This window comes from Trichosurus vulpecula, chromosome 1 (genome assembly GCF_011100635.1).
Source record: "Trichosurus vulpecula isolate mTriVul1 chromosome 1, mTriVul1.pri, whole genome shotgun sequence".
NCBI lineage: Eukaryota > Metazoa > Chordata > Mammalia > Diprotodontia > Phalangeridae > Trichosurus > Trichosurus vulpecula.
In genome coordinates, this window is record NC_050573.1 from 437,253,478 (window position 1) to 437,375,373 (window position 121,896).

The 121,896-nt window shown below is 39.4% G+C and overlaps 2 protein-coding genes across 3 annotated transcripts; one reads left to right on the forward strand and one right to left on the reverse strand.

The window, feature by feature from the left end:
• Positions 1 to 562: 562 nt before the first annotated feature.
• LOC118852977 (S-methylmethionine--homocysteine S-methyltransferase BHMT2-like) lies at positions 563 to 19,364 on the reverse strand. 2 transcript variants are annotated; one of them, XM_036762745.1, is made up of 8 exons: positions 19,258 to 19,364; positions 14,044 to 14,176; positions 12,841 to 12,932; positions 11,434 to 11,625; positions 9,559 to 9,706; positions 4,144 to 4,326; positions 3,056 to 3,284; positions 563 to 895 (listed from the first exon to the last, which is right to left on the reverse strand). In XM_036762745.1, exons 1-8 carry the CDS (start codon positions 19,288 to 19,290, stop codon positions 814 to 816), a joined length of 1,092 nt encoding a protein of 363 aa, XP_036618640.1. In that variant the 5' UTR covers positions 19,291 to 19,364; the 3' UTR covers positions 563 to 813. The 2 variants fall into 2 exon arrangements, with proteins under 2 accessions (XP_036618640.1, XP_036618649.1); XM_036762754.1 differs by lacking the exon at positions 4,144 to 4,326.
• Positions 19,365 to 19,433: 69 nt separating this feature from the next.
• Positions 19,434 to 121,577, forward strand: DMGDH (dimethylglycine dehydrogenase). Its single transcript, XM_036762724.1, is given in 17 exon segments — positions 19,434 to 19,733; positions 27,542 to 27,716; positions 30,116 to 30,214; positions 40,775 to 40,939; positions 46,123 to 46,327; positions 57,145 to 57,393; positions 60,510 to 60,708; positions 66,192 to 66,361; positions 66,799 to 66,952; positions 69,182 to 69,207; positions 69,210 to 69,346; positions 70,414 to 70,544; positions 74,343 to 74,560; positions 77,945 to 78,102; positions 82,709 to 82,768; positions 101,207 to 101,341; positions 116,799 to 121,577. Coding segments are annotated over 17 exon segments (2,622 nt in total). The 5' UTR covers positions 19,434 to 19,608; the 3' UTR covers positions 117,015 to 121,577.
• Positions 121,578 to 121,896: the final 319 nt, after the last annotated feature.

Here is a 121,896-nt window from a genome sequence, read left to right on the forward strand (position 1 = left end):
GACTCCATTCCTACCCACCTAACACCTTCTCCCCTTAGGAAAAGAGTAGTGTATTGGAAATCCTAGAACTAGCCTCACACCTCCCCTCCAAACCTAAGCTTTCCTAATCACCATAATACTGCACAACCCTGGAATCATCCTTGACTGGGCCATCTCCATTCGTCTTGACTTTTGTCTTGCCACTGGAGTCATGACTCTGGAGGACAGAGTGAGGCTGATGACACACACAAAGCAAGACATCACCCTCGTTATGGCATCGGTCCTCTTCCAAAACAAAGGACAAACAATAGCAACAACAATTACAAACTAATGCCTAAACAGAGATTTCTTCTTTTTGAACTCTATGGCTTTCTGACAATTCCCAAATTTTATAATAATGCAAATACTTGTGTAATTCCAAGTCTCTTCTGGGGATAAGGGAAAACTTTCCTCTTTAAAGAGAAAACCTTGGTCTTTCATGAAAATGGGTTTGTGGTTGGGCTTCAGGAGCACCTCTGAGGTTTTTCACACCTCTGCCTACCTCCTTGGCAAAGACGGAATTTAAAAAAGGAATCAAAACATGTTTCACCATTGGTAAGTACTTTTTAATTCAGGATTTTTAGCAAATTATTTTGTCTCCTTGACTCAGGACAAATTTGTTAGGCCTTTTGAACAATTAGAGAATAACAAAGGACCCCAAACCTTGTGGTCCTGACCACAAAGGCTAATTTCAATTCATTTGGACTGGACTAGACAGGGAAGGCTTCACGGAGGAGAGGACACTTAGCCAGGACCTCTTGCTGCTATTTAAACTCAGCTATTCCTTCAGCGTCCTCAGGCATCTGGCTTTGACAAAGAAGGACAGTGTGGCCTTCCTGAAGCTGGTAACAGATTCTTCCAGTACTCCTTCTGTGCCCTGTGGAGAGGGAAAGTCTCACTTAGAATTTTGAACCAAGGAACAGAAGTTCAATTAAACAAATTGTCACTTAAGCAAATTTGCTCTGTATACTTAATAATTTTAGACATTAACTTTTGTCCTAAAGGACAACTGAAGCTAATGAATTTCTGTTAATAGAGAACATCTATTAACACATGAATTAATGGAAGGAATGGAGGCTATATTTAGGACAGGGTCTTAAAAGTTCCTTGGAGAGTGGTAAATCTAACCCTCATTTTCCTCATTTTAAAGATGGGGAAACTGAAACTCAGGAAAGCGAAATGACTTTCCCAAGGTCACATTACTTGTATTTTGTTTGTTTTCTGTTTAGATCTCCTTAGTTTATTGCTTTATTATTGACTATTAACAAGAGAGAATTTACTTGAATTTTACAAAATTTGTTGGATTGCACATACTGTAAATCTTAACAGCATGATAGCACTCATCAAGACATAGACCTTATTCGATGCAACAAAACATTATTATTCACAGCTTCCCTGTCAGTACACTAATTTGCTTATCTCCTGTTTACAGAGAAAGAACATAGAACAAGGATTCTTTTTATTTTTTGAGGGGGGAAGGCACCGCAACTGGGGGTAAGTGACTTGCCCAAGGTCACACAGCTAGTAAGTGTGGCAAGTGTCTGAGGTCACATTTGAACTCAGGTCCTCCTGACTCCAGAGCTGGTGCTCTACTCACTGAGCCACGTAGCTTCCCCCTAGAATTTTTTTTGAGAGGGGAATGCAGGACCATTGGGGATAAATGACTTGCCCAAGGTGACACAGCTAGTAAGTGTGTCAAGTTTTTGAGACAAGATTTGAACTCAGGTCCTCCTGACTCCAGGACTGGTGCTCTACTCACTGTGCCACCTAGCTGCCCGTAGAGCAAGGATTCTTAACCTGGGGTCTGTGAACTTGTGTTTTAATTATTTCTGATAATTCAACTTCAATAGACTTGGTTTCCTTTATAACCCCAGGTATTTTATTTTATGCACTTAAAAGCATTATTCTGAGAAGGAATCTATAGGCTTCGTCAACTGTCAAGGCTGGGTCCAAGAAAGGTTAAGAATCTTTGGTATAAAAGTTTATAGTAAGAGACCTTTGTGTTCAAAAATATGTTTTATGTTTTCCTTTTACCTATGATAACAGATAAGCAATAAATATTTGTTGATCAAAAACATAGATACCTGGTTTACATAAGTATCAGTGTAACCACAAAAATCTGGGAATTGTCAGTAAGCAGGAGAGTTCAAGGGGCAGAAAAATCTCTGGCCAATAGTGCACAGTATTATGTCGCAACTTTAGTAAATGAAGTTTAATGTCTTTGAAAATTTGTATTTTAAAAACTCACAAAGGATATTGATTGAATTATGCGTGTGTTCAATAAACTTTATGATTAGTACCAAAGTTTGCTGCCTCTATCATTTAATTCCATGTAGTTACGGTATAGCAATTATGAAAGGCAGAGTGAGTAGTAGATAGAAGACTGACCTTAGAACCAAAAAGATCTGAGTTCAAATGTTCTCTTTAATAGATACTGACTGTATGGAGTACTAGCTGCCTTCTGGGGATCCGGCCTGCAAATTCAAGTCAGAAAATACTGCCATTTCTTTCCCTTCCTTCCTTCCTTCCTTCCTTCCTTCCTTCCTTCCTTCCTTCCCTCCTTCCTCCCTCCCTCCCTCCTTTCTCTCTCTCTCTCTCTCTCTCTCTCTCTCTCTCTCTCTCTCTCTCTCTCTCTCTCTCTCCTCCCTCCCTCCTTGTTTCCTTTCCTCGTCTTTCTTTCTTTCTCCCTCTCCTTCTTCCTTCTCTTCTTCCTCTTCTTTTCTTCTTCTACTATTGATTAGAAATGTGATTTTAGATTAAGAAATGTAAGGAGAGCGTGGATTGTTGCATCTAGGTGGCCCAGTGGATAGAGTGCCAGGCTTGGTGTCAGGGAGTCCTGAGTTCAAATGTGGCCTCAGATACTCACTAGCTGTGTAACCCTGGGCAATTCACTTAAACCTGTTTGTCTCAGTTTCCTCATCTGTAAAATGACTCGGAGAAGGAAATGGCAAACCACTCCAAGAAAACCCCCAACGGGGTCATGAAGAGGCAGACACAGCCGAAATGACTGAATCACAACCAAGGAAATCATGCCTACCTTGCTCTAATCCAGGGCTTGGTGTGCATGCTCAAACCACTCCCCCAACTGCCATGTTTTTCAGAAGCATCAGGCAGGAAGCCCCTTTCAGGAGCCAGCTCCTCTGCAATCGCTCTGATGTGATAAGGCTCGAATCCGCAGCAGCCCCCGATGTACCTGACACCCAAGTTGTAGGCTTCCCTGGCATATTTTTGAATATCCCATCTGGTAGCAAGTCTGGGTTCCAGACCTGTAATAGAAATAACCCTTTTGCTTCAGTAATAAGATGGTTTGATCAGATATTTACTACAAATAAAGTCTCAGGTAACAGTTTGGATATATTTGTGCTTATAGCCATCCCATTTCACTTTGAGAGCTCTCTTCTATTTTTGCACTAGTCTCTGGGGCAGCTAGGTGACATGGTGTATGGAATACCAGGCCTGGAGTCAGGAAGACCTGAGTTCAAATTTGGCCTCAGACACTTACTAGCTGTGTGACCCTGAGCAAGTGACTTCACCCTGTTTGCCTCAGTTTCCTCATCTGTAAAATGAACTGGAGAAGGAAAATGGCAAACTACACCAGTATCTTTGCAAAGAAAACCCCAAATGGGGCCATGAAGAGTTGGACATCGCTGAACAACAAAAACAAGGACATTATCTCTCTGGGTTTCTTTGTGCAGAAGGCCTGGAAGCAGATGGATTTGTCAGAAGGCTAGTCCAGGGCAGAGGTTTTCAGGGTCCAAACTAGAGTGAAAGGTGACTGTGGAAATGGAAAGAAAGGGTGAGATGCAAGCCATATTTCAAAGTCAGGACTTAACAACTGATTAGATGAGGGTGGGAGGCTGTGTGCTGGTAAATTTCTCCAGGCTCATCATCTTCCATTTGGGAGGCAGAGGTTGCTGCTCTCCTGGAGCCAATTTCCCACCCAAGTTCAAGACTAAATATATTAGAACAGTGTTTGCCTGGGTCTCACTGTAGTTAATGTCAAACTTTTTAACTCTCCTTGACCTCACAAGGTCAGTGGGACAGAATATAGCTGCTTCTTCCTCATAGTTTTTACTTCGCGGGATGGGGAGCCAAAGAAATGTTCAACCAAGTGTCTTCACTAACCGAAAGGGTACTGCGGGAGGTCCACAAAGCCCCCCTTGCCACAGTCGGGTGTGTGGAACCCCAGCGACTGCACCATCAAGTAAGCTTTTAGGCCAGAAGCCTCTAGGCTCTCTTTCATTAGCTTCACAGTGGCCAAGCTGATCTCTGGTCCAAAGCGGCAATTCACACCAACAATGGAAGCTCCTAAAAGATTAAGGAAAGAGTATTAGCTTTCCCTTTTGCAATTCTTAAAGACTGGAGAAGTGGAGAATCTTCTACTATCTATCTCACCATATGACAAATTACTTTTGTCCAAGGTCAGATGGTGAGATGGTAAGAGATCTCATGGTTGTGGTTCAACTTTTGTTAAAAAAAAGGGGGGGGGGGTTAGACCACAGGTTCCCAAACTTATTTGGCCTACTGCCCCCTTTAAAAAAATTACTCAGTGCCCCCCTGGAAATCTACTTTCTTTAGTCCTTTAATGGTGTTTTTTTAAAAAATTCGTATCATCTCAAAAAATATTAAAGATGTTTTTTAAAAATACATATCTTAAATTTAATAATTTATTGTAAATTTGTGGGTTTTTTCCTGTATTGAAATTTTGATGCTGCAATATTGTGTCATGTAACCAAATAGTATTGTACTGTAAACAAGCCATCACACACACACACAGATTTCTGCCAATGCATGCTGGACTTTCAACAATTTGAGACACTTGCCTCCCAATACTTGCTTGTTAAGACCTGTTGGTGGACTTGACCGCTTATCAGTTATAACTTGCATTTTATGTGTTTATTTGGAAAACAATGTAATCACTATGACTTTCACCCTGTTAACACAACAGATGAAACATGAACGAACAGTTTTGCAAAATTCTCTTCTCTTATTTCCTTATGCTTCCACCACTCCCTTACCTTTATTCAATGCCTCCCCACCATCATTCCAGCACACCCCAGGGGGCAGTATGGCCCACTTTGGGAGCCTATGTTAGACTAATGGCTTGTAATTACCCTACTAATGTAAAGTTATGATCCTAGCTGCCAGTTATATGACAAGAATCAGTCTGAGGCAACCTGAAATAACACTGTGGCTTTGAGTGGTAGCCAGGAAAATGGGTAGTTTAAAACACTTCATGCTTCTAGCTGCTTAATATATGAGTGAATGGAGATTAGAGAGTATGCTCTAAAAGTGCTGGATGAGTTTACTCTTAATTTTTAGCCTTCTTTCCTATGGAGGCTGCAAGGTTAGGGCCATGCTCAAGAAATGAACTGCGGCATATCTTCTTAAGGTCTGTGCATTTCCACGCACAAAGAAACCCTTTGGCTCCTCCCCCCTCTGCAGGAAGAACTCCATCAGATTCCATATTGGTAGTGAAGGAGCCAAGGTTTCCTCCTGCAAATAGGGACTGAAGACAGATGCCCTAGAAATGTGTTCAGCCTTCCTGTGATTCTAGAGCTAAGGAGTAATTAGCATGGCGGCAGCAGAAGCTGGAACAAGAATAACAGAGACTTCAAAGTCATGTTCAGATGTTTCCTGAGACTAAACCCTAGCTGGAGGATGAGCCATTATTGTCTTATCATTTAGAGGCCACAAAGACCAAATCAAGTCTCTTACGATCTCAGAGCTAAGATCTTGAGTCATGGGGTAAATAGGAGTTTAGAGCAGAGTAGAGATCACATTAAAGCTTGAGGGTGAGTTGCACCACCCAAAAGAGAAAAGAGCACTAAAAATAAGGGGCTGGAGGTAGCAAAGGCTATCTTGTTAAGGGTCTACCATATTCGGACTTCTGTTGCCCTTTGAGGGGATAAAGATTCTTTCTCCCATTCCTTTTTTCAATTTTTTCTTTGGAGTATACACGTAAAATTTTGAAATTAAATTTATTCACAAAATTGAAACATCAAACATCTGGGAAGATGGGATAGAGAAGAAGGGGTATGATATCTCTGATACTCAAAGGATGAGATGGGTATTATTGGGAAGGGGCTGGAGGGTTCTAATCTCTTCCCTCAGAGCTCCCAAGCCTTTCCCCTCACTGCAGGGAAAGGTGGGTGTTGGGAAGGAGGGAAAGAGGCCACAGTTGTTTATCCAGTGCAGCATTCTATCCCCTCGAAGGTCTTGGACTCTTCGAAGGCAGGGGGGGAGTGCAGATGGAAATTTGTCCCCCTCGGAGGGCAATGATGTCTGTACCTTGGGAGTAACCCAGGGTAAGGTGTAGAGGTGCTGTCCCATTTGCATTTCCCCTGGGAGTTTCTTAGGAGGGCAGAGAAACCTTTGGGATACTGACATTTTCTGGCAGTACATGTCTGCTCAGATCTGGATAGTCTCTCAGTCACTCCTTAAGACTGAATTCCGTTCTGACCTCAGCACTTCAGATCCAAGTGGGACAAAGGGGGTAGGTGTCCCCCAGGGAGGGTTTAAGTTACTGGGATTTCCCCTTTTTTCAATTTCATGGCAAAGAGTAGAGTAACTTTACTAACTTAAAAACCAAATTGCTGGGGGGCGGAGCCAAGATGGCGGCTGGTAAGCAGAGAATAGTGTGAGCTCCCTACGGAGCCCATCCAAAAACCTATAAAAAAATGTCTCTGAACCAATTCTAGAATGGCAGAACCCACAAAACAGCAGAGGGAAGCAGGGCTCCAGCTCAGGACAGCCTGGATGGTCTCTGGGTGAGGTCTATCCCACACGGAGCTGGGAGCTGGTAACGGAGTAGAGCAGAGCCCAGCCTGAGCAGCGTGGACCAACAAGACCAGCAACCGGGCAGAGCATGCCCTAGCGCCCTGAATCAGTGAGCTGCGGCAGTTACGAGACTTCTCAACCCACAAACACCAAAGACTGCAGAGAAGGTTAGTGGGAAAAGCTGCGGGAGTGGAAGGAGTTCGAGGTTTGGCTTCCAGCCCCGGGGGCAGCGGAGGTGGGGCAGCTACGGCTGTTATTGCTTCTGGCTCCAGGCCCGTCTGGTGGGAGGAATTAAATGGCGGATCAGAGCAGGGGTGCACAGCCTGCCGAAGATCTAAGCCCAGTTCGGGTTGGGGGTTCTTGGGGAAGGAGCAGTGCTGGTGTGGCAGAGCTGGCACCTCCCCCTCAAATGTGGAACATAGAACTCTGTAGTCTACAAGCAGTCATACCCCACTGAAAAACTCAAAGGTCAAGTTAGTTGGCTGGGAATATGGCCAGGCAGCGAAAACGCACTGAGATTCAGTCTCAGACTTTGCATTCTTTCTTTGGTGACAAAGAAGACCAAAACATACAGACAGAAGAAATTAATAAAGTCAAAGAGCCTACAACAGAAACCTCCAAGAAAAACAGGAACTGGTCCCAGGCCATGGAAGAGCTCAAAAAGGAGTTGGAAAAGCAAGTTAGAGAAGTAGAGGAAAAATTGGGAAGAGAAATGAGAAGGATGCGAGAAAACCATGAAAAACAAGTCAATGATTTGCTAAAGGAGACCCAAAAAAATACTGAAAAATACACTGAAGAAAACAACACCTTAAAAACAGACTAACTCAAATGGCAAAAGAGCTCCAAAAAGCCAATGAGAAGAATGCCTTGAAAGGCAGAATTAGCCAAATGGAAAAGGAGGTCCAAAAGACCACTGAAGAATATACTACTTTAAAAATTAGATTGGAACAAGTGGAAGCTAGTGACTTTATGAGAAATCAAGATATTATCAAAGAGAACCAAAGGAATGAAAAAATGGAAGACAATGTGAAATATCTCATTGGAAAAACCACTGACCTGGAAAATAGATTCAGGAGAGATAATTTAAAAATTATTGGACTACCTGAAAGCCATGATCAAAAAAAGGGCCTAGATATTATCTTTCAAGAAATTATCAAGGAGAACTGCCCTGATATTCTAGAGCCACAGGGCAAAATAGAAATTGAAAGAATCCATCGATTGCCTCCTCAAATAGATCCCAAAAAGAAATCTCCCAGGAATATTGTTGCCAAATTCCAGAGCTCCCAGATCAAGGAGAAAATACTGCAAGCAGCCAGAAAGAAACAATTTGAGTATTGTGGAAACCCAATCAGAATAACCCAAGATCTGGCAGCCTCTACATTAAGAGATCAAAGGGCTTGGAATACAATATTCCGGAGGTCAATGGAGCTAGAATTAAAACCTAGAATCACCTACCCAGCAAAACTGAGTATCATGCTCCAAGGCAAAATATGGATTTTCAATAAAATAGAGGACTTTCAAGCTTTCTCAGTGAAAAGACCAGAACTGAATAGAAAATTTGACTTTCAAACACAAGAATCAAGAGAAGCATGAAAAGGTAATCAAGAAAAAGAACAAGAAAAAGAAATTGCAAGGAACTTACTAAAGGTGAACTGTTTTGTTGACATTCCTACATGGAAAGATGACGAGTATGATTCATGAGACCTCAGTATTAGGGTAGCTGAAGGGAATATGCATACATATATGTTTATGTATATATATGGGTGATTGTGTATGTATGTATATATCTATGTGTGTGTGTATATACATACACACACACACACACATATATATATATATATATCTAGAGAGATAGAGAGAGAGAGAGAGAGAGAGGACACAGGGTGAGTTGAAGATGAAGGGAAGATATCTAAAAGAAATAAAATCAAATTAAGGGATGAGAGAGGAACATACTGAGAGGGAGAGATAGAATGGGGTGGATTATCTCGCATAAAGGAGGCAAGAGCAAGCAGTCCTGTGGGAGGAGGGGAGAGGGCGGATGAGGGGGGAATGAGTAAACATTGCTCTCATCAGATTTGGCCTAAGGAGGGAATACCATACATACCCAATGGGGAATCTTACCCCACAGGAAAGAAGAGGGAAGAAGATAAAAATAAATGGGGGGGGGTGATGGAGGGGAGGGCTAATGGGGGTAGAGGTAGTCAAAAACAAACACTTTCGAAAGGGGACAGGGTCAAGGGAGAAAATTCAATAAAGGGTGATGGGTTGGGAAGGAGCAAAATATAGTTAGTTTTTCACAACATGAGTATTGTGGAAGGGTTATACATAATGATACACATGTGGCCTATGTTGAATTGCTTGACTTCTTAGGGAGGGTGGGTGGGAAGGGAAGAGGGGAGAGAATTTGGAACTCAAAGTTTTAAAAACAGATGTTCAAAAACAAACAAAAATGTTTTTGCATGCAACTAGAAAATAAGATACACAGACAATGGGGTGTAGAAATTTATCTTGCCCTACAAGAAAGGAAGGAAAAAGGGGATGGGAGGGGAGTGGGGTGACAGAGGGGAGTGCTGACTGGGGAACAGGGCAACCAGAGTATACGCCATCTTGGAGTGGGTGGGAGGGTAGAAATGGGGAGAAAATTTGTAATTCAAACTCTTGTGAAAATCAATGCTGAAAACTAAATATGTTAAATAAATTAAAAAAAAAACTAAATTGCTTGGCTATTTATCACGCTGGGGACCCATATTAGAACCTTACCTGCTTTGACCAGTCGAACTGCACATTCTCCAGGTGTTAGATTATTCATATCTCCCTCTGGACCAATGCACATGGTAGCTGCCACTGGCTTCCCAGACTCTTTTAAGACTTCAACAGCCCACACAGCTTCTTTGCAATACTCAAAATACTGAAAGAAGTTTCACTTACTCTACTGGCCCAAATATAAAGCAGTTACTGAATATATCAAAGAAAAAGTAGGTGGCATTCTAATTTACATGACAATCATAAAAATCTACCAAATGTGGGTACAATGATGAAACTCTTTTAGGAAGTCAACCTGTACTCAAGAGCATTTACCTCGAGGCCAATTTCTCTGAGCAATGATTTTAATGGCTGTTAGAATAGTATACTGAATTTACATTCAGAAATGTTCCTTAACAAGACCATAGACAATAAACAGAAACAGAAACAACCAATTTCCTATGATGTCTCCAGTACTGTGGAGGGGATACAAAAGCAAGCATCCTAGTCTTGAAAATTCTGCAGTTTATCTAAAGAGACAAAAGCTAGAGAACAATGCTAGATCGTGTGGCAGGATAACCCTAACCCTTTGCTATAGGAATTGAGAGATGTGGGATGTTTAAGATTCTGACTGGCTGGTAGGTGAAGAGAGGAGAGGATTATGGTCAAAGAAAGACCACAGCAAAATGGAAACCACCCTGGCTCTAGAGTCAGGGGAGGCTGGGACCAAATTCCAGGGGCTTACTAGGGCTTATTACATGGGTGATCCTAATTGTCTTAATCTATAAAAAATGGTGATTGTACTAGATGGTTTCTAAAGCTCTGGCTCTAATTTTTTTTTTAAGTCATGGGTTCACAAAAGGAATATCGACCTTTGCAAATGCATTTACAGTTATCCCTTCAAAAAGACCTTAGCCTGAAAGGGCCAGGGTGTCCCAGTGCATCCTGGGCCATTTCCATTCATCCTGGTGAATATCAGGCCACTAGACCCAGATGGCTCTGGAAAAGAAAGTGAGGCTGGTGACCTTGCACAGCCCTCCCCCACTCAAATCAAAGTCAACTGCAAGTCATGGCATCACTTCCCTGATGTCATGGTCCTCTTTGAGAACAAAGGACAAACACACAATAACAACAGTTATCCCTTCCACATTGAAAGGATTACACAATCTGTAAAATCCGAGTAAAATTTTTTGGCCCCCCCTTTATACCAGAGAAGAGGTCTGAATTATTATGGTATCAAAAGATAAAATATGTTGCTATTATATGATACTATACATATAGTTATGCATTTCTGAGTTTCTAAACTTTTTCTGTGTCATCTGCAGCTTCTGTAAAATTCCCCAAAAATTCCCATTTAATTTCTTTTGTTGCCCCACGATACAGTGATGACCGCCATGTTGACCTTCTGCTCCATGATGAGGAAAGCCATGATGTAGAAGGGATAATTGTAGTTTCTCATCTCCTTATTAGTTCTTTGCTTTCTGTGTTTAGGTCTTGGGTTTCCAGAGGCCAACTCCCATATACTATAAACAGCGTGAGTAGAAATTCAGAAGTAGGAATTACCCGAGCTCTGTGAAGGAAGGGACCCTTTGTCTTATCTTCCTGTCTCTAGCTCCTGCTAATAATATGATCACAGCTAATATTAATAAGGCACTTTAAGGTTTGTAAAGAGTATTACAGCTATTATCTCATTTGATCCTCATGACAACCCTGTGAAGAAGGGGCTATTATTACCCCCATTTCACAGATGAGGGAACTAAGGCAGATAGAGTTTAAATGGCTTTCCTAAGGTCACTCAACTAGGAAGTAACTGAGGAAGGATTTGATTCAGTTCTTCCTGACCCCAAGTCCAGCATTCCAGCTAGCCTCTTTCCTTTATCATTAAGGCTTTACCTCAGCAATCAGGAAGTCCACATTCTTTCTGGTAAAAACCTCCAGTTGTTGTTGAAAAATTTCTTTAATTTCAAGTTTATCCTTATGGCTTTTGTACAATGATGTTTCACTGATTCCTCCTGCTACCAAAGCATCCCCCTTTTCAGCCACTTCCCTGGCAAGGTCACAGGCAGCTTCATTTACATCTTTCCACTGAAATTAGAGAGCATGGATTTGTATAGTAGGACTAATGTTTTCTGTAAAGTCAAAATCAGATAGAGGACAGTGTGAAAAAGAGGGAAAATTAGAGGTGTACAAGGAAGTCTGTTCAAAATATGGAAGAATTAAAATTTTATCAAAATCAGTGTTTAAAGCTACAATTGAAAGGTCAAAGTAGCAAAATTAAGTGAAGGAACAAAATAAAGTTTGTAGGAGTGATCATAGGTTCAGAGGTGGGATGGACTTCAGAGGCCAAATAAGCCAACTCTTTCACTTTACAGATGAGGGAACTGAGGCCCACAGAGGTTAAGTGATTTGTACAAAGTCATGCTCATGACAAAAGTGGGATTTGAAATCAGGTCCTCTGACTGGAGAGCTAGTGTTTTTATTTTATTATTTCGATTATTTATTGTATTACATATTTTATTAGTTTATTTTATTCTGAGTTTTACAAACACCAAATAAAGTGACTATTTCCACAAACATAGTAGAAGAGAAAGATGATTGTACCTGAAATTGAAAATCTCTATTATGTGCAGCTCATTTTTCTTTTACAATAAAACATATATTCAACATGTAACTTTCAAGGCTCCCCTGCTTGTCTGTGATTTTTTTTCTGGCCTTTTTTTCCTGTTCTCTTCTTGGTGTTTAAAAATGCTTCAAAGCTCCTCTTTTCTTTCTTTTCCTTTTTTTAAGTTAACCTATCCCTATGCTCCTTTTCCTTCCCATCCCCCTCCCCAAAACAAAACAAACCCTTGTAACAAATATGCACAGTTGACAAATTCCCACACTGGCCACATCTATGTCTATGTTGTGAATCTATCACCTAATAGGAGGTGGATACCATGCTTCATCACTGGTCCTCAGGAAAGGGTAGGAGCTGGGTTTTTTCCACTGCACCACACTACCTCAATGAATGGAGGCAATCGAGATGAATGAGGCAACTCCAATCAAAGAAAAGAATCCATTTCCCTGCTCTACTATAAACCCAAAGAAGAATGGCATAGCACCTCTGAAATACTTTTAATCCCTCTTGTTGATCCCCAACCTATAGAATTTCATTTATTAAGACGGAAAAAGGAGGGGAAGGGGAAAGTATATAAAGCTTCGACACAGGAAGTATAGGTACAGATGAGCTCATTTGCACAGGCTTCCATTGAGAAGGTATTTTGATTTCAGGTTGAACCATTTTCCTGCTTCCCAGTTTACCTTGCTTTCCAAATTGTCCTTGCCAGCAAAAAAGGTAAAGGTCTGCATGACATTAGATCCCGCTCTCAGATACTCTGTATGAAGTTGACGTACTGCAAGGGTAAAGGGGTTTTGAAATAAAAACAAACAACAAACAGAAAGCCACCATAGCATGTCCTCAATCCATTTTCATTAGCCATTCACTAATATTTCACTTGGTCACACCTAGCCGGGACCTGGTATTTATGAGAGCCTTCAGATGAAGGTTAGTAATAAGAACAGGCAGCCTCAACAGGAAGGGGTGGGAGGAGAAGCATAATTTGGATGGCCTATGCTCTTCAGGAGTGCCATCGGCCGCTCATTGGCTGACCCTTAGTCCTTAACTTCTAGAGAATATTGACTCCTAGGCTAGTGGGCATGAAGAATGGGGCAAATTCAGTTACCATCAGACTTATGTAATGTCCCTAAAGCAGACTGAGTGATGAGGCACTTAATTACTTGGGTGTCAGGTTACTTTTGAAATTTTTGCCCCCTCAAAAAAAATTCCCCCAAATTCCCACATTTTCTATGAAGCCATCTTTGAATTTCTCATAGCATTTTGTATAGAGCTCTTCTATGGACTTCTTTGGTTAACATAATTGTGTTGTTTTATGCCACATTAAACTGTTAGCTCCTTGGAATCAGGATGAATCATGACAGATTTACAGCTAGAAGGAATCATAGAGTCTTTTACTCCAATCCTCTTATTTTACAGATGAGAAACAGAGCTCTAGAGCCATTAAATGACTTTTGAAAGGTCACATGTCTAGTCAGTGGCCAAGCTGGGAGTTGAACTTAGGTCCTCTGACTTAAAGTTCACGGCTCCAATTTCATCTCTCCTTCTAGTCCTCCCCATGTTGCTCCCTTCTAATCTCTTCTTTGTATTCTCAGGCATTTCATAGGCATTTCATAAATGTTTCTTGACAGTGAATGGGATTAATACACATCACTTTCATTTGCATATTTTCTTTTATATTTTATGCATATTATATTTTTAATATTTATATATTAGATGTTTATAGTATATAAGTATAACACAATTATAATATACATTTATATAATATATATTTACTATGCCATGGAATTAATTATCAGAGAACATGAATTGTCTCCATTGTTTAGAGCAAGGCAGAACAAAGCATCATGCAGAAGAGGACATTTTAAAAATGGGATGTTTTAATTTACCTGCTTCTGGGTACTCTACAGCTGCTTCTGGGGTCCAGCGTCCAGCTTTCACATACCCCCTCTTCTCAAGGGTAAAGACAAAACTTCCATCGCCAATCACAACCTCTCCACTATTCAGGCGTTCTAAAATGCCCTAGAAAGAAAGAAAGTTTGTTGTTGTTTTTTTTTAAAGACCTGAAGAATGCTTATTTTTAGGGAACAGGACATGAATAATGATTTTCCAGCACAGACTGAGGAGGAGTAGCCAGACAGGTAGAGGAAGAACCAGGAGAAAATACTATCACAAAACTCCAAAGAGGAATGAATGAAGGGCATGGTAGAGATCACCAGTGTCAGATACTGCAGAGAATGAAGATTGAGGACTGAGAATGAAACACTGGATTAGCAATTAAAGGATGGCTGGTAAACTTGGTGTGAGCAGTTTCAGGTGAGGGGTGGAGGTTAGAAATTAGATTGCGGGGTGTAATAGGCCAAGTCTGGCTCAGACTAGCCCCTGGTAATTTAGGCTCAATATGGAGTGAAAGAAAATATTTGTAGGAAATTCCAAAACAAAAGGAGGTTTACTTAGAGAATACACAACAAGGATACAGCAATTGGCTTGGGTAAATGTGGCCCTCCTCTTAATTTAGAAATGTCTGCTCGGCAGGGGAGGGTATGAAACATTTTTTCACCTTGCAGCCAATCCAGTAATGAATCTCTCCAAACTTAATAGCTGACGTTTACATAGAGCTTTCAGGCTTGCAAAGTGAGTTATAGTTGAACTTCACAATAACCCTTAAGGGATAGGTACTGTACCCATTTTACAGATGACGTAACAGTTGAGTCACTCCCCATGGCCACAAAGACAGTGTTAGGCAGTTTGAGACTCAGATCTTTCTGATGCAAAGTCTAACCTATCCCACTGTGTGACTTGAGTTTTGCTATACTTGATGCCAAATCACTTTGACACATTTGATAACTTCTTAAGTACATGTCTAGTTTGAGATAATGATGATATTAGCACAGAGACAACACAATTGTCTTCCTGCTTTAAATAGCTAGAGGACGTATATCCAGTTCATGTAATAACTCTAAGTTTTTGGACTAGATCAATGATTTCTTTGGGATCAGGAACTCCTAAAGAGGCAAATTCATTTTCTAATACCAGTTAGCATCTCTTTTGCATGCAGAATCACACAGTTGCCTGGGTCACTGAGAGGTTAAGTGAATTGTCCAGAGCCATATAGCCAACTTGTGTCAGAGATGGGACTTGAACGTAGGTCTTCCTAATTTGAAGACTGACTCCTTATCCACGTTACTTTGCCACTCCAATAACTATAATAAAGTATGTAAGTTTAAAAGAAGGGAGTATGTGTCTTTTCTAACCTCCTTTCTCTCTTTAGGATTAGAGTTAGGTCCTGAGATGCCCATTCCCCCCACCTGTTCCTCCATATTTGTATATTCATCTTCCCAAACAATCCATTTGTATAAAACAGTGGATTTGTCCCCTTTCTTCTCTGTGTTTCTATTTTCTTTACTTTCTTACAACCAGCAAAACAGAACAAATTCTCACCCATGCCCTGGATTTGCTTTATTTAATGTCCCCTTCAATCCTTAAAATAAATAAAATTTTGAAAGGAATACCTGCTCCTTCTCTAATTGAATGTAACTACCTCATCATCATTTGTCCCCTTTCGACTGCTCAAATATATTTACCTTTGTAGGTTTCTCTTGAATATTGTGTTTGTATTTCAAAGTTTTCACTCAACTCTGGCACCCAATTCTACTAAATATCTAAATATATCTAAATTTCTAAATATAATTATCCCTTTTACAGGGTGGGTTATTCTTGTTTGTAACTTTTTATCTATTATGGAATATCATATTCAAATATTTTCTCACCTTTATAGCAAATGCTTCTAATTCTTGTGTTATCTTGACTGTGGTCCTTTGGTACCTGAAGTATTTCTTTATGACTGCTTGCAGTATTTTTTTCTCTCTAGCTCTATGGTTTGGCTATAAAATTCCTTAGTGTTTTCAGTTTAGTGGTTCTTTCCATTCTTCCAGTCCAATTAGTGGACTCTCTTTTATTTTCACTTTGTTCTCTGGTTCTAATAGTTTTAGGAAGCTTTCTTACATGATACAATGTTCAGTTGTTGTTTTGGTTCATCAGGATTTTAGAGTGTTTCATGATTATAAAATTGTACCTCCTTGACCTGTTTTACAGGTCAGTTTTTGTTTGGTTTGGTTTTTATTAGCTAACTATAGGGTATATTTGCATATAAACCAAAGATGGAACCATTCCCATGGAAGAATACAAGCTATATATGCCTCACTGACACCCTTGGGTTAAAGCATTTTGTCTTGTTCTGGGAGAAGAAGCTACATAAATAACAAGTCAGGAAATTGACTCTATTCAGACTACAGAGCACTATAGACTGATTTAGAATGGTCTGAGTTTTGGGGTAGAGTGTTCTGCTGCTTTTATACTGAAGTAGATGAAAGGAGTTTAAACCTATTTACAAATGCCAGGTCAGTTGTGTTTGATAGTAAATACTTTATATTTTCTTCTGTTTTTCCAATCTTTTGACTTTGGCCTAGTGTTTCTTGTTTTATATAGAATCAATTAGTTTTGTTTGTTTTATTCTTCCCCCCGCCCAAAAGTCCACTATTTGGATGAGGCTTCCTATCTTCTGTTCTAAGATATTTATTCTCCTTAAAACTTTTTCCTCCTAGACTGTCATTCATTTGAAAGTTATTTTTTATTTCTTGCTTCATTACTTCCAGCCACTCCTTTGGTCCTTGTGTTCAATTTGCCTTTTCTCTGAGACCATACTAGTAGTTGTTATAGAGTTACTCTTTTCTTATGGGTTTACTTTTGGGGCCTTTCTGAACCCATAGTATCTCTTCATTGTGTTTGGTGTCTTCTTCTGTTTACTTATAGGTTCTGTTTCATTTCCTGGATTGGGATTTTGTGTTTGGGCCAGTCCCCTCTAGCACTCTTGGTTGGTTAGACTTTGTTCCGGTCTTGTAGTTATTTGTGCAGCTTTCTCCCCCATAATAAGACAAAATCCTTTAAACACAAGAGTGTCAGTGAAACACATATAGCCTTATTGGTTAGGCCCTGTCCCCTCTCTAGTCTGGATGCTGCTGCTGCTGTGCATGGAACGGGGTGACTGATATTAGGTCCCACCCTCTGCCTTACCCCTGACCTCTCTCATTCTCTTGGTGATACCTTTTAGGGTCAGGTCTTAACTTTATCCTCTTTACATGATACTAAGATATAAGTTGGTTCCATTGACTGGGTGGGATAGTGATGATCACACAGTTCTCGGCCCTCCTATACAACTCTTGGTGCTGATGTTAAGGTGCTGAGTTGGTTTTGTTTTCCAGTGAGAGTCTTAATGCTTAGAGGAATGCATGGCTGAGCTCTGGCTTCTGTTCAGTGAACTCCAGAGACTGGCCTTCTTTCCTGCTTCAGTTCTGACAACCTAAAACCAGAATTTAGCTTCATGCACCCAAAGACTATAGCATAAGAAGATGAAGCTCATAGCTACTGTACCAAGAAGTGTTTAATGTCAGCACTGAACAAGATTACATTTTTAAATTTTCACTATATTTGCATACTGTCGATTCCCCCTTGGGGAGAAGAAAAAACTCTCAAAGCACTCCAAAGCCTACTTCTGATCTTAAATATGAAATCAACTAGAATCTCCCAAAGAATAAAAACACCTGCTTTGGTTGGGTCTCCATGATATGAAATGCAAATATTTGAAGGATTTGCAATTTAATCAGGTTTGTAGGAAATTTCCAGTCTCTGATTAGGTAGGTAAATCCTAGAGAATTATCTATGGCATACAGAGGTTAAATGATTTGCCCAGAGTCATATAGCTAGTAAGTACTGGACCCAGATAGTCTTAATTCTAGTCATAAGATCATAGATTTAGAGCTGAACGGGCCCTTAGAGGCCATCTAATTCAAGCTCTTCTTCTCCCCCATTTGATAGATGAGGAAATGAAGCCAAGAGGTTGTGATTTCCCCAAGGTTACACAGCTTCCATCTGTGTGGGAGGACTTGAATATACTTCCTGTTGGTTTTAAATCCAATACTCTATCAAATATGTGCTGGTTTAATCCCTGAATTCTAGTTACCACACCATCCATACTGTCTCTGATATTAAACATAAAGATAACAATCAGATATTCAGCCAGATTTGGGATTTATTTTCTAAAGGATGCTAAATTTGTGGCTGAATATCTGAATAACAGTCATACAGCAGTAATTAATGGCTATTTTACTTCAGGGGGTCCTACCTCCCACCCCTGCCATATCTACTGTTTCTGGAGCAGATTTGAATGAATGTACATTAAGATCTGGAAACTCTGTTAAATTCTGAAAACACTGAAACAGGAGGGAAGGTGTAGGAATCTCCGGGCTCTGATTAGGCTACCTCCAGCTTCTGTAGTCTGCCTTAAGAGGCAGTTGTTTTTTTTTTTTTGTGGCTTTTGGAGGTAATCGGGGTTAAGTGACTTGCCCAGGATCACACAGTCTGAGGCTGCATTTGAACTCAGGTCCTTCTGTCTCCACTGCGCCACCTAGCTGCCCCAGACAGCTCGTTTTCTAAGTTCAGCTTGTCTTTCCTGTAAAATCTATCCCCTATCCCACCCTCCCCAAATTTCTGTACTGACCTAGAGAGGAGGGCTGAACCTTTACGTATCTGAGGATCTGTTTGTACCACTTCCAACTAAATTTTTGCGATTTAGAGTCCCCTCGTTCGGAAGGAAGTTCCAGTCGGGGGGCGGGGCAGGGAGTTCGGACTATGTTGGGGTTAGGGGGGTGGAGAACAAGAAGATCTGTGGATGCTAAACCCGTGGTGGGGGGAGAGGGCAGAGATATGGAGTGGGAGTAGGCAAGAGTTGAAAGGCAGACGTGGGCCCATCAAGACAGCTCTGCGGGTCTGCACCGAGCGAGGGTGGTCGCTGGAGTGTGAGGTGGTGATGGTAGGCAGGGGGAAACACACAGAGGGAGAAATTCAGAAAGATTAGACGAAGAGAGACAGACAAGGAGCCTTTTCCCCCTCCCCTTCCTCACCCCCGCCTTAAAAACCACAACACACACAACCACAGACACACACAGAGCAACAGACAGACAAGGCAGAGATAGACTGATGGACAATTGGACGGACGGACGGACAGACACAAAAAGGGCAGGCCTTTGGCTCCTCACGACTCTCACCTTCTTCACCCTTTTCCCCCCGACGGGTGCCATCTCTCCACTATTAGGATAACCCTTGGCCCAGAGATTCAGAGGGCAAAGTGGCTGTCTTGCACCTGAGAAGTAGCTGGAAGCCACGGAGTGGGCCTGGCCCTCCTCTTTCTCCCGCCCACATCGGGATAGGGGTGGATCCTAGGCCACTCCCGGGAGTTGTTCAACACCAGTCCTGGGCCGAACCGCATGCTGCCCCTAAAGGGCCATTACCAGAACCCGGGCGCCTGATTGCTCAGAGATGCGCGGGATCACTGCTTGAGGAACCACCCGGGAATTGTTAGGGGGTTGCACGCGTCCTGAAGTCAGTCGGTCCAAGCCATGCTTCTAGGTGGCCTGAGGCAGCTGAGATTTCAGCTGCGAACTGCAGAGTCCACTTTGACCCCAGGGAACTGGCTGCGGTCAGTGTGTCGCAGCAGCAGCAGCGGGCTCCCCTTCCAGGGAGGGTGAGTGAGAGAGATTGGAGTCCTGGGACTGCTTGGGACTGGGCTGGAGCGGGGAATGAGAGGTGAGGGTGGAGGTGTTGGAGAAGAAAGAGCTGGCGCTGAAGTTCAGTCTGAGTTTCTAAGAGGCTGAACAAAGTCGAGAAAGGAAGGAGAGGTGGAGCTGTCCAGCTCCTTTGCCAATTGATCGTTTCTGAGAACAACCACAGGATTTAAGGCTGGTAGGAGAGTGTTTTTGCTTTTTAATATTGCCATTCTTACAAGTCAAGAGCCTTCGCTTTATGAAGTGCCACTTAGCTCATATTACGGTTTAATTTAATATAATTTCCTTAATCTGAATAATAAGTAGTGCAAACTCCTAGAGGGAAAGGATGGTATATTTTTTCTTCTTTATTATTCCCACAGACCAGTGCTTAGCATTACCTTCCCCCACTTTTGTAAGCAGCTTCCAGTGAGCAACACCAACTATCAACACAGAGGAGCAAAGTTGCCCGAAACACTGAGAGGTTACTTGGCTTGCCCAGAGTCAGACAGCCAGTAAGCATCGGAGGCGGGAGTCTTCTTGACTCCCAGGACAGCTCTCTCTCCGTTATACCACAATCTTTTTCACCTGGTACCTGTATGCACAACAGTTATTGAGTTGTTGACTCTGTTCACTACTAAGAGTGAAATAAAGATTTGGCAAAGATGAATTGATCAGTGATTAAAAGGATTACTTGCTGACAGTTAAATAAGAAAATTTGTGCCCACAAATCCCATTTTGGTAACAGCTTTATTACATTAGCCAGATAATTACAAAGTCTCTGTTTTACTCTGTGCTGTGTAAACACAGCTGCTTTTTCAGATGACAAAAGATGTTTGCTTGGGAGGGCAGTTAGATTACAGTGACAAAACAGGGGTCACCCAATATGACTTAGATGGAAGCAGAGGAATATGGTATAGCTCTAGTGAGAGGAGTAGAGTTTGGGGAGAAGAGCATTCTGGTCTGAAATCTGCCTCTTGTTTGTTGTACCACTTGTGCATGACTGAGTCACTTGGTTTCTTTGGGTCTCAGTTTCCCTATCTATAAAATAAGGGGATTGGACTAGTTGTTTTCTTAGGTCTTTTATAGCTTTAAATCTGATGCTTCTATAAAAAACAAATATAACTTTTGATCCCATTTGAATAGAAAAGGCCGTGCTTGTGTTTCTGCATTTATACTTCCCTTAATTGGCTATCAAAATATTTAAGTACTCTCTCTCTGGCCAAAATCCTTATGAAATTCTAGAAAGGAAATAAATCGTATTTTGAAGTAATGGGCAGACAACTTTACAAATCTCCAATGGAAAGAATGCTGTGACAAAGAGTACTAGAGAGGGAATTAAGAATGGAAAAAAGCATTTGTTAGACACTTACAATGTGCTAGGCACTGTGCTAAGTGCTTTATTCATTTGATATTGACTACGGCCCCACAAGGTAGATGCTATTATTATCCCCATTTTACAATTGGGAAAACTGAGGCAGACATTTAAGTCACTTGCCCAGGATCACACAGCTAGTAAGTGTCTGAGGCTAGATTTGAAATCAGCTCTTCCTGACTCCAGGCCCACGGCTCTATCCACAGCACCACCTATCTGCCAGGGTTAAGAGACCAGGGTTCTAGTTCAAGGTCTTTTACCCACTAGCCCAGGAGCTTAGGTAAGTTGTTTGCTCTCTCTGTCTTGCTTTTTTTTATTTGTAAAATGAGGGGGTTGAACAAGATAATTTCTAAGATCTAATTTCAGTTCTGATATTCTACACTTCTGTATCTCCACTGAGAAATACACGTCTGAGGTTTAAATATTAATTTGTTATGTAAAAATGGCCAATCCACAAAAAACATGGAGCATATTGTTTTGGTTCAAAGTACAAAAGGAGATGATAAAAAGTTATAGTTTAAAGGAGAGTTAAAAGAATAAAGAAAAATGGATCTTTATATTGAGTACTGTGGTGTGGTGTGGAAGTTAGAAGTTCTTCTCAGAATAAGGAAGTTCCTTTTAGTTCTAGTCATATCTCTGACACATGTTAGCTGTGTGACCTGGAAGAAATCTTTTATTTTATCTTATTTTTAATTTGTGTAACAAAACAAGTATTTCGATAACAAAGTACAATAAAAAAGATGATTGTACATGAAACTGCAAATCTACTATGCACAACTTGGTATTCCTTTCAAATATACAACAAAACTATCATGTAAATTTTTTTCTTTTCTATACATACTTCTATTTCTCAGTTCTTTCTCTGGATGCAGATAGTGTCTTCCTTCATATGTCCTTCATAGTTAATTTGGGTATTTACAATAGACAAAACAACTTATTTGCTTGAAGTCATTCTTAAAACAATATTGCTGTTACTGTATATAGCATTCTCTTGATTCTGCTCATTTCACTCTTCATTATTTTATGCAAGTCTTTCCATGTTTTTTCTAAAATCATTGAGCTTGTCATTTCTTACAGCACAGTACTATTCCATTACAATCATATACCACAACTTGTTCAGCCATTCCCCAATTGATGGGCATTTCTGCAATTTCCAGTTCTTTGCCACCCACAAGGAGAGTTGCTATAAACATTCTGGGACATATAGGTGCTTTTCCAAATGTTGGGAAGGATGTGGAAAAATTGAGACACCAATTCACTGTTGGAGGAATTGTGAACTGATCCAACAGTGAATTAGTGTCTCAATTCTTCCACATCCTTTCCGACATTTGTCACTTTCCCCTTCTATAATTTTAGCCAATCTGGTAGGTGTAAAATGATATCTCAAGGTTGTTTTAATCTGCACCTCTTGAATCAATAATGATTTATAAAATTTTTATATGACTATAAATTGTTTTAATTTCTTCATTGAAAAACTGTTCATGTCTTTTGACCATTTATCAACTAGGGGATGACTTGTATTCTTATATATTTGACAAAGTTCTTTATATATTTTAGATATGAGACCTTGATCTGATAAACTATAAATCCCCCCCCCAATTTTCTGTTTTCCCTCTAATCTCAGCTATATTTATTTTATTTGTACAACCCCTTTTAAATTTAATGTAATTGAAATTATCCATTTTACACCTAATTTTGCTCTGTCTCTTATTTATTCATAAATTATTCACCTATCTGTAAGTCTAATAAGCAATATGTTCCACGTTCTTCTAATTTTCTTATAAAATATCTCTATATATCTAGATCATATATCCATTTTGACCTTATCTTGGTAAATGGTGTGAGATATTCATCCATGCCCAATTTCTGCAATGTTATTTTTCAGTTTTCCCAACAATTATTTTTTACCAAATAATGAATTCTTATCCCCAAATCTTAACTCTTTACACTTGTCAGATACAAGGTATTTATGTTTTTTGTGGCTGTAAATTGTATGTCTACTCTATTCCATTGTTCTACCTTTCTATATCTTAGCCAGTACCAATAGCCAGTACCAATTAGTTTTGATAATTACTACCTTACAATACAGTTTAAGATCTGGTACTGCTAAGCCTCCTTCTTTTATACTTTTTTATTATTTCATTTGATATTCTTGACTTTTTGCTTTTCTAAATACATTTTGTCATTATTTTTCCTAATTCAGCAAATTAATTTTTTGGTAACTTAATTGGGATAGTATTGAATATATAAATTAGTTTGGGTAAAATTGTCATTTTTATTATGTTGGCCCTGTCTACCCATGAACAATTAAATCTCTCCTATTATTTAAATCTGATTTTATTTGTATACAAAGTCTTTTCTAATTTTGTTTACATAGTTCCTGGGCTTGTTTTGGCAGATTTTTTTTTGTTTTGCTTTTACTGCCTGGAGTTTCCAATTGGTTAACTATCTTTTCATAATTTTCTTGAATTGCTTCTATTTTTTCCAAATTTTTCCTCATTCTTTCTTATTTTACTTTTTAAATTTCTTTTTAAGTTCTTCTAAGATCTCTTTTTGGGCTTGTGACAACTTGGCATTACTTTTTAAGGTAGGAGTGGCTTTTTTTTTTTTACTTTTAACTTTTTAGTGCTCCAGTCAACTCTATAAATTGTAGAGTATGTACTGACTGGTTTTGGTAGATGGGGTTTCTACAGCGTGAGTTGTCCATACCAATTAAATCATAGAGAGGAGGAGGAGGAAAAGGAGAAGAAGGAGAAGGAGAAGAAGAAGAAGAACCCCAAGTCTACTACTTCTTGCCTGTGTGACCTTTGAACAGTTACTTAATATCTCTAGGCCTCAGTTTCCCCATCTATAAAATGTTGGGATGGGATTAAATTACCTAAAAAATCTCTTCCAGTTCTAAGTTGATTATACATATATATATATATATATATATATATATATATATATATATATATATATATATAAATTTAAGGAAAAATTGCATTTTCTTTTGCAATGTGGCTAATATGGAAATGTTTGGCATGACTGTACATATAATCTATATCAAATCCCTTGCCTTCTCAAGATATAGGAAGGGAGAAAACATAGAACTCAATATTTTTTAAAATATTAAAAAATTGTTTACATGTAATTGAGAAAAAAATAAAATGAAAAATATTTAGGGACAGAACATAATTTAACTATTAGATACTTTTCACTAAAAACAAGGAAGATAATTCAAATTACTTGAAATTTGGGGAAAGTAAATATTTGGCAATCTTTTCAGGTTCATATTTGTTCTCAATATTGTGTGAAGCAGGAAACCTCATGAGGGTCCTTTGGAGTAGAAACTGCTGCAAGGAAGAAGGGACTTGATGACGAAGACAGAAGGAGGTAGCAAGGGATCCATAGAGGAACTACAATGAAGGAAAGGATCTAAGAGTGGGAAGAGGATAAAATATAAGCTTTGAGAGATTGTGAAAGCAAAAAGCCAAAGACAAATCAACCCTCATTAGCTGTTTGACATGGAGAACAGGTAATAACTATCACAAAAAAGAAAAAAAGAGCTTTTGGGAGTTAACTTGTGGCACCCGAAGCTTGGGGCAGAAAAAAAAGTTCAAAAACACTTATCCAGTAAATAAATCAATCCGCCATAAGTCAAGCAATTTGGTTTTCTTCTTTTTCCTTTTTTGAAAGAGCAGGACATTTAGTAGATAAAGGCTTGTCTTTATCTACTTTAGGCAGGTTAGTGCAGGTCTGCCTGACTTAATTTCATCCTCAGACAGTGGAACATTTACCTTATGCTCTAGCATCCTAAAGTAACATTACTTACACCAAAAAGTGATTAGTTTTAAAAAATAAATTCAAATGAAAATTAAGAGCCTCCTTCTCCCTTTCTCATACATCCTTGCTGAACTTTCCAATAATTTCCTCTTGCTCAGAATGCAAGACCTCTCAGTTCTCTTCTACAAAAATCCCATTTTAGTTCCCTATCATGGTGTAGTGGTGATTGGCCCTAGGCCCTCAAAGCCAGAACAGTGCAATTGTAGGTTGGTCCTATCAAGATGGAAAGGTGTTGAATATAGAAAATGTATTTTTTAAAAAATAATTTTATTCGTATCTCTTTGGGGGGTCAAACTTGTTTTCTTTAATTTTGTAACATTCTTTTTGGATTCTTTTATGGTTGCTCTTTTCATTTACATTCTTATAGTCGTTGTGCATATTGTTTTCCTGGCTGTATTTAATTCACTCTGCATCAGTTCATGCTAATCTTTTTATGTTTCTTGTATTTATCATATTTGTCATCTCTTACAGTGCAATAATATTCCATTACATTTATGTGAGAAAAGATAGTCTAAAGAACAAGAATGTTGTTGAAAGTCAGGAAATCAGGATTCAAAGCCATAACATGGAATTCTGGTGTCTAGTGTAAAGGTGAAGGACTACTAAGGGGTGCAGAGATCATTAGTGCCAGGAGATGGGGAGCAGAGACCTTGTAGTGGAAGGTGGGCACAGGAGGGTAGCCATTGCTCGAGGTGTCCCCAGGAGAAGGGGAAGAGGAAAGGAGTCCAATCTGGCAATCCCTGGAGGTGGGGCGGGACTGGGTCCTAGTAATGGTGTGGGACTATCATACAGGCAGGTTAGCCTTTCCCCACTCCCAGAGAGGGGTGCAAATTTGGACCTTCATGGTGGCCACAAGTTAATGAGATTTTTGCTCATAGCAATTCATGGGGCCATTTACCAAGGCACAGAGGGGTTATGATCTGCATATTGAAGGAAACATCCTCATGGGCAATATTCAAACTGATCTCTATGGGCTTTAGAAATGTTTTGAAACAGACAGAATGAACTTCAATGGGAACAAAATCAGGTTACATAAAATACATACTTGTGAGCTGGTGAGTTTGCCCCTAGCCTTCATGTACATCTGCTATGGTCTAAATGACATGGAGACAGGGCATCCTGCCCTCTACCCCTTGCCACCTTTTTTATGCTATGGCACAGAAATACATTTTCTAGCTTCCTGCCCCTCCTTCCTCGTTCCTTTATTATGCAGTTCAGAGAATAACCTCATTTTAGTGGTCTACCAGTGCTTCTTGAAATTTTTCCACTCATGGCTCCTTTTCATGTTTAGGCAGCATTCATTGGCATGGCCAGCATGGCCAGCATGCATGGCCTGAGGGCTTCTGCAGTGCAAAGTGTGCATGCTTTGTGTTCAGAACCAAGGCTGCAGCGAAGTTGCTCTATGTGACATGGTCAAGCACTGCCAGAAACCCCTTGGATGCATTACACATTTGATTTTTAATTAATTTTTGGCTGTTTCTCATTCAGAAACCTTTTATTGTTGCCAAACCTGCAGTTTAAGAAGTGCTGGACTACCCCACTGACTGGTGATGAGGCAGTCTCTTATTAGTGTGGCACCAGCGCTTAGTCTTAAGTCTATAAATGTTTGATCCCCAAGAGGCAGAGTCTTTGTTTGGAGGGCACAGTACCATGCTGCCCATGGAATTAGGGGCAATGGAAGCTTACTTATGCTGTTCCCTGTTGGCATTTGTTCTCCCAAAACTACCCTTCCTGTGTGGGAGTGTAACTCTGAGAACAGCTCTCTCCCCTTTTGCACTGCAATACTTCATATATTAAGACTTTGATGGCTCTATGATCTCATCTACGTGTGTGCTCCCTGCAGATCACAGCCTGTCTACACCTTCTCCCTCTTTATGATTCTTGTCCATGCTCTCCCATAGACACTGAAGAGAGGATCTACTCAGAGTGCTAGAGGTGTCCTTTAAATCTTTTTATATTTCATTGAAAAAAAAAACCCCAGGATCATAAACACAGTATTGGAGATAACTGAGTATGAGGTCAGCAGGAATGTATATGAATGAGTAGGAGATAGTGATGAATGGTACAGTAGAGTTTTGTTACTGTCGAGTCACTTCAGTTGTGTCTGACTCTTTGTGATCTCATCTGGGGTTTTCTTGGTGTGGCTGCCATCTTTTTGGTGTGGTTTGCCACTTCTTCTTCAGCTCATTTTAGAGATGAGGAACTGAGGCAAATGGGGTTAAGTGACTTGTCCAGCGTCACACAACTAGTGAGTGTCTGAGGCTGGATTTGAACTCAGGAAGAGGAGTCTTCCTGACTCCAAGTCCAGTACTCTATCCACTGCACCACAGAGTGCTGGAATTGAAGTCAAGAAGACTTGAATTCTATCCACCATGCCACTTAGTTACCTTTATTTTAAAAAGTACTCAATACTTGATGACTTTAGTTAATAAGCTATTGCTCTTTATCTCAACTCTCCAAGAGGTAGATATCCTGTAACTTCATAAAGTACCTGCCTCCTTGGATTTCAGAGAAGCATTTACACATAAGAAGTGATTTGGATCTGTATGAGAAGTATGGAAGATAAGTAATTTTAAAATTATTTTTCAGAGAAGGGAAAACATCTTCCTTTTCGGAAACAAGATGGAAAGACACAGCAGAGACAGTAATCATTGGAGGTGGCTGTGTTGGTGTGAGCCTAGCTTACCATCTGGCCAAAGCTGGGATGAAGGATGTGGTGCTTTTGGAAGCATCTGAACTCACTGCTGGATCTACATGGCATGCAGTAAGAACTGCTATTAATTCATTCATTCAACGATCATTTCACAAGCCCCTACTATGTTCTGGGCATTGTGTTAGGGAATGAAGATAGGATGGAGATGAACATATGATTAAGACATCACTCCTGCCCCCACTCTCCACTTTCTACCATAAACTTGTTACCTATGATTTCTTTTCCTCCTTTCCCTTGTTTAGTACAGGGAACTCTCAGATAAAAAAGAGCCCCCACTATTAATGCAGATGGGTGCCACCTTTGAAATTTACAAGCTTAGTGAGGTTTTTGGGGCCACTAAGATTTGGGTTTTGCCCAGGGTCACATAGCCAATATATGTCAGGCAGAATTTGAACCCACATCTTTCCTGACTCAAAGGCTAACTATACCACTGTTTCCATACCAGGGGTTCTTGACCTTTTCCCTATCATAGACCCCACTGACAGTCTGATAAAACCTATGGACCCCTTTTCAGAATGCTGTTTTCAAATTCATAAGATAAAATGCATGGGATTACAAAAGAAACAGATTTTGTTAAAATACAATTGCTAAGATATTAAGAAAAAACAAGGCCACAGACACCAGGTTAAGCCCTACGGAGTGTATATTAAATGCACTAGAATGATTACATGTCAAAAAGGGAACAGACTTTTAATTTTGGAATCAGATAGCCTAGGTTTAAATCCCAGCTCTGCTTTCTTACTGAGACCTTGGATAAGTCATTAAATTTGACGGAGAATGAGAAGGAGAATCTTTTGCTGTCTGTAGACTTTTTATCAAAGGGAATAGGAGGATCCTCTAGTCCAGACTGTTTGGTAGCCTTCGAGATCATTGTTTACTCATTCACCTCCCCAAAAGAGGATTAGCTCCAATGTTTATAGGATTTCCCTTACGACAATCCTTTCAGGTGTGTAGGGAATGTACTCTGATCCGCAGAGAAGGAGTCAGTTAAGTGGCAGAGCTGAAACTCTTACCCAGGTTGGTGTCCAGTTCATTGCTCTATCAAACCCCCTACTTCATCACCAATTCCTCTTTCCTCCCCCTAAAGAGCTCATCACTGGGGGTTCCTGATATCAGTGAAATCACAAGCCTGCCCCAATTCAGTACAATCTCCATGCCTACGGTTACTTCAAATAATTGTATTTTAAGGAAGTATACATTGTTGGATACATAATGATTTCTTTGTTCCTGGGATATCTCTTGCTGAAAATGTTCTCTCTGGCCCCGTAATTTCCTAGACCAGTTTGTATCTTTTCTTTATCCCCATAACCCCCTACTTGTATTATATTTATTTTTTAAGTGTTGGGGGCAGAGACCAATTCTATGGTGCCTTGCACACGGTGCTTTAATAAATGCTTTTTGATTTCATTTTTTGTTTGCTTGTTTGAATTGATGAATGGAAGCTCGTGCATTTGTTAAATATTCATGATATTTTATTCTGAAGAACTAAACCTGGCACTTCATATTCACTCATTTGTTCAGTGACAGATATAGAGAATGTCCCAAAAATCTGAGGGCATTTTTATGCTATTAAAGCTTAAAACTGCCCTAGCCTTTTGGGACACTCTGTACGCAAAGCACAGCCTGAAATTCAGTGGTGAATCCCTTGCCCTCAAGGAGCTTCCAATCTAGTAGAAGAAATAAGTTACATATTTGCTTCAATAATTCATTTGATCTGGGGTCTCACTGACATGGGTGGAGATACCATTGGGGGCATCTCAAAACTCACCCATGACTCCTCATTCTGTTTAATTCTTGATGTCACTGCACAGATCTGCAGAGCATTCACCCAGAGGACCAAGGACCTTCTAGGATTCTTTTCTTTTCATTTTGTGGGTACCAAGGGAATGCTAGGGCCAGTCACACTATCCACATGATCAGTCCACCTCCTTTTCTGATCACACATTTCCTTTATGATATTCCTTAACACCACTTCTAAAAGCATTTATATAGCTTTTTGAGGTTTGTAAAGTGCTTTATAAATACAATCTCATTTGATCCGCACAACAACCATGGGAAGTAGGTGCTTTTATTATGCCCATTTTACAGCTGAGGAAACTGAGGCAGACAGAGGTTAAGTTATTTGCCCAGGGTCATAAAGCTAGTAAGTGTCTAAGGTTGGATTTGAATTCAGATCTTTCTGACTCCAAGTCCAGTGCTCTAACCACAACCTAGTTGTAACATATAAACAATCCTAATAAAAAAGAGACTGTTATTAGTGCATGAGAAGTCCAAAGGGGGCTATAGGAGTTCAGAACAGGAAAAGCTTTATGGTGGAGGTGACATTCAAGACGAGCTCCTCATTCGATCCGGGAGACTGATACTATGGTGTTAGCTATTTAATTCTCAACAGGTAACTATAAAAATTCTGAAGAGGATGATTTTTTTTCTTTTTCTTTTTCTTTTCCAAGGCAGGTTTAACGACTTATTTTCATCCTGGAATAAACTTGAAGAAAATACATTATTACAGCATTAAGCTTTATGAAAAACTGGAAGAAGAAACTGGGCAGGTAAATGGATTAAATGAAAGAATTCATATTTAGATCAACATTGGCTTTGATAAGCAAGGTTCATAAGGAGATTTAAACTGGTGAAAAATGCTCTCCTTTTCAGCTTTATTGCTTCTTCTCATCTGTGTGTGTGAGAGCATGCAATTACCTCAGTAGCACACAATTATGATATATTGTAGGAATCAGATTAGAGTGTGCTGTGGAAATCTCTGGGATTCATTTGAAAATCAATTCAGCCTACAATATCTTAGAATTTAGTCTTTATATAATCAATTTTTCTGCGTGTTTTTTTTTCAGTAAATAGGAAACCACTCTCAAAACAAAACACCAGTGTTTTATATAGAAATCTCTAAGTTGAGGTCCTTCTGTATTTGGTCTCTGAGTTGTCTGAAAGTCACATAAGCCAGATCTTCCACAGGTCTCAACAACAACAACACCAAGGGCAGCAACAACTGAGGTTTATTTAGTGCATTAAGGTTTGCAAAGAGTCTTACATGTGTTATTTCATTTGAGCCTCACAACAACCCATTAGGGTAGTGCGGGTATTATTAGTCCCATTAGATTACAGGCTCTTTGAGGGCAGGGACTGTCTTTTGCCTCTTTTTGTATCCCCAGTACTTAGCACAGTGCCTGGCACAGAGTAGGGACTTAATAAATGTTGACTGATTGATTTTACAGATTTATTTAAAAACCGTTAATAGTCCAGTGGACAATATCTAAAATAAGTGATCCCAGAATTCAAGGTTCCAAAGGGCATTCCCTTCGTCTACTGGCTCATTCCCCACTATCTACAAACATGTGCATGTCTCCCCTATCTTGAAAAAACCCTCTCTGGATCCTTCCATCCCTGCCAACTTTCGTCCTATATCTCTTCTGCCCTTTGTAGCCAAACTCCCCAAAAACTTCATCTACAATAGTTGTCTCTACTTTCTCTTCTCTCACTCGCTACTTAACCCCTTGCAATTCAGCTTCCAACCTTATCATTCCACTGAAACTGCACTCTCCAAAGTTACTAATGATCTCCTAATCCTCTTCTCAATCCTTATTCTCCAGACCTTTCTGCAGCTTTTGACATTTTGATCCCTGTCTCCTCCTTGATCTTCCCTTCTCTCTAGGTTTTCAGTCTCTCCTGGTTTTCTTCCTACCTATCTAATTACTCCTTCTCAGGCTCCTTCGCTGGATTCTCTTCGAGACCATGCCCTCTAAGCATAGATGACCCACAGGGTTCTATCTTGGATCCTCATCTCCCTCTCTGCTACTTCACTTAGTGATCTCATCAGCTTCCACGGATTGAATTATCATCTTTATGCTGGTGATTCTCAAATCCTGCCCAAATCTCTCAGCTGACCTCCAATCTGGCATCTCCAACTATCTTTCAGATGTCTTGAACTGGATTTCCAGTAGATATCTTAAACTTAATATGTCCAAAACAGAACTCATTATCTTTCTCCCTAAACCCTCCCCTCTTCCTACCTTCCCTGTTACTATACAGGGCAAAACCACTCTCCTAGTCCCTCGGGCTAGCAATCCAGGAGTCACCCTGGACTCCTCACTATCTCTCAACCTCCACATTCAATATGGTACCAAGGCCTGTCAACTCCACCTTTGGAACATCTCTCGAATACACCCCCTCTCCTCTGACACTGCTACTACTCTAGTGAAGGCCCTCATCATCTCTTGACTGGATTATTGGAGTAGTCTGCTGGTGGAACTTCCTGTTTCAACAGCCTCCCCACTCCAATCCATCCTACATTCCTTTGCCTAAAACACAGGCCTGATCATGACATGCCCTACCTGAACCCCCAACTCAATAATGTCCAATGGCTCCATTTTTCTTCAAGGATAAAATGTAAGATGCTCTGTTTGGCATTCAAAGCCCTTTATAACCTAGCCCCCTCCTATATCCCATGCTATACCTTACTCTGTGCTATGTAATCTTCAATCCAGTGACACTTGTCCCCTGGCTTCCTTGTTATTTCATGAATAAGACACTCCACGACTAAGCTCCAGGCATTTTCTCTGGCTGTCTCTCATGCCTGTAACATTTGCTTCATTCTGACCACTGACTTCCCTGGTTTCCTTTAAGGTCCAGCTGAAATCCCAGATTTTACTGGAAACTGTCCCCAAACCCTCTTAATCCAGTGCCTTCTCATTGTTATTTCCTTGAATACAGCTTGCTTTGTATATATTTGTTGTCTTTTGCCTCTTTTGTATCCCTACAATTTAGCATAGTGCCTGGCACATGGTAGGTGCTTAATAAATGCTGACTGATTGATCTCACCATTCTAGAACAATTTTATTTAAAGATCTTTCTAGTTACAAGAACTATTAGGTGACTAAGTATAATACTTTGTTTTAGGTTTTCCATTTTTGTGAAAGCTTATACTTGACAGAAGCAAAATTTCTTTGACCTATGGTTCTTCCAGTACAAGGTGCCTTTTTGTGGCTGTTTGACAGATGTACAGTGTCCAGCCTGAAGTGGCACTGATATATCTCAGAGAGTTGGAAGTATGGCTAGGACATAAAAGGTAGAGGTTTGGATCAAGACAAGCTATTGTTCTCTGATGCCATGTGCTGCTCAGTCCAGTATAATTTTCTGACATTAACCTATGTAGACCTTTTTTCATCCCCAGCTCTGTCCCTGATGTTTTAAATTTTATTTCATAACTTTCTGGTCATCTTTGTGCACTAGTTGCCACTGTGAATTCTTGGTTTTCAACCTTGGGGTAGTGATTTCTTTGCTCCTTTTTTCTTTTTTCTCCAATTAATAACTTGTATTCAGGTTGTTTAAAAGAACCATAAGCATCACGATAACCATTGCCCAATACACTCCCATTCTGCTTTAAATCAAACAAAATTGTAAACAAAAAACCAACCGACAAGGTATTTGACAGTATATTTCTCATTCCGTATCCACCTTGATACCAGAAAGGGAGGTATGTTTCTTCTTCTTTTCTTTGGGAACACTCTTGGTCATTTCAATTAATCTGAATTTGGCTGCATTTTGGTGCTGTTTTTATTTACATTATTGTGGCTATTGTGTATGTTATCATCTTAGTTCTACTTACTTTACTCTGCATCAGGTCATATGTATGCCCCTATTTCTTAGAATTCTTCACATTTGTCACTTCTTACAGTCTTTTCTATCCTATTATATTTGTAGATTCCAATCTGTTTGACTTTTCCCCAAAAGACACTCATGTTTTTTCCCAATGTTTTTTTCTATCGCAAAGAGCCCTAGTATGAAATATACATATGTATGTATATGTGTATGTGCATGTATATGTGTGTATACTCTTTCTCTTTTCTCTTTCTCATTGACCTCCTTAAATATATTCCTTTCCTCTGAGTCTATAATTATGCCTAATTGTGAGCACCACTTGCCCTCACCACTATTTCTGTGGAAGATGGAGAAGACATTTAGGACAAGTAGCGAATAGTCAAAGATTTGTGAGAAATTAGAAACTATGAAAACTCCAGCCCTGGGTCTTAGGTCTTAGTGATCTTGGTCAAGATCTTCCTTAAAACAGATCCAGACACCGTTCTTTGCATCTGGCCCCTAGACTTTCGTTTTTATTAGTTCTGAATTCTAACTGATCCCTGATTTCCAGCTAGCAGTGCATAGCCTTCTGTATCATTCTTGAATTGCACATTCTCTTTTTCCATTGGAAATAAATCCTATAAAATCCACTTTTGTGGTCTGTAGTATGGAGATGGAGATGATAATGGGAAAGGGGTAATAATGTGAAACTGGTAACTAAGCTTCATATCCAATTGAATCAGTGAATAAATATTTATTAAGCAGCTAGATGGCTCAGTGGATAGAGAGTTTGGCCTGGGGTCAGGAAGACCAGAGTTCAAGTCAGGTCTCAGATACTTACTAGCTGTGTGACCTTGGTCAAGTCACTTAATCTCTGTTTGCCTTAATCTACTGGAGAAGGAAATGACAAACCACTCCAGACCTTTGACAAGAAAACCCTATGGACAGCATTGGCTTGTTATGGTCACAGTCGGGCAAGACTAAACAACAATAATGTGTTAGGTATTGTGCTAAGCTGTGGGGAAACAAAAAGAGACAAAAGACAGTCCTTGTCCTCATTGAGCTCACAATCTAATGGGGGAGACCAGCAAATAAATATATATAAAAAGGAGGTCATAATTAATAGAAGGAAGCCACTATAGTTATGAGAGATTGGAAAGGCTTCCTGTAGAAGGTAGAATTTTAGCTGGAATTTAGGTTGGATTTGAATTTAGGTTTTCCTGACTGCAGGCCCAGCACTCTATCCACTGAGCCACATAGCAACTTATTGTTGTATCATCTATATCAGAGGTTCCCAAACTTATTTGGCCTACTGCTCCCTTTAAAAAAATTTTACTTTCTTTAATTCTTTAATGGTTTTTTAAAAATTGGCATCAGTTCAAAAAAATAAAGTAATTTTTAAAAAAATGATGCACATTAAATTTAATAATTTATTGTAAATTTGTGGGTTTTTTCCAGCATTGAAATTTTGATAATGTAATATTGCATTATATAGCTTTGTAGTATTGTATTGTAAACAAGTCATCACACACGCATATTCCTGCTGATGCATGCTGGACTTCTGTAACAACAATGTTACTAGCAGCTGTTGCAGGGGTAAAAGACCAACAACAAAAGCACACAGAAGGGCAGCCAGCACAGATTCTTTGATCTGCTTTTCTAAGGAAAGCAACTTTAAGGGTTAACAATCTTATTTTAATTAAACAAACATACATCATTGACTTAGTTCAGGGGGGAAAAAGTCAGCACCATGAACTTCAGAGAAAATACAAACAGAAATTCCAAACAGAGACAATATGAACAGCCCAAATCACAATACGTAGTTACCAGAGAAGCACCAACATCTGGGTTTTTGAAAGCCGGGGGTGGGGCGGGACTTTCAATGACTGCGCAGAGTCTCACTAATACTCTTTCAATGAGCATGCCCCCAAAGACAAAATGCTAACCTCTGAGTTTATATACACTTCTTCAGGGTCAAAGGGCATCACAACCATGAGGCTCAAACTTACGTGAAGTAGGCTTTCTTGTTTCTTAAGCAGGTCAAAGACTCTTGATTCAATCAAAGAAACAAATGACCACAAAAAGTCCACCTTGCTTGCTGTTACATTTGAAAGGCAAGACTCATCAAAGGTACTTGATTACCTTAACATTCTAAAAGAGAATACAAAGAAGTCCCTCCCTGATTACCATTACAACTTCCTGACAATGTCTGACACCCTCTCCTGCCAACACTTGCTTTTTAAGACCTGTCAGTGGACTTGACCACTAGTTGGTTATAACTTGCATTTTGTGTGTTCATTTGGAAAATAATGTAATCACTACAACTTTAATTCTGTTACACAACAGATGAAACATGTATGAATGGTTTTTCAAACATTTCTTCTCTTCTTTCCTTATACTTCCACCACTCCCTTATTTTTATTCAATCCCTCCCATTTGCACCTGAGGCTATTATTGCCCCCCTGGATCATTCCAGCCCCCCTCAGGGGGTGGTATCACCCACTTTGGGAACCTCTGAATTATAAACCATGAGCCCAAGGCTTTGGGCTCATACAAACTGGGTCCAATCATGGAGATTGGTCCCAAAGGATCAGTTTTTCCTTTTGGCTCATTGCTACTACCTGGAGTTCTAAAAAATCTGATGATATGTTCATGGTATTGTTCATCTCTGTGTTTCCCCAAGTGTAGGTAAAAGGAGGTAGAAGGGATACCAAACTTCTTGCATTCAAAGTATAGTACAGATATTAGGTATGAGACCTAATTTCATTTCACCCCACAGAAAATACTTGAGACACAAAGGATTCACAGGAGCCCATAAACAGATGCAGGAATGTCAAACACTCAAAGAGCCCATCAGCTCCATCCTCTTCTCCCCTGCCCTCCCTCCCCTGCACACACACACACACACACACCCCCCAAGAAGGGAACTGATCTTGCAGTTACTATCCTGGCAACCTTTTGTGTTCTCACTTTCCCCACAAAGTTCTAGGCTGTTCCATCAGGACTCATTTTCCCACCTTATGGGACAAAGTTTGGACTTTGCTGGAAGGTAAACATACACTGGGGGCTGCTGCACAAGCAATCTCCTTCCTATCAGACAGACCTTCACTGCCTGAAGTCTTGCCAACCTTGCTCTTCAAGTATGATATTGCTCAGAATTACGTTTGATACTTTTCCCTCTTCAGGGATCTTATTGCATCAGGAAATCCTCTGCTTTCTCCAGAAAGTCCATTCTCTGAACTTTCAAATCAGGTACATTCAAATTTGAGGTTATCTGTGAGGGTAAGTCCCCAAAGCTGTTGCAGCTTAGGAGATCTTTCTTCTTTGGCTAGAAAGCTAGATTATGTGGTCATTCTGACTAGAGGCCTCAAAATTCCCCCTTCCCTACACAGGAAACTAGAATTCAGGTATATTGTCAATTAAACATCCTCTTAGGGTATATACAAATATATATCTACCTTCACCATATACTTCTGCTATAAGTTGGGAGTGGAGGGTGGCAAGGGGTGGGGTGAGGTATGGGAGTGGGGCAGGGTGGGGCACTATGTACGGGAACAGATTCTGTCCCCCTCACCCCAGAATTCTGATCTGCTCTATTGTCCTCTAGTCTGTTTTCTGAAGGTGAAAAGGGAGAAAGAACTTGTCTGTCAGCTTGCTTTAATAGAACACAGAGAGGGGCAATTCCTCTGATACTTCTGTATCTCACCCAGACAATTATCAGGAGTCCCCCAGTCCTTTCTGTAAGGCACAAATACACACACATACCTTCCATGGGGAGATAAAGAAAATGACCTAGTGGACGCCAAGGTCATGTGACTATCAAATTGACATATTAATAACTCTCCTCAGATCCCTTAAGCTCTCTAATCCTAAAAAAGTGCCAGATGTAGAGAAAATAGCTGAATCCTTATGAAAAAGAATCAAATCTATATGATTCAATACTGAGCAACTTTAATTCTTAAAGCATTCCCTCAGCAATCCTCCTGAATCAGCCTCCAACTTCCTGAAATAGGAACACAAGCTGTCTCTTGGCTTTCTATGTGGGACCCATTAAAACCTCTCCCCTTGCTTCAGAGACTCTGTCTTCATATCCTCTACTGTCCTTCCACCCAGCAACAAGAATCAGACACTAACTTTGCCCATCTAAATAAGAAGAAAAGGGGAAACTAAAAATGTGCTGCTTTTTGACTGGGGTCTAGCATAGGTTAAAGAATCTTAAGAATGTAGAGCCTCTATGGTCTGAAAAAGTCTCCTTTCTCCACCCTAGAAAAAGCTACAGATACAGATTCAGCCCACTTAAGAGAAAGAAAGGAGGAAAATAAAAGGAAGAACTGGAGCAAGGGCTAGTACCTATGGCTCTGCGGAGCCTGAAGGAAAACAGATTTAAATCCAACTGGGACCAGTCTTTCCCTTCCCCCACTCACCCATGGGGTTACCCCAACCAGAAAATCCCAAATGTTCCAATGCTTGAGGAGCCTGAGGCAGCCTTGCAGCCTACCCTCAGAGGTATACCCATCAAGAAAGACAACAGAAGCCAGAACATGAGTGGTGAAGGGATTTTTTTTAAAGGTTGAAACACTAAAGATTTCTGGAGGAAACTTCTCACTAAAAGCCCAGAGCACAATCAAACAAATCAGCAGTGAGGACTCAAAAGCCTGAAAAATGTACAATAAATTATCAAAGAGAATAAAAAGCTATCTCTTGACAAATTACAAAGCAAAAGAAAATTAACCAATGCCTGATGAAATACAGAAGTTTGTAGATTCCCAAGAGTACATGGAAAAACTAAAAGGAACTCTAGAATGATTCAAATCCATAAATGAAGGAATTAGGAATGAATACAGGTCAGAATTTAGAGCTCTTGATAAAGACTCTTAAAACTGAGCAGATTAGAAAAATTGAATCTACAGTGAATAATCTCTCTAAAGACGTGGAGAAAATAACAAATTTGAAATTCAAGAATATTGAGGACAGAAATTATCTGGCATAAGAGAAGCAAAAGGCGACAATTTTAAAAGAACATGCAAATTCTATACAAGCAAAAGCCATTTGACCTCAAAAACAAGAAGCACAGAGATACATTAATGACTATAGGTCTCCCAGAAGAACATGACATATCAAAAAACCTGAATACCACAATGCAGAGACAAATCCAAGAAAACTGGTCACAACTTCTGAACATAGACAACTAATTGAGAAAATCTACAGATTACCTCTAGACAAAAAAAAAAAACCAATAAAACACTACAAAATCTAAGATAGTCAGTGGGTAAATTTAATAATTTCAATTAACAAATTTTAACAGTGGCCAGGAAAAATAACTTCAAATATAAGATAAAGGGAATTTAAATAAGATTTTTCTATGGCCACACAAAAAATCACAGAAGGAAAAGGAACAGCTCCCATGTATTACATGTATTCTGGTAGCTTAAGGGAATAAACAATATAAATATATATCACCTAGCTTGTTTGCCTCTTTTAACCAAACTTTAAGGTCTACAAAACAAAAGGAACAAAGAAAGTTAAATAAGTACAAGTAAGCAAGAAAGAAAAAGAAATTAAATAAATTAACTTGTGTTTAGAATTTTTGTTTGTGTTTGTGTTTGTGTTTTTTGGTTGTTTTTTTTTTTAAGAGAGAAAAGGAAAGACTGATTTACCAGACAGGAAATAAAATAGGTAGGTGACCTTTATATGTTTCCAAACAAAAACAAATGATGAAATTCTGTAGATTCCTAAGAATATGTGATCATCTCTCCACCTCTCCCTTCTTTAATTTCATCAAGTTGATTGGGGAAATCATCACACTGATCATAAATTCCCCTGATCAGTACCTTCCTCCATGCACAAATAGTTGTTATCACCATCACCATCACCACCACCACCATCATCATCATTACTGGAAGTTCCCAAGAGTTAGAATTTTCCAACATGACCTATATATGTACATGTGAATCATAGCTGTTGAAGACAATATCAATTCCTGCTGTGGGAATTGCTTCTGTCAATACTTTTGGAGAATGGAAGTCCCTGTTTCTACTGCCAGAGCCGTGGAAGGAGGGGGAAATTCTTGCTCATCTTCAAAGCTTCAATAAGAAGAGATATGTTTCTATGACCAAAGAGCTATAAAACTGTGGTTACCCTTTGACCCAGCAATACTACTACTAGGTCTGTATCCCAAAGAGATCACCCTGATGCTGATGGCCAGCTAAGCCATATCTAATGGTCTTTAAAAGTTGCCAGAGGCAGCAAGAGGTAAAGTAGGTTACCTATGATCTCACAACTAATATGAGTCCAAGGCAGACTTGCAGCCATATCTTTCTGACCACAGCTTCCTGATTCTATCTACTCACTCCTCAGCTGCCTTTGGTGTTCCATTCCTTTTTTTTTTTAACTTGGACCTGTGAGTTCATTGGTCTAGAGGGTTTCCTGTCAGGAAGCTTCCTCCTTCAACACAGATAGGCACATTCTCTGTAACTTAGAGTCTAACAAAATTACCTTAGGCCCTGGAAGGTCACATAGCCAGTATGTGTTAGAGGTGGGACTTGATTTAGGTCTTTCTGACTCTTTATACCATGCTGTATGTGCAACTGTTCTAAAGTTAACTGGCTTTGTGACCCCTTTGGGTTTTTTATTTTTTTGGCAAAGCTACTGGAGTGGTTTGTCATTTCCTTTGCTCATTTTACAAATGAGGAAATTGAGACAAACAGGGTTAAATGACTTGCCTAGGGTCATGCGGTTAGTAAGTATCTGAGGTCAGATTTGAACTCAGGTCTTCCTGACTCTGGGCAGCTAGGTGGCACAGTGGATAGAGCAATGGACTTGGAACTAGGAAGATTTATCCTGATGAGTTCAAATCCAGCCTTAGACACTTACTAGCTGTGTGACCCAGGGCAAATCACTTAACCCTGTTTGCCTCAGCTTCCTCATCTGTAAAATAAGCTGGAGAAGGAAATGGCAAACCATTGCAGTATCTTTGCCAAGAAAACCCCAAATGAGGTCATGAAGAGTTGGACATGACTAAAATCGATTAAACATCAACTTCCCTACTCCAAATACAACACACTATCCACTGTGCCATCTAGCTGGCCCTGACTGGCTTTCAGACCTATACTAATACCATATCATGATCCCAGCTACACTTTCCTTAATTTCATACCCTTCACATGATTTTCTCCTAATCTGCATGTGCATATTCATGTCTTATCAATACACAAATACAGTCATGCATATGTTTTTATTCTGCCATTGCTGTTGCTCAGTCATTTCAGTCATGTCTGACTTCTTGTCACCCCATTTGGGACTTTCTTGGCAAAAACACTGGAATGGCTTATCATTTTCCTCTCCATTATTCTGGCATATTTTTTTTGTTAAAATCTTAAGAAATATTATGATCTTTCTTCTTTTAGTAAATCTTTCCTCACACATTCACATTTTTCAAAAAGCTAGAGGAGAAAAAACACACAGGATTTTTTTCCCTAATGACAATTTATAATATTCTTTTCTTGTGGTTATTCTGACAGGTGGTGGGCTTCCATCAGCCTGGAAGCATCAGAATTGCTACAACTCCTACAAGAGTGGATGAGTTTAAATATCAAATGACTCGAACCCGCTGGCATGCCACAGAACAGTATCTTATTGAGCCTGAAAAAATTCAAGAGATGTTCCCTTTACTAAACATGGAAAAGGTATTCTTTCTTAAGTAGGTCCTCAAATATTTACTGAATTGAATCACATTTGAAGTTTCTAGATAGGTAGAAACACATCAACTTTGGGCATTGGGTGTTCATTTCAAAGATCAAAACTTGGTGAACAGATGCAAGTCTTTGAGAAATTGTTAAGCTGAGCATTATATCTGTTAAATACAATAAAGAATTGGTTTTCCTTCCTATGCCACTTGAGGATAAACTTTCAACACTTTTCTATAACTGCACTAAAGGGGGAAAATGTAGGTCCAAGGTCCTTTACAGTTAAACTTTCTTTGGGAATTCTACAAGAAAAGAAAACCCTTACTGGATAGTATCATGGATATAATATATATATATATATATATATATATATATATATATATATATATATAATATCAATATGTAGTATCTATATTGATTAATTTATAGTTTTATATGTTATATATAATGGTGATATATAGTATTTATAGTATATTAAATAAAAGAGGAGCAGAATAAAAAACTTATTCTAATTACCAATGAAGACTCAAATATGATTCAAACCATTTCTAAACTTCCTTGTGAGACCTGGTATCAAACTTGCAAAAGAGACTTATGCCCTACTGTTTACATAAAAAAATACTGGGTCACACAGCTAGTAACAGAAAATCATGTTGAACAAGCGATGCTGTGCCTTTTCTGTATATTATTCCTCAGCCCCATGCTCCTCTTGCTCCTTCATGAAGAAATCCCTACAGTTCTGTCCTTGAACCCTTTTTTTGCTTTCTCTCTCTCCTCTCCTCATTGGCAGTTTCATTCATTCCCATACTTTCAACTATCATCACTGTGCAGATGATTCTAAATCTGCAACTCAAACCCAGATCTCCCTCCCAAGCTCCAGACCTTCATTTCCAGCTGATTACCTGTGGGCATCTCCACATAATTGTACACCTAATACCTTAAACTCAACATGTCAGTGAATTAACCAATCAAAAAGCATGAATTAAGCACCTTCTATGTGCCAGACACTATGCCAGACATATGAGGTATGCTCCAGTCTAGAGACACAAAACGAAGCAAAAACCAGTTTGTGCTCTGAAGGAGCTTACCTTTTAAGGAGGGAGACAATATATAAATAATATGCATACAAAAGATACATACAGCATAGAAGGCAGACAATCTTAGAAAGAAAGGCTCCTGCACTTGGCAGAGGAGGGAATAGTACTGGGAAAGGCCTCCTGCAGAAAGTACCATTTGAACTGAGTCTTGAGGAAAGCCAAGGACTCTAAGAGGCTGAGGGGTCAAAATAAATTTGTTACCTCTTCCTCTTCCTGTCCCCCGCTCCGCCAGCTCCTAATCTACCCTGCTGGATGTGGCAAGCACTCAATAACATCAAAAAGATGGAAATAACTAAATGTTCATTTAGGAATTATTCTTTAATCAGCCATCTGTGTAAAGTCAGACTACCAACATGATAGGGCAAAGATAAAAATTAGTATAAAACTAGAAGAAAGAATAAATGTGGGAAAAGGTGTAGTGTGTCACTAAAACAATTTTATCCTGGTCTATTGTGAAATTGTTGATCATGAAAGATCAGATATGGCTGGAAGAACATGCAAAGTTTACAAACACTAAAAACAGACATTTAGCCTATACAAATCGATTGGCATAACATAGAGACCAAAAAGCCTCAAAAAGTCAACAAAAGTTTATTGACATATTTGCCAAGAAGAGATATGTGGCAACCAAGGAAAACAATGTTTTAGAGTTTAGACTGTAAACTAATTTGTAACATCTTTTGGAAAAGGATGATGGAAGATTTGAGCAGCATTGCCTCGTAATACAAAGAGAAGCAACGGAAGGCAAAATCAATGTAAGAAAGCTTAGAGTCCCAAGGAAGCAAATCTGTTCTTAGGGCATTTAAGGATGAAAATCAAAGAATGAAAAACCAAACAAAGAAAATAGAAAAAGTCTGCAAAGACAGAAACTTTTTTATTTTAGTATTTTATTTCCTCCCAATTACATGTAAAAACAATTTTTAACATTCATTTATAAAACTTTGAGTTTCAAATTCTCTGCCTTTCTCCCCCCCCACCCCCATTGAGAAAGCAAACAATTTGATATAGGTTATACATGTGCAGTCATGCGAAACACTTCCATAATAGTCATGTTGTGAAAGAAATTATACACAAAAAACTGAAGAAAAATAAAGAAAATTTTAAAAAGTATGCTTTAATCTGCATTCAGTCACCATCAGTTCTTTGTCTGGAGATGGATAGCATTTTTCATCATAAGTCCTTCAGAATTGTCTTGAATCATTATATTGCCGAGAATAGCTAAGTCATTCATAGCCAATCATCCTATAATGTTGCTGCTACTTTGTACACAATACATTTCACTTTGCATCAGCTCATATAAGTCTTTCCAGGTTTCTCTGAGAACATCCTGCTCATCATTTCCTACAGCACAATAGCACCCCATCATAATCACATACCACAAATTGTTCAGTCATTCCCCAATTGATGGGAATATAGGATTATATTGAATCAATGTAACCTTGATCTTGGGATCAAGATCAAGAGAGACTCACCAGACTCCTAGAATCATTACTGTGGAAAGTGGAGGGGCAGTTATCTGTCTGCAGGATGTGCAGATTCTACTCTGAATTCCCCAGATGACTGTGGTTTTGCCTTTGTCTCTCAGCTGAATCCCATTAGTCTCTCTTAGCTTCCACTTTCCTCTTTGCCTCTGGCTTCATAACCTCCATGTGGGGCAACCCCCGGTTAAACATAAATATCAGCAAAGCACAAAGCATGGAGATATATATGCTCATGAAAGGTATTTGCTACTGTTGTGGAGGAAACCCATTATAAAATTACAAGTTTAAGAGGGATTTCTTGTGGATTTTGAGGTCCTCAAGATGCAACCTATTTGTGGGTGAGATTGTCTTGGTTTCATTAAGCCCTAGAATATTACAGACTCCTGGAAAAGAACCTAAATTCATACCCAAAGGAAAAACTCAATGGAGTGAAGAATGTCTATAGCATAGATTATGAAATAGGTTAGATGGCCAATCTATAGAGCTTGTCCTTTAGCACATTTATGCACATAAGTGTAGATAGATGTGCATATGTCCATACATTATATATACGTGTGTGTGTATATATGTGTGTGTATATGTGTGTGTATATATCTATATATATATATACATATATAGAGAGAGTATATATATAATATATATATGTATATATTTGGAGAGAGAGAGAGAGACAGAGAGAGACAGAGACAGAGACAGAGAGAAAATGCCATGTACCATGTAGTTGATTATCCCAACTCTCACTGAGGAGTCAGGTCCCGGTAGTATGGAAGCTCTAGGGATAGCTTTGAGGTGTTAGGGGTTATTTTGCTTTAATGCTATAGCCCATAAATCCCCACTTGTGTACTTCCTGCCATGATTATTGATTGATATTAATTAGCTCTTAGAAAAGGGGTATTTACTAACAGGGTACAGTAAGAACAATTGGCACAAAACATATACTCCAGATGTCTGTAGCACGCTATGTCAAAAGTATACACAGAATCCATAGAGTGCTCTCCACATCAGGAAAAATGAAGGAAGTCACTAGCACATTGGGTAGACCCTTTCAGGCAGCTAGGTGACAATTTTAGCCTCAGACGCTAGCTACGTAACCTGTTTGCCTCAGTTTCATCAGCTGTAAAAGGGGCTCATAATAGTGCCTGCCTTTCAGAGTTGTTGTGAGCATCAAATAAGATAATATTTGTAAAGGGCTTAGCATAGTGCTTGGCACATAGTAGACATTAGAAAAATGCTTATTTCCTCCCTCCTGAACCTCCCTTCGTGGGGAACTTATAAAAGGACATGGACAAAAGCTGGAACAAGATGGTCAAACATGGATGGCTCACCATATATATACCTAGCAAAAAAGGAACATTCTCAGCACAATGCCTGGTGCATTGTAAACACTTAATAAATGCTTATTGACTGCCTGACTGCCTGGAAAGCAATCAATCTGACTTCAAATTGATGAAATCCCAGGTCCATTTCACTATCTGAATACTTTTGTTCAAATTCAGAGTGATTCCCTAGGAATTATATGTACATGTATATGTATGTATGTGTGTGTATGTGTATGTGTGTGTATATGTATATATATATATACATATATATATGTATATATATATACACACAGAGAGAGAGAGAGAGAGAGAGAGAGGGAGGGAGAGAGATTTACCATTAAGTATTTAAATACACCATGTGTTCTATTCCTCAGTAGCATCACACACCGTGAATAGGTGTGAAGCATATTCAAAAGTCAATGGGCAGAACACCAAATTGAATAGATAAGTAAACAATCCATTGCAAATGGAAGCCTTCTCAAATGTAAACAGGACATTTGGAAGTGTTTAATAATACGAATCCCTATTTAAATCAAGAGTGGTTTGTATATAGAAGACACTTAATAAATATTTGCTGAATGAATCCAAAAATATAATTTAGTTCTCAGTACTGCTTTAGCATTGAAGTAATGTTTTGTCAAAGTGTACATTTTTCTGCATATTACTAGCTTTTCAGTTTATGAAAATCATTAAACAGCCAGATAAAGATTATTATTTACTAAGAAAATAAAAAAAACCATTGGAAAGCCTTTCAAAAGGCCTCTTTGCTGAAATTTTTATTTACATGTTGCATATGCCTCAATCACATAAGAGAAAAGCACCCTGGGAATAGTCTACACCACGACTCATGATAAAAATGCTATCCATCTCCAGAGAAAGAACTGATGGAGTCTGAATACATATTGAAGCATGCTATTTTTCACTTTCTGTGTTTTTTGTAGCTTTTTTCTTTGGGTCTTTGTTTTTTTTCCACATATGGTAATATGGTAATATGTTTTACATGATTGAACATGTAAAATCTGTATCAAATTGCTTACTGCCTCAGAGAGCGGGGAAGGAAGGAGGAAAGAGAAAATTTGAAACTCAAATTTTAAAAGAAAGAATGTTAAAAATTATCTTTGCAAGTGTTTGGGAAAAAATAAAATATTGTTTAAATTTAAAAAACTATACCATCCTAAATTATGGATTAGGTTTCGAAAATCTGATTTTATTCATATGTGGAGATGAAATGTCTCTGGTAGAAAAAAACTCTACATTTCTTTGAATTCATCTTGTAATCCATTTAGGTTTTAGCTGGACTTTATAATCCTGGAGATGGGCACATCGATCCTTATTCTCTCACTATGGCTCTGGCTGCTGGGGCCCGGAAGTACGGTGCTCTACTAAAATTTCCTGCTCGAGTGACCAATCTAACACCCAGATCAGATGGGGCATGGGATGTTGAAACCCCACAGGGATCTATCCGAGCTAATCGAATTGTGAATGCCACAGGTAGGCATCATTCAATATTGGCATATGTTTTGAAACCACTTCTTTAAAGTTTGTAGTTATAAAACCTATTCAACATTGAACTCAGTTCAATTCAAATTGATAAACAATTAATAAGCATTTAGTATGTGCATGGCTCTGTGCTGAGTAGCGAGACTGCAAAGACAAATACAGAATGGTTCTTCTTCTAAAGGAGGCTGTGTTCTGCTAGTTACTCATACTTGATCGTGTGTTGTGAAATGTGAAGAAACACTGTGATATTCCTAAAGGAATATTTTTCATTGCTACTATGGGAAACCACTGTATATTTAATCATCCAAGCCTAAGATGTTGGCATATTGTTCCATTCTCTTTTCTCTTTGTTGCCACGTTATTTCTTCTTTTATTTTAAAAAAAGAATTTTGGGGGGGTTTTTTGGAAGCATTTGTTCCCCCTCCCAGCAACTGAACAAAAACAGTCAAAACAAATCTGTATCATCCGGCATAACCAATGCCCCCATGTCAAAAAATGTATGTCTCATTTTGCATTAAAGTCCTTCACTTCTTGTGCAGAAAGAGATGAACATACTTCATCTTTAATTCTCTAAAATAATGGCCTGTCATTGCTTTGATCAGAGTTCTTAAGTCTTTCAAAGCTGTCTTTTTTATGATGTCATTTTAGAAATTGTTCTCTTAGTTCTACTCACTTTACTCTTCAGTTTGCAGAGGTCTTCTAGCTTCCTCTGAAACTATGTATTTCATCATGTCTTATTGTATATTAACATTTCATTACATTCATATATCATCATTTTTAGCCATTTTCCAACAGATGGGCACTCTCTTAGATTCCAATTTTTGACAGCTATAAAAAGCTACCATCAATGTAGTTGTACATGAGTCCTTTTCTTCTTTCTTTTATCTCTTTGAAAGTATATGCCTAGTAATGGTTTTGCGGATTTGTAGTGTAAGACCACCATGTTTTTTGCCTTATCAATTCTCTTCTTCCATTCTGACTCCTGCTACTTCCTCTTTGTCCTTCAACTCAATCCTATCACCTAACCTAGCGGTGTCAGACTCACATAGAAATGAGTCTCTGCCAGAGGCATATTGACTTAGAAAATCACAAATCGGCATTATCTATGCTGTATTGTATCTTTATACTGTTAAACATTTTCCAATTACATATTGATTTAATTCCAGCTCTCTGTGGGCCAAGAATTTGACATCTCTGATTCAGCTCTACCTTCTATTTTCTCCCTATTTTTCTTAGTAGAATTGATGATTCCTATTGCCTAGCCCTATCCTTTCTTAGTAGTTCAAATTTCAGTTCAACGGTAGCTTTAATCTTTCCCTTTTAGAATGTGCTTAGGTATGCTCCATAATCTCTCCTCCAGATATTAGAATTTATCTTGTATTGTGTAAGAGAATTTTCAGCTTGGCAGTTGAGAAAATTATTGTCTTGACATAGCTATCATAGCTGTCTTGTGAAACTCCAATGTCTTCTGAGAATACATACACAGACAATTTTAGAATCACAGGATATAAAGTTAGAAGGGACCACAGACACCATTAAGTTCAACCCTCTTATTTTATAGATGAGGAAACTGGGGCCCAGAGGAATGTGTCCCAGGTCACAGGTACTAAGTATCAAAAACAGGACTTGAATCTAAGTCTTTAAAACCAAATCTAGAACTCTTTCTAGTATATCATATCAGTATAATTATTTTCTCAGGCAAGTAACAAACTATGCATATAAATCACGTTGCAATAATGAAATATAATTAAGTAAACATTACAAGAAGCAAATAATAGAGCTTTCATAACTTGCATTTGCTTTGCATATTTGGTTTATATAACTATATATGTATGTGTTACCTTCGCCATTAGAATGTAAGCTCCATGTTTGGCATGGTGGTACATGCCTATAATTCCTACTACTGGGGAGACTAGTAATTCACTTGAGTTCAAGAGTTCTGAATTACAGTGGACTAAGTTAATGGGGAACCAGACTAAGTTGAACATTAATATAGTGAGCCCTTGGGATAGGAGGTCCTGGGGGTGGGGGCTCAGGATGCCTAGGTTAGAAATGGAGCAGGTCAAAGTTTCCATACTGATCAGCAGTGGCATCAATGTAATTTAATTAATAAAGATTAGAAACTCTTCAGAAAGATTTTCCTTCAAGTATTTAAGGTTCTAAATCCCATCCTGGAGATCTTGGGGGTTCTTTAAATCTTTATACTTAGGTCAAGGTTACAGAAAATATTCCTATTTTTAAAAATAGCCAAGAGTGTCCTTTGAATCCTCTTTTCACTTATGGTCCTGTGAATCAATCTTTATGTTAATATTTGATATATTCATGTCATATGCCATTGGATAACAAAGTCCCATATGACCTAGGAACTGATATTAAATGTCTTACTGATTGATAAAATATCAAAGCTGAGAAGGACTTAAGAGCTATAGTTCTCAAATTATTTTTGCTTGTGTTATAATATTTTGTGCTGTAAAGAATAATGGTACACCATGCTTGAGCATGCCCAATTTCCCTTTAATTAAGAGTTCAGTTCTTAACAATTTTAAGGTCTGACACATTTAGATGTTGATATATATATGTAATCGGTAAATTTTGTTTATTTTGTGGCTAATATACTTAACCTACTTCATATGCTGGCTAAGTAAAAATTTATATTGAACAGAATTATTTATAAATTGTCCTTTATCCACAATAGCATGACATCCCGAAGTTCTTGACACACCTACCAAAACTTGCAGCACAATAGTGTACAGCGGCACACTCTTTCAAAACCATTATCTTGATGAAGTCTCTAATTGAACAAATGAGAAAACCTGTACAATATATAGATACTGTGTGTGTAACAGGGTGACAATATATAAATACTGTGTGTGTAACATGGTAACTCCATATGTGGCAAAAGATATAATAAAGGGAAGGCCAGAGGGAATGGGAATAGATGCATCTACTGCTGATTCTAGACTTCATTTTTTGTTCCCAATATCTATCCCCCAAATAACAATACACGTAAAGGTTAGCATACTAATTTTTTTAAAAAATCTAGTTGTGGGATAAATAATAGTAAGAAGGGGCAGTATGCAAGTGAAAGATAGAATAGGAAGAGATCAGCAAAGTAGAGAAAAAAACTATTCCTATTTGCTGATACCACGATGTTTTACTTAGAAATCCAAGGGAATTGGCAAAGATTTAGACAATTAATAGCTTCGTTGAAATTGCAGGCCAAAAAATAAACCCACAAAACTCAATACAATTTCTACATAATAATAACAAAATACAGAAGACAGTAATGGTAAGGGAAGTCCCATTCAAAATAACTACAAAAATCCATAAAATATTTAGAAGTCAATCTACAAAAGGACACTTAATACTTGTATAGATTTATTTACAAAATTATCCTTAAGGAAATAAATAACAACTTAAATAGCTGGAGAATATTCAGTGCTCATGGTTGGGCCAGGCCAATATAATAAAATGAAAACACTATCAAAGTTAATTTACAGAGTTAATGCTATACCAATCAGACTACCAAAGGGATACTTACAGACCTAGATTAAATAATAGCAAAATTCATTGCCAAAAGATCTATGTTATCAAAGGAAATAATGAAAAAAAGGTAGAAAAAAAGGAGAGGAAGATGTCCAGTCCTCAAATACATTATAAAGCAGCAATCACCGAAACCATTTGGTACTGGTTAAAAATTAGAATAATAGATCAGTGAAACAGGTTAGAGAAGAATGATTCAGAAATAATTAATCTCAATAACCCAGTGTTCAAGAAACCCCCAAACATAAATTGCCTAAGAAATAACTCCATATGTGATAAGAACTGCTGAGAAAATTGGATAGCAGACTGCAAGAAATCTGGATTTGATTAACATCTCAAACAATAGTCTATAATAAATTTAAAATGGATAGGTGACCTGAATATTAGAAATTGCACTATAAAAATTTTGAAGAGAAGGCAAATTATATACCCTTCACAGCCATGAGATGATAAATTCTTCCCTGAACAAGGAATAGAGGTAGTTACAAAAAAATGAAATAGATAATTTTGATGACCTGAAATCAAAAGGCGTTTGCAAAAACAAAATCAATACATTCAGGATAAGAAGGGAAGTGGTTAATTGAAGAAAAAAGTCTTTGGATAAAATATATCTGATAAAGATTTGATATCCAAGATATCAAGCTAGATAATTCATAGAAATATAAAAGACCGAAAGTCATTCCCCATATTTAAAGGATCTGAACAAAGAGTTCCCAAAAGAATTCAAAACTATTACTAACTATATGAAAGAATGCTTCAAATTCTGAATAATAAGAGCTCATTACATGAGAAATCAAAACAACCCCGAGGTTTCACTTCATACCTAGCAAATGGACAAAACGATAAAAGACAGGAATTGGGGGCGGGGAGCAAAAGTAAGTTCTGAAATGTCAATAGCTTTACCAAACTATTGCAGTTTAGATGTAACTTAATAGCTATGGGACCCTGGGAAAATCACTTGACCTCTGAGTTTCCTCAACTGTTAAATGGTGATCACAATAACACCTACTCCACAGAGTTGTTGTGAGGGTCAAATGAGATCACATTTGTAGAGCGCTCAGCACACATCAGATACACTTAATAAATGTTTGTGTCCTTTCCTTCCCTTACTCCCTTGTCATCATCACTCAACAACCTTTCCTTCTTTGAGGACTACTACATTTGTCTATTTTACCTAGTTCAGTTCTTTACCACAGTCGACTATTGGATTTCTGATCATTCTTCCTTCCTTCTCAAGGTACCGGAATAAAAATCCTCTCAACTTCAAAACCTGCATACAGTCTTGGAGATTTTGATAATCTAATTGTTGTCTCTTTGAACATCCCTGTTAATAAACCTCCTCAACTTCCATTACCTAAATTTTCCTTCCACTTCATCCATAGAGATGTAATCGAGATCCTACATCCTGAAAATTAGTCTCTTTATTACCTCCTGTCCTTTCATCTTTTCCCCTTCTCCTGAATTTATTCTTTATTCTCATGGTGACCTCTAGCCCCTATACTACCTTTGGTCGTTCTCCCAGACTGTCCCACATGCTTGGAATGCACCTCTGCTTCATTTCCATCTTTTAGAATCCCTCGCTTTAAGACTTCACTTGGGTACCATGTCCTATTCAAAGCCCTTCCTGATCCCCTCAGTTATTAGTTCTCTCTTCCTCCACAAATTGTTTTCTACTCCATCTACTGAGCAAGATTTGGCAGAGAAAGATTGTAAGGAGAAGGGTAAGACTGGTTTTATGCGTGGTATGTGGAGTAAAGAATGTACTAGCTGCTGGGGAAATCAGGAAAGGCTTCATGGTTATGCTGAATTTTGAAGGAAATTAGGGATTCTATGATAATGTGGATAATATAGGGTCAGGCCTTTGCGGATCTTAAAGTGCTATATAAAGGTCAATTCGGTACTTCAGTGGATCTGGGATCTCAAGTAAGTTCGTAAGTTCTACCCCAGATCATTCAGGCTGCAGTGGCACACATCACATCCTGTGCAGCCCCTGAGCACAGCCTTCTGCAAACCCTTCATAGAGAGTCCACCTTGTGGTAACGACAATAATAGCTCACATTTCTATACCATCATACATTGGACAAAGCACTTTCCTTACAATGACCCTGGGAAGGCAGGCACCACAGCATTCTTATTATTATTACCCTCATTTGAGAGCTGAGGAAACAGATAGTAAGTGTCAGAACCAGGATCTGTACCTAGGTCTCCAGGGCTTTTCCTGTTTTATTTCATTCTGCCATGTTGTATGACAAGGTAGCCATCATAATTGGCAACTATTCTCCATATGATCCCTTTCGAGTAGTCTTGCTGTCTCCTTGTGAAACTTTGTTAGGTATTTTTTTAACTTATTCAGTCGGAGGTGTACTTGGCTTCTACTCAAATGGAGCTCAGTGTTCAGCCAAAAGAACTGCCCAACTTTAGCTGATACTCTGAGTCAAAGGTATGACCGAGAATGGAGCCACTGCTGAGTCCACGACAAGCCCAGTGGGAGCAGGAAGCTCTTCAGCTAAGCTTCACCCTTTGTTCTAACCTCATTTCTGCTGATCTCTACCAATAGCTTTGGTGTCAACAATTCCTAGGGCTTTTGCTCATTTGAGTGCTCTCTCTCCCTCTCCCTCTCCCTCACCCTCTCCCTTTCTTTTTCCCTCTTCTTCCCTCTCCCTCTCCCTGTCTTTCTCCCTCTCCCTCCCTCCCTCTTCCTCTCTCCCTCTCTGTCTCTCTCTGTCTCTCTCTGTCTCTGTCTCTCTCTCTCTGTCTCTGTCTCTCTCTCTCTCTCTGTGTCTCTCTGTGTCTCTGTTTCTGTCCCTGTCTCTGTCTCTCTCTCTCTTGTTCTCTCTTTCTCTCCCTTTTTCTCTCCTCTCCTCCTTCCCTCTTTCTGTCTCTTTCTAACGTAGTCAACATCTTTCCATTCCACCTAATCTGAACTGGAATAACTAGTTCAAACCAACTTCTTCTGACTGCCTGACTCATGAAGGCCCCTGTAACCCAAGGCAATAACTGACTCCAAATACAGTGCTCTTTTCATTCTATCACCCCATTACTTACTATCCATGACAATCATGTAGGCATTTTCCTTCCAACGACATATTACAAATTAATTCTTATATATACTGACTTGTCATTTCCTCAGTTTCCTCAAATTCCATTATTGAGAGCCAATTTAACATAATAGATAGAGTAGTGGCCTTGAAGTCACAAGTGCCACCTCTGACACATACTGGCTGTGCGATCCCAGGCAAATCACAACCTCTCAATGATCAGAGCACTGAGTCTATAATTTGCAGAGAAGGTGCCAACCTTCATCAGTAGAGGGTTTCCTCACCTGGGAATTCATCAATGAAATCATAGGTCTAGTTCCTAGTCCTTATCATTCCACCTCAGCTAGGAATGATCGTGCCTCATCCATAAGTGTGCCACTTCCAAGAGTGCTGCTGTTCTTTCACTGATTGTAATCGTTTATATGTGGGCAGCCAGGTGGCACAATGGATAGAGCGCCGGGCCTGGAGTCAAGAAGACCCATCTTACTGACGTCAAATCCAGCCTCAGACACATACTAGCTGTGTGACCCTGGGCAAGTCACTTAACCCTGTTTGCCTGAGTTTCCTCATCTATCAAAGGAGCTGGAGAAGGAAATGGCAAACCACTCTATTATCTTTGCCAAGAAAACCCCAAATGGGGACAGATGACTGAAAAAGACCAAACAACAAAAACAAACTCTCCTATTATTTCATCTCTCACTCCTTGTAAACCTATTCATCATCCTCACCATTAACTCTAATCCCTCTGCCTCTTTGTGCCTTCCAGGCCATGGTATGGTTGATAACTCTCTAAGAGCCTCCTGGATACTGTCTTTTCTCTGGATGTTCATGACACTCCTCTCTTTTGGTTTTCCTTTTTTCTATCTGAATGTTCCTTCTAAGTTTCCTTTGCTGGGTCCAAGCTATGCCTCCTAATTGTGGGTATACCCCAAAGCTCTGTCCTGGGCCCTTTTGTCTTCTCTCTCTATACTCTATCTTGGTGACCTCATCAGTTCTCATGGGTTTAATTATCACCCTTCTGTAGATGACTTCAAAAGTCATGTAAACAGCCTTATTCTTTATCCTGAGCCCTAGTCCCACATCGCCAACCTCCTAATAGACATTTCAAACTCAATGTCTCATAGGCATATCACATTTGCAAAACAGAACTCATTATCTTTCACCCTAAGTGTAACCCTATTCTTCCTATTTCTGCCTAGGGGAACATCATTCTTCTAGGCACCCTAGTACTATCCTTGAGTTCTCACATTCACCCCACCTATTCAATCAGTTGACAAATCTTTTCTACCCCCAAAATACATCTTCCAAATGTCTATTTCTCTTCACCCTCTCAGCCACCACCCTGGTTTAGTCCATCATTACCTCTCCCATGAACTATTGGCTTCTAATAGGCCTCCCTGCCTCAGGTATCTCCCACCTCAACAATGCATCAGATACACTTCTCTGTCAAAGTGATTTTACTAAATCATAGTTCTGACCAAGTCATCTCTGTCTTCTCACTAAACTTCAGTAGCTCCCTATCACCTCTAGGATCAAATACGAAACTCTGCTTGGCATTTAAAGCTCTTCGTCACCTGGCCCCTTCCTATCTTTTCAGTCTCTTCATGCAGCACTCTTCTCCATGTACTCTGTGGCCTAGCCATACTGGTCTACTTTCTGCTCCTCCCTGCTTTCTCTGTGTTTTTGTACTACCTATTCCTATTCCTGGAAAGCATTCCCTTCTCAAATCTGTTAGAATCTCTGGTTTCCTTAAACATTTACTCAAATGTCACTTTCTGTATAAGGTCTTTCCCTTTACCCTCAGTTACTGGTGTTTTCTATACCAACATTGTTTAGGGTGGTATATGTTTATGTTGGTGGTTCTGGGAAGAACCAGCTAATCAGAGGGAAAGGCTGTAGTGGGGGAGATACTTCCAATGCACGAAGTTCAGGGATGGAGCTAGCTTCCAGGGTAAAAAGGTTTCTACAGCATAGTAGAGAATCTGGAGGGTAGGGGTGGAGGGGGCAGGCATGCAGCCTATGGAAGGGTGTGGCTAGACTCCAAACCATTGGAAGATTGTGAGATGATTCATGGGGATGGTGGTTGACCCAGGGAGGAATCGAGCTTGTTACCCCCAAGTGTTGGCAAAGCTCCATTCACCCACATTAGTTATGGCACTGCAAAAGAACTATTATATCATGACTATTGAAGAAACTGACCAAGGGCCAGTAATATAGCTCTGTCATTCAGAAACAAAGGAACCAAGAGCCACAGCCGTAAAACTAGGATGCCCAAACAAGACTAGACTGTGACATGTAGTAGCCACACAGTGAACCTCCCATTTTACTCTTAAATGGAGGCAGCATGTCTCATTTTGGGATCCACAGTTTAAGAGACTAGGGCTCCTAGGATTGAAACCTGTAAGGGATCTTATGGCACATCAAAGAAGCAGCAGAGAGTAATGGAAAGAGAGCTGACCTTGGGATTAGGAAAGAGCTCGGTTCAAAACCAGCCTCTTACACTTACTAGTTGTGTGATCATGAGCAAATCATTTAACTCATTTGAACCTCAGTTTTCTCATCTATAAAAAGGGGGCAATAATACTGGTTTTATCTATCTCACTGGACTGCCATGGGAGTGCAAATCAATCAGTCAACCAATCAATAAACATTTATTAAGCACCTACTATGTGCCAAGTATTGTTCTGAGTGCTGGGGATACAAAAACAGGCAAATGACAGTGAAAAAGACAAGCTAAAATAATGCATTATACAAATTTTAGCTGGTATTCATCATCTGGTCCTGCTTGCCTTTTTTTACAGATGAAGAAACTAAGTCCTTTTGAGGCTAAGCAATCTGTCCAAAGTCACACAATAATAAATAGCAAAGCCAGGTTTCAAAACCGAGGGATCTGAATCCAAAGCTAGAACTCTTTCCACTGTATTCTATTTCACTGTATTTTTTCCAGGGTATTCTACCTGCCCAACAACCTAGATTAGATTCAGAAGAGAAGAGAAAAGAAAATGGTCAAAGGGTTAAGAAATGGGAGCTGGGAGGAGAAAACAAAATTCAGAGCAGTAAGTGGGATTCCTTCATCATCTGATGAACTTTCACAAATTATTGTGAGGAAAAAAGCCCACACAAGAAAAAAAGTGCATCCATCGAACAGCTGTGTTTGACAATGGTGGTGTCAGATAACGACCATAATTAATTGACCCCAACCACAAATAGTTGTTCCCTTACAGGGATGTTGTGAGGCTCAAAGGAAATAACATATGGGAAGTATTTTACAAGCCTTAAAGAATCATATAAATGCTAGCTAGTATTCTCTGCTGGTTGGAGACTCATCACTGCAGCAGGACATAAGCAACCTCTCTGCTGTTTTAGCATTTGAAACATGTGACTTTCCTTTGGATTCTTAAAATAAAGTGCTTAGTCACCAAGATTTAATCAATTATGTGATCATATTTTAAATTTATTTTTATTCTGGACTTAACAAACACCAAATGAAATGAGAGTTTCCATAGAGATATCAGAACACTAAGGCTTTGGAGACACCTTGTATACACAGGAAGTAGCAATCTTATCTTTTTTTATTTCATTCTTCCTCCAAAAACACATAGCAGGATACAAATAGTAGGTACTAGATAAATTCTCCTTGAAGAGTGCAGAAAGCATCCATCCTGGCCAACATTTACATATTGCTTTACATGCATCATCTCATTTGGTCTTCACCCTAACCTTGAGGGCGGGTCACATAGGCATCCTCATTCTTGTTTTATACCATCATAGATTTAGAGTTGGAAGGAATCTTAAAAGCCCTTGAGTCCAATCCTCTCATTTTATATGTAAGGAAAGTGAGGCTGAGTGACTTGCCCAGGGTTATACAGCTATGAGATAACAGAACTGGTATTTGAATGCAGCTCCTCCTGACTTCAATCCCACCACCCTAACCACTATGCCATGCTACTTCTAGATCAAGTTAATGATCAGAGAGGTTAAGTGATCTGCCCTGGGTCACACAGCCAATTCTTCTTGGGGCAGGGGGACTGCAGATTGGAACCATGGTCTGTCCTTACTTTAGGGTCATCTTCCCAATATGAAAGAGGAGAAAGTGTTTTATACTCTGCCAGATGCGTAAGCAATCCTGTCCAATACTTTTCTTTTTAGTTAAATCACTTTATGGGATAAGTATTAAATGCCATATTTTCACATTTGTGTTAAAACGCCCAATTATTGTTCATTTAGGATTTTGGGCTCGTGAAGTTGGCAAAATGATTGGACTAGAACATCCTCTCATTCCGGTTCATCATCAGTATCTTGTCACAGCAACCATACCTGAAGTGAAAGCTTTAAAAAGAGAACTCCCCGTTCTTCGAGACCTGGAAGGATCCTACTACATGCGACAGGAACGAGATGGGCTTTTATTTGGTCCATATGAAAATCAGGAGAAAATGAAGGTCCAAGATTCCTGGGTGACCAACGGAGTCCCACCAGGTCAAGATATTAAATGACATGTCTGTTCCTAAACAGTGATTTTGAAGTTCCCTCTAAGTCGCAAAATTCCCCAAATACTGGGCAATCATAAACCTGCGGGGGGCGGGGAGCAACGAGGGGTAGAAGCTACCCTTCTAATCCAAGGGCCCAAGGGGGATGTAAGAAAGAATGTGCACTTGGCCTTTAGAGTAGAGATTCATTCCTCAGGATAAACGCGAGGGGCTAAAGGTGTGTCCTGTCTGGACTCTTCCTGTCAACCCTGCCTTCCCTTGGGCTTACTTAGCCTTATCTTTCCTCTTTTTGCCCCTTCCTTTCCACATACAATTATCCCATTCCCCCTCCACCTCATTTGAAAGCCAATATAGACTCATCTTAAGAGATAATAATGATAGAAGAGCATTCAGCTTAACATATGCGCATAGTAGGTATGTATCTATGTCTATGAAACTGGAAAAGCACATATAAATTTCTCTGAGCCAGCTAATTTCATTCAGAGAAACATAGGCTCAGATTTGATTTTATTTAGAGCATGAAAAATGAGGCAGTGGGTGGGAGGGAAACAAAAGGGGAATAAGGATCAGTTAGGTTTTTGAAATAGCCGACTTCCTCCTTGGGAAGTTCAGAGCTAAGATGAGGAAGAACAGGATTTTTTTTCCCTTTCAGATTTTCTTTTTCTTTTTGATTTAGATGATCATTTTATTAACTTTTCCTATTCCTATCTTGCTAGTTTGTTATTGAAATGAGAATTTAAATTTAATTTTAATTACAAAATTCCCAAAGGTCAGCAAAAGGAGAAGTTAGGAAGGGTTCCTTCTCTGGCTGGAGGGGGTGGGGGGCCTCAGGGCATCCTAACACTTCCACTCCTGGAAAATATGTACTTGTAAGTAAAAGGTAACAATATTATAGAACAAACCTGGGTTCAAATACTGCCTGCTACAGACGCTGGCCATGTATCCCTGAGTAAATCATGATGCCCTAGGCAACTGACTATAATTTGTAGAGTTGGTATTTATCTACCCCGAGGAAGATAAAGATAGAGTGTTCTCTATTCCAATGAAATTGTAAGTCTATCCCAAAACAAAACAAATAAATTTTAAAAAACCAAATTTTATTATTAATTTACTTACAATTATTTTCCTATTTGTATCAATAGTAATAATTCTATTAACTACAGGAGGGAAACAAATAAGAAACCTCTAAATGAACAGTTAGCCTGAAAGATATTTGTAAAACCTTAGAATCACTTAGCATAGAATATGAAGGCTTCCCTGGCACAGACCTAACCCATAGGTTGTCTTGGCCAAATGATCACAATCAAATCAAAGTGGGGATGTAGGTGCCAATTTGATTCTCTCTATGCCTACAAATTCCAGCTATTTATTCCTCAAAGAGCTCCCTCCTCTGAAGCAGAGCACCTGGCCCATCAGTATCTCAGTCAGGATGAAAATGAATCTCATCATTTGGTGCCATCTTCTCCATACAGAATGAAGGCAAAAGACTCCAGAGTCCCTCTCTTCTCTGATGCTACTGTTTCACCCTCTCTCCTGTGCCATTGCCTCTCTCTTCTTTCTTCTTGAAAAATCTTTTTAGACTTTTATTTATGCTTTATTTTCATCAGTTATACACCAGGGACACAGAGAAAAAGGAAAAACACTCCAGTGCTGACTGTATTTGTATGTGTATATGCAATGATATCAATGAATATGAGAGGGGGTGGGTCCAGTGGGGAGGGTGGGAGGGAGAGAGAGGAGAGAGAGAGAGAGAGAGGAGAGAGAGAGAGAGGAGGGAGGGAGAGAGAGAGAGAGAGAGAGGAGAGAGAGAGAGGGAGAGGAGGGAGGGGGAGAGAGAGAGAGAGAGAGAGAGGAGGGAGAGAGAGGAGAGAGGAGAGAGAGAGAGAGCCCACTTCAGAACCACCCTGACACATTCTGACTATGTGATCTTGGGCAAGACATTTAACCTCTGAGTATTCCCAGGCAGATATCAGTCTGTACAGTGCTGAGCAACTGTTGATCTTCAGTGGAGGAGGGGTGTTTCTACCTCAGAGAATAGAGTAATGAAATCTCAGGTTAAGAAAAAAGAAAGAAGATTTGTGAGGGAGAAATAGAAGAAGATGATTATTGTGACCACCCTAGGTCTCGGAGTGATTTTCCCCAGGTAGTCTAGTTTGACTCCTCTGCCCTACTCTAGTTTTATAATTTTTATTATTATGTGTATTTTCTGTTGGGCAGCTGGTGGTACAGTGGAGAGAGCACTGGACCTGAAGTCAAGAAGACTCATCTTCCTGAGTTCAAATGCAGCCTCAAACACTTACTAGCCATGTGACCCTGGGCAAGTCACTTCACCCTGTTTGCCTCAGTGTCCTCATCTGTAAAATGAGCTGCAGAAGTAAATAGCAAACCACTCCAGTATCTTCGCCAGGACAACCCTAATTGGGGTCATGAAGAATCGGACATGACTGAAATGACTGAACAGCAACAAAATACTTCCTGTCACATTTATGCTTCTATCTTTTCAAAGTTTTAGTAATACTTTTTAATCTATACGCTAGTCTTTAATCTATACTCTAGTGACCCATTGTGTCACTTCCCTCACTGAATCCTCCCTTGTAACAAAGAAAAACAGTTAAGCAAAATCAATCTACATAGCAACTGTCTGATGGTTTATTCTATTACCATAGTCCCTCACTTTTTTACATAGGGAAGGGAAGTACGTGTCGTTGTCTGCTGTCCTGGATCGACCCTAGTTATTAGCTGACCTTTGGCGGTTTATTTAGCTTAGAAACTTTTGTCAGCCCACTTACCCCATATGTAGAAGGTAGAATAGGGTAAGAGCTAATTGGTGTCAAAGAAAACAATTGCTCATTTTAAAGTAAAATCATTTGCCAACATTAGTAAATAGACTAAGTGGGTAATAAATCATATGTAGAAAAATTAGGGAATTTTAAAAAGGTTTAATTTTATAACTAAACATTTTCTTATTCTCAGTGATGATAACTATCTATTGACATGAAAGTATTTTATTGACACTTTATTTTCTATTACAACTGGTCCCCTAGATAGAATTTGCATTACTTAAAAACAGATCAGTGGCAGAGTAACAGTGAAATGTGTTTTCAGGTTTTGGAAAAGAACTTTTTGAGTCTGATTTAGACAGAATCATGGAACATGTGGAAGCTGCCATGGATATGGTCCCAGTTTTGAGAAAGGCTGACATCATCAATATTGTTGCTGGTCCTATCACTTATTCTCCGGACATTCTGCCCATGGTGGGACCACATCAAGGTGTTAGAAATTACTGGGTGGCCATCGGTTTTGGGTAAGTATTCCAGTAAAATTCAATAATCCTGGTATATTTATTGATCCTAGTGGGACTGTTTTTAAATGACTTCTGTCACATAATCTGAGGCCATGGAGAAGGCATCAAAAGGGGACAAAGAGAGTTTTCTTCTCTTGATAAAAGAATATGTGTTCCCCATAATGCCAAGAAGAGTTGAGAGTGTGGCTTAGTGGAGCGTCAAGAAGAACTGAGTTCAAATTCCACTTTAATCACTTACTTACATGTATGAGTTTTGGCAAGTCACATCTCTCTGAGCCTCAGTTTGTCCATTTGTAAAATAGATAGTTATAGCTGCCTTACAGGTATGTTGTGTGGATCAAATGAGATAATGTATTAGAGTTTTTAATAGTCTAAAAGAATGAAATATATGTGAGCTCTTATTTTTATTGTATTTTAAGGGAGTCTTGTTGAAGTAAAATGGCAGTGTTGTGACTGAATTTTAACAAAATGGCAAACTCAGGCAGATCTTTGAGCAAAATAACATTTATTAGCAGGAGCATGCTACCTGTCAATAAATGGGTCCATGGCTTGCCTACATTAAGGCAAAGATTCAGAATACGAAGAACTCTCCTTTCACAGGTTTTGGGGAGAATAGAGCAAGGTAGATGACAACATGGGATTGAGGGCAGCATGAATAGTTACAGAGCTGAGGTGCAGGGAACAACATGATTGGTTGGAAGTTTGGGAATGGGCACTAGCAACGACCCCCTTCTCCCCCCTTCTTCTTTCATGAGACTAAGAAGCACTCATTGTTTGAGTCCAGGTGCCAGAGAGTGGCTCAGACTTTTGGACAGCAAACCAGACATCCTTGAAGGATAGCTTGGTGGCATAAAGATACCTTGCTTTCTCACACATTCTCCAGGGTCAGTTAAATTCCTTGAGGCAGGAGAGCTGGATTTTAAAACTTAACCCATTACGGGCCAGCTGAATTCTGAACTAATTTCAGAGACAAAGAACTAGGACTTAAGCGGTTACAGGACAAAATCAATTACTTGTAAATAGGATCAATAAGAAAATGCTACAGGTTCAATTTTAATCTTTTGAGTAGTGTGACATAATGGATAAAGGACCGGCCTTGGAGTTAGGTAGATGCAGGTTCAAGTCTTGCCTCTCACACTTACTAGCTGTATGATCACAGACAAGTTACTTAACCTTTCAATGCTCTAGGCAACCCTTGAAAACAAGTTGCTTGTCTGTATCAGTGGAGGAAATTTTCACACTAGAAGTTCCCAGTGCCAATGAAGTCACAGGTCCCAACAACAACAACAACAACAGCAACAAGTGAACTGGTAGAAATGGAAATTATTCAGCTTGAGAATGGTGACTGTGACGCTGTTTAATAATAATAATAATATATTTATAATATAATATATCATAGTATATATAAACATACTATATTATGATACGATATAATAACAAACTAGTATTTACATAGTACTTGAAGGTTTGCAAAATGCTTAGCCTACATTATCTCATTTGATCAACCCTGGGAAGCGGGTGCTATTATCATCTTCATTTTACAGATAAGGAAACTGAGGAAAAGAAAGGTTAAATGACTTGCCCAGGGTAACACAGCTAATAAGTATCTGAGGCTGGATTTGAACTCAAGTCTTCCTGACTCCCCAGCCTAGCACTCCGTGCATTGTACCACCTAGCTGCCTAGCTAATTCTGCTTAATCATTTATATATATTTAACGCTTAGTGCACTCACCAATGAGGCTACAGAGTTCAAGAATTTCATTTGCTCCAGTTCCTCGCCATTTCCATTACATGGTTCTGTTGTCTCTCAGTACCCTTCTACAAGACAATTGGAATTAATTCTACAAGTACATTTTTGTGAAACGATATGACAGTTATGATTCTAATGACCTCCCATGTAGCCCATCTGAGGCTCTCTGCCACCAATTTTACAACTCCCATTCGTCTAACATGATTTGTTTGGTTAAATTCCCCAGGGTGGTTTCCTGCTTATGGGTCCATTATCTTCTTGATGTTTTGCTTTTAATATCTGCTCCATTAATTTTGTGAATATTGATGGCAGGCCTACCTTACTGCCAAATCACAGTTCATAATAACGGATTCTCTTCCATTTCATTGTACCCAATTTTAATCCTGCTAATGGAGCCTGTGTCCACATTTCTGGCTTTACAAATTCAGCACCTTACTTCCTTGTTATTCCTAGGACATGATTGGCAGCTGAGGAATTTCACCAAGCCTTTTGTAACTGGGACCTCTTCTTCTTCTTTTCTTTGTTCTTTTTACTGTTCACCAATCCATTTACCAGCCCTCCCCATCATGGGACAACAATAAAGGAAGTCTTGAAGAGGAAAGGAAATCACAAAAAGACTACCTGGGAGCTTAAGGAAGGGGATAGGGAGGGACAGTCCCACTGCCTTGTTGTGGCTATAGGTGCAGGTACAGGTAGGTGTATTTACAGGCTGACTAGGTGTCAGTTTCAGTGTTTTTCAAACATGAGCTGGCAGAGATACTTCCTCCCCCTCCCCCACCTCCTTTTCTGCCTACATAGGGCCCTCCCTGGTGATAAAACCTAGGAGGAAGTAAAGGTTATTCAATTGTTTTTCAGTTGTGTCTGATTCTTTATGACCCCATTTGGGGTTTTCTTTGCAAAGACACTGGAGTGGTTTGCCACTTCCTTCCCCAGCTCGTTTTACAGATGAAGAAACTGAGGCAAACAGAGTTAAGTGATTTGCCCAGGGTCCCACAGCTAGTAAATGCCTGAGGCTGGATTTGAATTCAGGAAGATGAGTCTTTCTGACTCTAGGCCTGCTCTCCATCCACTGAACCACCCAGCTGCCCCCTAGTTGTACAGTAAAGGTGCCACCTCACCTTTCTAGAATTCCTTTCCCCAGAATTAAGATAAAACGAAGGAGAAGTCATCATCACTTGGTTCCAGTGGCCTCATTTATCTAGGTTTTACCTGGTCTTTAAAGATCAGTTCAAGTCTCACCACTGACACAAGCTGGCCATGTGCCTTTGGCCAGGTGGTTCAATCTCTCATGCCCCCAGCTAATTCTCTAAGTTGCAGAGCAGGTGCTGATCTGTACTGGTGGAAGGAATTTCCTCATCTGGAGTTCCCAATACCAGGGAAATCACAGGTCTGGTCTCTCCAGATTGATAATCCACAAGCATTTATTCAAAGTCTAATATGTGTGAGGAACAGCACTAGGAAATGGGACTATGAAGACAAAACAACATACAAAGTCACCCTAACAGTATTCCAGAGGGAAGGTAGGTGGCAGAGCACCTGGCCTGGAGTCAGGAAGACCCAAGTTCGAATCCTGCCTCAGATATGAGCTGTGTGACCCTGGGCAAGTCACTTCACCCTGTTTGCCTCAGTTTCCTCACCTATAAAATGAGCTGGAGAAGGAAATCACAAGCCATACCAGGATCTTTGCCAACCCCAAATAGGTCATGAAGAGTCTAATACAACCGAAAACAGCTGAATGACAACAACAAAGGTATCCCATCCTGTTGCTGTTAGACCTTTTTCCCAGATGCCTTCCCCATTCAATCACCATGCTGGCACAACTGTAGCCAACCCACTGGGGCAGATTCACTCCATGCCCCCTGAGAATCCATGCCATCCCCGTGTATCACCCATATATATCATCAATAGAATCAGCAGCAAGGGAGGCATGTGCAGCCTCAGAGCTGAGACAGGAGAGCCGGATTCAGGGTCTCTGCACCACCATCTCTAAATGAAGTTGCCTCGGGTGTTGAAATTCCCAGCTACAACTGGAGGATCTGGAACTAGGATGAAGGACCTTGTTTTGTTTGGCAGTGGGCTGTCCTTGGCCAGGCTTTTAAAGGAGCTCGTCTGCAAATTAATTGTGAGCTTCTGGTGCAAGCCAGACTTGCTCCCCAAAGTATTCTGTATAACCTTACTCCCTATGACCACCCAGAAATCCAGCGTCACCTTCACAAGTTGCTCCAGGGCATAAACTAGATGCAGTCAGCCTTTGTGATCTTAGCCCTTTCAACCTAGATGTTTCCTGCTCTGGAGGCACTGTTCATTGTATTTGAATTTTTCTTATTTTTAATACCATTTTAAAGGGGGAAGATAGAAATATCAATGCTGAGCTGAGTGGGAGAGGCAGCTTGAGGCCCTGCCTCAAGCAAAGGAAACCGTGCATATACCTTCCCTGTTCCTCCAGGGCTCCCCTAGCACTTCCAAAGAGACTTACCACTCAACAGACAGTGGAAAAGGCATAGGCTTTGGACTCAGAGGACATTTACTCTGTCTAAGCCTCAGTTTCCTCATTTGTAAAATAAGATGAGTGGACTCAATGATCTCTATAATCTCCTCCAGATCTAAATCCATGAGCAGAAGATTCTCAGATCCTAAAGTATGACCTTCAGGGTCCGCGTGATCTCCCCACGTTTGAAGTTAACTTCATACCATTGAATAACATGAATAGTAAAATGCATTTAAAGACACAGTGTCACATATATTCATAGAGAAGACCGATTCCACAAACCATAGGGAAAACCATTCTCGTTATGCTACAATCTCATCTCCTACTCCATTTTAACATAGGACATATTAATGTCATATGTTTAATATGTAACATATATGTCTACACCGATGTACATACATTTAATTACCATGGTCAGTCATTATCTTGCTTTTACAACAGTTTTGTACACAGATACAGAGTTAGCCCACCTTCCCCTCCCAGACTCTGTTCCCTCATTCGTCAAATGGGGGTATAATTGTACCTCCTTCATAAGGTTGCTGTGAGGGTGAAATGAGATCACATGTACAAAGTGCCTTATAAACCTTGAAACATTATATACGTTACAAAGACATTTATTACTAACATTATCGTCATCATTCCTCACTAAGAAGTAAGCTGGTAGGAAAAAAAATGGAAACTAATGTTTCTTTCTGACTACCACAAATAAATCATCCTTTGCATGGAATGAGTTGTTCTTTGTTCCGTTGTCTTAAAGACATCCACAGGGGAGGGTGAACTGAATGAACACCAGCCCGAGGAAACATTTCTACCTTTTACTTGCTACAACACAAATCTTTAGCACTCCCTCCTATGACTCAGTATAATCAAGCTCGGCTCCAGAGGACCAGGGAGATCACAGTTTATCGTCTGCTTCATTTTCATTGTTTTTGTTTCTTGCTTTGATCTTCATTTTTTTCCCCTCTAAAGGGAGCATCCAGAACAGTCGGCTGTCTCTTGACAATGGAGAGGCAGACTAGGTTTCTCAGACAGGTAGCTGAATTTGGATCCTTTAAAATTCTTTTTTAGAGGAAAAGATTTATGACAATATGAAGATTTTTTTTAAAAATGCTGTGTTGTAACAATCCCCTTACACACAGACAAAATATTGACAAATACATCAAATGTCTTTTATCACTTCTGACTTTATGGAAAAAACTCTAACAGATGTTCTAGCATCAGGATGTTTATTTATTTGTTTTTAAGATATGGCATCATCCATGCTGGTGGTGTGGGGAAATATCTCAGTGATTGGATCCTTGGTGGAGAACCTCCTTTTGATCTGATTGAACTGGATCCCAATCGTTATGGAAAATGGACAACAACGCAGTACACAGAGGCCAAAGCAAGAGAGTCTTACGGATTCAACAATATTGGTAAAGGGCTAATTTGTCATTAGCTAGTGGTCTCATGAGAGGGTTTGTAACAGCCACCATTTGGTTGACTTTTATAAGTCTCTAGAAAGTAACATCTTTTCAAAAACATAACATGGACATTTGAATAATGTTTTGTTTGCACACTTGATAAAACCAAATTAAAATTGTGTTTGTTTAAAATCCTAAGTGGATTCATGATTCCCTATTACATCATATTAGGGATATATAAAAGGGATTATAAAGGGATATAAAAGGGATTCCCTTTTGCATAGGGAATAGGATTTCAGCATTTCTTCATTTAACCCTACAATGCATAGTCATTGCTTCTGGATTTTTAAAAAATAGAAATGTATTTGAGGAACCTTGTAAATATATTTTACATTCCTGTCTAGATGATTTTAGTATGTGTTCACATTTTTTTCCTTTCACCTTTCCAGTGGGTTACCCTAAAGAAGAAAGGTTTGCTGGGAGACCTACCAAAAGAATCAGTGGGATTTACAATATCCTTAATTCTAAATGCTCCATGGGCTTCCATGCAGGATGGGAGCAGCCACATTGGTTTTACAAGCCTGGACATGAGCCTGGATATAAGTATGATTCAAACCACGGTGTTGTAACCATAGTACAAATTTTGAAATGGAAGGAAATCAGGATCGAACTAGCAGGCCAACCTTTTCCCTTTCACTGAGCCACTTGGAGCAAATGTTGTTTTGTTTTGGGGGCTTTTATCAGGGCTGCTGTTTGCTATGTGAACCTTTGGGGGATGAAGAGGGTGATTTAGAACCTTAGCTATGGTCTGGCCCCAGGGACCCTTTGGGCTTTCCCAGGCATTCTCAGACCTAAATGGCATTAGGCAGTACCCCAAAGACCAAGAAATCCCTGCTCCACAATAGGGGTGCTTCTCGAGGGGTCACTCTGGTTCCAATGCAAAATCCCAAGAAGGCACTGAGGACTGCCCAAAGACTGCCTTTAGAGCAGACTAAAGGCACCATTCTGAAAGCACTCATGATAGGTAGTTATATACAGCTGGGATTCGTAAACGCTATGGAGGCCTTCCATGTTGGGTTCCCCATGGGAGAGCAGGAGGTAAATCCTTTCAGCATGAGAGGAGAGATCATCTACCAAGCTCCCTCTGTTAAGATAAACTGTCTTTCAACATTTATTTTCTTCTTCTAAAATGCTATAAGGCAGAGCTGTCACACTTTTAACAATCCCAATTATGTTTCTCAATGAAAGGCAGTGAGGTCTAATGTTCAGGAGGCTGGCCTAAGAGTCAGGAAGACCTGGGTTCAAGTCCTGCCTGCTTGGACACCGACTTAACTTTGTGGACACTGGGCCAGTCATTCATTCTCTCAATTATTGTTCAGTCGTGTTCTGACCCTTCATGACCCCATTTGGGGTTTTGTTGGCAAAGATACTAGAGTGGTGGTTTGCTATTTTGTCTTCAGCTCGTTTTACAGATGAGGAAACTGAGGCAAACAGGGTTAAGTGATGTGCCCAGGGTCTCACAACTGTTAAGTGTCTTGAGGCCAGATTTGAACTCAGGCCTTTCCGACTCTAGGCCCAGTGCTCTATCCACTGTGCCACCTGGACGCCCCTGTCTTCTCAGTGCCCCAGGCAAGACCCCAAGAAAGTTAACCATCTGTATGATGGAGGTGTTTCCACATGGGAAGAACTTTACAGCTGGGGAGGGAGAGGAGCTGACCAAGTTCACATGTGGTCTTTTCTGAGTTTGTAATCCGAAAGAAGATAGCAAATCAAGTAGTTCAATAGCCTTATCTCCAGCTTCATTTGGGTTGTTTTATGAAGTTTCCATGTCTGCATGGAGTAGAGCTCTACCCAGCACAGAGCAAAGTGGGCCGTTCTTCACTGAATTTAGTCTGGGTAGGCTGCCAGCATGGATCATCCTGAGGGTAAAACAGTTCCATTTTGCTTTATTTGGTTTCTGAGTCATCTAGGTAAATGCCAGCCCCGCTCCACTCTCACATTTTAGTTCTCAAACTAGGACTTTGTTTCCAGCTGCGGCACTTTGCTAGGAAACTCACCCCTGCCCCTGCCCCCCATTTGGAGGCAGTCTAAGTGCACAGGATAAGGGAGAGAACACCAGCTTGGGAGCCAGGCCACTCGCTAACCGGGTGGCCTTCATCACTTTGGGCTTCGGCTGTCTTGTCTCTAAACCAAAGGTTGAATGACCTCTGAGCTCCTTCCAGCTCAGGGAGTCCTTATGTTCTATCGCTCATTCTAGTCAAATGAATTAATATTTTACTCATTCATTGACACATGGATAAAAGTAACACATGAGTAACGAAAAAGAGGCTAGAGTCCACCCTCACATGAACGATTTGCAAGCTGCAATTTGATGATACAGCAGTGTACGATGGAAAAAAGTCTTTGGCCCCAAGAGTCAAATCCCATCTCTGATGATCCCTACACGCAGGGCAAGTCACCGGGTCTCAATTTTCTTTCTTGTTGTTGTTTTTGAAGGCAATGAAGGTTAAGTGACTTGCCGAGGGTCACACAGCTAATAAGGTCTGAGGGCAGATTTGAACTCAGGTTCTCCTGCCTCTAGGGCTGTTGCTCTGTCCACTGTGCACTTAGGCTGTCCCTCTCAGTTTTCTTATCTGTTAAAACGAGTCAGTTAAACTAGATCATCTCTGTGTTCCATTCTAGACTGTATGATCCCAAAAATGTCCTTGGTTTTGTTTTTCCTGGATAGAACTTAAGCAACATAGAAAAAGCAGGATAAGCAAAATTCTTTTGTCCTGTGATTATATAAAATGGAGCGGCAGTTGTCTTATGATACTCGAAATTGTGTTTCAGGCCAAGCTTCCGACGTACAAACTGGTTCAGCCGGTGGGCTCTGAGTTATCAACAAGTTATGCAAAAGTGGGGGTGATTGACCTATCGCCATTTGGCAAGTTTAAGGTCAGAGGCAAAGATTCTCTTAAACTGTTGGATCACCTCTTTGCAAATGTCATTCCAAAGGTAAATAAGAATGTGAGGACACAAGATTCTGGGATAGTGGCCTATTGGATCCTTCAGCCTCTCACTCTTTCTTCTGAAATGACAAATTTTTGTTGTTGTTCAGTTGTTTCAGTTGGGTCTGACTCTTTGTGACCCCCTTTTGGGGGGATTTTCTTGGCAAAGATGCTGGAGTGGTTTGCCATTTCCTTCTCCAGCTCATTTTACAGATGAATGCTAAATGTCTAGTGCTAAGTGAGGAAACTGAGGCAAAGGGGGTTAAGCGACTTGCCCAGGTCACACAGCTAGTAAGTGTCTAAGGTCACATTTAAACTCAGGCCTTCCTGACTCTAGGCCCAGTGCTCTATGCACTCTGCCACCTAACTGTCTCCGAAGACAAATTACAACAAAAATAAATATCTTTAGTTGTACATTATGATCTTGCGAGGAAAATAGCCATCAATTCCCTTTACCTTATTCCTAAAAGTTTTGTGTCTTTATGTATTCAAATGTGTATATAACCAGTGAGTTATCTTAAAGGAAGAGTATACTTCTGGCATCATCAAAGGTCTTAATTGAAGGACCTACTCTTCTTAATCATTAATTTACTCATTCATTCGACAAACATCTACCATATGCAATATGCCATTCTAGGCCATATCTACTCTATGGAATGTACTAGGCCTTGGGAAGATGCAAAAATAAATGCTATTTGGTCCCTGCCCTCAAGGAGCTTGTGATATATCAGAGGGAAAATTATGTCAAGAACTTGAAAACAGAATTAGTTACTAATAATCTGTTTGTTTAGAATTGCAGGCTAACTGGAGAGAGCGAACTATTTAAAAACAATCACTTAGGAGGACAATTTTGAAATTAAATCACGTAGGAGGACAATTTTGAAATTAATCTTTTCCTAGTCAGGTTTAACACATAAAAATTATGATCCAAAGTCATATCGCCTAGCATAAGGGAGAAGATTAAAGGCCTTTTAATCAGTAACTATACATTTTGCTCAAATTTTGTACCAGAAAAACACAGAAGGGTTTTTCTTCCCTTTTACTCAAAGGTAATCATACATTCTTTTGTTGTAGGTGGGTTTTACAAATATAAGTCACATGTTGACGCCAAAAGGCAGAGTTTATGCTGAGTTGACTGTCTGTCAGCAATCTCCAGGGGAGTTCTTACTGGTAACTGGTTCCGGGTCAGAGCTTCATGACCTGAGGCAAGTGTGATTTTCATAAGATAACTATGGATTCAATAAGACCAGCGAGGTGGTGCCATAGTGCACAGAGTGCTGGGCCTGGAGTCAGGAAATTCATCTTCCTGAGTTCAAATCTGGCCTCAGACACTTACTAGCTATATGACCTTGGTCAAGTCACTTAATGACGTTTGCCTCAGTTTCCTCATCTGTAAAATGAGCCAGAGAAGGAAATGGAAAAAAAACACTCCAGTATCTTTGCCAAGAAAATCCCAAATGAGATCACAAGAATTGGATACAACTGAAAGAACTAAAAATGTACTCAAGCTTGCCTGAGTTGAACTTCCTTCTTTCCTCTGAGGACTAGGCAATGAAGGTATTATTTTACTGTGTACTACTGTGTCTAAATCCCTTTGACTTTTATGTTATATTTTTTTAAATGTAATTGATTTCTTTTACCTTTATGTCTGAATATATCCCTCCCGGACTTATTTTAAAAAGGAACAAATCAATCAACAAGCATTTCTTATCAGCCTGTGGGGTTCTAGGCAGTGTGTTGGACACTGGGGATACAAGGCAGGAATGAGTCTGCCCTATACAAACAAAGAATGGAAAGCAATTTTGGAATTATTTTCTCCTATAAGAAAATATACCAAGTTAAGTATAAGAAGTATATTGTAATGTCTAAAGCCAGGAAATCAGCAGAGCTGGGTTGGAATTCTGCCTGGGTCAAGTCATTTAAATCTTCTGAGACTGACAGTCTTCCATCTAGTTATTAGTCTAAGGACTAACTGTTAGTTTATAATTGAGTTACCTAGTCTGTTAGTTTCAGATTAACTGTCTCTTTACTCATCTAGAAAATGAGGATAGCAGGCAGCTAGGTGCCTAGAGTCAGGAAAACTCATTTCCTTGAGTTCAAATCTGGCCTCAGATACTCAATAACTGTGTGACCCTGGGCAAGTCACTTTACCCTGTTGGCCTCAATTTCCTCATCTGTAAAATGAGCTGGAGAAGGAAATGGCAAATCACTGTAGTATCTCTGCCAAGAAAAGCCCAAATCGGGTTACGAAGAGTCAGACACAACTGAAAAACAGCTGAACAAAAACAAAATGAGGGTTATAATAGCACCTTCCTCATAGGATTTGTTGTGAGTCTCAAATGAGATAACATATGCAAACCACTATCTGAAGTTTAAAGCACTACATAAATATGAAATGTTATTATTTTTATTATTCCAAACTACTGTGTCCCCTTTATATGCTGCTTTATCTTTGGTCCAGTGCTAAATTTAAATTGTTGACCTTTTAGCATAAAGGCCAGATCTTTATTCTATCTGATGGCTGAACTCTATTTCCTGTAGGAAGTGTCTGTTTTTCATAATATAGCCTTGTCCTTACCCAGTATGCTTTGCTGTTGTAAAAAAAAAACAAAATGATACAAAAGCACATGCTCTGATGAGAAATATCTAAGATCGGGGGGCAGTCACAGGTTAGTTCTATGTAGAGAAGAAGGACATCTCAGGATAGAAAATTCAAAAGCCCCACAGAGTACACAATAGCTATTATAATAAATTAGTCCCTATGGAGATATTCAACAAAATCCTAGAAGCTCCCGGAAATGAGAAGTCTTTGAAGTTTTCATAGGCCTGTTACCAGGGCCAGAGAAATTATGCATTTGATTCCGAGAAGCACCAATGACCTGAAATGGTGACCAGAACCCTCACTTCGCAGAAGGGAAATTTGGGCTTTAAAATGAATTTGGAGGGAAAAAATCCATGTTTAAGAGGTCACTATTTAAAGTGACTCATTCTTAATTTTTAGCAGAATAATGAATACTGTAATAGTTATCACCTACTCTATTTGTCCTGTAAGCAGGAGTTTTTGTATATTACTGTGGTTCCAATCTTTGTGAGCCATTTGGGTTTCTTGGTAAAAATACTGGAGGCTAGATTTGAACTCAGGTTTTATTGACTCCGGCCCAGTGCTCTATCCACTTTGCCACGTAGCTGCTATGCACCTTTTGTATAGTAGATTTTCTTAAAGAGAAGTTGTTGTTGTTCAGTCATTTTCAGTTGTGTCCAACTTTCATGACCCCTTAATAGGTTTTTCTTAGCAAAGATATTGCAGTCGTTTGCCATTTCTTTCTCCAGCCACTTACTGATGAGGAAACTGAGGCAACAGAGTTACACTGACTTGCCCAAGGTCAGACAGCTAGTGTCTGGGATTGGAATTGCACTCCGGTCTTCCTGACTCCAGGCCCAGAGCTCCATCCGCTGCGTCACCTAGCACCCCAAAGAGAAATGCATGTATTTTTGTATAGCCTTTCATTTCTCATTTGCCATTTGAGTAATTTTGACTTTTCTTCTTGTGTAGTACTTCTCTGCATTGGCACTTGTCTAATTAAGGAGGCAGCTGTGGTATGATGGAAAGAACATAGAATTTAAAATCCAAATCCTGGGCTAAGTTCTGATTCTAATATTTGTTTCCTGTGCACTTTGAGCAAATCACTTACTTTTCTGAAACTCATCTATAAAATGGGATATTGATACTTGCCAGTTGCCACACATAGTTGTAAGGAATAAATGAAATAGGGTATAAAGTGCTTTGTAAAAATAAACTATAAAGAGTCATGTCAGCTATTATTTCTCTATTATTTTGACCATTTATCCAAGTTAACAATAACTGACACCTATAGCACTTTATAAAATGCTTTACATGCGTTGTCTCAATTTGATTTTCACAATTCTGTTACATGGGTATTACTGATACTATTATCCCTATTTTACAGGAGAGGAAACTGAGTCTCAGAAAGCAAGTAATTTGCTCAAATTCACACAGTGGCAGAACCAAGATCAGAACTCAAGCCTCTTATTTTAAGTCTAAAACCTGTTCCACTAAACCACAGTCACCTCCAAGTTATTAAGTTCTTTGAAATTTGAGTTGAAGAGCTGAGCAGACTGTTGTTGCTCGTCTTTCATTCTCAAAGAAGCCCAATGACATCAGGAGGAGGATGTCTTGACTTGCAAGTGAATTAGATTTGAGTACGGTGAAGTTGTGCAACAGCCTCTAGATGGAGGACAGCCATTCTGAGGTGACATGAGGCAGGACCTGTTCAACTTTCCCATTCCTGATTTTGAGAGTAGGGCTTAGGGAATATGAACAGCATATGTCATCTTTTGGAGAACTGATTATGTCTTTTAATTTTTTTCAATTAGTAAGCATTTATTTCCCTCTCTCTTTTACTAGCCTTCTCCCTGCCTGCCCACCTACCTCCCCCACCCTTGAAAAAAACAACACAAAAAACAAAACCTTCCTAAGAAATATGGATAGTCAACCAACAACAAATTCTCACATTGGTTGTGTCTGAAAATGTATGCATTATTCTGCATCTTGAGTCGATCATCTCTCTGTCAGGAAATGTTCACTGTCGTTTGTTCATCAATTTCAATTGTGTCTGACTCTTTGTGACTCCTTTTAGGGTTTTCTTGGCAGAGATACTGGAGTGGTTTGCCATTTCCTTCTCCACCTCATTTTACATATGAGGAAACTGAGGCTAACAATGTGAAGTGACTTGCCTAGGGTCACACAGTTATTAAGTGTCTGAGGTCAGATTTGAACTCAAGAACATGATTCTATCCACTGTGCCACCTAGCTACCCATAAACGTCCATCAGCCCTCCGGAATTGTGATTGGTCATTGCATTAATCAGAGTTCTTATGTCTTTAATATCTTTAGTCTCTAAATAAAGCTTCGAGAAAATAATATTGTGAAATCTTTTGCCCAGGAAAGATTTTTAACAAAATGTCTACTCTTCAAAATACAGATGGATTGAAGAAGAAATTGTGAAAGGTGGATATGATGTTAAGATCGAAAATATTACAGATGAGCTTGGAGTCCTTGGAGTAGCAGGACCATCAGCAAGAAGGGTCCTTCAGAAACTGACGTCTGCTGATCTTAGTAACAATGCATTCAAGTTCCTCCAATCTAAGCCTTTAACGATTTCTAATATTCCTGTTACTGCTATTAGGATATCCTACACAGGTGAGAGTTTAGGACCAACCTGGCCATATTAATTAAGGTCTTATGGAATCGGGTGGGATGATAATATCTGTCATCTTTCTACATAGACATATGTAGGTATATGTATACATTATATTATATATGTATATGTACACACATGTGCACATACATAAATCCCTCTTAGATGGGCATCCAAAGCAGCCATTCCTCTCACCCAAATTTTATTATAATTCTAGATGCTAACATTTTGTCTGCCATAAGTGTCCTGTTGATGCCCCAGGCCAATAGCTCATTAGCAGTTCAAAAGATAAAGGAAGAATGAAGGGGGGGAAATGGCTATAGGACTGTGGCTATATAGGGGAGGGGTGGCATGTTCTACATGTGAAAGTGCCCCCTCATCTCAGAACACTAGAGATGATTTCCAGTGCCTTCTCCTGTGCTCTGGAACTATTCTCTGGAGTTCTTAAACTGGGGCCCATGGATGTTTCAGGGGGTTCATGAACATGAATGAGAGAAAATGACATCTTTATTTCAATATAATTGGTTTTCTTTGTAATTCTATTTAAAAGTATTTTGAGAAGGAGTCCATAGGCTTCACCAGAAAGGTGAGCCATGCCAAAGGGATCCATGACACAAAAAAAGCTTAAGAACCTCTTATTCTAAACCTTTCAAATATCTCCTAGAAGCAAAGTTGTATAATGGAAAGGAAAATGGATTTGGAGTCACAAAGCCTGGACTTGAGTCCTAGGCCAGCTGTGGGACTTCATGCAAGTCCCTTAGTGTTTCTAAGTAGCCTCAGTCTCCTCATTTGCAAAATGGGGATAATAATAAGTGCACTATATAATTGATGGATCAGTTGTTGTGAGGACTAAATGAGGCAATGTATGTGAAAAAAGAAATCTGTATGAGTGTGTATGCAACGTTACCCGTGAGTGTTATAGTGTTGGTGCTTCTGCCATGACTGTGTGATTAAAAGCTACATTATCACCAATTCTTAACTACTCAGGGTGGTAAGGATAAGTTAAATGCACAGTCAGTCACCAAACCTGATTTTAGCCATAAGGGGGGTTTCCCCATTCACATAGGGGCATTTGATTTATACTGACTCCAAAGGGAAAGAGGGAATGTGACTGATAGCTAGCTACTCAGAGGGTGGTATCTGCCCAAAACACCAGGAGGGGCTCTAAACTGGAGATACTCCAGTTCATTTCTACTGTACAAGGACCAACAAGCGCTAGAATGCAGGCCATATCTGAGTGAGCCACTAGATGGCGCTCCAAGCTTTGAGCGCCCAGTTGAAGTAACTTTGTATGCATGCTTTGATCCCTAATTTTTTTCTCTTTCAGTGCCAAGCTAGAGTCCCTTTATAGTAGAGAAATTACAAGTTTAAAACTCCATTGGAGCTATAGTTTATCCTAATAAGATCTGAATATTCAACCCCCTACCCCCATACTCTCATTTATACATTCTCTGCAGGTCATCCAAAACTTTTATTTTTTTTTTTCGGTAAGCATACCCAATATTTCCCCACTTATCACCAGCATAATTGAAGGCCTGGGGGAAGGATAAAATGTAAACTCCTTGAGGGCAGGGACTTCTAGTTCCTTCCACATAATGGTGGGCACTCGATTGATTCAAAGAGAAATCATCTCACTACCTGTTTCTAGTAGTCACTGTCCTAAACTCTAACTATGTGAGACCATTATCAAAGACATCTTTCAGCTGTCCCAGGGAATATAGCCAGCATCTTCCTTTAAAGGCACCCAAAACTTCTTCTCTCACTGGCTTTTGGGATCTCTGTCAACCAGACCACCAGGCTCTGCTAGCTCTGAACTCTGATAGAAAGAAGTGTGTTGTATTGTCCCTTTTTAAAATCTCTCCATCACATGTCATCTTATATAACCTCTATCACTCAGAGCACTCTAATCCTCCAAGGCTATTCAGCCTCAAGTTTCCCATTTCTTTGGTTCCTTCAAGATATGGATGATTTAGGGGAAATAGACATTGGCTGCAAAGCAGGAGGTTGACCCAGGAAATATTAAGTAGATACATCATTTCAGTCTCCTAGGTGGTCCTTATCCCTGCCCACCCATCCATCCACAAATGATCAGAATGACCATCAAGCAGGAAAATGTATGGCTCTGCTCATTCCCTTTTGTTGGTCGAGATTGTTCATGGGCAGTGTAGAAATGAAGTGAACAGAAAGCAGTGAAAATGAGGCAACAGAAGCATCCAGATGTTCCGCCTTTCCCATAGAGGATGAATGTAAAGAAACGTCTTAATAATAATATTTGGCATTTATATTGTACCTTATCTCATTTTAGCTTCAACAATCATAACAAGGAAATTTCTGTAAGTATTATTATCCCCAGTTTACTGATCTGGAAACTGAGGCTCAGAGAGACATAGTATCAAAGTTAAGATTTAAACTTGAATCTTCCTGACTCCAAATTCAGTACTCTTTCTATTACACCAGTTTTTCTGGGAGAGCTAAAATTTGAAAATAATTACATTATCTTAAACAACAACAACCCTGTTACTAACTATCCATTTGACAATATCTGGGTTAGAAAGATTGTTATGATGCAAAAGGCAGTTAAGGATCATTATAAATTAGTTTCAAGGGATTAGAATCACATCTATATTTGTGTTATAGTTAGAGAAGGGCATCACTGCATTTGTTGTTGTTGTTCAGTTGTGTCTAATTCTTCGTGACCCATTGGGATTTCTTGGCAAAGATACTGGAGTGGTTTGTATTTCATTCTCTAGTTCATTTTACAGATAAAGAAACTGAGACAAGCATCATTAGTGACTTCCCCAAGGTCATATAGCTAGTAAATGCCCAAGACCAGATTTGAACTCAGGAAGATGAGTCTTCTTGACTTCAGCCCCAGCACTCTGTTGGGCCATCTCCAGTCATCCTGATCTATATCTGGCCACTGGACCCAGATGGTTCTGAGAGAGGAGAAAGTGAGTCTGGTGACTTTGCACAGCCCTCTCTCACTTAAATCTAGTTCACTTGTAAGTCATGGCATCACCTTCCTGATGTCAGGTCCTCTTCGAGAATGAAGGACAAGCCACACACCCAGCATTCTATCCACTACTCCACCAAGCTGCCCCTACCATATATCTTTATCTATATATGTATGTATGTATGTATGTATGTATATGTATGTATATATGGATCAGCATCTGGTCTAAATGAATCAGTGTGTCTAGGAATGCTTTGGAATCAGGTTTTGTTCTAGTTTGTCTGAAATGTGCTTTTTAGAAAGTCAACAGCTTATGCTTATCACATAAGTAGGCTCTCTCCCCTTGTTTTATGGATTTCTAGCTAATGTATATTAGAATCAGTGACCTTTGTTGTCCCATGATGATTGTATGATAACAGTGGGTTTCTTTCAGGTGAACTGGGCTGGGAGCTCTACCACAGACAAGAAAACACCGCCACACTCTATGAGGCCATCATGGAAGCAGGCCAGGAGGAAGGAATCGACAATTTTGGGACTTATGCCTTGAATGCCTTAAGAATGGAAAAAGCTTTCAGGGCCTGGGGGTCAGAGGTCTGAAATTCTAATAACCTTATATATATATAGTTACTAAATATTCATTTTTTGTTGTTTTATTTATATTCTCACTAGGGCTAGCTTTACCTGATATTAAAGTCGGTTCTAGGTCTAACAGGAATGATGTAATATGATTTAATTATTATAGGAATTTAGTAATTAGGAAAATAATTCTTTTCTCCTAAATGCAAATAGAATTTTCTACTGAAGTTTTCATTTTAATGCTTCATTAGGCTGTGGGGATGGCTCTAGATTCTCAAAGGTTAAGTTAATGGAGCTCTGGAAGGTCCTACCAAGTCAGGAATGATTAAAGATAGACCTAATTATGGGCAAGATGTCTTTTGTCCAAGGACCCACCTAACTGAGCCAAAGAAGCTCTTTACCCGTTGGCTGTAGGATGTTAATCTTTGGTCATAATTCTCCAACAATAATTACTAAGTCATGGGGAGTTTGGGGTCTGTATCAGCACCCAAAATAAAGGAACTTATTGGTCCTTGGAGTTATGAAGTAAATTAAAGTATAATGGAGCACTGATAAAGAGTTGACTATGATTTTGGATGACGTAAGCAATACTCCCTGGTGACTGAATATTAATAGATAACAGAGAGAAGACAGAACTCATCTCATATTGATTCTGATTCAAAGAAGGTCTTCACTCTGGAAAGCATAAAACAACAATGGTTAAAGGGATTGAAGCTATTTAAATGAGCCCAAGTCTCTAAGATTTAATGAATGATGCTCTAGATTTCTGAAAGAACTTGAGGGCATGATTATATTCTTTGAAAAATCATGTAAAGATGGAGAGGTTCCAAAAGAATTAAAAAAACTGGACCTGTGATTTCACTGGTACAAAGAACGCCAGTGTGGAAATTTACTACATGGACATCAGTTGTCATCTATAACTTATAGTGTAAAGAGTTGCCCGGAGCACTGAAAAGATAAGTAGGTACCCATGCTTGCACAGTCAGTATTTGTCAGAGGCAAGACTATGAACTAAGGTCTTCCAGACTCCAAGGCCCATCATGCCATAATACCTCATACTAGAAGGATGGAAGTGAGCAAACATAATCTGAATTTTCCAACAGCCTGATGAGCTTCACATTGGCTCCCAGCAAAATTCTAGAGTAGAATGTTGAGCATGTAAGAACATTTAGCTAAGGAAGTGCTGATCACAGCAAGTCAGCACTGGTTCACTAAGAACAGATCATGTCTAACTGACCTCATTTTTAGGGAAATGTTTAATAAAATGTAAGTCTCTATTACTGTTTTGTAAGGCTTTTTTAATGGTAGATCAGGGAATACCATAGACAATAGTGCATCTTGATTTCAACAGGAAACCTAACAAAGTCTCTCATTATATACCTGGGGAGAAGTTGGTGGAATGTGGGCTGGGTGTCAGGTGAGTTTGAACTGGTTGAGTAACCACTAGTGAAGAATGTTGAGTAGTGAATAACTGACACCTGGAAGAAAGCTTTCCCACCGTGGGCTGCAGGGCTTTATTCTTGGCCCCATCCAGCCTGACAACTTTATCAATGTCTTAGATGGAGGCATGCTTATTAAATCTGCAAATGACAAAAACCTAAGAAGGATATTTAATATGTTGCATGACAGAATCAGAATTCAAAAAGACCTCAACAGGTTGGAATGATGGGCCCAAACTATGGCAAATTTAATATGCATAAATGTGAAGTCTTGCATTATAGTTCCCCCCAAAATCAACTTTCTACTAATTAGAGCTTCCCAAAAATATAGTAAGCAGACTTATGAATTAGTAAGCTTCTCAGAACAGAGTTGTGAAAGCAGAAGCAAAGTGACACTCTGTCAGGGATATTCAGAAAGGATTCCTGGGTAGAAGTTTGGATAACCTTTAGGGACCTTTCCATCTCTAGGATGCTATGATTGGAGTCTTCTCCCATTGGTTGGTCGGAATGTTGTCACTGAAGGCCCTGAAAAGATGAGGTTGCTCAATTAGCCTTTCTTAGGCACCTATTATGGGCTAGGCACTGGACTAGGTATTGAGGATACAAAACAAAAGTGAGATGGTCCCTGGCCTTAAAGGGAAGTGGGAGCTTAGGTGGGTAGGAAATACCAAGCTGAGATGGGAGCTCTAATGGAAATCCAGGCCAGGTGCTGGGAAGCAAGCGAATGTTGACATAGAAAGGAAAGATTCTGGGAGGTGGGATTGTAATACGAACTTAGATCAAGTGCTTTAAAGTCTGCGGGGTATCAACATTCTTCCGTCATTGAGGCTCACAATGACCCTGTGCTGTTGCTGCTACAGGCACTATCATCTCCACTTTATTGATGAAGTGACTGAAGTTAAAGGGCTCTAGGTGATTTGCCCAAGGTCGCGCAGGTAGCAAGTGTCAGAAGTGAGCATTGAATTGTGGTCTCGTAATGCAAAGTTGCACAGCCCACTGAGCCCACCTGCTTCTAGTACAGTCTACTAGTACAATCAACTAAGGGGAAGTTAGACAAAGAGGATCATTGGAAGAGGTGGCACTGAAGATAGACTTGCCTCTTTACAATTTTGCCTAGGGCTAGCCCTGAGTGGCTCTAGAACCACTCCCCCCAGTATTCATGGTTTTGTCAGTCAGTCAAGAAGCATTCAATTGGCAATCATTTATTAAGTGCCTACTGTGTGCCAGGCACTGTGCTAAGAACTGGAGATGTGAAGAAAGGCAAGAGATGCCCCCTGCCCTCAAGGAGCTCACAACTTACTGTCAAGCAGGTTCCCCAGTGGACTTCCTAAGGAATCATGTCACAGCTGCTACTGAAACACTGCCATGTGGGGATGACCTAAGGCATGCCTATAGTCTCCAGAGCCCACTTCTAGTTAGGTTTACAAGTAATTTGGCCAATACCATTTTTGTTTTGTGTGTGTATGTGTATGTATATAAACACACACATATGTGTGTATGCATGTATGTATGTAGGTGTGTAGCTATATATATATATATATATATATATATATATACATATATATGTATATAGTTGTTCAGTCATTTGTAAAGCTAATGGTTTTTATTTTGATGTTAAAAAGAGAGGACAATGTTCATTTAGACTCCAGGATTTCAAGCAAATCAGGGCAGCCTTGCTTATGAACTTTCAAAGACACATTCATCCATATTGATTTTACCTTTGAAGAACAAAAAGCCTCCACTCCCATCTATCTTCATTTTTCAAAAGTGTTTTCTGTCCCAACATTTAACCTAGAGCAAAAGTGCAGGGGAGGGGAAGAGAAGAAAACTATCTCAGTTCAAATTCAGAGAGAAAGCCTGACCATCAAAGAGTAATTTTGAATCACAAGTCCTTCTTTTTTGTTCAAGATCTCACTGCAGTCTAGCTTATCACCTCTTATTCTTCTCTCTCTCATTCACTTACACTATTCATCCTCCTCTTAGCTCTCTTCCCAAACTCAGTAAACCTTCAAATTTCCCAGTAGTATTAGAGAGCCATCTAGTGTTACTACAGCAATCAATCTTTTCTTTCTTCCCTGGGCACTGATGCTAAAGCTGAGTGTACAAATCTCTTCAGAGCATCTGTAGCTTGATCTGATCTGGCAGTGAATCCAGATTTTATGTATCACTGGAAGAACTGATAAATTTTTGGTATTTATCAATTTTATGGAGTTTGATGTTTTTCTCCTCAAAAGCTTGATTGTGCCTTAGGATGGTTTGAAAGTCTCAGATCCCTGAATCATAGTAAAAGGACTTTCAGCTCAGGTCTAATCTATGGGTCTGAATTTAGGCCATATCTAAGAGGCTATGATTTCATTATCTAAATATAACTACTAAAAGTCTGAGCACAGTCTATCATAATGTTCTTAGTATAATGACAAAGAAAATGACAAAGATATTGGGATCAGGGTTGATAAAAACAATAACTTTAAATGAAAAAAATACAAAAAAATTCACAGCACAGCAATTTTCATTTGCAGTTTGGTGGAAAATTTTCAATGTTATCCATGAATGTTTTGAAGTAATCTCATTTCAGTAGCGTGGCCTATATTTCAGGTCTAATACAGTATTGGCTTTAGACCCAAGTTTAAGTATAGCCATAACCTAAGGCTTCAAGGATTTAGGAACTTTCCTTCTCTTTTCTCCTTTTTGATGCTCTATAGGGAAGCAATTTCCACTTGCTCCACCTTTAATATCTCTTTATTCTACACTTTTAATTATACAAGTCAATATCTTTTCATTAGTTATTTATATACCTGAAATAGTATAAAGGGAATTACATAAAGATATATAAATGGAATATACATTTTAGCGATCTGTATTTTAACCAAGGATAATTCTATGTACTTTATGTAGTATATACTTTACACGTCAAATAAAATTCAACAAGAATGGCAATTTAAAAATAAACCTTCCATCTTTTCAGTTATGCAATGACAATCATGTATTGAAAAGTTATTCTCTCTCTTTTATTTTAATTGAAAAGGTAATTAGAAATCCATCTTTATTTGAAATTTGTCTTCTTAAAACGAGAAGGCGAAATGGAAAATTATGGGGTTTTTTAAAAGGATAAAGTTGTGGGAAAACAGCTTCAAAAACCATTGTCCAACCTTTTAATTTTTAAATGTCTTTTTTCTTTACAGATGAATTGTGATACAAACCCTCTGGAGGCTGGGCTAGACCATTTTATAAAGTTAAATAAAGTAAGTCGGTATTCTGGAGTATTTGTTACAGATCGGGCTTTTTTATGAAATTTTGAAATAAGACTTAATATTATTGTGCTTTTATATTTGTTTAAGGGGAACATCTTCAGGGTCTTATAGTATGCTTTAGATCCAGATTCAAGTAAAAGTATTACCTAAGGTCTTCTAGTGCCAGTTCAACTTGTACACCAAAGCTATCATGCTCTTCATTTCTTCTTTTAAATGTAGTTAAAGAAATTAGTCAATTTTAATTGGTAACTTTAATCCCAGTTGTTATAAAAGTGAACCCACTGAATGCAATTTGATTTAGCAAAGCTCATCTCTTAGATCCAGGCACCCTTAGATTATTCACTGTTCAATAAGTACCTAATAAGCAATTGTTATCTGCCAAAAATGGAGCCAGATACTGGGAATACCAAATCAAGTATGCCTGCCCTCAGAGAGCTTATATTCTATTAAAATGTTGAATTGCATCATAGTCATTTTTATTCAAATTAGATATCAGCTCACACTATCACGATCCTACTTGTGATGTAAAATTGGTAATTCCGGTGCTGCTAAAGGTTTGTGTTGCGTTACTGACTTTGTGTTGTGTCAGTGAGGAACATTGAGGTTAAGTCTGGGCAAGGAGAAAAATTGCAGAATGATTATGTTGGGACCAGTTTCCATTATGCATCTTAGTAAACACTACAATCAACACTACTATGTGCCACATGTTGTTGTTGTTCAGTTGTTTTGGTCATGCCCAACTCTTCCTGACCCCATTTGGGGTTTTCTTAGCAAAGATACTGGAGTGGTTTGTCATTTCCTTCTCCAACTCATTTTATAGATGAGGAAACTGAGGCAAACAGGGTTAAATGACTTGCCCAAAGTCACACAGCTAGTAAGTATCTGAGGTTGGATGTGAAATCAGGTATTCCTGACTTTCAGCATCCTATCCACTGTACCACCTAGTTGGGCATCTTACTGCTATCTTTTTTTTTCTGCATATTTAGTTGTTGTCACAGACTTTCTACTGTAAGGAAATGGTCAGTTTAGAACCTTTCATTTTTAGCAATGCTCTCAGGCCTCAGCATAAAATGAGCATCAACTCTAGCCCAGTCCATTAGTAATATTAGTGTTTGCAAACTATGACAGCTGTTGTAGAAGTGAACACACAGAATGAAAATGCATTCAACAGATCTCAGTTCTGAAACTTTGGCCTGTCTGTTTTTCCCTGAATACTACATTCTATCTCCCATTTCTATGTCTTTGCATTGGCTGTTCTCCAGGCATGGAGTGTTCTTCTTCCTCACCCTCTGCCTCCTAGCTCCCTGTAAGACTCAGCTCAACTCTTTCCTTATGCAAGAGGCCTTTCCTGGGCCCTCTAGCCGCTAGTACCTTCTCTTCTGAGATTACCCTCTATGGTGGTGGAGCCAAGATGGAGGAAAAAAGGCAGGGGCTCACCTGAGCTCTCCCTAAAACTCCTTCACAAAACTTTAAATAATGCCTCAACACAAATTCTGGAGTGGCGGAACCCACAAAAGGACAAGGTAAAACAATTTTCCAAGACAACTTAAAAGGTCTGAGTAAAAGGTCTGTTGCACTGGGGTGAGAGTGGAGCGCAGTCCAGTGTGGGCCACACCAGAGCAGACCAGGCCCCAGCAAACTGAGATTACCTCCCATCTACCTTATCTGTGTCTGTTATAAACCTAATAGTTTACATGTTGTCTCCTCCATAAAAATGAGAGCTTCTTGGGATCAGGAACTATTTTTGCCTTTGTATCTCCAGTGCTTACTACTGCTCCTGGCACATAGTAAGTGTTTAATATATCCTTATCGACTGATTGGTTCATTGGTATAAACAGCTAAACGCTCGTCCTGCTGCTTTCTAATAGAGTGTGTCTCATTCTGCCACAGGCCAGTGGACATTGCCTCAGAGGTGGGAAAGTAGTTTTAATAAATGAATGGAGCCTGTAGCTAAGGGGTAGGGGCTGGAGGAGCAGGACCCAGAACACCAGCAGCCGTTACTCAAGACTCTCATTAGTGTGCAAAGAATAAATTGCCCTGCCCTCGGAGCTTCTGCGCTAAAGGCTATGTTCAAATCCCTTGTAACTCTATAAAGACAAGCATATGAAGGGGGCCAAGTAACCTTTACTAGGCCCCAGCATCAATCACCAAATGCATTGCTAGGACATTAACATAAAACATGTATATTTATGACATCAGGCGTTAGGAAAATGAACCTCCTGAAGAGTTTTAAAGGGAATATATTTCTGTTCATTTTTTTCCATGGTTTTTATTTTTATGACATACCATCTGCCCTAAGACCAGAAAAAGCAGGTGCAAGTGATTGGTTCAGGCCCTGGTGGCAGATTGCTCTTCCCCATAACAGAAGTCTTGGTTTAGTGGTTAAAACGAAGAACAAAAATGGCTTCCCACTTGAAAGCACTAAAGTTATTGTGGGGGCCACCAAATGTAGATACATGACTCATGCTTTTTGCTTCACTACGTGGGTATTATTATTTGGGGATTAAAGCAAGGGTAAATTTTCTCTTTCTTCATATTATAACTGGGCATAAAACTCCCTTTGTAATTATAAACAGGTGCAGATTGCATATTTATTAGTCTCTTTAAATTATTTCATCAACTAAGAAGAGCACAAAGCTCCATTAATTATTTAATAGATAACAGTTTTGGCTTATGGGTCACTTGCATGCTTTCTATATTATTGATCTCCTTTTTGTGCAGAATTGGATTTTACTAATAAAAATAATGGCTGGCATTTAGCATTCCGAGTTTGCAAACTCCTTTACAAATGGCATCTCCTTCAATCCTCACAACATTTTAAGGTGGATGCTATCAGGGTGGGAGAGTGGGAGGAGGGAGTAATAGGGAGGAAGCCTGTGATTTCATTCATACAGGGAACTCCAGGTAAGGAGACTCCTTTCACCAAAGCACATCTATGGCTCATAGTTTTAGAGAATTGCCTTAGACACAAGAAGAGGTACCTGCCCAGGGTCACTGTATGTGGGACTCAAACTGAGGCCAAACGTCTCTCTGGGAGCTATTGTTACACCTGATTTACAGAAGAGGAAACCAAGCTTCACAGAAGTTGTGTTTGCTTGTCGTCTAGCCTATTAGATAGTAAACTCCCTGAGAGAAGGAACTGTTTTTTTTTTTTAACCTGGAACATAGAAAGTGACTAATAAATGCTGGGGCAGCTAGATGAGGCCGTGGATAGAGCGCTGGGCCTGGGGTCAGAAAGACTCCTCTTCCTGAGTTCAGATCCAGCTTCAGACACTTACTAGCTGCGTGACCTTGGGCAAGTCATTTAACCATGTTTGCCTCAGTTTCCTCATCTGTAAAATGAGTTGGAGAAGGAAATGGCAAACCACTGCAGTATCTTTGTCAAGAAAACCCCAAATAGGATCAAGAGAAGTCAGACATAACTGGAAAATGACTGGACAACAACAATAAATTCTAGTTAAATGACTCACTGATTTGCTCATTATCACATAGCTGGTAAATGTCAGAGGAAGGATTTGAATTCTGGTTTTCCTGTCTCTAAGTCTATCCCCCTTTCTCCTAAAACACTGATGGCACATGGCATATATTTGAAATGACTGGACCCTTCTGAGACAACCATATCAATCATCTTAATGTCAGTGTACATTGCCATGTCAATGAATCAGGGTGGCAGTAATCAAAAGCAGAGATTGGTGGCTACATATAAACACCACCTCACTCCAATAGATCCGTGATTTGGGCAGTGTGGGCCCTCCCTCACATACAGATTGCAGCCCCTCCATACCTTAGTAGACAGTCTTCCAAATTCGTTGTGACCAAAAGAAAAAAAAATGATCACCTGGTGGCCAACCTTGCCTCGAAGAATCCCTCTAAACTTAGTTATCTTCTAGTCGTCAGAGGAGAGTCCATCACTGGGCCTGGATTCAAATCCTTCAAGATCTCAAGTACAGACATGCCTCAGGTCTGACTCGTAGCATGAAACTGTAAAACACCTCCAGGATATCCTCCTCTCCGGCTACAATCTCCTGTCCTTCCTCCTTTCTTATTCCCTCACCCTGTGATTACTTCGTCTTCATCCTGATTGTGAGCCCCAGTCTCACCATTCTTCCCCCTTTTCCCATCTAAGTTCACTGGCTCCTTCCTCTCTTCCAATACACATTCTCAGATCTCTCATACTAAAAACTATCATCTTATTTTGACCACATACATTTCTAACCTTTGAAAGAGTAATCTATTGGTACTACCTCTACTTTCTATTCACTTTTCAGTCCCTTGTGATCTGGATTCTGCTCCTACCACTTTCCAAAAACTTCCCTCTTGGGGTCACTTATGACCTCCTGTTTGGAGAGTCCAATGGAACTGTCATTCTGCCTTGACCTTCCCACAGCATTTGAAACTGTTAACCATGACATCCTTGGAACTCTCTCCTTCCCTGTGTGGCTTTCATGAAATGGCACAATACTGGATCTCCTCCTCCCTCTTGTGCCTTCTCTGAGTCTTCTTCCTTCTGCCACCTCCCAGGATTTAATAATGGCCCAGGAATTCAACTTTGTCTTCTCTCTGTGCCCTCTCTCAGCAACAGCCACATCTCCCACAATTTCACTGTACCTTCAGTGATGATCAGTGTGATAAATCATTATGTCCGAGCTCTACATCTCCTTTGAGCTCCAATCCCGCATTTCTAAGATCCCACACCTCATACATCTCCACTTCTCTTGCTTTGCCTGCACCTCAAACTCACTATGTCTCAAATGATATATCAACTTATTCCACAAGCCTCCTGATTTCCTAATTTGGTGAATTTCTGTAATATTTTCCTAGTTCCTTAGGTTCAAAATCTTGGAATTCTCTTGTATTTCTCCCTCTCCTGTACTACCTACTTGCATCTGATCATTTGCCAAGTGTTGTAGATTCTCTGTCTTCGATATCTCTCACATCCATCATTCCCTTCCATTCTAGTATTTCTTGACTAAATGATTACATCTTCTAAGCGATTTCCCTGCCCTCTCATCTTTTCCCATTTTAATGCATCCTTCACACTGTTGACAGATAAGTCTTTATAAATCGCATAAGTGATCAGGTCAGTCCCCTGCTCAAAAAACTTCTCTTACCATACAGCACAAAGTCCATACTCCCTAGCCTGACACTGGAGGGCTTTCACATGGTTCCAGTTTAGCATTCTCTCATGACTCAGTGGACGGAGAGCTTTCCTAGGAAGCAAGAAGAACTGAGTACAATCCGTGCTCACACTTTCTGTCTAAATAAGTTACTCTCAGGGTCCTCAACAACTCTCTAAGGCTATACATAGCATAGAAGGTGCTGACCTATGTTAGTAGGGAGTCTCCTCATCTGGGAGTTCCCTATACAAATGAAATCTTACATCTGTTCCCTATCTCTCCATGTATTCCACTTTGGCTAAACTGAATAGAAAAGAGAGACTAATTTATCTGGGATAGTGAGATAATGAATCAATAATTACCAAACCAAAAATGTTCTCAATGCATGACTGACAGATGGCATTGTATTGCTACCCACTTTTAACTTAGAGGAAAATATTTCACAGGAGAATAGGAAAATTCTGCTTTCTACTTCCCTCACTCCATTGCACCTTATCTCACTGATGGCTGGTTCACTTTCTGCTTTTGCTTCAGCTTAGGAGGCTTCAGATCCAATAGCCTTAAAGGGACCATTCTGGTTGAGAATGACTAGAAGGGTGTGATGCTGGGAATAACCTACCTCATCTTGTGGGCAACCTCTAGAATCCATAGTAGAGTAAGCCTGCCTGGACTCAGGGGTCTTAGAACAATCCAGTTCTTCTTATCATTTTCAAAGACCATCCTAGTCTCCATACTAGACTAGTAGACTTCCCAGGGTCTCTTTATGTGGGCTAAAATCTGACTGAGTCAGACCCTGTTAGGCCTCTGAGACTGGTGGAAAAGTATCAAAATAGCTGTCATCCATCCCTATACTCTTCTCCATGTCAGGCTCTATATAGTGAGGTGATATGGAAGAGGAAGAACAATGCTTCTTAACCTCAGAGAGTTTACAAGATGGAATAAATCCAATAGATTATGAAGCAGGATGTAAAGTGTGGGGGTGTCTTCGCTGGTAGTGCTGGAATAGAATGTGATTTTGAAGAACTGATGCTTTTGCCCCCCTTCCCCAACTAGGCTAAAATTAATTCTGTGCTTCTGTTGAAATCAGAATTAGATGCCATACTTTCAAAACAAATTGGGAAATAGGGAGACAGGGAAGCTCACAAAAGTGAAGGCTGTTTTTCATCGTCAATGACAGAGGAATGCAATTTTGATTCAACGCCTCAGTATCTCATGTGCTATATAAGAGAAAGTGAAAATGGCTCTTAGGAAAGCAAAGACAGGAAGAACGATGGATCAGATCAAATGTACATAGTAAAACTAGGAGCTGGAGGTGACACACCTTGAAGACATGGTAGGAAAAGAATGGAAAAAATTCATGGACAGTATGATTTATCTTAAAAAGACTACTGAGAAAGTATTAAGAACTAATGAATAATTACTAACTAATCATTGATCACTATTTAATTATAACTGTGCCTACTTTCTCAGCTCTGTAAAATCTTTGTGGTAACATTTTATACTGTATTATCATGATCCTTGATGAAAATATGAGGGGGGAACAGATGAGCTTTTGCAAAGGATTTTCTGTACTGTGTTTCATCTTCATACTCACTCCATTGACTAAAAGGTGTAGACAGAGACTACAAGATCTGCCTCTATCTATTATTTGCTAATTTTTAAAAAAATTTGACTCAGTAGAACAAAATGCTCTTAAAGGATCTTCTACAAAAGATGTTTCCTATGAATATACTAATATCATATGATTCCTTGATAAATTCGTTTCTGGCAGAGGCTGTCACGTGGTACTCGCTTTGGAGGATTCTCACCTCTCTAGATCATTCTGCCTACCCAAAAAATCCAGAAAACTTATAGGAGAGCAACTGGTGTGTTTTCAGCAACTCCTTTGTGAGCACACAGAACTTAAAGAAGAAAGATATTTATAGGTAAAAAAAAAACAGAATAGAACAGGAAAATAATGTCATTCATCTTTGAGCAATCCATCCCAGAGCTCCCTGCATCATCTCAGTCCCTCGCAGTCGTGCATGCACCAGGTAGGACTCCCAGCAGTAATGACCTATCATGGCTACTCTGAGCATGACTCTTTCTTTAGTTTTCTCCAGCCCCAGCAGATGGCACCTGTGCCACTTCCCATTGCAATTTCTCTGGCTGTCATTAGCCTTTTGCCAGAAAAATGGTCTTCTCTGTCATGGGCACTGTTCTGTCTAGAATTTCCTTATCTTGGCAGGAAATATAGTTCCCCTGGCCCTGGAAAGACTCGTGGCATATATAAGTAAGTACAGTTGGTTACCAATGATAAGCTGCAATCCATGAATGCCGTAAAAATATCAGGAAGGAAATGTATGGTTGAAAAGGGAGGTGGTCCAGGGAAAGAACTATGGAGTCTGAATGCAGATTGGAGCATGCTATTTTCACGTTTTTCCTTTCTTGCGGTTTTTCCCTTTTGTTCTGATTCTTCTTTCACAACATAACTAATGGGGAAATATGTTTAATATGGTTGTACATGTATAACCTGTATCAGACTGCTTGCCGTCTTGGGGAAGGTAGAGGGAAAGGAGATAGGGAGAAAAAAAAATCTGCAACTCAAAACCTTATAAAAGTGAATGTAGAAAACTATCCTTACATATAATTGGAAAAAAATAAAATACTGTTAAGGGGGGAAAAGGGAGGTGGGTTCTTCATGTAGCAAAAACTAGGGATAAAAATCGTAAAGCCCAAGTGCTACATAAGCATTCAAAAAATGTTAGGAGGGCTGGATGAAGGCCTTCAGTCCATTGAGTGTATTCTCTGTAGAGTATTTATGGGAGAACATAGAGAATGATCATATACACTGAGAAGGCATAGATGCATTGTTGGAGAGAGTACCCACATCAATGAAATCTTAGGATTTGTCCAAGCAGATGCCCGTTAAAGTATCAAGGCAAGGAGAAAAAATCTTCGTTTTCTTCAGAAAATTTAATATAGAAGAAAAATTTGACTGTTAAAGGATTTGAGAGTTTCTGGCACTTAGTACGTTCCCATTACCCTGGAGTTTGAATTCATGTAATAAGGATAGTAACTGACATTTTATAGATAACTTTAAGTTCTACAAAGCACTTTACGTACATTATCTCATTTGATCAGCACAACAACCCTATATGAGTAAACTGATATCCAGAGAGGTTAATTGACTTATCCAGGAGCAGCCTGCTATTAAATGTCTCAACTAAGATATAAACCTGGGTCTTTCTGAAACCCACTCCAGTGCTCTGCAGTCATGTTAAAAATGTGTCCCTGGGGTTGCTACCCTAGATGTTTAAGATAATTAGGATTCTACAAGTTCTTCGGTGATCAGTTATGAAGGAAAGAACATATGATAAAGATGTAAAGGTTTTCTATTAGCACATAACAGTGCCATCTTGTGGACGATGAACCACAGACCCTGGAAGTTTCTGCATGCAATGGGCCTCCTTTGCCAAGTTTTGGTGTTTCAATATAATTCAGTAATTGAATAATTAAAAGGATATTTCATCACATGCAATCACCCCATCTAAAACTGAATTTAATTTTCCATTTTAAAACAGTGCTTTGATTTATTCCAAAGGAAGTTTCTTTGGAATAAGTCAGAGTCCTATATCTCCTCACTTGAACATGGAAGAAATGCCTCAAAGAAGGACCAAAAGGAAAATCAGCTGCCTTGAGGTTTCATCTTGGCTCACACTCAGGGTTTTTTTTTAATTTCTAAAGGTCTGCCAACCCCACTAGACCCCCCAAGTGCACAGAAGAATTCAGAGTTAAAATCCTCCCCGATCATATAACAGTAAATCAGAAGACTTTTCATTTCTGAAACAGAAAAGTATATAAAAGCATTAATACACTATAGAGCAATGCCTTGGGCTTCTCACCAGTTTAAAACAGTATGAAATGTGTTATAACCATAGACAGGAAGTTAGAAAATAATACTAGCCTTGGAAAACTTCAACACCTTCTTTTAGGGAAGTCATTTGAGACATGACTATTCAGCAGACAGAAAAACTGGTAAAGCAATTATGTGAGAAGTACTAAAGGTCACAGGCAATGAGTGACAAAGGAGTCTATGATAATGGTGTGGCAGTCAGACAAAGAGCCAGGAGTGCTTGTGTGATGCAGTAGGCAGGGGACTGGCCTTGGTCTCAGGGTTCAAGGTGTCCCTTTGACACATGCTGGTTCTATAACCCTGGGCCAGTCCCTTATCCTCTCAGGGCCCCCAGAAAATGCTTTAAGATGATAAACGACTGGTCTACCTCAAGCTAGGTGGTAAAGTGGATAGAGTACTGGCCCTGGAGTCAGGAAGACCTATGCAAATCCAGCCCGGAGATTCTTATTGGCTGTCTGACTGAGCAAGTCACTAAACCTCTGTCAGCCTCAGTTTCTTCATCTGTAAAATGGGGGTGATAACACCCATTTCCCAGGGTTGTTGTAAAAATTAAATGAGAATATATGAAAAGTACTTTGCAAACCTTAAAGTACTACATGAGTGTGTGTAATATATACATGTATATGTATGTGTGTATATATATATATATTATTAGTACATATAGTGTTTGTATGTAGTATAATAGCATATACAATATATGGTATGATATGTATATATGCATACATGTATATATACAATTATTATTACTATATACTAATATATTATATATACTATTATATTCATTTAAATTTTTAAAAACTTTCTCTCACATGAAGTTTTGAACATTAAAATTGTCCATTTAAAATAAATATTATAGTCTTTAGCAAAATATATATTATTAATATACAACATATATTAGATATACTACAAACATATACTATTATTATTGAGGGCAACTAAGTAGTACAGTGGAGGGAATGCTGGGACTGGACTTAAGAAGGACTCATCTTCCTGAGTTCAAATCCAGCCTCAGACACTTACAAGCTGTATGACCCTGTATAAGTCACTTAACCTCTGTTTGCCTTAACCTACTGGAGAAGGAAATGGCAAACTGCTCCAGTATATTTTTCCTAGAAAATCTCATGGTATGCTTTGGTCCATGGGGCCACAAAGGGTTGGACACCATTGAACAACAACTACATCCTTTGGAAAAATTCCCTCATCAACTAAGTAGAGAATGGTCTAGGTGGGAGGTGATGAGGGCCTGATGCCCATGTGAGAAGAGAGGAAGGTACCTATGGGAGAAGGGTTGTAAAGGTAGAAACAACCAAATTTGACAACAGATTGGAAATGCGGGGTGGGTAGTGAAGAGAGGTTAACATTGAGGCTGCAAGCTTGGGTGACTGGGAGGATGGTGGTGCCCTTCTCAGTAATAGGAAAGTTAGGGGGAAGGGAGGATAAAGATTTCTGTTTTACACAGGTTGAGTTTAAGATATCTAAGGAACACCCAGTTACAGAAGTCAAACAGGCAGGTGGCGATGTGGGACTAGAGTCAGGGCTAGGGCTGGATCTAGAGAGCTGAGAAAAATGATGTCTGCATAGAAATGATCACTGAACCCAGAAATGATCACCCAGTGATGAGATCACTAAGTGAGACATTATAGAGTTACAAGAGAAGAAAGCCTTTCTCAATCTGAAATTCTAAATTTCATTCACGCCACTGTTTTTCTATGAATATTGAGTCATTGACCAAATTGAAGAATGAAAATCCTCTTGCTTTCTGATTAAAGAGACACTATAGAAAGGTTGAAACTGTGCTATTTTAATATTAAAAGTCTTCTAGTGACCTCAACATTGGGCAACCAATTATTGGTGATATTAAAGTAACAAGTTTTCATATTTCTCTCAACTCCTCTTCCATTCCTTCTTTGTGGCTCAAAGTTCTTTGTGAGGGAAAAGTTCTTAAACTTCCCAAATGCTCCATGCCATGCCTTCTTTTTTTTCTCACCTAATAGTATTTTATTTTTTCAATTACATATAAAGGTAGTTTTCAACATTCACGTATGTAAGATTTTGAGTTCCAAACTTTTTTTCTCCCTCTTTCCCTCCCTTACACCCTCCCCAAGATAGCAAAAAATCTGATACAAACTATACATGTACAATTATATTAAACATAGTTCCACATTAGTCATGTGAAAAAAGAATCAGGACAAAAATGAAAAATGATGAGAAAGAAAAAACAAAATAAGAGGAGAAATAGTATGCTTTGATCTGCATTCAGACTATAGTTCTTTCTCTGGGTGTGGTTAGCATTTTCCATCATGAGTCTTTTGGAATTGTCTTGGATCATTGTATTGCTGAGAAGCACTAAGTCTATCAAAGTCAGTCCTCGCACGCTGTGGTTGTTACTGTGTACAATGTTCTCCTGGTTCTGTTCACTTCTCTCAGCATCAGTTCATATAAGTCTTCCCAGGTTTTTCTGAAGTCTGCCTGTTCATCATTTCCTGAAGCACAATAGTATCCCATCATATTCATGTACCACAACTTGTCCACCATTCCGCAATGGATGGGCATCCCCTCAATTTCCAATTTTTTGCCACCACAAAAAGAGCTCATGCCATGCCTTCTTTAGGCAGCTAGGTGGCACAGCATATAGAGCCCTGACCTTGGAGTCAGGAAAACCTGTGTTCAAATCCAACCTGAGATACTTACTAGCTGTATCACCACTTTCTGCCTCAGTTTCCTCAACTGTAAAATGGACATAACAATAGCTGAAGATCTGAAGATCAAATGTGATAATATTTGTAAAGCCCTTAGCATAATGGTTGGCACATAGTAGGAGCTTAATACATGCTTATTCCTTCCTTCCTATGCTTTTAAGAGGAAAGGAACATGATGCAATGGAAAAAGCATTGCCTCTAGAGTCAGAGGCTCTGGGTTCAAATTATACCTCAGGTGTTTACCATCTGTGTAAACTTTGAGCAAGTCAACTAACCTCCTTCAGTCTTAATTTCCTCATCAGCAAAATGAGAGAGTCAGACTAAATGACCTCAGAGGGACCTTCCAGCCCTAGACTTACGATCCTTCATTCAGCCCTGGTTAATCCTTTCCCACCTTTGCAATCCTCACCATGAGTCCTTCTCCTAACTCCGCTCAACAATCCTCGGTGTCGGCACCAATCTTGTCTTCTCACCTGTTTCTTTAATAAAATTACTTAGAGCTGTCTATTTCCCTCAAAGACTAGAACCAAACTTATATTTAATTTTAATTAATCTATATTATGATATTCTCCTTTGGGTAATGTATACGCTTTTAATAAAGCTAACTAGATAAGTAATTATAGGTCACTTAAAATACAACTAACAACCTTTACACAATATATTACTATATATAGTAGATTGTTGGTTTAAAGGTTTTTTTTCATTAACTTCTCAAACTGATTAATTAAAACTATAAGCCAAGATTATTTTTTATCTTTAACCTCAGTGTGCTTGGGATTTATAAATTTTTCGAAGTTGTTAACTGTCATCTGCACAGTTAATTCAGCGGTGACCCATTAAAACCGTGCCCATCTGTTCTTGGATCCCAAGGAAAGCTCCAGCTATAATTGTTACATTAACCTTCAGGCCTCCTCCTCCCGCCTCTATCCACTTATAAATGATAACTAAATGTAGAGGGAAAGTGCTAATCTTGGGACAAAAGCCCAGTGGAAATGAGAAGTAAGATAAAGTTTCCATGTTAAAACTCTCAGAGAAAGCCAGCCTCTAATCGTTGGCATTTATGTACTGTTTTAAGGTTTATGGTTGTTGCTGAGTTATTTCAGTCACATTGGACTCTTCCTGATCCCATTTGGGGTTTTCTTGCCAAAAGTACTGGAGGGGTTTGCCATTTCCTTCTCCAGTTCATTTTACAGATAAGGAAACTAAGGCAAACAGGGTTAAAGTGACTTGCCATGGGTCATAGAGCTAGTATTTGAGGTTACATTTGAACTCAGGTCTTCCTGACTCCAGGCCCAGCACTGTGCCATCTAACTGCCACAAGGTGTGCAAAGCGTGTCACAAATATTATCTCAATGTAACCTCACAACAACCTGGGAAATAGATACCGTTATTATCTTCATTTTATAGATGAGTAAACTAAGGCAGACGGAGGTTGTGTTACTTACCAAGGCTCAACCAGCCAGTAAATATTTGTGGCAGAATTTGAACTCAGGCCTTCCTGACTCCATGCTTAGTGCTCCACCCACTGCATTACCTAGCTATTAATTTGGGAAGATATGGTTTCAAGTTCTGCCTTTCACACACACACACACACACACACACACACACACACAAAAACGTGCACGCACACTAACTGCCAGACTCTCGGCAAGTCACTTAACTTGTCAGTGCTGTAGGCAACTCTAAGAATTTAATTTTCAGAAAAGGTGCTGACCTGCGCTGGTAGAGGGAGTTTCCTCACCTAGAAATTCCATATGCTAATGAATTTGTACATATTTTGTATATGTTTATTTAGGTAGATGTTTAATAAATAATTATTCATTGCTTGATTTTTTTTATGGCCAGAGGAAAAAAGTTACCCCCAAATATATATGTACCATTTCTCATTTTATTTGTATTCATGATACCTGAAAATACAGTAATAATAATAGCTAGCATTTATATAGTGCTTACTAGATGCCAGGCACCATGCTAAGCACTTTACAAGTATTATATCACTTTATCCTCGCAACTCTGTGAGGTAGGTGGCCATTGTTATCCCCTTTTTACAGAAGGGGAAACTGAAGCAAACAGGGTTAAGTGACTTGCCTAAGGTTGCACAGCTAGTAATGTCTGAGGCCAGATTCTAATTCGGGCTGAACATTCTATCCACTACACCACCTAGCTGCCCTATCTGAATGTAATAGAATACTATTGTACTATAAGAAATGATGAAGTGGATGGTTTCAGAGAAGCCTGGAAGACGTGTATATGAAGTGATGCAAAGTTAAGTGAGCAGGACCAGGAGAACAATACAATAATGATATGTAAGGACAATCAACTCTGAGTGACTTAGGAACTCTGATCAACACAATGACTAAAAAGAATTCCAAAGGACTCAATGAAAAAATATGCTATAGGTCAATTCCACATAAGAGAAGTGATGGTGGACTCAGAGTGCTGATTAAGTATATTTTGCCTACTTCACTCTCTTCCTTATATCTTCCTCCTTCTCGCCCTTTCTCCTGCCCTCCTCTCCTCTCCTTTACTTCCCTCCTTCCTCCTTCATTCTTGCCTTCCTTCCTTCCTTCCCTACTTCCTTCCTTCCTTCTCCTCCCCTTTGCTTTTTTAATTTCAACAAGTTAATGTGAGAATTTAGCTTTCAAGTTTGCAATAGGCTTTCTTTTTCTTGCCTTCTGAATGAGTGGGGAGGAGGAGGGAGAAAATTTGGAACTAAAAAATGAATTAAAAAAAATAATCCTGTGTTAAGCCCATGAGGCAGAAAGGAGAGGGTTGATAATAATTTGAGGGCTCAGCAAACTGTTCATGAAAATGACATTTGATTTGGGCTTTAAAAATGAGTAAGACAATGTGAAAAGAACATTCCCTTTTGGGGGTAAAAAAAAACCTCCTGTGATTTTTTTTTTTCTATTTAAAAGGTACATTCTCCTTCTTGGGACCTCTTACAAAATGGTCCTTCAATGCTTTCAAGACTGTGGTCCCATTAACACTAATTTCCTGAGTACTTGGTGTGGTACTCTTCCTCACTTAGTCTTTATCAGTAATATCCAGTGGGGTACATTTATGTTTAGAAGACAGATTTTTTATGCCTGGGAGCAGCTGAGAATCATTGAAAGTCCTGCAGTTTTCCAAATGAAGTCTAGCTCACTTCCTTCCTTTTAGTTCATTATGAGTCCAATTCATGCATCAACATTGCCTGTGTCTGAGAAATCTACTGATGTACTCTCTCCCTCCAGCTATTTTGTATTTAGCCTATCCATTTGTATATATTATACCCTTCAATAGAATATAAGCATCCTGAGAAGGAGGACTTTGTATTCCAACGATATGGTGTGTGACACATAGTGAGTACTTAATAAAATCTCAAGGAATTGAGTTGACTTACATTCCAAGCATGGGAAACAGCGTTATCAAAGGAACAAAGGTGAGACAGCACAGTATGTTTAAGGACCAGAGTATCTATGTTTGACTGGAGCACAATGAATTTGCTGGAGAGTGATATGAAATAAGGCTGGATAGGTAAGAGGGTACTAGATGGTGGAGAGTACTGAAGGGGAAGTTTATGCAGTAAATTAATTGGGAGCCACTAAAGATTTTTGGGTGAGGGAATGGTATAACCAGATTAATCTGGCAATAACATGAATGATGTAGAATGTAAGATCTTTGAGGGCAGGGATTATTTGTTTTTGTATCACCACAGACTAGTCCCATGGTACATACAATGGCATTTAATACATGTTTGTTGAGCTGAATTGAATTGGAACAATGCAGAAAGGTTAGGAAGCTATCGTAATAATCAAAGAAGAGGTAATAAGAGCTTGGGGAAGCCAGGTGGCGCTATAGTGCACAGACTGCTAGGCTTGGAAACATGAAGATTCACTTTTGTGAGTTCAAATCTGGCCTCAGATACATACTAACTGTGTGACCCTGGGCAAGTCACTTAACCCTGTTTGCCTCAGTTTCCTCCTATAAAAAATGAGCTGGAGAAGGAATGGCAAACCGATCCAGTATCTTTGCCAAGAAAACCCCAAATGGGGTCTCAAAGAGTCAGACATGACTGAACAACAACAATAAGGATTTGTCATAGGGTGGTGAAAATGGGAATACAGTGGAAGAGAGAAATCCAAAGATGCTATGGAAGAAGATACCAAGATTTCAATCCTGGGAGACTGATGGTTGTGCTTCCTCATCTGCAAAATCAGTCAGAGAAAGAAATGGCAAACCACTCCAGTATCTTTGCCAAGAAAAGGAACCATAAAGAATCAGATACAACTTAAAAATGACAACAAAAACATCAGCAGGGAGTCATATGATATTGTTTTGAGTGTACAGGGAGCCATAAAGCACCTACTGATGGAGAGGGAAGTCAAAAGAAGGACCAAGTTTAAAAGGAAATATAAGCTCAGTTTTAGACAGGGAATGCTTGAAGAAAGGAAATAGGTCAGAGGGGCATCCCACTGGGGGATATCCTGTAGGCAGCTAAGGTGAGATGAGAATGCAGAGCTTTAAGGAGAGGTCAAAGTCAATTTTTCCATGATGATTAGTTGATGCTTTATATTATCATTTAGGGCTCTCTCTGGTAATATCATAAAGCAAGCAAATTTTAGGGGATATCATATACACCAACTTCTCCAATTTTTTATCTAATCCCACCCCCAAACTCTTCCTCCCTCTTTCTCCATCTAGCCCACATCTAGTTCCAGTGAGCATTTTTCTCACAAAGGTTCTAATTAATTCTTGATTAAATATAAATTGATAAGGATTTAAGGTATTGTTCCTAAATATTGGAGTTCTTAACCTTTTTTTGGTATTATAGGCCCATTTGGTAGTCTGGTATCACCTTCCCATGTAGGAATGTAAACAGTTTAACCTTATTGAATCCCTTACAATTTCTCTTTCCTATTTACCTTTTTATGCTTCCCTAGAGTATTACATTTGAAAATCCAGTTTTCTGTTCAGGTCTGGTGTTTTCATCAGGAGTGTTTGAAAGTCCTCTATTTCATTAAATATTCATTTTTTTCCCTTGAAGGATTACACTCAGTTTTGTTGGGTAGGTGATTCTTAGTTGTAATCCTAGCTCCTTTGTCCTCCAGAATATCATATTCCAAGTTTTCTGATGCTTTAATGTAGGAGCTGCCAAATCCTGCATCATCCTAACTGTGTCTCTATGATATTTGAATTGTTTCTTTCTGACTGCTTACAGTGCTTTCTCCTTAACCTGGGAGCTCTGGAATTTGGCTGCAATATTCCTGGGAATTTTCATTTTGGGATCTCTTTCAGGAGGTGATTGGTGAATTCTTTCAATTTCTATTTTACCCTCTGGTTCTGGAATATTAGGGTAGTTTTCCATAATAATTTCTTGAAATATGATGTCTAGACTTTTTTTTTTGATCATGACTTTCAGATAGTCCAACAGTTCTTAAATTATCTCTCCTAGATCTATTTTCCCGGTCAGTTGTTTTTCCAATGAGATATTTCATATTGTTTTCTATTTTTTCATTTGATTTTGTTTTATTGTTTCTTGATGCTTCATTGAGTCATTAGCTTACACTTGCTTAATTCTAATTTTTAATAAGAATAACACTTTTAGAGGCCCCAAATAAATTATACAGAATAGCGAAAGAAACCAATTCTATTGAAATACATAAATATGTATTTATATTTATATAAAATACATAAACAATATAAAGTTAAGAACTCTTACCTTAGAAGATGGTATGTTGTATACAAAGTGCTATACATAGCATGTTTGTTCAGACTTTTTGATGTATTAACTCTTCAAGCACATACAAGTCAAGTTAATCACAGAACTGAGATTTGAATCCAGTTCTTCTAACTCCAAAGCACTTTCTTCTTTAGAAATTAAGTTTTTACTGATGTATTTTGATTTTCTTACACTATCAGAATTTCCCCTAGTATCACTCCCTCTCTTCTCCTAGAGAACCATATCATATAAGACAAAAAGAGGAAAAATCAGCATAACTGATCAATACACCAAACAAGTCTGAAGATACATACTACAATACTCTGTGGACTTACCACCTCTGCAAAGCAATGGGATAGAAGTATCTTCTCATAATTATTATTTTGAGCTGTGCCAAACACCTTCTTTTCTACTATACTGCCTCTTTTTGAGAGCTTTTCATACAAGAAAGCCACCTCTATCTTTTTATTTTCTACTTTGGGATCTTTGATTAAATCTTTAATATTACAGTGATGATTTGTGTATTAACGTAATAGAAGAAATCATTAGGGACCATTGTTTAGAAGAATTCTTCAAAATGGCTTATTTAAAATCAATTTTTAAAATTCTTTTAAGAGAGTGAATTCTTAGTGATTTGCTTAATACAGATGGGAAATAAGATTCAACTTAAGCAAAAATATCCCATTCTGCAAGCTGGAGTACTTAGGCATAAGGGTCACTGTAGTACCTCACAAGCACAGGACAATGACTTATGTTTTCCTGTTTTCTGTAGTGCTGGCAGAATTGTCACTACAAATTATTAAACTTAAATCTAACAGCTCTTGAGAGGGAAAAGTAGCTGATAATGTCATTTTAAGACTGAGAAATATTTGCCCAGCCCTTTGATTTAATCTGTATTTTTATTTAATGTTTAATTGGCGAGAAAATCATAAAGACAAATTTAAATGCTTGCATCGATAACCTTGTCACAGTGCCCGAACAATCATTTATCATCATTATCTGGCGTTCTTGCAGCCAGCAGACTTCATAGGAAAGCAAGCACTGAAACAGATGAAAGAAAAGGGGCTGAAACGGAGATTGGTCTACCTCACCTTGGAGACGGATCATGTGGATCCAGAGGGAAATGAAAGCATCTGGCATGATGGCAAGGTAAGTCCTGTAGAGAGCGTGTGACAAAGAGCCCAGAAACCCACTGTGTTTCAAGCAGTTTTAATTTAAGGTTGTGCTGTTCTCCTTAATGGGAAACAGTGCACAATTGGGAAACAGGCATATAATTTATGGACTGACATGCAAAGACACAGAAATGAACTGAACTCAGAGGAAAATGGAAAATAATAACAATAATTCTGGAAACTTTGGAACACCACATGCCTTGATTAAAGGAAACAAAGGCGATGACTAAAACCTACAGGACAGAAAGGTCTGTTGGAAAGGCTGAACAGTTCCCTCTGTCTACCCCTTCCCACATCTGAGGATATAAACAGTCAGAACAAATGCCCCATAGATCAAGAGATGGACAGAACTTTGGAGGTCATCTAGACTGACCCTTCCTTTTACTGATGAGCAAACAGAGGTGGAGAAAAGTGAAGTGACTTGTTTAAAGATACACAGGTAGCAAAAGGTAGATCAGAGATTCAAAACCAGGTCCTCTGAATCCAAATCCCCAGAGTTTAGAACAGTACTTGGCAAGTAGTAGGCCCTTAATAAATGTTTATTGACTGATTGGCTGACAGATCTTGCACTTTGATGGGAAAATTTGAAGTGGAGAGTAAAATTTCCCAGTGCAAAGAGGATGAAGTCTAACGAATTTGGTATTTTACTTTATGTTTGATCCTTCAGAAGGAGATAACTGTTATCACAGAGATAGGATTAGATTTGAGATGTCATTGGTATAGGGACCACTTGGATGGGGGCAATTCTCATCATAAGAATAGAGACTAGATTTGGGATAGGGAACACTAGGATGAGGGCAAGTTTAATTATAAGGACAAGGATTAGACATTGGATTTCATTAGTGTAGGAAGCACCCCTTCCCTTCTCTACAAATACAGCTCAGAGCCTTTCTCTGCAATGTATAGTCAGAGAGTTGCCTAGAGTACTAAGAGGTAAGTGACTTGCTCAGTATGTGTCAGGGTGGGACTTGAACCCAGGTGTACCTAGTTCCAAGACTGGCTTTCTATCCACTATTCCATACTGCCTCTCAGAATTCTTATCTTAGTGCATAAAAATAAAAAATTTGGAATAAAACTTGTGAAAGTAGTATAACAGCTTGTTTCCATAGCAACTCATTCCTAGAGGGCTTTAAGGTTTACAAAATACTTGGCATGTCTGTAGGGTAGGTAGTCTCACACAACAGGAAACTGATTCTTAGAGGGAGGAGTGAAGCTGAAATAATTTATTTCTGCAGAAGTAGTGAAATGACATTATTTTCACCTTGGATTATTTACATCTGACATTCCCTTTTTGCAGATTACAGAGTGGGCAGAGTGGGCAGTGGGCAGACAGTTCTCTTTCTTCAGGAACCTTTTTTTAAGTTAATATTTGAAAATCTTAGTGATCTCACTTTCTTGAGTTGTCCAAACTCAAAGCATGATTGGCTAAAAGTTACTATCCTGATATCTGTGGGTTTTTTACTCCAGACTCCTAGACCCTATAGTTATATTTATTTATCTCCTCCCTGCTTGGCATTCATTAAGACTATAGGATTGAAAGTTCTGAGAAATCTTAAAGATCATCTATTCTAACCTTTGTAGCTGAGGAAAATGAAGCACACCAGGGTGAAGTGTCAAAATCATACGGGTTATTAGGGTTAAGTAAAGTCTCAAGGTCATACAGCTTAATAGCAGAATGAGATGTCAAACCCAATCCTCCGACTCCAAAATCAAGACTCTATTCACAGACTCACAGAGTCTCAGAAGGAACCTCAATAGCCAATTCATCCCTGACTGAGGATTTCTGTGACAATTTCCTCCACAAGTACTTTTGCTTGAGGCAATGCAGCATAGCTCACTTTGCCACTTTGCAATTTCGACTCATTTCTTCTAATTCTGCCCTCTTGAACCAAATAGAACAAGTCTAGGTCCTCTTCCAAAGGATAGCCTTTCAGATACAAGAAGAAATACCATATCCCATTCCCCCTACAAGTCTTTTCTTCTTCAGGCTAATTGCCCCCATTTCCTTCAACTAATCTTCATATGATATATTACTGCCCTTCGCCAACCTGGCTGACTCCTCTGGACCCTCTCTAGCATTTCAATGTCCTTCCTAAAATATGACACCCCAAACTAACCACAATGCTTTAGTTTGGTGTGACCAGAGTAGGGTCTAGCAGTACTATTACCTCGCTAGTGTTAGACTTAATAGAGACTTAATCACCTCTGTTCAAGTCAAACTAGTCTACTCACAAAAGGAATTGAATTTTGTACTTGGCATCCCCTTCCCATCCTTCATCCTCCCTGACTGTAACAATCCTACTCGTTTACTTTTTTAAAGCACTTACTGAATATCAGCCTGTGCTAGGAACTGAGGATATAAATATGAACAACAAAAAAAGATAGTCTGAGCCTTCAAGGAACTTATAATCTAAGGACTCTGTGTGTACATGAAAGACAGAAACACAGAGAAACAGAGAGGAGAGAGAGAGAGAGAGAGAAAGAGAGAGAGAGAGAGAGAGAGAGAGAGAGAGAGAGAGAGAGAGAGAGAGAAGGAAGAGATGGAAAGAGGGAAGGAGGAAGAGAGAGGTGGCATGGGACATGCCCCCAGGTAAGTTTAATATGAGGTAAAGTGCAGAGAGGACACAGTACTCTAGGAATATCTGAGGAAGGACATCCAAACCCAGATCCAGTTCTTCCTCTCCTATGAAGCATTCTTAGACCACATAAAACAAGACAGTATGCAAGAATTTTGAGCCCAGGACAGAGTTTTGGGACATACAACATCATGTTAGGGAAGGAGGGATGAGGAATAGGGTAGAGGAGATGGGAGGGGGTATTACATTTCCCTATTTGTCATTGGCTGGTTGAGTTGTCTATAGTTTCATAACTTGTATAAGTCTATATCTGTTATGAGAATTGACATAAAGCTTACTATGTGCCAAACACTATACCAGGCATTGTTGTTCAGTCGTTTCAGTCACGTCCAACTCTTTGTGACCCCATTTGGGGTTTTCTTGGCAAAGAGACTTCAGTGGTTTTTCTGTTCTCTAGCTCATTTGCCAGTTGAGGAAACTGAGGCAAATTCGGTGAAGTAGCTTGCCCAGGGTCACAGAGCTGGCAAGTCTCTGAGGCCAGATCTGAATTCAGCAATACAAGTCTTCTTGACTGTAAGTCCAGCACTCTCTCCGCTGTGCCACCTAGCTAAATACTAGGTAATTATCTTCTGGGGCGGCACTTAGCAGCTGAGGGGGTCAGGAATTACTTCACTTGGGAGATGGTGTTTGAGCTGAGATTTGAACTAAGAATTCTAAGAGGTGGGAATGAAGAGGGTGTGCATTGCCGTTACAGGGGACAGCTTGTTCAAAGAGATTGAAATAGAATACGAGGAAGAGCACGAGCAGTTTGAATTAACTGAAGAGTGTGTGAATAAGGCTGGGGAGAAGGACTGGACGAGGGTTGTGAAGGATTTTAAATGTCAGATAGAAGAGTTTGTATTTGATATTAGAGGTAATAAATAAGGAGCCACTGGATTTCATTGAGCAGGGGAGTGAGATAGTCTGACTTGTGCTTTAGTAATATCACTTTGGCTACCATGTGGAAGATGGATTGGAGAGGGCAAAGGCTTAAGGCAGGAAAACCAATTAAAGGAGTCTTACAGAGGTGATGAAGGCCTGAACAAAGATGCTGGCTGTCTAAGTGGAGAGAAGAGAGAGAGAGATGCAGGAGATGTTATGGAGGCAATATCAACAAAATTTGGCAATGGATGAGGGATGAGGAAGAATGACTCGAGGTGGTATACCTGGATGACTGGAAGGATGGGTGTTGCTCTCAACAGAAATAGAAAAGTTTTCCAGGATTTGAGGGGTTGGGGGTAAGGTGAAGATGAGCTCTTTTTGAAATGTGTTGGGTTTGAGATGCCTGCAGGACATCTCAGTCAATATCGGTTGACTTAATCAATTAGAGAACCCAGTGAAAGGGCAAGGTCTTTCCAAAAAGGGAAGTCCAGCCTGGTCATCCACTTCAGTTCAAAGCAGTTTCTTCTGAGTAGTAGGTACTTGGTAAATGATTATTGAATTTCAATCCCAGTTTGCTGCTTCCTAGCTGTGGTGTGACTTTAGACAAGTCACTTCCTCTGCTTAGGATTTCAAGTTTCTCATTTGTAAAATCAAGGCTGTTGGAAAGATGACCTCTAAGGCCCCTCCCTACTCTGCTTTTTTGTGAGATTTTATCATTTGGTTCACGGATAAACTAGGTGTCATATCATACTGAGATGTGGTATATACAATCACTAAAGGAAGTGTGACATATGAGTGCCCTTTGTTAAGTCACCTACCACCTCTTTGCCTCAGACAACTATTTAGAATTTATCTACTACTAAAGCACGGGCAGCTTGGTGGTGCAGTGGATAGCGCACTGGGCCTAGAGTCAGGAAGACCTGAATTCAAACCCAGTCTCAGACACTTACTAGCTGTGTGACCCTGGGCAAGTCACTTCACCCTGTTGGCCTCAATTTCCTCATCTGTAAAACGAACTGGAGAAGGAAATGGCAAACCGCTCTAGTATCTCTGCCAAGAAAACCTCAAAAGGGGCCATGAAGAATCAGACATGACTGAAAAATGACTAAGCAACGACTACTAAGGTAAGGTTCTTGTGGGCACAGAGGGATTCATTTTTGTCTTTGTATACCCATAACATAGCACAGTGCTTGGCATATAGTGGCAGGCTCTTACCAGAAGCTTGTTGACTGATTGATTGACATCAGCTTGCGTCAAGAGAGTTTCCACACCAAGATCTCTAGGCTAACCAAAAATTATCCTTGGACATGTGCAAATACCTGCGTGATATGATTTAAATTAGATATCAGGATTACTAGGAATTTTAAATCAGTTGTTTTCAATTTGGTTTCTTTTGTCAATACACATCATCCCGTGTATAGCAACTTGTGCTTAAATTGCATGCTGTGGGTGTCATTTCTTCTTAACTCACAACTCTGATTATGCACAAGAGTGCCTGAGGAGCTTTTCTCCCCCATTAATAACTAGTAGGCAGACAGCTTTCCATTTGGAAACTGGGTTCTTTCATCAAACATCTTGTTGAAGAAGAAATAGGACAGTAGGTCCCCCTCAAGCCACACTAACAGTCTGTGTGGCATAATGGATCATGTGCTTTCTTTTGGAAGTCATTGGGATTAAGTGACTCACCCAGGGTCATGCAGCTAGTGAGTGTCTGAGGCCAGATTTGAACTCAGGTCCTCCTGACTCCAGGGCAAGGATCTTGGATCTTGGTCCCCAAGATACCTTCCAATCTAAATCTATGAGTCTATGAAATAAAATTACCTCCTTCAATTGTCTTGACTAGAAGGCTACCATGTTCCTTCAAGTAAGAATCACAACTTATAAAATCATAGTTTAGATCTGGGATCTCAAATAGCATCTAATCTAACTTCCTTGTTTCACATGCAAAGAAACTGAGGTTGTTCAGAAGAGTTAAAGTAATTGCTCTGGGTCATGTAGCTAACTGTTACATAGCTAAGAGCTGCCAAAGAGATTTTCCTAAAGTGTAGGTCCAACCATTTCACACACACACACACACACACACACACACACACACACACACACACACTTTTACTCAGTAACATCCTCTGGCTCCCTATCATCTCCACGATCAAATACAAAATTCTCTGTTCAGTGTTTAAAGCCCTTCATAACCTAGTACTGGGCAGCTAGGTGGCTCCATAGCACCAGGCCTGGAGTCAAGAAGATTCATCTTCATGAGTTCAAATCTGGCGTCAGACACTTACTAGCTGTTGACCCTGAGAAAATCACCTTTTTGCCTCAGTTTCCTCAGCTGTAAAATGAGTTGGAGAAAGAAATGGTGAACCACTTCAGTATCCTTGCCAAGAAAACCCCAAATGGGGTCACAAAGAGTCAGACACAACTGCAAAAATGACTGAACACAAAACTTGGTCCTCCTCTATCTTCTCAATTTTCTTATCCTTTATAGCTCCACACATACTGTTTGATCCAGTGACACTGGGCCCCCTTGCTATTTCTCAAACAAGACACTCTTATTTCTTGGCTCTGGGCACTTTTTCTGGTTATCCTCCATGCCTGGAATGTTTTCCTTCCTCATCTCCACCTCTTGGCTTCCCTCTGTTCTCAACTAAAATTCCACCTTCTAGTCTTTCCCAGCTCCTCTTAATTATAGTGCCTTCCCTCTGCTGATTATTTCCTACTCATCCCATATACAGCTTGTTACCACACAATTGTTTGCATGTTTTCTCCCTCATTATATTTTGAGCTTTTCAAGGGCAGGGACTTCCTTTTCATCCCTAGTGCTTAGCACAATGCCTGGCACATAGTAAGTGGTTAATAAATGCTTGTTGACTGAGTGATTGGCTGGTGGCAAAGCTAAAACCGAAAGCTCTTACCCCCCAGCCCCATGCCCTTTCTACTCTCTCCACACAATTTTCCCAAACCAGGCACTTCATTTCTATAACTCAAGGGAAATATGGAGAATTCTGAGAACATCCAAAGGAGAGCGACTAAGATGATTAAAGGTCTGGGAAATGGGGCCTTGGAGGAAAGGTTAATGAATTGAAATTATTCAGATTGGAGAGGAGAAGACTGACAATCAGCTTGATAGCTGTGTTAAAGTATATGAAGGGCAATCATAAAAGCAGTGATGGGGATGGTCTCCAAATCCACCGAGGATGGAGAAGGAATGGATTTAATCGAATCTGGAAGTGGTTAGGAAAGACCAAGTTAAGATTTAGGCTGAGAAATCTCTTTCCCTAAAGATTTTTTTTAAAATGAAATTAACCAGACATGCAAATTAGTCTGGGACCACCGCGACCTGAAACAAATGAAACCTTGGTTAAAAGACATCGGCTTGCCAAAAGCCACTAAGTATTTCAAGGTAAAAAGAAATGGTACAAATGGTGTGTTTTCCTAGGTTATTAATATACTAATGCCCATTGCCATCAGACAACATTAGGTCATCAGAAATGTGGGAAGGACCAGGGAAATGTTACCAATGGCTAAAAATACTTTCAGACTTTTGAATATGATTTTGGGATAGATAAATAGAGACACAGAGAATATTTATTGCGCACTTACTATGTGCCAGGAATTATACTAAACACTGAGAATTCAAATATAAGCAAAAAAAAAAAATAGTCTCTACCTTCAATGTGCTTACAGTCTAATCAAGGAAGACAGCATATAAAAAGAAGCTGGAACACAGTAAGGGTTGAAGTGTGGGTTGGAAGGGAAGAGGAATGGTATTTACATAGGGGCAAGGTAGAAAAATCTAGAGAGTCAGGAGAGAAGTGAGGATGGATGTCCTGGGCCATTTCTCCAGGGCAGGATCTCACCATCTGAGAGAGAGGGATGAAGGGGGAGAGGCATCTTCAAGGTAAACAGGCTATGGGGCAGAGGAGGAAAAGTCCAAGGGACAGTTTAGATCAGAAGTGTCAAACACAGCTGAGACAACACTCCTGAGAATGGCCAGAACCTCTAAAGTCAACATGAAGCCTGTAGGGATCCTTATGTAAGGTTTAATAGCCTCTGTTTCTTTTTAAGTTGGACCATTGGTTTAGATGAACCTGGCTAGAGGCAGAGGATAGAATAGGTTACCTGCTAAAATTTTCTTCCTTTGGTCCTGATTTTCCTAAACTTTGTTCTGATTTAACTAGATGAACCATGTACATGATAGTGAGAGAAGTGCGTTCCCATTGTGGCCCAGACACAGATTCCTCTAGCACAGGTATAAATAAACCAAAGGTTCCTAGGGAAGCGTAGTTAAAAAGTATGATTATACTTCACACAAAACTTGCTGATGCACATTTCTTAGATCTCTCACTTATAATCTCCAGTAGTCTGGAAGAAAATGTGCTTAAAAAGCATGTATCATCCTAGCAACCCCTTGGCTGACTCTATAGTATCGCTCACTTCGTTACATCAGCTATTTTTGCCTCCTGACTACAGGTTTGAAGCAGATAATTACTAAGCCAAGGTTTAAAAAACTAAGAGTCAATACATAATGCTGAAAATGTGTTGATGTCTGAAAGGTTAGAAACGATCTACTAGGATTGTTTGCTGACAGATATGAGCTCTTCACTGAGGGATCTGAGTGGTTCTCCACTGTTTAGATAGAATGTTGAGGTCACACAATAAAAACATTTTAAGTAAGACTAAATTCTATTTTTTTCTTCTTCTTCTTTTCTCTCTCTCTCTCTCTCTCTCTCTCTCTCTCATCTCTGAAAAGCAGGGTTAAGTGACTTGCTCAGGGTCACATGGCTAGTAAGTATCTGAGGTCACACTTAATTCAAATTCTCCTGACTTCAGGACTTGGGCTCTATCCACTGTACCCCCTACCTGCCCCTGTTCTCTTCTTTAAATTAATTTATGTGATTTATGGAGAAGGATATTTTCAGACAATATTTCTTTTCCTTCTTATATTATCTGTGGGGTTTTTTTCTTATTCTTTTTTGCCTTAAAATTGTCCTTTCTGTCTGGAGGTGTTTATTCTAAACTTCCCCATGCACGCTTTCGCCTTCTGGGCTAACCTCTTCTTTTTGTTTCATTTTATCTATTTATCTATTCTATTCATCTTATTTGCTTGTTAACTTCAGATATTATTTTCTTATGACCATTTTTTGTCAGTTGCCTTTGACCTCTCATATATGTCCATATATATATATATATATATATATATATATATATATATACATACATATATCTTCATCTCATCTTTTCTGGTTTGCTTTCCCAGACTGCTTCACTTTTTTCTGTTATTTTAGTTGTAGTTCCATTAATTTCATTATTGAAACCATGTGGTTATCACATAGGCTGATGTCCGGAGGGTCAGAAGCAGAGTCAGAAAATCTAGGTTCAGATCCTGTCTTTGAGGGTTACTACCTTGCCCTTGGGCCTATGTAGTTCTCTAGGAAATTATCTACTAATTGGTGGATATTAGTACAGGGGGACCTCATGGTGAAACAGATCAATACATATATTAATTGCATGTTCACACTGTTACCAGCCCTGGAATGTTCTTTCCTGTTCCCTCTGCAAATCCAATTCCTGCCCATCTTCCAGGCCTCACTCAAATCTCATCTCCTTTTTCTGACCATAACCTCCTATCATTCCAGCTCTCCCTATGCATTACTCCTTCTAATCCTATTCTTCACCATCATCCTAAATAATTTCTTAGGCTATTACTCCTGCTCTGATTTCACTTTCCTCCCTTTCCAATTTCCACCTTATAGTTAACTAATCTCTGAAATCCTTCATCCCCTTGTAGTACGTTTACTACCACTATCTTTCCCCCTCTTCTCCTACTTAGATGCTGCTGAACAGAATTATGTTGTCACATAACAATGATGCCTGGAGGCATGCTTCTACTTTACATTATCTAACTTCAACTGGGTTCTCACTTCAGCAAGGCAGTTCTTTTCATTCCTCCTTACTTGACTGCCTATCTCACCCCACCGCCATACACAGACACTATTCCAAACCTTCTCTTCTCTTCCTCTGACATCACACTCTACTCCTCCCCAACCTGCTCTCTTGTAAACCTCGCCTCTTACTCTACTGAAAAATGAAGGTTGTTCATGGAGCACCTTCTTCTGCCCTCCTCTACACATCAAACCCCTTTAACTTCATCTCCCTCTCTTTCATCCTTTTAGTCTCCTACGATGACATGGCCCTTCTCTTTGCCAAGACCAACCTCTTTCTACATGTATCTTTGATCTTTTCTTCTCCCATCTTCTTCAGAAGATTGCCCCTGGAATTAAGCCCTCTTTTTTCTCTAATTATCAACTGCTCTTTGGCTGCTATTTCTTTCAGTCCTTCAGACTTGCCCAAGTGCCTCTCATCCATTAAAAAAATTCAAATTATTACCCTATATTTCTTTTCCTTTCCGAGCCAAACTTTTAGAAAAAAAAACTATTTGTATTATTTGCCTCTACTTCCCTTCCTCTCACTCACTTCTTAACTCTTAACTTCTTAACCCTTTGCTTCTGACCTCATCACTCTCTCCAAAGTTACCAAGAATGCCTTCATTGTCGAGTCTTTTCTAAATCTTCATCCTTCTTGACTTCTCTGTTACATTTGATATTTTTGATCATCCTCTCCTCCTAGATCCTTCTTGTTGTTGTTTGTCCTTTATTCTTGAAGAGGACCATGACCTAAGGAAGGTGATGCCATGATTTCTACATGAATTGGATTTAAGTGAGGGAGGGCTGTGCAAAGTCACCAACCTCACTTTCTCCTCTAGAGCCATCTGGGTCCAGTGGCCAGATATAGATCAGGACAACTGGAGATGACGCCCTCCTAGATCCTGGGTTTTCATGAAACCACTTTCCTGCTTTTCCTATCTAATTGCTTTTTCTCAGTCTCCTTTGCTGGCTCATCTTGCATATCATAGCTTTTAACTATGGGTGCTTCCCAAGGTTCTGTCATAATTCTTACAGGCAGCTAGGTGGTACAGTGAATAGAGTGCTGAACTTAGAATGAGGAGACCTGAGTTCAAATCTGGTCTCAAGTACTTCCTAACTATGTGATTCTGGCTAAGTCACTTAACTTCTGTCAGCCTCAGTTTTCTCGTCTGTAAAATGGGGATAATAACAGCACCTACCTCCCAAGGTTGTGAAGATAAAATGAGATAATATTTGTAAAATGCTTTGCAAACCTTAAAGTACTATATAAATGTTATCAATATTATCACTATCATCATCTTTCCTTGTTATCTATCTCTCGTATCTTCATTGGCTCCCATGGATTTAATTATCTTCTCTATGCTGCTGACTCCCAGATCCATATCTAGTCTCTGTTAAGCTTCATTTTCTCATCAACAATTGCCTATTGAACACTTCAAACCAGATAGCCAGGAGACATCTCAAACTCAATAGGACTCATTATCTTTCTCCTTAAATCCACTGCTTTTATATGTGTCCCTATTTCTGTTAAAAAAGCATCACTATTCTTCTGGTCTCTCAAGTTGATAACCATAGCTTTATTCAGCTATGTGGCACAATATGTATACATACAAGTACAGGGGTGTACTGGAGGCATCTCCTCCCGGCTCATAAGAGCTGATTGCTAAACTTACATCTTGAATATCAGCAAATGCTACAAATCAGGGCTTGATTTATTATTTTGGTGATTGTCTAGCCTAATGAAAGCAATGGAGAAAAGTGCTAATAATGCAGATTAAATTTAAAAGGCATTCCAGGCACATCTTTTTTTTTTCTGAGAGGGGCAATTGTAAACATTTACCAACAAACTGGTAGACAAGTATATATACTACATATACAAATTAAATACAGGATAAGTTCTTTTGGTAGTGTGTGTGGGGTGGGGGATATTAACAGCATACAGGATTAGGAAAGGCCTTCTTGGAGGAGTGGCATCTGAGCTGAGCTTTGAGGGAAGCTACAAATTCTGAGAGATGGAGATGAAGACAAAGTCTATTCCAGGTACATGAGTCAGACAGTACAAAGACTTGGAGACAAGAGGTAGAATGTCATGTATGAGGAAAGGGAAGTTGGTCAATGTATCTGTCTAGACTTTTGAGTGTGTGAAAGAAATTAAAATATAATAGAACTGGAAAGATAGGCTGGGAGTAGGTAGTAAAGGGCTTTAAATACCAAACTGAGGAGTTTATTTCTGATGTTAAAAGCAAAAAGAGCCACTGAAGTTTATAGAGCTAGAGAGTGGTATGGTCAGATCTGTGCTTTTGGAATATCACTTTGACAGCTACACATATGGAGTATTGATTAGAGAGGAGAGAGACTTGAAGGATGGTAACCAACTGGGAGGTTATTGTAATATTCCAAGTGACATGCGTTGAGGGTCTTAACTAGGGTGGTAGCCATGTGAGTAGAGAAAAGGGACAGATGTGAGAGATACTGTGGAGGGGAAGCTGAAACTGACTGGATACATGAGGAGAGTGAAGAGCTGAGGATGACTTGGGGACTGGGAATCTGGGCAAATGGAAGGATAGTGCTGCTTTGACTGAAATAGGTAAGTTAAGAAAAAGAATAGATTTGGGAGGAAAGATAGGGAGTTCTGTTTAGGACATGATGAGTTTGAGAAGTCTCCAGGATATCCAGTTTGAATTGTTCAGCAGACAGAGATGAAGGCCTGGAGCTCAGGAAAGAAACTAGGGCCTGATATCAATATTGAGGAGTCATATGTGCAGAGAAGATATTAAGCCTATGGGAAATAAGACTATAAAGAGGGAGTATGTAGAGAAAAGGAGGGTCAAGGACAGAACCTTGGGTTACACCCACTCTTAGAGTCTGCATCAAGGATAATAATCCAATAAAAGATAATAAAGAATGGCCAATCAGGTTGGAACAGGACCAAGAGAGAGCATTAGTCATGAAAACCCAGAGAAGAGAAAGAATCCAGGAAAAGAAGGTGTGGTCAAGTGTTCAATGACTCAGAGAGGTCATTTGTCTTGAAAATTAAGAAATTGTTGGTAACTTCAAAGAGAGTGGTTTCAATGGGGTGATGAGGTCAAGAAGGCAAAATGGTAAAGTTCTGAGACACGTGAGAGGAGAGAAAATGGAGCCCACTAGAACAGACAACTTTTTCTAAGCATTTGGCTTTGAAATGAAGGAGAGATGTAAGAGGAGAGTTGAAGGAGGTGTTTGGGTCAAGTGAGGGGCTTTTTAAGGAAGGGGAGCCCAGGGTGAGATTACAGGAAGAAGAGGAGAAGCTAGTAGATAGAGAGACATTGAAGAATAAAGAGAAATATGATTGTGACAGCAATTTGCCAAGAGACTTTAAAGGATGTGGTCAAGGGTACATGTGGATGTGTTAACCTCAGTGAGAAGGGCTACCGTTTCATCAGAGACTGGAGTAACAGAGATAAAAATGAAGATGCTATTAAGAGGTTTTGAAATGTATGGTAGGGGAGAAGATGGGGTTCAATGTGAATGATCTTGATTTCCTCAATAAAGTATGAAATGAGGTCCTTCTGAGAGGATGGAGGGAGACTTAAGAAAGGAAGAGACATGTGGGGACACTTTCTTTGGTGAAATAATAGAGAAAGTCCAATAGGGAAGAGAAGAGTAAAACTATTGCCTTGTTTCAGTGAGGACCTAGTTGAGATTATATGATGTGAGTTTGTAGTAAGCCCAGTGAGCAGGGTTGTGTCCGTCAATCAATCAAAGACTTAGTATGATCAAGACACTGTACTAAGCATTAAGGATACAAAGAAAGGCAAAAACATGATCTCTGCTTTCAAGGAGCTCACATTCTAATTCAGGAGGTAACATATAAATAACTATGTACATACAAGATACACACAGATATATATATATATGTATATGTGTGTATCTATGTAGTATCTATATACATATATGTGTGTACATTTATATACATGTGTATGTATGTGTGTGTATACATACATACATACACACACACACACACACACGCATATATATATCAAGAAATCTCATAGTGAAAGCATTAGCACTGAGGCATGAGGGTGGGAACTGAGAAAGTCCACTTGAAGAGAGTAGGCTTTGAGTTTAGTGTTGAAAGAAGCCAGGATTTGGCAACAAGGTATGACAGCATTCCAAGCATGGGGGACAGCCAGTGAAAAAGTTGGGAGATATAGTGCGTCCAAGAGATATTCAGAAAGTTAATGCTGCTGGATCATAGAGTATATGGAAGAGAACAATGGGTAAGAAGACTGGAGAGGTAGGGAGAGACCAGGTTTGTAGGGGCTTCAACAGCCAAACAGGATTTTATATGTGATCCTAGAAATAATAGGGAGCCATTGATACTTATGAAGTTGGGAAGGGGTGACAGAGTCAGAACTGAGCTTTTAAGAAAATCACTTTGGCAGCTGAATGGAGAATGGACTGGAATGGGGAGAGATCTGAGGCAGGGAGAATTACCAAAAGGCTACTGTGATAGTTCAGGTATGAGAAGGTGGCAGCTACGTGAGTAGAGAGAAGAAGACATATAAGAGAAATGTTGCCGAGGTAGAAATGATGGGACTTGGTAACAGATTAGATGTGTGAGTTGATAGTCTATGAGGAATCCAGGATGACACCTAGGTTGTGAGCCTGGGTGACTGGGACAGTTAAATGACTTTCTTCAGCACTCCTTAGCTACATGTATGTAGGAACAGAGGAGTCAGATGGTAAGGGCAAGTCAGGACTGGGATTTGACAAAGCAATGATAGGTCAAGGGAGCAAGGCGTACAGCAATGGAGAACAGAGTAACACTGAACTGTCAAGACTGGGAAGGAAGAAATGTGAAGCCAGAGCAAGGATGATGGGGGAGGGGTAGTGAGCCTGGGGGGCTGAAGGCTTGGAGGTCACAGTGAGGATGAAGAAAAGATTTAGAAGGAATGAGGCATCGAGAGACATGGAATGACAAGATGTTATAGTTGCATATAGTAACTTGATCATGGACGTGGAACACTTGTGGGTGATGGTGAGGTCAAAGGTGTGAATGACCTTCCCTATGGGTAGATGAGGTAGAGTGAAGAGGCAGGTAACAAAAGTTGAATAAAATGAGGAACTGGGAGGACAGGGTGTTTGAGGGAACAGCAACATGTATGTTAAAGTTCCCAAGTATAAGGGCAAGGGATGGGTTGAAGAAAAAGCCAAATACTGAATTCCTTGAGAAAAAAATGGGGTATGATCTGTAGGGTAGGTCACTTCTAGGAGGAGCTGGATAGGGTGAGACACCTGGATTGAGTGCTCCTCAGAGATAGAGAGGCAGAGGAAGGATCTGGGAGTAACACTTAGGTGCCAGAAGTATTTCTAATCCTTCTCCTGGACCACTGGGACTAGGGAGGGGTACGCGGGTAAAAGATGGGAAAGATCTTCTGAAGATAATCATATTTCTATAAGTGTCAGAAGATGGAAGTAGCAAGAAAGGAAGAGTAGAAAGTAGAATAATTACTATTATTAAAAGTTATGAGGGAACTGAGCCCCATAGAAGAAAAAATAATGTATTCAAGATCATCCATCTAGTAAGTGTCAGAGGCTTGAACTTTGGTTGACTAGCCTTATAAGAATATCATAGTTATTCCTGTAGTCATAGTTATGAAGAATTGGAGGTTATCTAAGTCATTATCTAGTAAACCTCCTTCATTTTACAATTGAGGAAATTGAGGCCCAGATCAAATATAAAGTTCTTAGTACAGTGCCTGGCACAGAGTACATATTTAGTTAATACTTCTTTTCTTCCCAGAAAAGTGGAGCCATTTGCCTGAGACCATAGTACACCATGATTTGAATAGAGTACTGTATCAATGGAGCAGTACAATATAAGTGTGTGAGTGGCTACCCACTGACTTTATTCTACTCAGAGTGGTTTCCTAATGTCGAGGACAAGTGGAAAACACACTTTAGTACATAAATGACCATGCACAAATGAGTGATGCAGACAGTAAGGATCATTTCCTTTGTCTTTCAGGTTGTTGGCAACACCACCTCTGGAAGCTACAGTTACAGCATTCAGAAGAGTCTGGCTTTTGCTTACGTCCCTGTGGAGCTTAGTAAAGTGGGACAGAGAGTAGAGGTTGAACTACTGGGCAAAAATTACCCAGCAACCATCACACAAGAACCACTGGTTATGACTGAGCCAACTAGAGCTCGGCTTCAGAAAAAAGCTGGAAGTAGCCACATCTGAAAGAAAAGGAGGGGGAAAAACTGCCATTAGTAGTTTTACAGCTGCTTTAAAAATTGTGTGACTATGTGACTGCTCTCAGGATTATGAATCACTGTAGTTCTCCTAAGGAATGTATTCTTTTCCAAATTCCACTAATGAATCAACTTCAAAATCAACCAAATCCAGATTTAGGCTCATTCTAATACCTTTTCCCTTTTTCTCCACATCCCCTCCTCCCAGCTGTTTTCCATTTTTTTAACGTCAGGATTTCAAATAAGTGAATTACATTGTCCTTTCAAACCAAGAACTTACTTGTGAAAGACAATGTATTTCTTAAGTATTGTATCATGCAGCATTGGATCAGCAAAAAGAATCCCAAGAAGTTGTTTTTTCCAACATGTAATCACCATAACTGTTAAAAGACAACAAATAGTTTTATAAACTTGTATGTTTTACATTTACAAATCAGTGAGAAAATAATTCTGTTCATGTCTCAAATTAAAACAAGCAAGAACATTATTGTTGCGGGGTGCCCGTTCCTGGGCAACCTCAGATGATCCAAATAAGCAATTGTTGAAAATACTCACAATGGAAATAATCTTAAATACGTTTAACTAGTTTAGTACTTGAGAGTTTAAGTAAAGATCTGTTCAAATGTAAGAAACATTAAATCTCACAATACCTGCCTTAGAAACAACTCAGACATTGTTATAGAATAATCCTTATTGTCCTTTCGGAAGGTCGTTTTAGGAGAAAAATTGCAAAGAAAGAACATGGTCTTCCCTAGGAATTGTTCCTTCCAAGCCTTCAGCAAAGAAACTGAAGCATAAATAGATTGTGCCAGTGGAAACACGGTTTGAATAATGAATACCTATCATTGAAGAAAGAATTAATGGAAGTTGACATCACACTGAGCTGTTCTGAATATCATTTTACAAAGCAGGTCAAAATAAAGTATAAAAGCTGACAGGGCTGCACTTAGCGTTACGCACAGCAAGAAATCCATTTGGAAATTATTCTTTGTTCAACTTTCAGAAATGATTTGGGTCTACTTGGCTGAACCAATCCAAAATATTCCTTTTCTTAAAGGTGACACTATTTATAACCAACCAGTGTGTGGAATGTATGTTTTTTGCTCAAACACATTTGCTAGTTATTAAAGAAAACAGGATATGAAACATGAAAAAAACTACAGTTAGAATAAATAGACTATAACAACACTTCTTAATTTGTATGTTTCAGAAACATAACAAATTTGCCAGTATCAGATGTGTTACGAAATATAATATAGTATTCAGATACTGGGAATCTCAAATCCTTTTTCTTGGGCAGACGATTACATGAGGAAAGTGAAAACACAGCCGCCATCTTAGCATGTTTCTTACTTAGCAGGCATCATATAGGCTCTCTACCACTCCATCTAGGATCTCTACCACTAGCTGGAACTTCTACAGAGGGTGGTTTTTCCTGTGAATTAGCATGCCAGTTTTCTAAATGATTTTTGACCAAGGGCGAGTACTAGACGCCACTCTTTTTCTCAGTGAATAACTATTCATTAAGTACCTTCTTTGACCAAGACACAAGGATGATTAAATCGGTCCATTCTGTAACGGACTAGTAGATTTTCTATGAGCTTCCATCACTGTCCTCTCAGAGTGCTGTAGATGTTCTTTGGAACCCCTTTAAATAAGCAGGATTGTATAATCTTGGGGAATAAATAAAGACAGCATATGGAAGGATACTACTTAATCCAATGGTAATGCATCCCAGGCATGTCGGACAGCCTAAAGCCCCAGAGACTGGAATGTTGTGTGTGAGGAATCCAGAAAGAAGGCCTGGTAAAAAGCATTTGATTCAGTTATCTTGCAATAATAGCAATGATGTCCTAAAACTTGTGATTAAGATTAGAGAAGGATGAGGAGGGAAGTGACCACTGAGAGATATCCCATTTCTTCATTTGAAAACAACCTTATGATTGTCCAAAGCATCCTAAGATAATACCTTTTCATATCTTGTATGTTTCCCAACTTGAGTCGGTGCTAGGATGGTGGTGGTTGTTAAGGCAAAATTACCCAGGATTCTTAGGATTTTCAGTTAGAAAAGGCTTTAAAGATCAGAAAGGACAATGCCCAGAGCCACTGCTCTGTGCCTCCCCTTACCCCTAAGCCCAGGCCTTGCACTTAGTCAAATATCCTTCACCTTCTCCTCCCTTACTCAGATGTACTTCAGCAAGGCTATTGTGAAACAGATGGATGTCCCAACCCAGAATGGGACCTTTGGGATCTATCTTCTCTGCTCACATACCTGTATATCCCTATTCAGGTGGTAAAGCCACTACGTAGAACATGAGCACCAAATATTTCATGAGCAGTGGCTCCATGACAGTGACGGCTGATTCCTAAGTGCAGCTGCCAGCAAAAGAAACTGGACATGCTGGATGTAATGGCTTCCAAATCCAACTTGGAAAAGATGACCTGTGGTCTGAGGTCCAGTTCCAAGTAGAAGCCATTGAAGGCATTGGCAGAATATTTGAAACATGAAATTGAGAGGTGAACTTTTGGTATCATCCTCCAAGATGGTGTGGAAAGGTCAACTCCATGGAATCATCTTGAATCAAACAGAGCAGAAAATGGCCAGGAAGTAGAACATCTTCTCCAAGCCCTCTGTCCACCAGTCAGTCGATAAGCATTTATTAAACATTTACTATGCCAGACGTGGTGCTCAACACTTAGAATAGAAATAGACACAGAAGACAGCCTCTACCTTAAAGGAGCTTACATTCTATTGGGGAAGACACCACATAAAAGGGAGTGGAAAATGCACCTGGCACAGGAGCATGACAGAGAAAGTTCTGTGGAGATGACTGTAGCTCTGCAGCCTGGAGAGGGCTAAAGATACCTCCCTCACCCCAGAGATTAAAGCCAGAAAAGTCTGTGGGAAAAAAAAGGATCAGAAGGGAAAGCAGTATTTCTACCCAAACATAACACTTTATAGTATTTCCACACCATAATAGGCTTTTTTACATTCTTTTTAATTTTATTCTTCATTACAATGCATTGTAGACAGTTATCTCACAGATAGTTAACTATTCCCCCAAATGCCTGGGACTGGTAGCAAAGAGTGCTCACAATGGTAAAGTTCTTAGATGGAAGACATAAGATAATTTCTTAACATCGTATTCATGTGAAAGGCTGGTATATAAAACTATACTCTCCATATTGCTTGATAAGAGACCTTAAAAGGGCCATCTCCCTATGTTGTCAGAGTAGAATCAAAGCCACTCTTGAAAAGTTTCTTTAAATATAGTGAACAAGAAGCATGCTAGCTGCAAACTTTAATTCAAGGATTTGGATTTTCTTGAAAGATTCTGGGATGCTAAAGGATGGTACTCAGTTTCTAGGGGTCCTCCAGTTTTTCACCCTGTTTCCTTCTTGAACTAACTATTCATTGAAATAATGGGGCATTGAATAAGATCAACCACAACTTTAGTGAGCGGCCTTCAGTTTTTTCCTTATGAAGAAATAACGGTTTTCTCTTACTGGCTCTTATCTCTCCTTCTGAGAAATTTCTTTTCCTCAATTTGAAGGACCAAGCAAGTAGGAGATAGTGATAAAAGAGGTTAAAATTGCTTAGATCTTGTAAGACTATCTTTAAAAGAGCCTAGGAAGAGAAATAGAGAGGGAAAAAGTTGGAATGAATTGGAATATCCCAAATTTCAAATTACTGCTATTTATAGCAACAATCATAAAATTTTTGATACCAGTTTAAAAAGAGAAAAGTAGATCAATGGAACAAAATAGATAAGCAAGGATTAGAAGCCACCAAACCCAGTGTTTGATAAATCCCTAAGTATAAATTTCTCAGGGAAGGATTTGTTATTTGTAAGGAACTACTGGGAAAACTGGAAAGCAGTTTGACAGAAAAAAAAATTGGTTTAGTTCCACATCTTACTCCTTAAGACCAGAATAAGTTCTAGTTCATTCAAGACTAAATATACAAGGTTTAATCATTTTTTTCTAACTTGGAAGAAAATGTAAGTACCTTTCACAACTATAGCTAGGGAGAGAATTCATGACCAAACTAGGGATAGAGTAAATCACACAAAATAAAAAATAATTTGTTTCCAAAGGAAATTATGATTTTCATAAGTTGATATGACATGTATACTGAATACACTAATAATTTAGATTTTTCAGAATTGCCTCTCTTGTGAGTTAGAAGCTCACAATGCAGTGTGAAATGTTCACTCAAACCTTGACAACACTCACAATCACTGCCTGTGTACCTTAAGCGAAGTGAATCAAAGATTGTAGAACCTGTGACCCACCAAGTCATGACCCCTAAAGACTCGACTGCAGAATTGTTGTATTGTCTTCCATTTGTGGGTTTGTTGTGGGAAACCACTCAAGCCCTGGAAATGATTGTTTGAAATCCACCTTCCCCATTCCCTTCCCATTGTGATTTATGTACATAATCTCTGTCTTCACTACAGTAAGGTGAAATTCTGATCAGGAGAATTCCCAATTTGCAAATCTATTCCTCATAATGAAACAAATTAATTAAACAGCTATCTGATTACTGGCACTTTGTCTCTGGCCTGCTGTTTTGTTATTCTCAGGTTGGAGAATGGCTCAGTAAAAACCTAACATGTTAACAAGTTACATGAAATCGAAAAGATTTTTCATGGACAAGATAAATGCAGTTAGGTTAAGAAGGTAAACTATCAAATAGAAAAAAAATATGACTCTATAAAATATCACTGAAAAGAGTCTGATATCTAAGATACAAGGGAAGTAGCACAAATACCCAAGATTGAGACTCAGTGATCAAAGAATATGAACAGAGTTCTAAAAAAGAAGAAATTATTAACAACAATATGAAAGATTGCTCAAAATAATGAGAT

Bases quoted from the DNA above. Each gene is read 5' to 3' on its own strand.
- LOC118852977 (XM_036762745.1), bottom strand. From the start codon at position 19,290: ATGGCACCCGTCGGGGGGAAAAGGGTGAAGAAG. The intron at 9,707-11,433 runs GTAAAGCCTTAA...AACTTCTTTCAG, and splicing joins TGGACTTCCTGATTGCTGAG to TATTTTGAGTATTGCAAAGA. The intron at 896-3,055 runs GTAGGCATGATT...CCCTCTCCACAG, and splicing joins AAGCCCTGGATTAGAGCAAG to GGCACAGAAGGAGTACTGGA.